The sequence below is a fragment of the Pipra filicauda genome, unplaced genomic scaffold (genome assembly GCF_003945595.2).
Source record: "Pipra filicauda isolate LSUMZ 115617 unplaced genomic scaffold, ASM394559v2 scaffold355_size746361_pilon, whole genome shotgun sequence".
NCBI classification, from domain to species: domain Eukaryota; kingdom Metazoa; phylum Chordata; class Aves; order Passeriformes; family Pipridae; genus Pipra; species Pipra filicauda.
In genome coordinates, this window is record NW_024104482.1 from 567,006 (window position 1) to 711,184 (window position 144,179).

Sequence of the window (144,179 nt, forward strand, 5' to 3'; positions counted from 1 at the left end):
TCTAACCAATGCCCTATGCAAAATGCACTCCTACAGACAGGATATCAGGTGGGACTCTAGAGACCTCAGTTTCTATTTTAAACCTTCTACTGTCTTACTTTGAGAGTCTTAGCAAAACACATTATATCATTGTGCATAAGTTTCTCCACCTAAATAATGACAACTTGCATAAAGTGCTTTGGAAACATGTACTTCCATAAAGTGAAAATGAATGCTGTTGAATGTATAGTTATTATTTTGAATATAAATAATTTATGAAACTATGAAATAATACTCAACATCTATGTTACTATGAGATTGCTTGTCATCATCATCATGGCTAGGCTTCACAAATGAAAATTTGGGAAGGGCTCTACCCACGTTTGTTACAAGCGCACTGGTGGCTAAAAAGGCCAATATGAGACAGGCACGTCCAGTTGCAAAAGGCACAGCAGAAAGACTCCTTAGGTGGTATATTCTGCAGGGCACGATTCTTTCTGCGTTGTCTTTTCTCCTCGAGAGTGATCCTGCGTGCTTTCTCAAAGGCATCAGCAGCATTATAGATAGTGTGTCTCCAGACCTCCGGATTGGAGGCCAGAGTAGACCAGTTATGTTGATCAATATGGCCAAGGCTGAGATGTTGTTTCAGGGAGTCCTTGTATCTTCTCTTTGGGGCTCCTCTCATGCAGCAGCTGGTGGCAAGTTCACCATAGAGCAAGACCTTAGGGAGGTGGTGGTCCTTCATCCTGGAGACATGCCCTGCCCAGTACAGTTGTGTTCTCAGCTACATAGCCTCAATACTTGTGACTGCTGCTTGTTCTAGAACAGATGTATTGGTCACATAATCTGACCAGTGGATGTTTAGGATTGTACAGAGGCAGTGTAGATGGAAGCATTCTAGGAGTCGCGGGTGGTGGCGGTAGATGACCCATGATTCAGATCCATATAACAGAGTAGACAGCACTATGGCTTTGCAAACATTGATCTTTGTACTTTTCTTCAAGTGTTTATTTCTCCAAACTCTTTTATGAAGCTTTCCGAAAGCACTATATGCCTTTGCTAACCTGTTGTCTATCTCTCCATCAATCTTACCGTCCGAGGAGATGAGGCTACCAAGGTAATTAAACTACTGGACTGATTTGAGCTCTGATTGGCCAATGGTGATATGGGAATGATGGAAGACTTCCTGAGGTGCCAGTTGATAGAGAACTTCTGTCTTCTTTAAGCTGACTTCCAGCCCAAAATGCTCAGCAGCGTCTGCAAAGCAGGATGTTAAACGCTGCAGAGCTGCTTCTGTGTGGGCGACAAGGGCGGCGTCATCAGCATAAAGCAGTTCCCGGACAAGATGATTTAAGGTCTTAGTATGGGCCTTCGATCGCCTTATGTTGAGAAGGCTTCCATCAGTACAGTATCGAAGGTAGATACTGTCCTGATCCTCGAGGTCTGCCATGGCCCTTTGGACCATCATGCTGAAAAAGAGTGTGAATAGGGTTGTTGCAAGAACGCAGCCTTGTTTCACACCATTGGTTATTAGAAAGGGCTCAGAAAGTGCATTGCCATATCTGACTTGACTGTGTTGATCCTTATGGAGTGAGATGATCATTTTGAGGAACTTGGGGGGACAACATAAGCGTTCCAAAATCTGCCATAGAGCTTTCCTGCTTACAGTATCGAAGACCTTGGTGAGGTCAACAAAGGTTACATAGAGACCTTTGTTCTGTTCCCTACACTTCTCTTGCAGTTGTCTGAGAACAAACACCATGTCTGTGGTACTTCTGTTGGCTCTGAAACCACATTGGCTTTCAGGTAGAATTCCTTCTGCTATAGCGGGTATTATTCTGTTCAAGAGTATTCTTGCCAGTATTTTGCCAGCAATGGAGAGCAGAGTAATACCATGGTAATTTGAACAGTCAGATTTAGTACCTTTCTTCTTATACAAAGTGATGATGACTGCCTCTCGAAGGTCAGATGGTAGTTCGCCTAGATCCCAACAGCACACCACAAACTCGTGAAATTTAGCATGGAATGCAAGGCCCCCATGTTTCCAGACTTCAGGTGGAATTCAATCAACCCCAGCTGCCTTGCCGATTTTCACCTGCTGAATACCCTTGAGGGTTTCTCCTAAAGTGGAGGCAGTATCCAATTCGTATTTCACCGTTTGTTGTGTGATGGACTGAATTGCTGAGTCTTGGACTACATGATTGGTACTGAAAAAGGTCTGAAAGTGTTCAGACCATCGATTCAGAATGGAGGTTTTATCTGTCAGAAGTGTTTGACCATCAGCGCTGAGTAGAGGACTTTGAGCTTGGTACGTAGGCTCGTATGCTGTTTTCAGGGCTTCATAGAATCCTCTGTGATCACCCGTGTCTGCGCATAATTGTGTTTTTTCAGATAGACCGATCCACCACTTGTTCTGGATGTCACAGAGTTTCTGTTGGAGTTTGCTGCATGTAATGCGAAAGACTGTTTTTCTTACGTGACAGGATGGCAGTGCAAGGTGTGCTTGGTGGGTGGTTCTCTTCTTCCTCAACAATTCCTGGATCTCTTGATTGTTTTCATTGAACCAGTCCTTGTTCTTCCTGAGGCAGAATTTATCAAGGAAAACTGGATCAAAAGAGTTTCACTTAATTCCAGAGTATGCTTGCACTTACAGCGCTAACTGATGTATTTACAGCATGTATAGTAATTAAGCTGTTGTGGAAAATAACCATACCACTGATTTGAAATAGTCCAAAGGGAATGTTTAATATGAAATTATTCTGGATCTGCTGTAACCTATCAAATAATTAAGAAACAAACAATGGAAGCAGCAGGGTGCTACTGAGACATTAAGAGAATAAGATATTTTGATTTGTCATCTGTCATCAGCCTGTCTATCTTTCCACGTTCTGCTGTATTTCATGTTTTCTCCTTTCTCTTACAGTTATCCCTTAGTGGACAAGAAGTTGATAAGACTTCTCTTGTCACCAGTGGGTGCACAGTCTAGTTCCATTTGTCTAGAAAATGGAAGCTAATGTGTCAAAAGGTGAGAGAAAATCTCTCCTGACCATAAGGATATGTAGGATGATAATTCAAGATAGCTTGCACTGACTGTCCTCTTTGAGCCAAAGGTCATATTTACCATTGAGAAAATACAGACTATTACTTCTACACTAGATTTTTTTTCCCTTCACATTTCTTTGGGAATACTCCTTAATTCAGTTTTGTAAATATGTTTGAAAATTATTTCAATTTCCAACACAGTGAGTATATATCCAAATACAGTAATAATCAGACTTGCTATCCTTTGGTGAATCTACAGTCAAGGAAGACACGAGAAGGGAAAAAATTCTAAATGCCACTAGGATGAACACATTCTTTGAAACATCCCTCATTTCAAGAGTATTGAGCGCATATAACTGAGCAATTATGTCATATCCATGTTTGCCTACATAGAAAAGCAATGTTCAAACACACAGCAAAAAACCTGTAGCCCTTCAGCATGCAAAAATTAGAGTTCAAGAGACTCATGCCATATAAGGATTTTTTAAGAAACTCTTATTTATATGATTTTGTGGAATTGTTTACATTTTTTCTTAGTTATTAAAGCAAAAAGTTGCTATGTCGATTATAGCAAGAATTTACTTTGTATAAGTTTTTATTTTTTTTAAACACATTTCACTATGGTGCATCAAAGCATGAAATGAGCATGATATATTGCAAAGAGCAATTTCCAGCTGAGACAAAGTTATTGGAACTCCTCCTGGCTCAGCTGGAGGGAGAGAACTTTTTTGGAGGACATTGTGGAGTAACTAAGTACAGACTCTAAGTGTCCTACTTTTAGTTATAACCACAGTAATGTGCAGAACGTATGTGTGTACTAAATCTAATCACCAGTAGAGATATGGCTAATGAGTTACATTTCCTGTGGTATTCAACCTCCATATGGCAGGTACAATATTTATCATGCCATATGCTTGATACCACAGACAAGAGTACATTCTGTAAACATGATTATGACACCTTTTCATTGATTCAAGAAGTGGCATTCAAACAGAAACTGTTTCAAGCTTCTGCCAAGATAGAATAGCTGGGAGGAAGTCAGTAAAGCATTAACAGAAGTTTCCCCAGCAGGAATGTTTTTGTCCAAGGACACTTCAGTATCAAAACACAGAATGACTCATCATGGATAAAATACTTCACATGATTTCACAATGGTGAATATTATCATTTTTACCTCAAGATTTTATTGTCAGATTAATGTTTCTCTATTACACATGCTAACCTCAATAGATGTCTATTAACCATAACAAATATATTGATACCTAATCCATATGGAGGCACTTATGTGCAGGCATTGTATGGAACTGAATCCCGCATTTCATGGGGATTCAGCGTCCTAAACACAAGCTCCTAGTTCCATTAGCATGACCAAAAGTCTTCAAGACATCTGCATGTAGCTTTCACGAGATGCAGGGCCTACAGAAGGCCGTGCCATTCTGCAACAAATCTTGAACTTACCTGATCAGCAAATTTTGTCCTTACTGTTTTGTATGGGTGAGATTATGGGAGTTCTGTGTATGTCACAAATATATGAAAATAACTCTGAACTACTGCTTTATGTTCTCTGCCCTAACTGCAAGACCATCTGATCTTCTTTTAATTTTTTCCAAAATGCTATTACTGACATAAATATAAACATTTAACTTAATATTACCAAATACTGATTTAGCATTGCTCTTCTAAACATTCAGATCAGACCTAAATGCCTGCAAAAAGTATTATTCTGTGTAGACTATATAGTTATAAAACACTTCACCTATGTTAAAAAATCTTTTAAGTGCTGAAAGGATCATTAATTTTCCCATAAAGTTTGAAAACACTAGTCTTTTTTTATTATTTATTTACAAAAAGACTAAAATCTGTCTGAAGAGATCATTATGAAACTGCAAGATTAGAATCAAGAAAAATATCATAATGTAAGGAAATCTTGAAAATACAAATCAGCTTTTAAAAAATAAAACAGACTGTTTTCACTAGGAATAATTATGAAAACAAGAATTCACATATAAAAATTCATTATTGTTAAGTTCATGAAAGATTATACCTATTATAAAAGGTAATACTATTATAAAAGAAAGTGAAGTTTTGAGAAAATATATAATTATCAGAAAAAAAGAGTTTTTCCAAGCAAGCAAATCTTAAAAGACTACTGGTTTTAAAAATAAGGCATGCACAAAATAACATTTTCTTTTATTACTTACCCAACCATCCCTCTCAAAGATCTAATATGGAAGCCTTGAGTAGGGACTTCAATAAACATATCTCCATTTTTCATTCCTTAAATATCCAGAGAAGCAAAATATGATTCTTGCTAAAAAAAAACCCTAAACACCTAAACTCTCTTATACACAAGCCCTTCCCCCGGTCAATGTTCAAATTATGCTAAAGGAGCATGATGCAATTTTGCATATATACAAAGTTGTCTAAGTATCAGCACTCTTTGTACATAAGTTGCCCTTCAATTTTATCTTCAAACTTTAAGTAAATAATTGGCAATAGAAATGTTTTAATTGTTAATTTGTGATTATTTTTTATTCTTCCTACCCTAGATCTTTATCACAAGAAATAGCTCTGGAAGCAAATTACTATTTTTAATGGGAGAAAATATTTACTTTGACAAGCATTACAGTAAGTCTTTCTCATTTGGAGTATGAGGAGGTTGGGGATTTTTTTGTGTTGAAAAGAAAATAAACCAAACCAAACCAAAACATGGTGATCTAGACAGAAACATGACTTTAAAAACTAGTTAACCCACATTTCTATAAAGGGTTTTCTGAGTACTGTCATTAATTGTTAGGTATAGTAACAGGAATTACACACACAGATATCAAGGACTTGGGACTTGTTCCACATGGTCTCAGTCCTAGCTACTACTGTAAATAGGCTGTAATTGCTAGAAGGTAGGATACTTGGTTATGTCATGCTGGAAAGGTACTTCAGAAACACCTACAGAAAAATAGATTTTAATTTCAATGTTACCTTTGGTAAATTAGGAAGATGTTATTCACCTTCAGCCTTCTGAAAACCAGTCACAGAATCAGGTAGACTCACTCAGCAGGTGATGAAGAAGAGAGTCTTCATAGACCACCTACTAAGGTGAAATTAAAAATGTCTATATCTCAGACATTGGAGAGATTATCAAGATAAGTAGCAAAATGTAAATACTAAAAATGAGTGAAGAAAGGTAACAGAAAAGGAAACAAAGGAATTAGGTATTAATGAAGATAGAAAAAAAGTGGGACAGAGTTAAACTGAAAAAAAAGCTCATTCTATAGAACTTTTAATGAAAAAGAATCATAGAATGTTAAACTCCAGAGGTGTTTAGAAAACCTTAAGAAACCATAAATTAAAATACAGAGGGAAGATGAGAAACAGGAAAAGGTATAAAGGTAAGCTTGTTTTTGTTTAATGATTTAATCCATGGGATTTTACTTTAAATTTTTTAAAAAAGACATGAAAAGTACAGGAATTGTAATTTTTTTGCATCCTGTGTTAGCAACCAGTGTGTATATAAGCAGGTGCAAAAAAAAAAACCAAAAAAACCCAAACCAACAAACGAATAAACAAAAAAACCCAAACCAACAAAACCCCATAAATATGAGAATGACTTAAGTAGACAATAACAAAGGGAATGCTCCAACACTTCAGTAAAGCTTTAAGCCCATTTCATTGGTTCCAATGCTAATACAATGGTTTTAGAGCTGTTGCCAAATTTCCTATTGTGTGTTCCATTAACTAGGCATATGGAGTCAGTTAAGAACGAAGTGGTAAATTTCATTGCTTTTGTTGGTTTAATCCAGACCTTTAAATTCACTGGTTTGCATTTAATAAAATACATTATGAAAAAGAAGCGTGACATCTCCTTATAAAATATATTTTATCTACATAAAGGCAAATTAAAGAGCAGGTGATGGATTTAGAAGAACCTACTTCAACTATCATTCCGCACCATTGAAAGAAATATTCTCACTGCTGGTTAGAGACTATCACAAAGAACCAAATGCAAAGCTAAGTGAATAACTCCTTCTAGAATTTGTAATTACTTATCCAGCAAAGGCTTTCATTACAATGAGTCTCAGGTGGGATGAAACGCCATGATAGGGAAAAAATGAACACATTTTAATCTGATTATATATGAATATTTTAAAATTATGCGTAGCTTCAAAATGTTTTCTTGTTAGAAGTTCTGTGCAACAGCTTCAATTTTTTATCCTGTTGATGAAGGTAAGAAGGTAAATTCATCACCACTAAACAAAACCACCATAGAAATGCACCTGAAATTCTGCAAGGTGGGTGCCCCACAATAGTCAGCTATCAAGCTGCATTGACTTCAGGGAAATTGTAACAAATTATTTCTCCAACCAAAGTATCTGAAATATAATCAGCACAGAAGTTCTAAGGGTTTGTAGGTTGAACAGTAATGGAGTCTGACAATACATTATAAAGCAAAGCTCTATTGAGACAGTAGGAAAGACATGCCCATAAGGCAACTTTTGCAATCCCTGATAGCAAACACAGGATCATAACTGATATCTTGTCACTCTCTGGTGGAGTGCCAGGGACAGTTGTAGTCCAAGTCATCTGGTTACAACAGCCAATTATGCAAATGTCTTTTGAAACTGGATAAGAGTTGCACCACCTCTCGGTTCCACCAATGGTAGGGAGTTTTGAGACAACCATATGTTACGAGAATGATATGGGTGACATCCTGCCTACGCTGCCTATCCTAGTCAAGGGCAGCGTGTCGCTGGTCTGCCCTACGCAGTCGATATTGGCTGAGGGGCAGGGTGTCAGAGTCTTAAAGAGCACGGTATATTTTCTAATTGTAATACATAAATCAGTCTGTATTGAAGATGAGCTGCAAATTAACAATTTCTTAGTCCAAGATTCATCAAAATGGAGAATAAAAAAGCCACACAATTCTTTTTAATGTACCTCTCAGGTAGCCATATGGCCTAAAACCCAGACTTTTAAGGTATTTTAGACCCTGAAGATACAGAGGCACACCTAATAGGATTTTCAAAACCACCCAGGTGTCTAGCTCTCATTGATTTAATTGGAGGTGAAGGACAGGAATTAAATACTGAAACGACAGTGATGATAGAATTCCTTTCAGGCTCTCTTACATAATTGTCATATCCTGGAGAGCAGGGAACTAGCTAGTACTTGAAAGAATGAATGTTTTAGTTAATTTTATTATGTTACTTAATGTAATGTTGCTTAGCTACCACAGTGGTAAGTATCAGAAAATCATGTTTCAGGGAGCTTCATTTTTTTTTCTTTTGAACAAACATCCAGAGCACCACAAACCTCATTGTATCATCTCATTTTAATAATATGTCTTCACTGCATTCCAAGCTTCATTTCATATTTTCTGTGACTTGTAGTTACAGTGCTAATACAGACTAATGTTTTACCTCTGTGTTACTGATTCATATTTAGAAGGGTATCCTCACCTTGTGTCTCTGAAGCATATGAATCAAGAGAGAACAAGTACTATATTTTACAGATGGAGTTGTCTGCCCCCATAAGTAACACACAGGAGCGTATTTGAACTACAGACTGTAGGGCAAAATCCACGTCTCATTTCAAGTCAAGCCAGAGAGACCATATCACAGAGGAGCAATTGGGAATGCTTCTTAGAGCAGTAGTGAGAATGATGTGAAGAAAAGTAGGATGAATAAATTACCAAGACACTTTGAAAAGAAGTCTGCAAACTTCTGTGATAGTGCTTGAAAATTATAAGGAAATGTCTTTCGTGTACTCTGAGGTTCCCTCCATAAGTGGCTTTCCTTGCCAATTTCCTTGCCAGCAGAGATACCCTTATAGAAGAGGTAGCCAAGAAAGGTGTGTGGCTCAGCAATGTTCTTTATTGCTCAGTAATTTTTTCCTACTCATACCATGAGTGCTGGTCATTCACTTCACAGTGAAGATAAAGTGACACATTTGAAAACTAAAAACAGGACTAACTTGAAGTATTTGTCTCTGTGATTTTAAGGAAAACATCTCTTTGGACATTAATTTATGCATTTTAAGCAGGTAATGTAGCTCTCTTTGTCTATTATAGCATTTCTAGCAAAAATGTATGTAACCCCCCCCCCCAAAAAAAAAAAAACCCTGTACATCTAGTATTCAGTAGCTCTTTGGATTATTGCAATGGGAAAAGGAAGTAACTTGAATATATAGAGAACCATTCCAATCTAAGATATCCAAATGCTTATTCTAGTTCCTCTATTACCTTGCTTATTGCTTTTTGGAACTCTGACTGTTATACTGGTATTTTTAAGGTTAAGGTACTTTTCTCATTTTAAAACAACAAAATCAAGAAATAATGAATAACTGGACACTCTTTTTTGTTGTTGTTTTTGTCAGAGGGGGTTTTGCTAACCTTATGAACAGTGTAAGAGTGCTGTACCACAGCAAACTTTTCTCTATAATGTCAACTAGAAGTTAATCTAAGAAGAAATTTCTTCAGGTCTCAGGAAACCTGTAAGTTGCTGAGGGATTCTGCTCTGAAGTATACTCAGATGTTACATCCCATGGCCTCAGCAGCTTCCCTCTCAACAATCCTTGTGAATTGCAAGAGAGCAACTCCATCCTTTACAGCACCAATTGGTAGCTTTGCCAAATGGTATTTGATCATTCAGCTCAAGGCCATAAACTTTAAACAATATTTAGAAGTCACAAGTTGTAGAATACTGAGCTCTTGGGCTCCTATTTTCTCTTTCCCTCTTTTCCTCCTGACAAAAGAAGCTGTAAATGAGAAATCCCCACTCTTCCAGAGCTCCCCCCTAAGTCAAGCCTTCACTATTCATATTCTCTTATGCAGACTTGTTCTGGGGATTTTTTTATTATGAAGTAGGACTGTAAAGACCTAGTTCTCCAAAAACCCATAAACTATAATTTTCATGAGTGATAGTAGGTTCACCTATTTTAGTTGTCACTTTGGGGAATCTCATTGTAAGCTATTGATTCCTACCTCCTTTCTCCAGCACAGAAGAGGCTAAACCAAGAGAGATGAGCAGGAGTAGGGCAAAATTTTCTATCTTAACAGGAATTTTAACAACACGTTTGCTTTCCTACTTCAAAAGTTCTCATTTCCTATTGCAGAAGGTGAATTTGGTTATTGATCAACTCAGTGAAAATAGTAAATGCAATGGTGGTATCACTCATTACTGGAAATTGTATTACATTATTTACCCAAATACAGAAAAAAAATCCAGTTTTAAGGCTCTATCATTCTGTTAAAAACTGAGTGAAGAGGTCAAAGAAGTCCTGATGTGGTAAGAGTTACTATTAGTAACCACTGTAGACCTCCTGTATTCTTTCGAATGCTTTCCTGAGTAAAAGAATTTTCTCACAATAGAAGGATATTTTTCTGGCAACTGCACAGTGGGCCACTGGGTTTGCCCTCTATCTCTTGTTACTCAGGTCAAATCTGTGCAAACGAGTGCAGGACAACCCAAGAAAAGTACTCAGAAAAGTAGCAGGGCTGTCCCATCTATAGCTTTACGCCTGCATGACCAGTCAAATGTGGCCAAGCAACCTCCTCTGAATCATGAACTGGACTTCTGACTACGGTCACTAAAGCCATTTATCCAACAGCTTGCAAAGGTGCCATGTTCCATTTGTACTTCTTCATAAATTACACGGTCCTGTGATTTTCTTGTGAACCTCTGTCAGTTTGGGGAATATGTTTTGACACAAAATGTAACATCTGTCTAGCTTAAACCTACCCTCAAGATTTTACAGCTGTGGACACGTTGAACTCCTCAGGGTCCTGTTCATTCTGGAAATTCAAGTAGAAAGCTACACCAACTGCCAAACCTATAGTCCTTCTGATTTATTAGAATTATTTTCCTGTTTTTACTTTAACAAGTCATACTGGAAATGGTGAAACAGACATGTTGCAGAAAAAGAAGTTATCCACCCTTTTTCCTCAAATCCTGCATGTCTCTTTCAAACGCAAAATTAAAAAAGAACATATACAACCAAAACATAAAAAACCAAAACAACCCCAATGAAATAACCCCCCCCCCAAGCCACCTTAAAATCTAAAAGCCCAGCAACTCCCTGTGGTCAAGAAGCCAAGGAACCAAACTGTGTTTTCTAGAAGGAAAGTATATCTTTAGCACTCCAAATTACATGATCCTGTTTGACATGACACTTTGTGGCCAATATTGCTTAAGAGATCACTAGATCACTTCAACAGCTCCTTATGCTCTGGTAGCGCGATGAGTTTCTGTATGCAATAGAATTCTGCATGGTAAGTCTGTTAGATTTACTATACATACGTTAATCCAAACCCCCTCTTTGGATTTCCAAGAAGAAGGGCACTGTTTTTGTCATCACTTTCATCTTAACCAAAGCAGGATACTTCTATTCTTCTCCTCCATACTAAGGTAGCTGCTCAGTCTTCATAGTTTCTATTCATATGGTCTACAAATTACGCTAATTTTGAACTAGGTACTCAGTTTATTTCTCAATTCTTAATGGAAAAAAAATTACCTAATTAAGTCAAAGTTGTCAGATCATCTGCAAACCAATAGATGGATGAAAAACATTAGCCTGCAGCAATACTGGAAGGGTTCAAAAACTGCCAGCAAATGTCCTTCTCTATCTTCTACCAGAATTTTATGATGAGGAAAATAGTCAAACACACAGGATTCAAAGTCTGCATGAAATTAACCGGGCTCGTAAGCTCATATAGAAAAGGCAAATAGAACCCATAATTTTCAATTTGGTGAGAGCTCTGAAGAATCTTAAATCCTCTGAAGGAAAAGGATTATGTGTTCTTACCAAATCCCTACAAACTGCCTGAAAGAACTGGAAATAGATTTCTTGGATCTTTTTCATAACTTTTCTTCAGACTAGCTGGCTACCTGCTACCTTAACCTATTTTTTATTTTTCAGGTTTATTTCAGTTTTAATGACCCCTTTTCAAGCCTTTTTATAGAAAATCTATTTTCTGGGTATTAAGTACCACCTACTTCAATTCTTCTGTAAGATGAAGGCAAACGTTTTGAAGGCTTCTTTTGCTGCTTTTTGCAATTTATGCCTTGCTCTGATTCTGACATTGCTCCTTCCTGTCGTTTTGCTTAACTTTGTCCTTTTTCAAATCTCAAACCTGGCTCTTCCCCAACACTGATTGTCTCAGATCCTTTATTTCTTCCTTGGTCATGCCTGTTCCTCAGCCCTGGCCTCAAGCCTATCTATCCCCTCATCTGTTTTCAGATCATCACAATCTGGATTCATTCCCTGGATCTTCAGGGATTTCCAGTCTGAGCTGAGAATCTCTGCAGTTAATGAATTCATGATCCCAACTGTACCTAAGCGTAGTAAGGCAATGCTATGTCTTTTTTTTTTTTCCCCATAAACTATATAAACCATGATTGCTGACCCAAACCTCTACTCTATAATTTTAGATCTGTCTGAACCAACCCCAGCTCTATATTAAAGAGTAGTCTTTCCAGTGTGTTTCATACAGTAAGTATCTGTGCTCAGATCATCAAATTTCAAATCTCTGGTTTGTCTGCACAGCAGCTAGAGGAGTTGGCGATTGCAGCACAGTGATACATCTGAATTAGCTTTGTGCTAGGTAATTCAAATAACAATAGCAAATGTGAGAGTATGGATTTCAACAACTGAAGGCAAAAGTCCCTTTATTTTAGTGGAGGAACTGAATCTTGTGCTGTATCTTCAAGGCAATTGCAGCATAAACTAGCTAGATAAGGTAGCTGCTTAAATTATATTTTAGAGTTCCAAAGCGGACATAGCCTAAGAGAGAATAATGTACTGTTATTAAACCAAAGTCACAGCTGATAAACATGCATGTTTCATGATGACGGTAAAAAAGTACACTAGAAGTACAAAACAAGAAATGTATTCCAAGATGCTAAGCATATACATCTAAGGTCACATAAAACTAAATTAAATTATATTCTATTATTTGAGAAATAGTATGCAGTCACTGAATTAATTACTATTGTAACAAACCCCTATAAAGAGACAGTCTTAAGATCACTAATGCAGACTTCACTGGCACTTCCTGACATGGGTTCTTAACAGTATAACTTCAAGGTTTTCTGGAGGCAAAAGCTAGGAGAATTTTTCCTCCCTCCCTCCCTTCCTTCCTTTCTTCCTTCCTTCCCTCCCTTCCTCCCTTCTTTCCTTTCTTCCTTCCTTTTTTTCCCTCCCTCCCTCCCTCCCTCCCTTCCTTTCCTCTTTCCCTCCTTCCTTTCCTCCTTCCCTCCCTTCCTTCCTTTTTTCTTTCCTTCCTTCCTTCCCTCCCTTCCTTCCCTCCCTCTCTCTCTTTCTCTCTCTTTTTTCTCTCTCTTTCTTTCTCTCTTTCTTTCTCTCTCTTTCTCTCTCCCCTTCTCTCTCTCTCTTTTCTCTCTCTCTTTCTCTCTCTTTTTTCTCTCTCTTTCTCTCTCTCTCTCTTTCTTTCTTTCTTTCTTTCTTTCTCTCTTTGGTTAGAAATGGCATCCAGCTTTTTTGTTGTTTGTTTCAGAACTTTCAGGGTTTCATACCACAAAAAAAGTCAGGAAGGGTTTTGTTCTCTCACACAGAGTGAAATTTGGATTCATATTGTTTCAGTACTCATTAGCAAAGTCAGAGAAACATGATAAACAATATTATCTCTTACACTAATAAGACAAGTTGAGTTTTTTCTTAGTGATGATGGTGTTTGGCATTTTCTACCCACAATATAAAAAAAAAAAAAAATCTTCCAAAGAGACTATTTATTTGAAAATACAGGACAAAAACTAACTGTGGTTTTATTGGCAAAGTAGTATATTTTTCTTGACATCAACAATCATTGACATTGCTTAGTTTCTGCTAACTTAGGACTTGATTCTGTGATGTTGAACACTTCTATCATTAAAGTGATGAAAACAAATGGACAGCAATTTATGAAAGCATTAATCTGTTAATGGTTAATGAGCATTACCAATAAAATTTATAACAAATGTAAACTTCAGACATTATACAGAGTCATAGAGTCAATCATAGAATCATAGAATAGTTTGGTTTGGAAGGGACATTTAAAGTTCCTCTGGTCCAACCCTTCTTCCATGGGTAGCAACATCTTCAATTAGATCGGGTTACTCAGAGTCCCCTTCAATCTGATCTTGAATGTTTCCAGGAATGGAGCATCTATCACCTCTCCAGGCAACCTGTTCCAGTGTCTCATCACCCTCATTGTAAAAAATATCTTTATACGTAGTGTGAACAATGTCAAGAGATGTTATGTATAAAGGACTCTTTTTGCCACTCTTCATTTCATCAGTTTCCCAAACGGTTTGTCATGGGAACCATACTTCAATATGCCCCATTCATAAAAGAAGAAACTCAGGTATGTGCAGATATAATCCTCCACAACTTAGTGATAGAGCCTGTCAAGTGGTTTTTCAGGCCACTCCTTGTTTTTCATGTTGTGTTCATGCATTACTCTGTTTAACAACCAAAGGTCATGAAACATAAGGAAAGAACATCACCCCAACACCATTGAATGAAACAAGTATTTCTCAAGTCATATTCTAGCCCTTGAAACCATTGTTAGTTGGGGAATTTTATGCACTTGAGAAATTCAAAATTTCATTGAGATTGATCCTCTGCTATTATTACAAAAACTTTCAAGAATTACTTCCAATCTCAAGTCTTTAGCCTGACCTCGCATCTCTACCAAGCTCCTGAGAACATTCAACTCTGATTAATGTTGGTGAATCATAGCTTGAGTTGTCTCATATTTTAACCCCAGATAAACAACAGTATATGAAGAAAAAGATATGCAACATCACCATTGTCCTCACAAACCAACAACAAAAGGCTCCATCTCCACAAAGAAGAGACACTTCCAGGGAACATTCTCAGCTATTATTGAGACAAGTTTCTCATTAAACAGGCAACAAAAACACAATAGTACAAAGGTTGTCTGTGTTTTCCAGTAAGGCTATCAATTCATTTCTTCTGCATATCTGAACAGTTATTACATTGCAATAAACTTCAAATGCTATTTAACTGGACTGAATTTCAAGCAGTTTTAGAAACACAAACCCGAGTTATTAGTTCCTCTTTAGATCCCCCCAAACACCCAGTCTTAACCTCAAAATTTTTCATATTGACTGAATCCAGAACGCATGGATAAAATATTTAATCTGTTTGAAAATACATTAGTATGAAAGTAACATTTCCATAGTGACAGATGTGCTACCCAAACTTCCTTCCATGAAGAAATGATGAGCACAATTCTACATAGCTAGAGTGTGGCTGCACACTAAATAAGGCTAATAGATATATTTGCAGCAGTGACATACTGGTAAGAAACATTCCGTATTTTTAGGACATAAATTCTTGACTGCATTACTCTGTAATGCTGGTTACCACCTATCTTGGGTGCTTTGGTACTGAGCCTTCAATCAAGGTTTATAAATAAGGGTGGTAGCAGGCACTGATTAGGAAAAAAGAGAAGCACAGAGTTTCTCTAACAACATTACTGAATTTTGAATACTGCTGTACCAAGTGGAGTAATTCCCTCTCTCTTCACATGCCCACATTCTTGGAGACAAGTGTTTTGAACACATCATGGGGAAGGCAGATGGCAGAGGATCTGTTTGAAATGGTGTGACTTAACTTTTATAAAAGCTTGGGATTTTTTTTTACAAGTTTATCTTTGGCAAGCAATTAAATTGTTATGTGCATCACACAGTACTTGGTAAAATGCATTTGATCCCTGGAGTAAAAAACTATGCAGGTATGTATCGCTATATTAGAGTTTTTTACAAAGGACCATACACACTATTTCGCTAGTCAGCTCAGAATTTCACAGAATTTTTTGTAGACCCTACAGGATGTTTTCTACACTCACAATTACAGAAGTCCCTCATGCACTCAAATGCATTGCTTTCTTTATGCTCAATATAGCATTCACTGCAGTGACTCATAAGTACTTTAATATCTTTAATGTAGTTAGTTCTATCAGTTATCCCTGTAGAAAATCTGAACAAGCCTGTAGGGGGAGTAAGGGATTTAAAAAAATATTTTATAATTGACATTATTTCAAAATGCATATAATATTTTCTATTTAAAAAAAATAATTTCAATGAGTATTGATTTGGGGCTTTCCTTTAATCTACTAATCACAGGAATATGTTGGCAGGAGTAACAGCTCCCTTCTTGACAGGCTGTGCACTCAAGACAGACTATGAAATTTGAGGCTGACTCTCTTTTCTCTCACCTATGATGGCTGTTTTAGTTTCCTTGTCCTCTTAGAAGACACTTCCTTTCACTTCATATTTAGTTTTCTACAGCCTTTTCATTTGAATTCATTTGTGAATAATATCAGTCATAAATCTGTTTATGCAGACACCTTCACAGTTTCAACAAGACAAACAGTTTTCATTACCTGGATGTGTATTACACAGGTATTTAACTGTAGGTGCCTCGTATATGCATACCAACATGTGAACATATATAGTGCTGTGCATGTTATGATTCTTCAAATTTTGTTCATACACGAGGGGATTTTTTTATCACAAATATACAAAATATCATATTTTCCTTGGTCTTTAGCAGATCCATATAGTTAAAATTGGACAATTTCAGAGGATCTGATAGGTTTTCTTAGACTGGTCAGTGAAATTCCAAAACTAATACCTATTGAAAATTTAAGGTATTGTATAGTTGTTATTTACATGTAAGACTGTAGACTAGGATTAGCTAAATTTAATACTTTTTAGGTATGCACAGAAATTGGGAATTCAGATATTACCTTTTCACAAACATCTTTTGATTTAAATGTCTTAAATTCTCAATTCTGCATTTTAGTCCCATTGTGGTGAGGGCTCCTAAAATTACTTTTACTCAAATTCAGACACTTAACGTTATCACAAACACTCTAGCTAGACATTTAAGTAGACTGATCACTTGAATTTTCACTTTAAAATCATGCTTAGGTCCTGAGATCTGTACTCCTGCAACATATCCAAAGACCTTATCACATTGCTGAGCAAGATGATTCAAATCCTGACTTCCAGATAAGACTATGAAGGACTCGTGAACTTTTCCTTGTATCTACTGTCTAGTCCTGTAGATATGCTCACAATGTGCTCAATGTAGAATGACAACGTTCAAGCCAGTGACTCACTAATGCAAAATTCTTCTGTAGTAGTAAGAACAAGAGCTGGATTCCCCCCACTCAGCCAGGATTCTCTTGCAGTTAGAGCACTCATGCTGCTTCTTGTTAACATACCTTCTGACTAAATCTTACATCGTTTACAGAGTGACTGACTGAAACAGAAGAGTCAAGCAGTGTAGCACAGTCCCGAACTTGATTTATTTGGTGTTTAGCTTATGCATCTGCAGAACTTAAGATACCGTTTGAAACCCCTCAGACTGAAGAACAATCAGAACTCAGTTCTGCCATATTCTTGGCCCAACAGTCTAAACTGCACTAGTGTGCAAGAGGAAGGCAAAATTTTCTTCATGGTTTCATTTGAAAACAGAAACAGTAATCTTCTTGTCTGCAAAGAAAAAAGTTAGTGCTGAAGTTCATAAAGCCTACCTATAAATATAGCTTATGCAATAGCTTATGCAATATCTATCACACAGAGGTGCCAAAGGCTGAGAAAAAGAAAACTTCTTTGATATACATTTTTCTTAAATGATTTTTTAAACATAATCATCTTATTAATTGTCAACCTGTTCAGAGCACTGCTGGTTGTCATAATTCCAGGCACTGAACACTTCCTATGTACGCTGTAGTGAATCTGCCCAAATAATTTAAGCTTCTGAATTTAACTTCCCCATGCTTGAGCTTATAACTGTTGGGTACTATAGTAGTGCCAAAGTACTCTTCCAGAAAACACTGTGACACAGAGAGTATTGAAATAATTCTCTGCTGACAGCTGATAACAGAACATATTTCAGCACAGCATGATTATTTTCTATTTCAGCACAATCTATACGATTGCTTACACCTGTTTGTTTGTTTCATCATTTACATTTATCTTCACAATTAGCTATTACAATTGGAAAAGTCATGATTAGCACCACAAAGTAATTCTGAAATTTTCTTTTGTTCAGTGTCAAAAATGCAGTGTGCATTTCCTCTCTCCTGTTCTCTTTAACTCCCACCGGGCTTTACAGTGATAATGGCTTTGCCTGGTAGTACCTAAAAACTACAAAGAGAGCAATCCACGCATTAGATGTTTTTAAAAGGCCAAAGTCTTTTCTTAAGCAAATGGAAAAGAAAGGGCAAAAGAGAGAGAGAGGAAAGTGGAAAAAAAAATTAAGCAGATTATGATTTACCAGGAAGATTTACAAGACCAGATAATTTTCTTATGAGATTAAGCATAAGGATCTGAATTCCTTCTGAAAACATGAGGTTGTTTCAAACATACTTTCTACGAGGTAACCATCTAACCTAAGCATGGTACAGTATCTGGGAAATGGTGGTGGAAAGAGGCTCTATTCTCTATTTCCAAAGCTATTCAGAGCATGGGGAATTTTTTTTCAAGCTCTTCAATACTATGGCACAGGTTGTTATTAAGAGATTATTATCCAGACCACCTAACTTGCTATTTCTAACCCTACAATTCTTTTGTTAAAACTAAGAGAATTAGTTTTAAAAAGAATAGAACATTTAAACAAGTTAAACATTTTATCTCTGGCAGCTATTTTGTAAACAGATACGGAGAAAATAAGTGAAAATTTATCAAGATTATTTCGTGCTATTATTTACATGCTGTTTGAATAGACAAAGCTCCCAAGAAAACATAGAAATACAAAAAAAGGACCTGAAAAAACTCTAGAGCCTTTAAATGATAACATCCACTCAGTCTAATATGTTTAACCTTAGCAACTGCAGTAGGGTATGCTAGGTTTCACTGGAAAATGGGAAATTCTTTTTCTTGAGGTACTAAATTTCTATATCAAAACCTTCAAGCACTGAAATTTTAAGTTTTAAATTGTTCATTGTTATGTAAAGAGAATGTTGTAGCTGATTCAAGAGTGACTCTTACCTAACTGAGATTTAATGAAAGGAGAAATGACTCACTTGCAGAGAGGAGGAAACATTTCAGTATCAAGTTGTTATAATCTTTTCAACATCATTTATTTTGATCTCAGATTTTAAAGAGTAAGCTGCTGCAGAAATGAATAAATGGGTAGGAGGTCAGGTGAGCTGTTCAAAAGTGCATGAGAAAGTTACTTGAGAACCTTATATTTATTGTATCAAGAGAAATGGAGGTATTTATTGTATCAAGACAAATGGAGACTGCTTAATAAATCAGTGCTCAATTTATACAGGGATTTTTTTTTAAGGCTCAATTTATACTTTTTGTTTCCTGACTGAAATTAGGCACATTTTGTTCTCATTCTGAAAAACTTTTTTTGTATGTTAAAAATTGATGCATAATTTTCTCTCAGATTAAAATTGAAAAAGGGAATAATCTTCAGGACTGTAAAAATTAGTCATACCTATCTGAAGAGCACCATTTTCTCAGCAGTAGATCACAGAAGAATAGAATTTGGTTGGGCTTTCATCCATATGTTACTCCCAGGAAAGCTGGATTCATCTTGCTAAAACTACTAGTGATTTGTGAAAATCTTACATACATACACTGAAATTTTTTTAGATAGTTTCACTAAACATCAGGGTTCAAAAATTACAGAGAAATTGACTGGCATTCCTTGGTTTTTTCAGAATGGAAGGAAGGAATGGGAGATTTATCTTTTGTATGTAGCGAACGTTTTCATGGAAGAACGTTTCTAAAGAAGGTCAAACTTGTTCAGTCTAAACTCTTTCCAATAGGTAGAACGTTTGGCTCCAACTATATTGGAGGCAATGATGCAGTAAACTCTGAAGGTTTGTAGTGAAATTATATTGCAGAAAAGGATTGTTGTTTATTGTTTTCTTACAGACACACTTTCATGGTGTCCTCACTTTAAATAGTGTTTCCATTAGGATACTGAGAAATACTTAGCTGTTTCTGAGAGTTCAAATCACCAGTGTAATTTGCCAGATCTGCAAAATATCTTGTGGTAAAAATTCTTAATGCTGGTCTCTCAACAAAATCTAGGTCAATTTCAAATAAGCAAATCTTAAGAGAAATGAACCCAATTAATGTTGTTAACAATTACTATACTCTATAATGACAGACATATATAAGAAGCTCTTGAAGAACAATTCTATCTTGAAAATTAAGAATTTTTTCTTAGCAAGTGAGATACCAACCAAGACTCATGGGGATATTTCTGAAAGGTACTAGCAGTTTCTATACAATGTAAATGAATTAATCAAAACCAGCACTGTATTCTGTTGGATGTTCATTTTCACATAAAACATTATTATTTATCCCATTATCCAGAGAAAAAAATGAAATGCATTCTAGAAAATTCAAGATGTGGTATTATATTAAATTTATTTTTATAAGACCATGTCCTTCTACTGTTCAAACTACTTAATCAATTTTGCCTAATCAATCTATTTAAATGTTTTATTTTTGAGCACTTCTGGTATTCTCATTGGTATGAAGCTGTTAACAACTTAGATAATATAAAATGTGGTAAGCGATTTCCGACATAGGGGAACGGAGCAGAAGGATAGAATACAGTGTAGTTGAGGACCCACCAGACTACAGCATCAGTGCAAGAAGGTCTGATTCTTATTGTGAATATTTGCTGGTTTTTACTGCTTCAGTAGAGTCACTGAATTTTATCTGGATTGTTCCTCTTTGATCATCATTGCTCTGCTTCCTGTCATCAAAAGCCCAGACATGCACATACACACACACAAAACCCATTACAAAAGGGGTTGTCATCACAGTTAGGATTTCTTTCCCAATTCACTGAGACCAGGTCTCCTGAGTTAGATGGGTTTCATTCATTAGAGTTCTTGGTGGTCTCATTCATGCATGTATTTTTAATGTAAGGTCTAAAATTCATATGTACATCCAGAAGGTATGATGATTCCATTTTTTCATACTAATAAAGCAGACATCTACTGATGTAGTAAATTTGCAGTGTTACAGGTATTTTGTGATAGAAATGTATTTGAGGTTTTTGACCTACTGTACTCAAGTTTTATTGTTAGGCAAAATTTCTTTTTCTTTACTGTAAAAGGAAGCTGGGAAATAAGCCTGTCATTTTGGTCTTCATTATTTCCAACTGTTTAAGCAAGTCTAGTCACATAACAGAATGTAAATCTTAGGAAAAGAATGAAGTGGTAGTAATTAATGAGCTTGAAGTTTTGCTCAGAAAAAAATGCATTTTTGCATTAGAAATGCACAGGAGAATCTCTTGGCAAAGAAGCTGGCAGCTATGGATGACATACAAACCCAATTAAAGGCCAATATTGAATCCATCCATTTGTTAAACCAACAGGTAAAAATAGTAAGGACAGCAGAGACTGTTGGTAAAAGCATATAGTCACAATCTATTTACATTACTATATTAGCAAGCTATTAAATATCTGTGAATATATATGAGTAAAAAAATGTTATGTGTTGAGTCAAAAGGCAGAGTCTGATGTTGATGTAAGTTTTCTATTCCCTGGAAATGGTTCACAAAAGAATCAAAAGAAATAACATAGAATTTATGACTTAACTACAAAGTACTCTTTGTATTTTGCTATAGCAATAAATTTCAAGTACTGCAGCAAGCCTCACAGTGAAAGTTATCATTTCTTCCTACAAACTTTTAAATACCATATTCCCAGCTGTTGGGATCAAAAGAATATCTTGCATTTCTAATCTTAATATTTTATATTTAAAAACACATTGATTCCCCTAAGACTACTTAAATGAATAACAAAGAGTATCCTCTATCATCTTTTACCATTGCAGTCCATGTCAGCTTTAAACACTCTCTAGTGTAACAGAGCTTTTAGAAAAAAATTTGGAAATATACAGGGGAAAAAATATAACCCTAGAAAAACCACTTTTTTTTTTTTTTTTTTTTTTTTTTTTTTTGGAGACACTATTTTTCTTTGTCTAAAAAAAAAGATGATAGAAGCAACCACTGATAGTGACTGATCATGAAAAGAAACCCCAGGAGCATAGACACACTATAAAAAGATCTAGGAGGAAGTCATTATGCTGTTGAGGGAATAAGAAATTTAAGTCAGAGAGTTGTGAAATGTTCTCATTATAGGTCATCTCAGTAATTATCTGACATCTACAGATGGAGTCACTTCTTAATCAAAAGAATGAATCATTGCTGATATTGATTTAGACCAAGATGTTTGAAATAATGAGTCCAGTAACTCAAGTATAAATTTAGAGGTAATTTCAGCAACTTCTTTGCTAAAGTTTCAGACTAAATAGTAATGAAATATCTTATTACATTGCATGATAATTATAGGAAAACAGCCAGAAGAGTGTGAACTAAATTGCCCTATCATAATCTGCATGTTAAGATTTAAACAAAAGAAGGAAAAAAGAGGTCACTAATATTTACCATACCACGAACACTATAGCTTAATTAGTATCTATCAGAACAGAAGATTGCTTTCTCTTGAGTACAACATCTGTAGCTGGCACCGTTACTAGATTTAAGAATCTGTAAGTATTTGCTTTAGAAATCTTTTTTTCAACAGTTCATAACTTGACTGTGAAAAGCACCTTGAATAGTATGCAATGTCTTAAAGTAAGAACAACTATAGAAAGAATTTAGGTTCTATGAGCTCACTTAATATCTAGAATAAAAGTATAAAAAGCAAACAGGGAACTGCAATTTTTGACAGGTGTATATTTTTAGATAAACACTATTTAAAAAAATCAGTTCCTTGGAAGATGTTCATTTACTACAATAAGAGCATGCCAAACCCATTGCTGAATAGACAAGAAGGCAAGACAGCCTCTTGTCCCCAGAGACAGCCACTTTAGGGCAGTGCTGCATTCTATTTAGAGGTTGCAGTTGTCCATCATGTCATTGTTCTGTGAATACACAGAAAACTCATTCTTGTCTATCTGACATGTTTCATGAACCTAGTACTGACATTGGCTGTAATTCATCCTTATCTGGGAGACCCAGTCCAAAGCCTGGAAGGCAGGTAGGTAGTAGGTCAAATCTAGTCCCTCACAAGCAGTGGGTGTCTATCATTGCCAGTTATCCTAGCCAACACATATCTTTCCCAGGTGAATTCTAGTTATGAGTCCTCATAAGAATATGAAATTTAACATATGTTGGAAATGCTTCCCCACACATATGGAGACCCGCTCAGGACAAGTTTCTAGTGTAATTAGGACATCATTACTCCTTTTCTAGTCTTTGTTATTTTATCAACAAATGCCAATGGATGTACCCTTTTTTTTTTTTAAGGCTACACTTTTTTATCAGTCAAGCTACACTTTTACATCCCTTAAATTGACTGTAGGCTGATTTCATTTTAGGATCAATTCTTTCTGATATAGGGCATTTTGACTAAGAGGCCAACCTACCTTGGTCTTTGCTGAAATTTACTCCCATTGCCTTGATCCATGGTATTATTGGCCCACTACTACCATGTCAGACTTGTACGTCACTATTCTAAAAGCAATGGCAACACTCAACCCTATGGATCCTAATGTTAGATACCATTTGTCTAGAAGCTAGAAAAGTAATAATTTATACAATAAATATAATCCTGACAAGGTCGTACCATTTTTGTTACTATGGGTGCATTGTCTCTTAACAGAAATTGATCCTTTCACCACAGTATTTTACCTTAAAAAGAACAGTCATGTCTTCTTTCAGACACACTCTTGCTTGATTAATTCAGCATCTCTTTTAGTCCCAGCACAGAAGAAATACACACCCATTTCTCCAAATCAGGCCCTCTTTGCTTTAGTGTACAAAGACAACATCCTTTTAAGAACAGTTTAGAATGTAGCTTCCAACTTTCCAAAGAAAGTTATGTAAAATCTATGGGTAAAGCTATATTTTGATCAACAATCATAAATAACAAGATTAAAAATATAAGTAGGACTGTAAGCACCCATGTATGTCTGTACATAAGAAACTTTTTAATATTCAGAAAGATGGCAAAAGAGGTGGCAAGACTGAAATAAACATGAATGTCATATCTGTAGTGTATTTTTAGTATCATGTTTAGCCTCTCTGAGGAAAGAAAACCAGGATATAATTTTTAAGTTAGTTGAGATATCCATGCATGGAATATTTTTGCAATATGTCATCCATAAAATATGGCAAGAACCTTGAAATTATAGTGACCTATTAAGTTTGAAAGAATATGTGAATTCAAAGCAGAACAGGATCCTAACACTGACTGGGTAAAGATACTGCTTTGATTTTCTAGTTGAAATCTGAGGAAAGGAAACATACTAACAGTATGGAAAAGAGAGGAGGTTTCAAGGTCATCAAATCCCTGTGTGGAAGCAGAGTTGTGCTGCTGCAGTCACATCCCTGCTGGGTGAACTTGGAAGACCAGACTTCTAAGAGCAAGGAACGAGATCCCACCTCGAACAAAGCAGAGGGAGAGGTTGTCATGTCAGAGGGCAAAGAAAAAGCAAACCTGCCTGGGCAAGCAACTCTGTCAGCCTCCCTCCACCTTGCTGCATGAGCATCACTAGTGAAGGCTGGGACATGGCATTCAGGGTGTGATGTCTTCTACTACAGAGTAAATACTGAGAGGCTTATTCAGAAAGTCTGCAGAAGGGCAGGATGGAGCTGCATTGCCTTCCAGCCTGCCAGAAATCAGAAGCTCTCCAAAGAAATTTTAAAATTCTTCAGACTAATAGCTTGCAATCAGGTATGAAATTTGTACTTTAATGTTCTCCTTATAAGTCTGTTTACAGTGTCAGGATCATATATACTTTAAAGTTTATGTGATTTACGTGGATCTAGCATGCTCAGAGTGCATTGGAAAAAATATATACCTGCAGATGGGAAACACTCAGAAAAGAGAGTACATAACGTGTAACCTCTTAGTAATTGATTTAGGAAAATCTTTTCTCAATCAAAATTCACAGTCTTGAACTTTCCCCGTTCAACCTTTCCTTGTCTCCATTTTATTCAGTAGTATCTTAGTGTATGCATTCCTATTCTGTCTGAGGGGATTTGAATTGATATTTGTGTTGGGTATTGGTGTCAGGGTGTTTGCAGCAGGGGTGTTCAGGGGTGGCCTTTGTGGCAAGACTCCAGGGTTTTTCTGTGCTCGACCTTCAGCCAGCTCTAATTCACCCACCGCAGGGCACAGCTACACTGATGAGCCAAGAAGACGGTACCTTTGAGAATACATATTTAAGTAAGGGTAAAAATGCCATAAAGGTAAAAAAGTAGAGGGAAAAAGAGTGAGAAACAGCAAAGTGAACACCAAAGTGAGAAGAAGAGGAAAAGAAAAGGGAGTTTCATAGTGGAGTAGATATACATGCTACAGCCCATGGAGAACCCCACACCAGAGCAGGTGTTAGTTCCTGAAGAACCGCTGCTCACAGAGAGCCCATGATGAGCACAGGAAAAGTGAAAACAACAGAGCAGTAGAGATATTATGGACTGACTGCAAGTCCCCATTTCCTGCTCCCCATATGCCACTTAGTGTAAGACAAGGGGTTTGGAAAAGTTGAGGTTGGGAAAGCAGAAGGAGATATATGGGTTTCATGCTTGTTTTTCTGTTGTTATCACTCACTACACAAATTTATTTTAATTGGCAATAAATTAGTTTTCCCCAGACCGAGTCTGATTTGCCCATAATGGTGTTTGGTAAGATATCTCCCTATCTTTGTCTCTACTCATGAGCTTTCTTATTCCATTTTTTCCTATTTTCTCCTACCAATTTCACTGAGAGGAGGAAAGAGAAACTGGGTGAGAGTGTCTGTCTCTTTGCCAGACCGGTTAAGAGCCCCAGTTGGGCCTCTTATTACATTGTTGGATTTTGCATAACAAAATAAAATATTTATTGGGACAAAGACAGAAGAGCGATGACGTAGCCCAATATTTAAAGTACTTAGTGAAACAAAGAAGAAGCAGATATCTACCCTTCCTTTTCCCTCATGTCCTTGTGACTGCAACATTGACCTGAGATCAGATTTGTCAAAAACACAAGATGGATTCCTGTAACACAGCTGTGCTTTTTTCCTCAGTAAAATATTAAGTAAAATGGTCAATCTTTGCAGCTTTATCTCTTTGATATCCAAATACAACCTGTTTCAGAGCCAACTCCCTGTTATGGTTTAACCTCAATCAGCAACTAAGTGCCATGTAACAGCTCGCTCACTCCCTGCCACCTTTCCCCATGTGAATAGAAAGATTGTAAAGACAAACCTTGTGGGTTGAGATAAAACCAATTAAAAAATTTAAACAAAATAATAAAAATATAATAATAGGCAGAATAATAATAATGACAACTTGTAATTATAAGGAGACAGTAATAGAACCTAAGGAAAACAAGTAATGCACAATACAACTGCTCACAACCCACTGACCAATACACATCCCATCCCCAAACTGCAACTGGCCCCCCCTTCAGGGAAACTCCCCTAGTTTATACACTAGGAATGTATAAATTTCAATTGTATGGAATATCCCTTTGGCTAGTTTGCATCAGTTTTCCTGGACATGTTGCCTCGTAGGTTTTTGTGCAGCTCCTCACTGGCAGATCATGAGACACTGAAAGTCCTTGACATAGGGTAAGAACCACTCAGCAGCAGTTGAAACATCAATTTGTTATCAATATTATTCTCAAACTGGATCTAAAACCCACAGCACTGTATTAGCTACTAAAAAGAAAATTAACTCCATCCCAGTCAAAACCAGGACATTCCCAGAGATTATTCATAGCATCGTTACAAGTGTGAGATGAAATCCTTCAGAGGGGAAGTGTTAAAACCTCACCCTGGCCATTACCATTCTTGGTGATCAGTGCCCATATTGCACCATGCATAGAACATGAGAGAAAAAGGGCATGAGAGAGTCATGATAGCATTCTGTGATGACCTCCAGATCTCACCACTGCACCATTGTTCTTGTGAAAGTAGTGATCCAAGCCCAGGCCGAAAAGCCTTTGTACTGTGTCTCAGTATTGGAACTCCTTAGTCTACACATATGTATACATTGCACATATGAGTCCACAATCTATTATATGTAAAATGAGGGATTTTAAAATCAAGGACAAGGGAGAGAACTGGTGTTTTATGAGATTATGCTTTGATAATTAAATGGCAGTTCCAAATAATTTTGACTTCACATAGAGTTGACTATTTATTATCATCTTTCACATAACTAGAAACGTGAAAGGCTAGTTTGAAGATGTAGTAGGTTGACCCCAGATGGATGCCAGGTACCCACTAAAGCTGCTCTCTCATTCTCCCTTGCAAATGGACAAAGGAGATAAAAAAAAACAACGAAGGATTCATGAGCTGAGGTAAGAGCTGGGAGAGGTCACCTACTGATCACCGTCATGGGCAAAACAGACTCAAAGTGGGGATAGTACTTGAATTTATTATTAAAAGGATCAGAGCAAAAGAATGAGAAGTAAAATAATCTTAAAAACACCTTCCCCCACCCCTCCTTCCTTCCATGTTCTCCCTCCTCCCCCTCAGCAGTGCAGGAGATGGGAATGGGGGTTACAGTCAGTTGTTGTTTCTGCCGCTGCTCAGAAAGAGGAGTCCTTCCCCTGCTCCCGTGGGGTCCCTCCCATGGGAGACATCCTTTATGGACCTCTCTGGCCTGAGTCCATCCCACGGGCAACAGTTCTTCCCAAACTGCTGGCCGTGGGTCACTTCTCCATGGGGTACAGTCCTTCGTGAATGAGCTGTACCGGCATGGGTCCCACACAGGGGCCACAAGTCCTACCTGGGAAAAGCCTGCTCCAGTGTGGGGTCCTCTCTCCACAGGCTGTAGGCCCCTGGCAAGACCCTGCTCCATCCTGTACCTCCCACAGAGTCACAGCCTCCTTCAGATATCCACCTGCTCCAGCATGGGCTGCAGGTGGGTCTCTGCACCCCGATGGTCCTCCATGGGCTGCAGGGGCACAGCTGCTCCACCATGGGCTGCACCACAGGCTGCAGGGGAACCTCAGCTTTGGTGCCTGGAGCACCACCTCCCCCTCCTTCTGCACTGCCCTTAGTGTCTGCATTGTTGTTCCCATGTTCTCACTCTGCTCTTCCCTGGCTGGAATTCTTCACTGTGCAATACCTTTCTGTTCTTTGTTATCACAGAGGCATTACTATTGCTCCTAATTGGCTCAGCCTTGGCCAGCAGCAGGAAGTCTGTCCTGGAGCCGGCTGGCATTGGCTCCACCAGACAGGGGAAGCTTCTGGCAGCTTATAACAGAAGCCAACCCTGAAACCTCCCCACTACCACAACCCAGCCACAGAAACCCACTGCAGAAGACTATTTGAAAATTAAGTACTCTATCCATAAAATTAACTCTTCTGCAAATGTTCCTAGGGTCCTAGTCTTTTCACACAAAACCAGAGTGAAACAGACTCCTTTTGGATTTACTTCTGAACATTCTGACTTTATGCTTTTTGATAAAAGACTGTAATTATAACACCAGATTGAGGAGTAAGTATCATGTTTTGTCTTCTCACTCTGTTCTCTTGATTATTGTGAGCATTTTGTGAGTAATATTTTTGTGACTTGTGCATTTAGTGCTCTGTCTTTCCACTTTAAGAATGACCTCTTCTTTGACAAGTAATCTCATATATTTGAGGTTTCCCAAGACCAGTAAACAGCATGTGATTTACAATAAAAAGGTGCAAAACCAAGGATGTTTCCAGAATTTGTCTAGAACGAATTTATTCCTATGGCAGTTATTTAACTTCTCGAGGTTTGGGCTCTACAGAAATGCAAGGAAGGAATATTTATGTCTAAGAAGTTTTGTTGACAAAACTGGATGGAGTTATTCATGTATTTAAATACAGAAGTCACCCTTAGTACTAAAAGGTTATTGTGACCTTATTTGTTTGTGCAAGAAGAAAAAAAAGGCAAAAGGAAGATAGAATATTTCTTAAGTTAGAACATTTGGATTATTTGTTAAAAATTCTTCTTATCAATGATTGTGTATTAAATTTTAATAACAGTGTAACTGTGATGATGTTACGGTAAGTTCTGATGTAAGATTTTCAGAAGCTATTTCTGCAGCTAGTAAGAGTCATGCCTAAGGCATTGACCAATATGGTTAAAGAATGTGCAGAAGGTGTAAAACTTACAAAGTGCATCCTTAAGGGACCTGTGAGCTTTTTCAGAGTGATATTTTCAGAAGAGATGACACTGTTTTTGCAAGAAAGTGTTAAGATATCTCAAGAAAATAGCTTGATTTTAGCTATAATAGTTTTGATTTTAGCAATAAAGAACAAACCTGTGACTTCGTGCAATGATTTTAATGTGACTGGTGAGAAATGAACCTAGGAGAAATAACAAGTATCAATCTGATATGACAGTCAACACAGTATAGCTTTCCGATTATATTTTGTCTAGATATAGTTTAGCTATTCATACTAAAACCCTTACTGAAAGGTAATCACGTGCAACTGCAGCTCATGTATCAGAAATGCAGGTGTCTACAAAGTGTGAAGAAACTTTGTGATAATGGTCAGACAGTGTTTCCTAAGTGGTGAACTAAATTACTCTGTGGGGTTTGGCTGATGTGGTTGCCAAGCCACTCTTCACCATATAGAAAAAACCTGGCAGTCAGGCAAAGTCCAAAGTCACTGGAGAAAAGGGGAACATCACACCTATTTTTAGAAGGGGTAAAAAGGTGGACCTGGCTGAGCAACCAGTCAGCCTTACCTCTATGCCTGGTAAGAACACGGAACACTCCTGAAAGGTATGTCAAAACATATGAGTGACAGAGGTGATTAGAGACAGACAACATGGCTACACCAAAGGCACTATGTGCCAGGCTAATCTGGTGACCTTCTAATATGGAGTGACTCAGTGGACAAGATAAGAGCTACAGATGTCATCTCTCTGGACTCCTGTAAGGCCATTAATACAGTCTCCATCAACACTCTTGCTGCTAAATTGGAGAGATATGCCTGGTCACATCCAAAGAGCTAGAGTCAATGGCTCAATACCCAAATGGAAACCAGAAATGAGTGGTGCTCCTCCAGGGACTAACACTATTTAATGTCTTCATCAATAACAGACGACAGATGTTTGCAGATGACACCAAGCTGAATGGTGCAGTTGATACACTTGAGGGAACGGATGCCATCCAGAGAGACCTTGCCAGGCTATAGCAGTAATGTCCTGCACCTGTATCAGGGCAGTCCCCTATGTCAATACAGTCTGAGGTTTTAATTGATTGACAGCAGTGCCACAGAGAAGTACTTGGTGATATTGGTGGACAAAAAAATTGGACTTAGCTGGCAATGTGCATTTGCAGCCCAGAAAACCAGACATATCCTAGGCTGCACCAAAAAAGTCATGGCCACCATGTTGAGAGACGTTTTTCTTCCATCTCTCATGAGACCCCACCTGGAGTACTGCATCCGATTCTGGGGCCCCCAACAAAAGAAAAGCATGGACCTGTTAGAGTGGGTCCTGAGGAGGTTGCTGAAAACAACCAGAGGGCTGGAACAACTCTGTGAAAATAGGCTGAGAGAGCTGGAGTTGTTCAACTTGGAGGAGAGAAGGCTCCAGAGATACCTTATTGTGGCCTTCCAATATGTAAAGAGGGCTTATAAGAAAGCCAGAGGGAGACTTTATACCAGGGCCTGTAGTAACAGGACAAGGAGCAATGGTTTTATGCTGAAAGAGGGTCGGTTTAGATAAGAAAGAAATCTTTTTCCCATGAGGGTGGTAAGACACTGGAACAGAATTTCCGACAGAATTTATGGATTACGTATTAAAATCAAGTGTTCTAGGAGTTTAAGCAACCTGATCTAGTGAAAGATGTCCCTGCCTAGAGCAAGTGGAATGGACTAGATAGATGATCTTTAAAGTTCCCTTCCAATGAAAACTATGACTGTCTGATTCTATAAACCCATGCCTCTTAGGGTATTCAATTGCAAGAACACTTTCAAAAATTCTCCTGAAATTCTGAAACAGAGGTTGTTGTTAGGTTATATACAACCAGCCAGCTCAGTCTTTGGGAAAGGAACTTGTGGATTCCATGGAGCTATGTTATTTCTGTCCAAAAGGCACTGATGCAATGATGAGCCTTGGAAGCACCAAGGTTTATTCATGTTTTCAGAAGTGATTGTTTCATTGCCATTTAGAGACCTAGTGTTTAGGAAGAGCTACGGTGTCCAAAAATCTAGTATTTGATGGTCCCTCAGCCAGAATTTGGGCTAATGAGGGAGGATTTAGAGAGCAGGAGTCATTGCATCTTGACAGTGACCTTAAATAAACTGTGACACAACAGAAAAATGTGTCAGATATAGCAGCAGTAGTAATATCAGGATGAAGGGTAAGTTCCTGCATTTTTGAGGCAAAACAAGTTGATAACCCATTATGATAGGATAATAAAAAGATCAACCATTTCGACCTATCGAGGTCTTGGAATTACTCTGGGTGAAGTCCAGCATCACTGTCAACTTGCTACATGATAGTTTGTCCCTCACATTCACTCCATTTAAGTGCTGGGGGTTTTTTTGAAGGTACTTTCAGCTTCATTTTGCCATGTGTAACAGTAGGAATATATGCAATAATTTTAGAAATATTTTTAAAGTAGAAATATTAGTGCTTAAAGTAAAATAAAAAAGCTATTAGCTAATACATCGTAAATCCACAAAATATTATGTTGTCTCTTCCTCATGGCCATTTAATTTTGCATGCACATAACCAATGTTTTACTAACAGTACCAAGGGTTCCATATGTAAGACATTATTCACAGTATGTTTCCTGTTATTTTGCATAGCATTACTCTTGGTGAAAATAGTGTTATGGCCTCAGGAGAAATATTGCAATTGAATGCATAGCAATATGTTTTCGGTATGGGGCCACGGTACTGTAACTCAACTTCTTTTTTCTTTCCTTTAAAATACCTCAGCAATCAAGACAACAGAACCAGGATACAAAAATATAAAGTGGTGGTAAAAAAGGACATATTTTCAGTGTTTAATTTGCAAATAAAATGTGTTAAGTGAAATGAGAGAAGGAACTGCCCCTTTCTGACCAGCATGGTTACATTCACATTCTATAAATGCTTCTGGAAATGGGATTACATAGCTTTAATATGAGTATTTATTTTTGGAAATAGGTGGGCTGAGCGAAAATTATTGCTATTAAGTTGATTGAAATGTTGAGGATTAGCACAAGGAATAAAAATTAAACTAATTTAAACTGTATGCTGTATTTTTTGCCAACAGACTATGTCATGTCATTGTAAAGGCGTGATTCATCGTATTCTATTCCAGTTTCCTCATGTAGCAAAATGAATCATAATTAGCACTAATGACAATGTTAAATCTAGTAATTTGAGTGAATAGGAAGTATCCAACCCACAGAAATCTATACCGTTACCTATTAAAGATTATATATATTAGGCTCATCTATAATATGATCAAACAAGCAAAGTTTCACATTAAATTGAACTGAAAAAAGATGTGCCATGGAAGTCTTAAAACAAGAAAATGATTTTTAGAAATTAAATTCTTCAACATGTAATATTTAAGTTGTAAGAGTTCAAAGCATATTCTGTGAAATACTGAGTGTCCCGATTCATACAAAATCTGAATCTCCATGCACTCCCGTCCTAAGAATTAAGCACATCACCATGTTGTTATTTACTTTGTGTAAGCCACACTCTTACAGCCAAGTACAAATTAACTGCAGTGAAATTAGGGGGATTATTCACATATGTCTGTATTCAGTGTGAATAGAATGCAAATACTTACCAAACATATACATCCTTTAAACTGCCATTCTCCTAATGTTCCTAAGGATACTAATTAAGGTTTTAGTATTTTGTTTACAACTTAAATATCCCTGATAAGGCCTAGTTTTCCAGTTTATATGTCTGGGTTTTTTCTATTCATTCACCATCAGGAAAGAAAGTCAAGTTCACACCTCTGGTCATCACAAGCTTCTGCTTCCTTAAACAATTGATGTAGTAAATGAAGCAGAAATGAAGGGTTTTGCAGCTCCTTTCATACCACTAGTAAAAGACCAACATCTTCTGGAAAGCCAGCTTGAATTTGCTGAGTCATTTAATCATGACATCTTACTTGGAACGCCAGATAGTAACAGCGACATTGTTATGGACTCTGGGAGCAGGTCAGCTCTTTACTAGAAAATACACCAAGAGCAGTGCTAATTGTACATATATCTCAGACAACTGCTTGACGGGAAAAAAAGATGGGGTGCAATTAATTCAGAAGCATAAGCTCTATGTTCTATCACCAGTCTTAGAAACCAAACAATCCTTTGCTTCTGCGGTTTCTTCAGTAAAATACTTTACTTATTTTGTCCTTGATTTGGAAAAGATCACTGTGTTATTCCCCCCCCAAATCTACATATTGGACTTCAGAGTATTTTCAAATTGGCAACAGAGCTTCCTGTGTATTATTGTATGGCACTCTTGATTAAACATATCCATGTCAGAAGCAAAAATTACTTCATGCAGTAATTTCGAAGTTTACTGGAATTTCACAGAAAAGATTGGAAACTGTAACATAATGATAGAACCATGGAATCATTAAGGTTGAAAAAGCCTTCCCAGACCCTCAAGTCCAACTGCTAACTCAGAACCACCATGTTCACCTCTAAATCATATTCCCAAGTGTCACATCCACACACCTTTTGAACACTTCCAGGAATGGTGATTCCACCACTTCCCTAGACAGTCTGTTCAAATGCCCGAGTACTCTTTCAGTGAAGAAATTTTTCCAAATATTCAATCCAAGCCTCCCCTGATGCAATTTGAGGCCATTTCCTCTCATCCTGTCACTTGTTTCTTGGGAGTAGAGATCGACCCCCACCTCACTACAACCTCCTTTCAGGTAGTTGTAGAGGGTGGTAAAGTCTCCCCTTAGTCTCCTTTTCTCCAGACTAACAATCCCTGCTCACTTGGCTACGATTAAGGCACAAAAACTGCTTGAACCATGCAGCTCTTCTAAGAGAATTGCATTCTTTTTCATATGGTTCCACAGGAGTATGTAGTGTCAATCAACTATATCTAATTCATGTTTATTTTCAGTGTACACCTCTAGACAATGAATAACTTGCACAAGCAAAACCACAATTGCAAACTCAAAATCAGCATTAACAGTCTGAACTGCAGGTAGCTAGTCGTAATCAGAATATATGTCTTTGAGTTCAACAGAAAGAGAAACAAGGGTAAAAGGACACTAACTTGCTTGAGATTTTGTCCGCTAATCACAACTTTATCACACACATCCTGCAATACAATACCCAAAAAGTTTCCTCAAAGGGGAAAATGGAATTTTTAATAAGGAGGAATGTTGAACAATCAAGGATAAACAATAAAAAATGTTGGACAACTTTCTGCACAGCTAGAGGAAAGCACAGATTATTGGAAAGTAAAAGCAAATGAACTTAGATGTGAAATACACCACACTCATTTAACTTCAACAAAAAATAGGAAATGATTTGGCAAAGGCTGTAAAACCAAGAGGAAAGTTTTGTTTTGCTTTGTTCTTTTCTTATTTTACTAGTCTTTGGTTTCTAGTTAATCCATTTGGTATTAAGTTCTTAAATTATTGCCTTGTACCTTTTTAATACCAAAGAATAAAAGTATGTTAGAGAGTTTTTTCACATATCATATGCCTGAAGTATTTGTTCAAGAAATATCTAAAAAAGCTTTGAAATAACTAAAATGAATCCCATATGGTTTGTTTAAATACACTAAAAGAGAACTTTTTTTCCTAATCTATGAACACATCTGTACTTTATAATAGTTTTGTATGTGTGTGATACCAGGCTGTTTTTCATACAAAATTGTTAGCCCAGCATTATATTATATATTCTTTAACTGTAGTAGTGCATTTCAAATTATTTTGTTGAAATTATCTTAAAATTGATGGCTTTCTTTTTGTTCTTTTTATGTTTGTGTTTAATTTTTTCCAATAATACTTGAAGATCAGCATGCATTAATAGCTGCAGGGCATAAAGAGACTAGAGGAAATTAGCTGTCACCCACAGCCAGTGATTCTGTGTTCTTATAAACATAAAGGGCTAAATTGTCTTTTATGTTGACCATGCATGCAGATCATGTCATTTTCATTAAAAATTAGACATCATGCATATACAGCACAGTTGTTGATGGAGATGTTTGAATTAATACAGTTTTAAAGCAAAGACTAAACTCCTTTTGCTTTTGTCCTATTCAAGTCTGGATGTTATTATTGAAATATACAGTTGTATATGAATTTAAATAGAATATTCAGTTAATTATTTTTTCATGTATTTACTATATTTGTGTAAATATTTTAGTATTCTGTGTTCATAGTATGAATTAAGTAATATATAAACTAATAAAGTCTGGTTTTAATAAACTTTCTATTACATTTATTTAGATTTATTTGTTACAGTCTGTTTTGGCCTTAAATTGATAATCAAATGTCAATTAACTGCTTAATAGTACAGACATATTAATAAGTTACTGTAATCAACCGTAATTGCCTTAAGCATTCGAGTAAGTGCTATAAGATTACTTTGCTTTGTATCAAATTGTAGCATGATTATATCTTTGCCTACACATCACTAGAGGGATGGTACCACGTAACACAGAATGTCCTCCAGCTCTGCTGTCTTCTGTTGATATTGTCAGTTTACTTTGTGTCATTCCTCCCCTAGTGTTTTCTTTGCCCAGCAGCTGATTACTTTGCTGGTAGTTGGTCCTTTAGAAACATCTTGTCCAAATTATCATCCTCGTTGTCTTGTGTCTGTCTAGAAAACATCTTTTACACCTCAAGGCATTAAAACATGCTTTCATTGATCAAACATTCTTATCATAGCACAAGAAACACTATATTAGCTGGATTAAACGTAAAAAAAAAAAGAAAATACACAGTGCTTGGTACTGACCTTTTCATTTCACTGTCCGTCTTTCACAGTGTAATTTGACCACAGATCATATTTAAATCTAAGTGAAGCTTTAGGTTTTATAACTATAGAACTGCTCCAGCATTGCCAGATCTCATAAATGATTAAGCCATTCTGTTTCATACAGAACTCTGCAATATTCTTGATTACATCCTGCCTTGAGGTTTTGTCAGTCAACACTCAAGCAACACAAATATGCATTTATAGAACTATTTTGGGAAGACAGAGTGATTTGGAGATTATATGGCAATGCATATACTCACCATTTATTGTACACTTCTTTTCCAAATTACACCATGCATATGCTTGATCTTAACATTCTAACAGATTCTAGGACAATATCTCATTAAAATTGTTACAATTAGTGCAAAGTGGACTATAAAAATGCACATTTTTACATAATCACCAGCACATCTACCTAGCTAGTTAAACACAGTTAGGAATTTCTACATTTTCTGAGGCAAAGGAAGTCTGTTGCTCTACTAGCCCTTTTAGCTTCTAGACTCCCAATAGGGTTTAATCAGTGTCCATGATCCTTACAAGTGGTACTTGAAGCAGCTTTTGACTTTTACTCAGTAGCATGGAGGTCATCAGACAAGGAACTCTCCACCTGACATCTGTACTTGCTCCAACTGTTTTCTAGAGGCAGAAGTTTACTGACTGACTGTCTTCATCAAAGCCAAATTAGAGAACCTTATTTGACTCCATCAGTTGCCTTTGCAAAAGTTATCCCACAGGAAGAAACAATTGTATACATTTGCATTGCAATAGGATATCTTAACCTAAAATATTTACATAACAATAAACTAAACCCATTATTTTTTCCTTCTATAAAGTACTTTTCAAATAAATATTAGGTCCTTATGCAGCTAAGGACTGGCTTATTTCATAATTCACACACGACAGAAAGGCAGCCCAATTACTAACTTTCTAACCTTCCAAGGGTAGCGTCCTGTCTAAATGTTCATGTCAGCCTGGCTGGCTCTTTTCTGGCTTGCTTTCTTTCTCTCTCTCAGGCTCTTTTCTTCTTTTCTCCTTTCCAGGCACTTAACAACAGTCTCTAAATCTTCAAAAGTTCAGTTTCTTTTAGTGTCGTTTATGCATATTCAGGATTTGGAAGAAAATAGGGTACTAATATTTTTTTTACTGTATAGAAAGCTACCTAACTCTTGACCTAAATCCCACACTTCTTGCTAGGGGAAAGGTGAATGAGTTAGCAAAAAATATTCCTCCAAGTCTGCAAGTAAAAAATATTATTAGCATAACAAAGTTCTAAAAATTACACAGTGGATAAAGTACTGCCAATATTTTTGTGTGATTTAGACTGTGTTCCTAATGTCTTTTCAAGACTAACCTTTGAGACATACAGGTTCTGTTGTTATAAAATGACTCATTTCATTAAATCCACAATATGAGGCATTGATGTAAATAAGGCAACATTTCAGTATTTGCATCTGTTTCATAATGAAGTTTCAATGTTAAGATCATTTTGATATATTAACTTTTACTTGTGAAAATAAAGGTGTAACATCATTCTAAATAAATTAGTATCTAATGAATGCACTGAATTCAATTTATACTTGGCATTCAGAGAAGATTGCTATAAGAAATTTTGATAAAATGACCTGAAATAAAACAGACATTCACCAAGTTTTAATTAAAAAAGTAATGTGAAGAAATGAACTTTTAGTCATGGAATCATAGAATGGTTTGGGTTGGAAGGCACCTTAAAGATCATTGAGCTCCAAACCTCCTGCCATGGGCAGGTTGCTCAGGCCACCATCCAGCCTGGCTTTGAACACTTCCAAGAATTGGAAGATGTCAAAATACATCAATACATTTTCTTTTCTGAGGAATCTTTGATAATATATGAAAACAGTGATGTAAACAACTTTAACATATGAGAAAAACTATGTATGATTAGAAATTACAGTCTTAACAACACATATTCTGTTGCAATATTGGAAGGTATTTCCACTGGGAACTGAAGATACGGTAAGTCTGAGGTTAATCTAAGGTATTTGGAACAGGGAAATGCCACTAGCCCTGTACTGTGAAACTGCTATCATTAAGATCTGGCCTATCTCAAACCCAGGTAGGAGTATTGTCAACAAAAGTGCTAAAAGGCAAATTGTCTAAATATGGAATACATTCATTCTCCACTGGTGGTAAACAAATATTAGCAATTTTTTTCCTTTTTCTTTTTAGGAAAAAAAAGACAGAACCCCACCAAGTTAATATTTTTCTTTTTGTCTGGGAAAGCTGGAAGTAGCAATCCAATAAAAATCAAAGGTCTGCCTCTGAGAGATTCCCTCCATCACCAAATCTTTACTCACATTGGGTTTGGCTACTTATGAATATGGAGGTCATTCTGACAGAAAGAGAGATAAATATCCACTAATATTTTAAAACTTCAGAAGTCAGCTTTTTTTCCCCAAAATATTTTGTGAGGCATTGGTTATGTGGCTACATGACCGACTAATGGCTTGCTTTCAACACCCAGGTATTTACTTGTAAAGTGTATTCTGGAAATAGTTGTGATCCTAGGTTAGAAATAGTTCTAACTAATATTTTCCGATGCTACATGTTATAACAAATAAACTTAGGAAAAGTCACAAAGATGTGAGAGAAGTGTCAAAATATTAGATATACTGTGAGGAACTCTGTTATTGTTATTATTTAGTTAGTCCTCCCTTAGGGTTCAAATTTGTCTTATATCTACTAAAAGGGACCTTTTCTACTCCTGTTTTCTCTCTGAGGCATAAAGACTGACCCATCACAAACATCTACTGTCATGGCTAATTGGAACTTTGATTGTTCATCTGTACAAACCTGAAAATATTGAACTACTTGGATATCAGTCTAACACTTCTGATGTTTCTGATGCTAAAAAAATACAGAAAAGTTTCTATTTTAACATTTTTCTTCCTTTAGAACAAAGACATTGCATTTGATAGGAAGGCACTATCAAACCATGGATTTAAATTTTACTGTCTCCAGAAAAATCTTCCCAAACTTCAAAAATTTACATACCTCTTAAAAATTAACATGCACTGCGTCATAGGTGAAAAAATAATACAAACTGAATGCTAGCAAGTGGAAGACAGTTGGATGTATGGGAACAGGGAGGAAGCAGACAATGCTCCAAACTGAACTTTGGCACTTTGGCAATTTTGCAGAAGCTTATCACTCATTAGTTGCAACTGGTAGGTGGTGATTGTAAACTTTGGAAACAGTTCACCTTGCTAATCAAAAGCATCACATTCTAAATCTTCCAATTAGCAAAGAGACATGAGATAGAACTATCCATTAAGAGACTGCTCATGCATTGCATTTCTGCATGTAGACTCTTTAGCCCAGAAAACCCATGGCCTAGGAATCAAAAGGATGGGTTTACAAAAGGAAGAACTGGCTGTAGAAAAAAAAAAAAGAGAGTCTGAAATAAGAAAGTGAAGGCCCTGGCAGGACAAAAGTTCATGGAATTTCAGTAAGACCCTGGACATCAGAGAAATGCCTGGAGATGAACATCACGGGACACAGAAAGATCTCTATTGGTGACATCCAAGATTGGAATGGTGAGCAGTTTCAGAGCAGGAACTGACACAACAAGCGGCTACCTCCTTGTAGGGATGGGAACTCAAGACCTTAGGAATGTAATTGAGACAAAGTGTGCTGTCAAGTGTAAAAGACTATCAAATCACGTAACAGTGCTAATCAATTTGGTTCTCAAATAAAACCCAGTAACTCTGGTAAGAAAGGAAGAAAGTATTCACCTATGGCATTAGTAACAGAGTTATCTTGAGTTTGGTGTTGGCTCTGCCTCTCTTGCAAAGTTGCTAAGGGCAACATGAAGTGGCTTCAAGTTGCTATGCGATGTTAGACAAGTTAATTGAACCAGGTTTTCAGAACATAATCCATAGTTATGTATTCTTCATTTGGGGAAGAAAAACATTAACATGTGATCTACAGGACTGACTAACTTGTGGGCCTGTGTACCAGGTGTATAAAGTCCAATGTAATGGTGGAGAGCCTTAAAAATCAGTTCTGAGGTCTCAAACCGGTCTTTTAAAATTACAGTGTATTTCTGACTTTAATTTCTTTTGTTCACCTTTGCAGAGGATTTGGTATATCTATCTTTGACCAAAATAGATGAAGCCACTTTATAGTGAATTCCCTAACAGTAAAACAACTTATCACTTCTGATCATAGGAAACACATTGGTTAACATTTTGAGTTACATATATGCAACATTAATGAGTAGCCACAGAAAAATCACCATGGAACTAACTCAGCCTTTGTGTCCTCAGAACAGAATGTGGGCAGTGTGCATTCAGTAAGGTCTATGGTCAACCAACAGCAGTGAGAATATAAAAGATGAAGAGTTTCATTCCCAAGGATTGTCTTGGACAACAAATAAAATGAGGCCACTGAGGGTGATTTAAGTATGTGATTCTATCATTAGGGTTTGCATGTTATTTTACACATGTTCATGTTACCTAACTCTTATATTTTCTAAATTTTGATTACTCTTCAATCTGAGCAACATTCTTTTAACATAAGTCTTGACTTTCGCGTAAATTTTGTTTGAAAAGGTTTTTGGTTTCAAAGTGCATGACAGATACTTCATTGCGTATTCCTGAAAACAGCATTCATGCTTTTGCTAATGGTCAGAGGTTACCACTTTACATTAAATGAGCATTAAATGACAGCCCTATACACAGCTTAGAAGTTTGTCTCTCTTCTGAGATTAATGGGTACCTCAGTTGTTCTTGCTTTACTTCTGATAGATCTTCAAGTCTTTCTAGTTGTGGACAAATATATACTTCTTGCTGCACCTGTGCCATCTGAGAAAGGTTATAACCTTTCTGATTTATGACTTCATTATAGCTCACAACACATTGTTCTGCCAGCTCCACTGTTCTTGTAATAGTTTACTAATCTATTTCAATAAAAATGTTCTAGATTGACGAATTAATTTCTAAGATTTAACCAGCTGAATTCTGACTGAAATGTGTGGAGGAAATGTGTGAGCATCTCCGTAGATAGTTTTGTCTGATGGTAGTCCAGAGTAGTACCTCTTCCAATAATACAGCAGCAGCAGAAAGATTGTGCTGTGTCTAGAGACTTGGACTACAAATTAAATTAGATTTAGACCTCCTTTAGACTGTGACTATGTAGGACATTAAAATAATTTACACTCAGTGAGAAAGCTGGAATATGAAGAGTGGCTGAGAGTGACCACTACATTTGCCTCTATCTCCTACATCTGGTAAATGTAGGAGCCCTTTTGGTGCTTGGGTCTGCAGACTTGACGTGGGCAGATCCCCAGTCTGCAGGCACAGCATTAGGCAACAAGTCTCAAGAGCAAGACATGTATTGCAGACAGTCTGTATCATATAATGTTCCGAGACTCATGACCAGACAGTATCTTAATGACCAGAGGTATTGCAATCCTAGAGGTTACGAAGCTTAAGCAGCTGCCTAACTTAGCTTTTGTTTGATCTGAACCCCACTGCATCACCCACTGAGTATATGAGTCTTGCCCTCAGCTTCAGATCCCACTGAGCTATATTTCTGTGAGGAAATCATGATAGAAACTCAAAATCATGAGATTATATATGAGGAATGTTATATCAAAAGTTTGCCTTTTGGCAGCTCTGCTGACCTTGATCTTTAATAAGACTTTTTATCAATACTCTGTCTTCGTAGTTCTTGCAATGTTAAACTAAAGCTTAAAAAATAGGACCACAATAAACTTTAAAGGTTAATAAAATGCCCATATAGCCAAGTGCTAGGGAGAAGTTATTATATCAGCTCATATGATTGCCATAGCTAATCCCTCTCAGGTGGTTCTATCTGAGGTACCTCTTTGCCTTCCATTTGCTTTATTCAAACACAGAATGAGATCCGGCCATGTGAAAGTGCAGCAAAATATTCATACAACTTCATAGGTCTAGGCAAAGTAATAAGGACTGATCCATTCAATTCAGATCAAGTTTGACCCTTCTTTTTTAGATTATGTGAAAAACTATTAGAAGTTGTCAGGTGAGAGAAGGCTTCTTCACTGTTTAGTTACGGTACTATAACCAAAAGAACCTCTCCAAGATGTAAGTCTGGAAGCTTCTGCAAACTAACAGCCTAGCTGAGAGGAATAGTTCCTGAAAGGAAAAAGGAAATTCAGTGTTCTTTCTCATGTAATCCTTAGCCTTCCCTGCCAAGACTTCCACTACAGTGCTCACTATCACTCCTTATGATACTGCTACTTATAACACAAGTCACTCAACAGCCATCAGAGAATAATTATTCTCATGTACACATGACAGATCTGAACTGGCAGCCATGACATGAAATTCGCTATCTTGTGTCACCAATCCCCCAAGCAGGCCATTTCTGACTACAAACTAATGACACTACTAAAGAAGGGGGGTGGGGAAAAAGGGTTTTTGTTATTATTTTTGTGGGTTTTTTTCTGAAAAACAAATTTCAGCACTTGGCTTATAAACCTCTGAAATCTCAGTTTATCATACGCAAATAACAATACTGCCTCATATGCAGTTAGGTTACCTCCTCTTTTTTTTTTTTTATCTATTTCAGTCACTGAGAAAGTGTTTATGACCATTTGTTTCCAAAGCATAGTGTCACATAGCAGTCATACTTTTCGTCAACTTAATTTATATTGCTCTGTGTCTTGGGCATAATCCATGGGACTCACACACAGCTGACCTAATAACACTGATAATAAAAATATTTCAGATATTTTTCAGATATGCTTCCTTTGGACGCCAGTCCATATACTGCCTCTATTAATCTGCACAAAAGAAAAAATGATTTTTTTATTGTAACACAACAGATCACAAAACACATATGATATTTCAGGCTCCATACGAAGTTCTTGCAGAATTATTCTTTGAAATTTATAAAAGGAAATCCAATTCTCTAAAATCTATTTATTTCATGTGTAGAAGTCAGCATAACTTCCCTTCTCCTTTGCCATTTATTTGCCTGGGAGAGATGAGTCTATTTTCTCCAGATTTTTTTTTTTTTTTTAACACAGCATTTTTGAAACAAAAATTGCAACTTGGTATATGTCTTTTCCCGTCTCTTTATGGTAATTATAGCTAATGAAACTGTTGGACTATATTGGGTTCTTTTCCTTTTTTTAAAACTTGTGTGGTCTACTGGAAAATAAGCGTTTATGTTGCACCAAAAATGTCATTTCACTGTTTTGATTGGGTCAGAATTATAATTTTTTTTTCTAGGGGTAATAAGAAAATTCAGCCCAAAACCATCATAATTATAGTAATAACCAAAAAATGCTTTACTTCAGCATTAAAATTCATCTTTGGCTGCTTTGTTCTGTAATAACTAGGTCATCAGTTTAGGTGCTCCTGCTTAAAATGCATTTAGCATCCATATGTATTCCCTCACCTAGAGGCTTGATATTTTTAATGAGATTATATCAAGGAATGTGAAGACTGGAGAGCAGTAACATCATTTTCATGTGTAATTCCCAGAACTCTGATCCATTTCAGGGAGGCAATTAAGACTGCTGACTACAATAAATGATACTAAGAGATTATAGACGGTTTTTTCTGCATGAATGCATAGTTTAAAAAATAATTTAGGTTTATTTAACATAAAAAACACCTCCAGAGGGGGGATTTTTTTTTTTTTCAATTTCAATGATTATAGGGAATATCTCTTCCATCATTTATCTGTGAGGATTCATGGTGTATTCTTACAATAAAGGATAACTCTAGGATGCTTTGATAAAATAGGTGTATTTTCATTTTATGTAATTTCCTTCATGTTGCTCATTTCAGAATGTCCACTTAATACTGGAGCAGTTGAGTGTCTGTGGTATGTATTGGGGGGGGCGAGGGGTGTGTGCGAGTTTATTTGGGAGGGTTTTTTTTCAATTTATTTTTTTTTTCTCAGTGGAGGGCAATAATCTGAAGTAGCATTTAGATCAAAAGCTTCATTGGGATTAACTCTTGTCTTTTTACTGCTGACCACGAAAACTACATACAGAATAATACAGAAGATTTGCTAAAAACAAATACATTGGAATCAAAAGTTTGTTGTCTTGAAGAGTTAATTCTAGCAGAGAGGTGACCTTTATCCCTACATACTCACTCATTTTTTTTTTTTTTATCAAACCTCTCCAAAGGGACTCATCATATGCGGGGCTCTATGAAGAGAAAAAGAAGAGCATTGTCCTTATCACCTCCTTCCAGAAAGTGGCAGAGTAATAGGACTTTGTAAGGCGAAATGAAGCCCAGTCTGATGGCTGCTGATTAAAAATTGACTCTGCCACATCAAAGAAGAGTTGAAGGTGAAAATGATGATCACTTCCCTCTCCCAGGGACCCTGCACCATTTCTTTTATTCAACCTTGAAAGGTTCTTTCTGAATAAGATAATATCCCTCGAGTCCATTCTGGCTAGGCGGCATGGGAAAATGTAGATCAGTATGCCTATTCTCTATGAAAAAATGGGATTTTGTTAATGACATAGCACTCTAAAGTGATGGCTTGTATGTGGTAAATGCTGAGAAATTAATTATAAAATGCCTTTTATACTATAGATCAAATTAATTGCTAGTATACATCTACTAAAAAGACCACTGTAAACGCAAGCGGCATTTTCTTCCTTGTTGCTGGAGATTCCTGTATTTGAAACACACTGCACCGTCTTTTCTGTTTTCACTTATTTTATAACAAAATTTTTAGTAGAAGTGCCATCAGTGAAATAATATCATTGAGGTATAAAATTTTACGATGGGACTAAAGCGTGTGAATATCTGGGTTTTGACAGATACATATATACAGAAAGAATGAGGCAGTCACTCAGGTATATGAACTATGCAGAGAATATATAGGCAGAGAAAGTAAGAAAATGCAAGTATATGCAGATACGAATGCCCAGAAAGACACACAGCTGTGATATAGTGCATTATACTTTATTTCCACTAGTTAATGTGTCTGTCAGGCAAAGGTAGGAAATTTACAGAGAAACTTGTGTGAAAAATGTTCCTCTCTATTTTAGGTTTTGCACTTATACCTTATGCCAGCAATTCTGGAGCAATGCATATCTTTTAATTCAGGGCAGTAATTGGTCGTGCATATATCTAAATAGACCAACAGGCACAGTGCTCAACAGACAACACAGCATCCCAAAATACATAGCTTGAGTAACAATAGCAAGAAAGGTCTTGCATGAAAAAGAGCTTGTACAAAAGAACAATTTTACGCATATGCCTACCCCTCCCTGCACTTCCCACTGATCTGCTGCTCTTGAGGATCTACAGAAAATGAGTAGAAGTAATGCTTCAGCCTGAAAATAGTGTGTTAAAACCTTGGTAAAAGTAGAATAATATAGTCACATAAAGAAAGGTTCATCCCATGACTGGCAATGCCCACAGTTTTCACGTGCACCAAATTATCTACATCTAAGTGTATCTATCTGTCAAATACATTTTAAAATAAAGATTTTCTGCAATAGGATAATGTATGCATTGAATGCTATAACGTGTTAAAGCTTTGCTGTATGTATGTTTGACATGTATGAATTACAGAGTTAAACATAAGTTATTTATTCATGTTGATGAATGACACAAATATCATTCTGTTGAGATTGGTGCAATTAGAACAAACAAGTGATTATGTCAGAACAATGGAAATAAAATGGTAATGACATCAAAACAGTGAGAATAACAATAACACCCTCCCCTCATCACTGTCATCTGTGTCTTCTGGTATTTCTTAAGAAGAAAAGATTTTGCTAAGACATTGCTTGCTCAGTATTTCTACTTTTATTTTCTGCTGTAACTATCCAGTTATCTACTCAATACAAGGTACAATCTACAGAAAAAATTGAAACTTTTTTTTCCAGTGGGATTTATTACAGAAGATATCCAATTTGAAAAATGCAGAGAATGAAGTACAGTGGAGAGAATTAATGATCAGAGCTTGTTTATTAGAGATTAAATTTGCTGTGCTAAGATAATGATTTTTACCTTAGTGAGTTTCCAATGTTTTAATAATCCTTACTGTAATGAATATGAGTTCATATTCTTAAAAATTCCTTCTCCCCCTTACTAATTTAATCAACATTTTAAAATGTTCAGATGTCCCAATCACCTAGGGCTACATTATTAGCACGGTACTTACTTTAAACTGCTTCTCTAAAATGATTGAAGAAAACAATTTATACAAGTGCTACCTTTAATAAGAATAGAAAAGCAAGCATAGCTTGTTGGCCTCATTAAGGTTAACTTTTGATCTTCAAGCTTTATAAATAGAATATATATCATACAGTTCAACAGTCTATCTTATGTACATATAAGCCCTACTAATGCTAATGTGGAAGTTGCATGCACATGTTAGGGGAGAAGGGACAACCATGAGTTATTTATAAAAGCAACAGATATTTAATAAGGCATATGTTAGATCAAGAAAGAAGTAACATTTTTTGTTGGGTCATTATGTTTCTATTACATGCTAAATGCAGTAGCTGCAAAACCTGGTTTTGCTTAATGAGCCCACCTGTGTGTGTGAGCAACTTGATGAGGCCTGGGTTATATAAGACCTGTGGATTTACAAAGGTGCTTCCCCACAAATCTGAGACACGCGGCCTTCTTTGTCACTGGCAATATAAGAGATAATACTGATAGGAGTATTGAAAAATCTTTTAAGCTATCAGCTGGCAGAATCACTTTTTAAATTCAAGCTTGTTTAAATATGGGCTGTGAAACAATTTGATTTCCAAAGGAATCAAATCAGAACATTTCAAAAGTCTGAGTGTTGTAGATGTATACCTGACCATGGGGAACTATTCCTTTAAATAAGTCAAATAATAAGCATAAACTAAATGAAGAGTGAGGACAAAGTAAAAAATTTAAATAACATCTGGAATACTTTTGCCAATTCTAATGTTTTTAGGTCTAAGGGCATTCTGGTCATGCTGGACTACTGCTGCTTTTGAATAAAATGTCCAGCCCACAGTATGCAATCCTTTGAAGGATAAAGTCATTCAGCACTTTACAGAATCAGATCTATTTTCAGGAAGAAAGTTGTTCAATATCCGTGTACAGGAAAGTTTATGTTCCTGTATAATTAATCCCTTGAGCTCTGAGGTAGAGTTTATACTGAGTTGATTTTATTTCTGGAAGAAGGTAGCCCCACTACCCTCTGACTTTGGGCGTTTTCTTTCCTGGAAAATATATACTGGAAATGTTTCTTTTGAAAATGTACACAAACCACATATGTTTTCAGGCCACCTGAAGTTGTATATTGAGGATTGTCCTGTTTTTGATTGGGATAAAGTTAATTTTCTTCCTTAGTAGCTGGTACAGTGCTGTGTTTTGGATTCAGTATGTAATAAAAATACACTTACAAAGTTTTGATCCAACTTCAGTTCAGTGGGACGACTCTACTTTTAGTGGCCATGGGATTAGCTCCAGAAGAGTAGAATGAACTTCCCTTTTATAGGATATGAATATATAAAGGTGACAGCCTCTCTGTGATTTATACATTGGAAAACACCACATTTGCCCCTGAAGCTGGTAAAGCAAGAGCCCTTTAAATCTTTGGTAGTTTGATTTCTAAATAAAGCCATTTTTTTCCAAGGAAATGGGAGCTTAAGTTTTTCAACTGGTTTAATTTTAACTACTGTCTCTGTTTTAGGATTCCATCATCATTCATCCTATTATATAACATTCATCACAGCACATTGAACTATCCACCATATTCCTTCCTCCTCATGCTCTCTTCCTTCAATCCAATGTAAGTAGAAGTCAGAAATGAGAAGTAACACAAGGTGAGCCAATGTTTAAGATGTTAAACAGAAGTTGTTTAATGAGCCCTTGGGAAACTCGCAAACATATGAAGGCTTAATATTTAAATAGACTAAAGAAGTTCAATGTGTATAACATAATATGTTATATAATAAGTCAGATTTGCAGGCTGTGCTTCATCACATTTGTCTGCCAAGTAGCTTGTCACCCTTATTTCATCATCAATTATTCATTTGCATTTTATTTTACTTTTTCCCAAACTGCTAAAATCAAATTTAGCTATTTGCTGAAATAATCTATTTTAGATTTTAGAATATTTTGATTTCAAGTTAAAAAAAAAATTAAATAATGCTAAGTAATCTTTTTTTAAAGCACTACTTTGTGCCAGGGAATGGTGAGGTTGTCATGACATTCATAGGTTTTTATAAATGCAAGCAATTGTCTGTACTGTCTGACTGCACTGAGACACCTGCAATACAGACAAAGTGGTTGAGCTGGGTACCCACAGTAATACCTTGCTGCATGCCTGTAAGACCTTTCTAGGTTTGTTGGTTTGCCTACCTGAACATAAGACTGCCATAGACTATAGAAAGCGTTATGTTCCTGCTGAGGTACCTCTGTGGCCATTCATTGCAGATTCTTGTTGAAGATGGGGAAGAGAGAAGATTAGAGGAAGAGCTTTATGAAACAAAGGAAACCGCTACAAATGTTCATATGCATTGCATATGCCTGAACTCACTGAAAAGAAAAAATCAGATATTTAGCTATTTTGATTGAATATAGGGAGCTGGGAGGAGTTTAGGTATTTTTTTCCTACCTGTACTTTTAAATTTATGTTTTCATTTTGTTAGAAGATACTACTAAATTAGATATAACTACATGATTAGCTGGATTAGAAAGCTATAACCAACACTGTGTGAAATATAGCAGGAAATATAGGATCAATAGGATCAGTCCTAGGCTGGTAAAAATCAATTTATGCATTAAAATATACACAACTCTGAACTGAAGCTGTACCAGTAGGATTTTGTTTTGGTTTTCTACCACCATCTGAGAAATTAGGTTGGTTTCTTTGTTGCTAGCAAGTGGTCTTCTACTGTACACAGATCATTTACAGTTATAAGATTTAACATAGTTTGGCACTCGAATGTGGACTAGGTAAAAGCTCAAGCTTGGTACTCATCTGCCTAAGACAGCTTTGTGTATGCAGCCTGGAAAACTGCAAAGATCTGAGAGCACACAGCTACAACACAGCTGTCTCACAGCAAGGCTGGAACACTTATGTCTGTGGGAATCAGTAGTTGCCATCTCTCGAAACCATAATTACAATCATCTAGTGGTGAGGACTGTGCTGTGTTACAGATGTCTCAACTGTCTTCATTAGAGAGGTTGGAATTGTGTCTCAGGAAAGCCATGGAATGACCACATTGTACAAGAAGAAAAATTCCCCCCCCGCCCCCCCCCGATCACTGTGTACAATGCAAATTGTTTCTGATTCTAGTTGCCCTTCTCTCAATCAGCCACAGACTACTGTAAAAACTGCAACTGCATCTGCAGATCTACTTGTGAAAAATGTCTGGAGTATGTTGTTGTTGTGTTGTTTTGGGGATTTTTTTTCTGCATGGCAGTGTGTGTCCCTTGAAGTTTTAACTCTTTTTTCAAGGCCAATTTTGAATTAATCTCCTTATTTCCAAGAGCAGTTCACTTCAAGTTTCAGAGTAAGAATATTTATTCCAGTCAGATAATCCATGCTGTAACAAAATGCTTTGAAAGTGTAAAAAAGACTGTGAAAATAAATTTTCTATAGCCATCGTTTTTACTACAAATTGTGTTCTCTAATAAATAAATTGTTGCCATGTGGTTTCACCCCTACATAACAAATTTGTGAGCAAGGACCCCATGCCAAGCAGACATAGCCATAAAAGCTGTGTCTAAACTTGTCTGTATTGTGTTTTCCAGCTAGGTTCCACTGTTCACTCAGGCAGCCTGCACAGCGCTGAATAGTGTGAATGCATTTAATTACAATCTGACATGTGTATTCCTGAGAAACAAAAGGCTGTGAACTGAGGGTGATGATTAACTGTTCTACCAGATAATTGCTTAAACTACTACTTATATTATGCTGCATTATCTCTTTTGAACAAAGTGATTATTGGCCCTTTGTGTAGCGATTATACAATGTAAGTGCAATCTTGCTGTTTCAAATGTTACAGTTTATGTTTAATGTACTTTTATTTGTAATGAGGGGTGCAACTTCAGATTTCTTTAAAGGCTTATTCTTACAAGTGAAAAAAAAAAAAGAAAAAAGCGTGCCTCAATTTCTCAGATTGTTCCAAGATTAAAACTTCTTTATGTGACTTGATGTCGCTAGAAAGGGCGACATCCTCTGTTTCTGAGGAGATTCATTGTTAAGCAACTACTGTAAAGTCCAGAGAAATTCCAGTAAAACAGGTAGTCTCCATTTTACAACAAAGAGGGAGGAGAAAGTACAGAAAACAAAGGTTTTTAAGAATACTGGAGAGGGAAAGGAAAATGGCAGTAAATGCAACAATAACAAGCTTTGGTCTTCAAAGTGATAGCCATATAATTGTAACCAATGAGGAGACTGAGTGCCCCCACAGTCAGTTTGCAGATGACATTATGCTGGGCAGGAATGTTGATCTCCTGGAGGGTAGGATGGCTCTGCAGAGAGGTATGGACAGACCGGATAGATGGGCTGAGGCCAGCTGTGTGAGATTATACAAAACAAAGTGCCAAGTCCTGCACTTGGGTCACAAAAACCCCATGCAGCACTACAGGCTTGAGGCAGAGTGGCTGGAAAGCTGCCCAGAGGAAAAGGACCTGGCAGTGCTGGTCAACAGCCAGCTGAACCTGAGCCAGTGTGTGCCCAGGTGGCAAAAAGGCCAATGGCATCCTGGCCTGGATCAGAAATAGTGTGACCAGCAGGACTAGGGAAGTGACTCTGTACTAAACACCAGTGAGATTGCACCTTGAATCTTGTGTTCAGTTCTGGGCCCTTCAAGAGAGACATGGAGGCACCAGACCGTGTCCAGAAAAGGGCACTGAAGCTGGGGAAGGCTCTGGAGTCTTATGAGGGACAGCTGAGGCAACTGGGCTTGGTTAGCCTGGAGAAAAGGAGCTGCAGGGGGGACCTTATTGCTCTCTACAACTACCTGAAAGGAGGTTGTAGCTATTTGGGGGTTGGTCTCTTCTCCGAAGTAACAAGCAAAAGGACAAGAGGAAATAGCTTCAAGTTGTATCAGGGGAGGTTCAGATTGAACACTAGGAAAAATTTCTTCACCAAAACAGTTGTCAAGCACTGGAATGGGCTGCCCAAGGAAGCAGTGGAGTCATCATCCCTGTAGGTATTTAAAAGACATTTAGTTGCGGCACCTGGGGACATGGTTTAGAGGTGAAGATGGCAGTGCTTGGTTAATGATTGAACTCAACGATATTAAAGGTCCATTTACTAATTGTACCACTCTCCACTCTTACCTTCTTTAACCTGAAAACTCATTTGACCTGTGCCAGGTTATCACCAGTGTAAACAGTCCTAACCTTTCCTGTTTTCTTCCATATTTTGTGATAGACACGATTTTAAGTGGAGTTCCGTACCACCTAATCTGTAACTGTTGTGCAAACACACAGATGCTTTCTGTCTTAAGCAATTCCCTACTCTGTTCATCACACTGTCTCTGACAAAGGAAAACTTATCTTCTCTCCTCCCCCACTATACCTGATACAGATACTCTCCTCAGGTCATAATACTCCCTGCAGACCAAAAAGATCCTTACTGTGTCCTGATTAGCACAAAATGGATACTACATGCTCTGAGAAAACAGACACTGTGTACTGTGCTCTAAGGACACATTATTATATATTGCAATAGAAAGTCAAAGGCTGAAGGCATTATTTCACAATCAAGATACCTTTTTGATCCCATGGGTGGCATGATTACTCAGCTACACACTGGCAGAAAAATCAACCTCTACTCATTAATTTTATTATACTTTTCAATTATATTTTTCTTAAAATGAGGTGCGTAAATCTTACTTGTCTGTGCTATATCCTGCCTTGTAATTTACCACTGAGATACCTATTAATATTTGTTAACACATTAAACAGCAGTAATGAGTACTTCTAGAAAGCACACAGTAAAAGGAAGGAAGATCAGCAAAAGGATCAGAAGTGAGAAGGTGAAAAAAAAAAACCACAGAAAAGAGAGTAATGACTGCAGTTATAATGAACTGTTCATGACCTTAAACTCTCCAGTTTTCAGATTCTTTTTAGCCTTCGAATTGTGCTGTGGTGCTTTTTGTTCTGTAGAGAAAATCCAGATGTGTGCCATCAGTTGTGTGCAGTTATCATTACTGAATGCCTATAAAGCCAATCTGAATCCATTTTTACTCACACTCAAATAAATTTTTGTAATAATAGAGAAATATATTCTTACAGGTAGTAAAACCTCTAGCTTCTCATCTCGTTCATGTCTCCTTTAATGTTTCATCCACATCTAAACTCCCAAAGAGCTTTGAAATTATGACTTAACCTCACATTACTCTCTGATTAATTCTTATTTTCTTTGAGTACACCTTTTCAAAAAGTAATTTCAGCTGAATTCAAAAAATTTCTTTGAACAAGGAAACATAGTTTCCTTGTTCATCGTTAAGCATTGATTACTATTCTGGCATCTATCCAATTAAAAAAAAGAGGCATAAATATATATTTGACTTCATTTTGCATCAACTAATGTTCACAGAATTGTTATTCCTGAGTTGCATATAAGTTCCACTCTCTAATGAAACGATTAATTAAAAATAATAGAGAATGTAAATATTATTTTCACTCTTCCCAGTTTGTGGGAGCATACCCCTTGGGACAACATACAAGGAACAGTCAGGGAACACACAGACTTATATGTTCTTCTTCAGTCTCGGTTTTCCTTTTAATAATTAAGTCTTTGGTTATGATGACTTCAAGACAAATCTTGCAAACACGAATTTGTGAAAACCAAGGCAGCAATATCTAGAATAGTTTGCCAAGAGCCTGAAAACAACAATTATGAAATATGTCATGTCTTCTTGAAAGGCTAGATTAGATGCAGAAAAGGTTCACAATAAAATGAAAAGGTGTATAAAGAGGATACAAAAACAGAACTTGACTAATTTTTCTTTTCCAAAGGCAAGATTGACTTTCAAAAGTTTTGAAAATAGTTCTTGCAAGCCAGATAATTGCTTGTAATGTATGGTTAGTAGACGAGAAACTGCAGAGAGGCAAAACTATTTAAAAATGGGCTTAAACTAGTGGTCTGAATAAGTAAGACTCTTAAACATTTAGGTCCATGTTCATACAGACTAGGGAATGAGATGCCGGAAAGCAGTGCCACGGAATGAGACCTGGAGGTCCTGGTAAACAGCAAGTTGAATATGAGTCAGCAGTGCCCTGGCAGCCAGGAGGGCCAACCGTGTCCTGAGGGTCATCAGGCAAAGCATCGCCAGCCGGTCGAAGGAAGTGATTCTTCCACTCTAGTCTGTGCTGGTGAGAACTGTGTGTATTCAACTTATCATCTTGAGTACTGTGTGTAATTTTGGGCACCACAATATAAAAGAGACATAAAGCTGTTAGAGAGTGTCCAAAGGAGGGTAACAAAGATGGTGAAGACCCTTGAGGGGAAGCTGTATGAGGAGCGGCTGAGGTCACTTGGTCTGTTGAGCCTGGAGAAGAGGAGACTGAGGGGAGACCTCATTGCAGTTACAACTTCCTCATGAGGGGAAGAGGAGGGGCAGACTCAAAGTGGGGATATTAATTAAATTTATTACTAACAGGATCAGAGCAGGAGAGTGAGAAGTAAAATAATCTTATAAACACCTTCCCCCTACCGCTCCCCCCTTCCAAGTTCTACCTCCTCATCCCCAGCGGTGCAGGGAGGGGAATGAGGGCTACAGTCAGTTGTTTCTACCACTGTTCAGGGAGAGGAGTCCTTCCCCCGCTCCCTGTGGGGTTCCTCCCACTGGAGACAGTTCTTCACAAACTTCTCCAGCATGAGTCCATCCCATAGGCAACAGTTCTTCACAAACTGCTTCAGCATGGCTCACTTTTCCATGGGGTGCAGTCCTTCAGGCACAGACTACTGAAGGCCACAAGTCCTAACAGGGAAAACCGGCTCCAGTGTGGGCTCCTCTCTCCCTGCCAGGACTCTGCTCCAGCAAAGGCCTCTCACGGGTTCACAACTCTACTTTGGGCATCTAGCTGCTCCAGCATGGGCTCCTTCATGGGCTGCACGTGGGTCTCTGCACTCCCGTGGTCCTCCATGGGCTGCAGGGGCACAGCTGCTTCACCATCCATTGCACCAAGAGCTGCAGGGGAACCTCAGCTCTGGTGCCTGGAGTACCTCCTCCCCCTCTTTCTGCTCTGCCCTTGGTGTCTACATGGTTGTTCCCATGTTCTCACTCCGCTCTGGCTGCAACTTTCATCTGCCCAGTAACTTTTTTTCCCCTTCTTAAATATGTTATCACAAAGGCATTACTATCATTCCTGAATGACGCTCTGCCTTGGCCAATGGTGGGTCCATCCTGGAGCTGGCTGGTATTGGCTCTACTGGATATGGGGGAAGCTTCTAGCAGCTTCTCACAAAAGTCACCCCTGTAGCCCCCCAACTACCAAAACCTGGCCACAGAAACTCAATGCAGACGGACAGATATTAGTCATAGAATAATAGAATGGTTTGGGTTGGAAGGGACCTTAAAGATCATCCAGCTCCAACTCTCCTGATATGAGCAGGGACACCTTCCACTAGACCAGGTTGCTCAGAGCCCCAACCAGCCTGACCTTGAACACTCCCAGGGATGGGGCATCCACAACTTCTCTGGGCAACCTGTTCCAGTGCTTCACCACCCTCCAGAAAAGAATTTCTTCTAACATCTAATCTAAACCTGCCCTCTTTCAGTTTAAAACAATTGCCCCTATCTGCCTCTATAAAAAGTCCCTCTCCCTCATTTTTTTAAGTCCCCCATAAGCACTGAAAAGCCACAATGAGGTCTCCCCGAAGCCTTCTCTTTTCCGTGCTGAACAAGCTCAGCTCCCTCAGCCTGTCTTCGTAGATACGTTCCAGATCATCTTTGTGGCACACTTCTGGACCTGCTCCATCGGGTCTATGTCTTTCTTGTGCTGAGGACCCCAGAGCCTGATGTAGTGGAGTCTCACAAAGGCCACGTAGAGAGGCAGAATCATCTCCTTCAACCTGCTAGCCAATTCTCTTTAGATGCAGGCCAGGATGCATTTGGCCTGTGCTGAAAGTGCATACTGGTGGCTCATGTCCAGCTTTTTATCCACAAGAATCCGTAAGTCCTTCTCTGCAGGGCTGCTCTCAATGACTTCTTCTCCCAGTCTGTACTCATATCTGGAATTGCCCCAACCCAAGTGCAGCACTTTGCACTTGCTCTCGTTGAACTTCATGTGGTTCTTGTGAGCCCACTTCTCAAGTTTGCCCAGGTCCCTCTGGATGGCATCCCTTCCTGTTGTTCTGTCAACTGACACTGGTCAGTTTTGTGTCATCTGCAAATTTGCTGAGGGTGCCCTTGATCCCACTCTGTGTGTCATTGATAAAGATACTGAAGAGCATCGTTCCCAAGACAAGAGTCCTGAGGGACACCACTCATCACAGGCCTCCACCTGGACACAGACCTGTTGCCACAACTCTGCCTACATCCATCCAGCCAATTCCTTATCCACTAAATAGTCCATTCATCAAATCCATTTCTCTCGAATTTGGAGATAAGGATGGCATGTAAGACCACATGAAAGGTCTGCATAGATATCTGTCAGTCTTCCCTTGTCAGCCATTAGTCTCTGGCTAAGAGATTGGTGCCATAATATGGATAGGTTCTCATCAAACTATTTCACCGTAGTTCTTTCTCTGGGCTTCTTGTTAGGTCCTTGTAGTCCTAAAATCGAACTAACACTTCATTCATTGTGGGGATTATACATTGTGCATTGTGTTTATGTGTATGCTCCAAAAATTTCAGAAATCACTGGGGTTGTGTTTCGAGCCATCAGAGTGGTGGTTTTGGACATGAATAAACCAATCACATATACTTTGTCACTGGGAGTGTTACAAAAGCAGGCAGGAGTTCTGAAGCATTCACAGCCTGCAGGATAGTGTTGGAAAAATACCTGGGGTGAAGGAAGCATAACCTGGTGCAGTTTTTCCATACTGTTTATTGGGCATGGACTTTGGGGCACATTACTTACAAAATCATGCCCTGGCATGAATTAATTCAAAAGCTGCAATTTGACATGGACCGTGGGTCTTCTAGGGAACAACATTAAGCATTGAGACATGCAGGCAGCCACTGATCCAGCACTTATAGAATCATATGTAACACCCCAGTGCCAGAACTATGAGCTTAAATGAGGGTTCTACTTTTAAAAACATACAAGGCTCCAAAAAGTCACCCACCAAATATTTTGAAGAGCCCTCAGTTCTTTAATACCTTGAGGTAGCATTAAGAGAATATGATGGACACGTTTTCTCAGGAGATACTTTTACTGATAATTTTAGAAAACATGGGAGAAAATAAGAGTACTTGGCAAAAGTTTAAAAGGGTAACATACAACCAAAACAAAGCATTCCACAAAGCATTGACGTAGCACATGCTAACCCACACAATTTAGCAAAATCCAACCCACCGGTTTTAAGTTACCCAAAATATTAAGAAAAGAGATTAAAAAAAGAAAAAGGAGAAAAGAAAGAGAAAAGATTTTAAGAGAACATAATAGTTACCACCAGAGAGTCCAGCAGAAGTCCAACTTCCATGAGGCAAGAAGCAGTTCTCAAGCCAACCATGTGCTGCTGCGTTTCTGTGCTCCGGCCCCCTGTGGCCACCCCTCCAGGCGGGACTTCTGGCCCACTGTCCACTCTGGGGCTCCAGGCTGGAGTGAGGGGTGGTGTAGCCAATCAGAGGCTGGCTTAGGGGTATCAGGATGCAAGGTGTGGGCATGTTGCCAGGCTGCCTTTTGACTGACAGCTACTCCAGGGTCACCTGGTGAGGTGGCATGGGTTGCCACGTGGGATAGGCCATTACCTCTCCTCTGAGATTTGACCTAAGCCCCTCTCCTCCCCCCAGGCACAGCTGAGTTCGTTCTGACCCAATAATATAATAATCCAGTGTCTCATATCATAGAATCATAGAATACACTGAGCTGGAAGAGACATATCAGGATCATCAAGTCCAACTCTTGACCCTATGCAGGATACCCCAAGAATCACACCATGTGGCTGAGAGCATTGTCCAAATGCTTCTTGAACTCTGCCACGCTTAGTGCTGTGACCGCTTCCCTTGGGAACCTCTTGAAGAGCTCAAACAGCCTCTGGGTGAAAAACATTTTCCTGATATCCAGCCTAAGCCTCCCCTGACACAACTTCATGCCATTTCATGGCAGTGAAGAGATCGCTACTTGTCCCTCCACATCCCCTCATGAGTTTGAGCTCGCTCTCTCACACTCTCCCATTTAACAAAATATGTGTAGGCAGTATGCCCATTTCTCAAAAATTGTTTCTCACTAGAATTTTAAATTGACCTTAAAAACATACTTGTAATTTGAATATCCTATAAGATTTTACTGCTAACGGAGAGGGATGTAAGGCAGAACCCTTAGTGATCGCAATATAACTTAAATGTCAAAGAGAGCTACTTTTAAAGATAAGTAAAGCAGTCATCTACCCCTCACTGTTGAGTCTGAGATGACAAGAGAAAATTCTTCACTTGCAAGAATATTTTCCCATAAAAAATTTGGAAATTGGCAAATGTGATCAATCTGTTTCTCCTAGCTTTCTATTAGGAGAATTAGGAAATCTACAAGAAAAGGAAGCAAAAGCTATTTTTCTTTATCTTAAAAAATAATCTAACCTCTAGAATTTCTTCCTGTTCATTAAAGAACCCCAGCCTTTGAAATATGAAATGTTTAATATTGTAACTATGTAAAAATATTTTAATTTTTTTGTTGATGTTCTTTAAGGTGCTTCAGAGGTGGTTGAACTTATTATAATAGATGTGGATATATTTATTCCCAAAACTACCAGAAGCTATGACAAAGCCTCAACAAATGTCAGCATTTTGTATCAAAGAAAGTTAAACAGTGGTTCTCTGAAGACAAAATTGCTTATCTGTCTGTAGATAATCCATTGACTATATCCTTATTAATAACCAAGATGGCAATGGTTGTTCAATGGTTCGGAGAGAACTGCTGTACAAAATCTATCCATAGAGTTAAATTATCCCATATTCCCCCACTTTAAAATCATCCTATTGGGAATAGTTTCTAGACCATGAAACCAACGGAGGCATCCTGAAACATTGTCAGAGAGCTCTCAGTAACACAGGCCAAAACCATTCAAGGCAATATACTGACTAGGGGATTACAGGATGGGAAGCAGGCCTTTGCTCTTTTGTTTACTCGTTATAAGCATGTGGGAAAAGAGGTGGGATAAAGTACCAGGGATTAGTCCTCCTGAAAAGATCCAGTCTTGCAGGAGCTTCAACAACATTAAAAGGAGTGTGAAGAATACACAGGCTCACTGGAATGCTTTTAATATTTAATAACGAAGGAATGAAAATAGACTGAGTCAAAAAGAAGAAGTATGAAAAAGTTAAAACAAAGTAAAATGTGGTAGAAGGCGAAAAAGAATGGAAAAAGATGATGCAGATGGATAACATGTATGTGTTACAAAGTTTCCATTGCAGTCTTTAGACAGACAGCATACATAAAACATTCTTGTCCCAAGTGAAAAAGTGAAATTCAGAGTATCCTTATTTGATGTTTTTTCAGTATATCTAGCTATAAAAACATCAAATGAAGTTAATGTTTCATTTGATGTTTTTAACATTACAACAATCACTGAGAAATGATGCATCAAGCTTTATTCATTTTATTACTTTATTAATTTATAAAGGGCCCATCTCAAGACAGAATCTGTGAGGCTGAATAAAAAAAAAAAGGAGCCAAATTGAGGTCAATACCTGAAGAGACCATGGGGGAAAAAAAAGCAAAAACTGTGTAAAAATTGAATTCTAAACATGGAGATTTTTTAGAAAAAATGGAAGAGCAAAACTGAATACCTAGATTCATACCTAGAAAGCTTGCATTGCATCTTTACAGTATCCAGAAGGTATTCTGGTCATTCTCTAAAGATTTGCCTGAAATGTACAGAAACCTAAGTAGTAAAACATTGGCTCAAAAAAAAAACCCCAAACAATCATAACCAGCTGACTCATTCCACTCTTTTTGAGGAAGACATACAATTGTTCAAATATCACAAAGAAAGACATGAAAATATGAAAATTCAAAAAAAAAAGGTACCTTTATACTTACATACATCCACATGTATACACATGCATGCTTACTTGCACACAGATGCACATCTTGAGATAAATGATGCTGAAGGGCTCAGTGATACTGAGATGTCAAGCACTCAAAAATCCTAAGACTCAAAAACAAACTGTGCCCTCTTGTCGATGTGAAGCTTTGTACTTGTCAATTACAACAAAATTTTTGATTAAGGATTCTGAATAACATTTTGTTTCTCAATTCTCCCTGCCCTACCACCCTCTTCCATGTCCATTGTAGGTCCAGCAATGCTCTGTTTGAGAGGTCGAGTTTTAACAGCTATTTTGCTGGGTAATGGGACCTAGCTGGCCAAGTGCAGTTTGGATGGGCAGCCAGACAAGGTATGCTGTTAAGGAGGGAAGCACACTGCAGTGCTATGTAAAATGTGTAGGCTTGGCAGTAAGCTGAGCACCATCCTCAGCAGTGATGAAGACTAGGCTTACAAGTCAGGAGATGACAATTGCACAAATGATGTAACAAAGTATGAACCGGAGGAAAAAGAGTTCTTTTGCAGAAACCTTGAAGTCTGCTTAAATAAAAATGTCTGCCAGACTTCTGTTTGGCTGATTTAATTTGTGTGTATATTTATTGATACATACATTTCAACGCAATACAGTGCTGAAAATATTTTCACATATAACTAGATGGTTGCAAACATCAGATGAAGAAAAATTCCTCACTTACACTTATTAAATGTTGGAGTGATCATAAAAGAATTAAAGGAAGGATTATACTAAAATGATGTCTTTACAAGCACATCTGAAAAACACCAATATTGATGTAATCTAACATTTATATTTATAGTTATACACTTAAAGCCAGCCATGCACAAAGTAGTTCATCTGACATTTTTCTCAGAACAGTGTGAGTGTAAAAACATAATTTTAAGATATTCCTACCTTTGACGGTTTTACTCTTAATCACAGCCTTAAAAACATCAAATGAGGTATAATTCTTCATTTGCAGATATTAAAAATTGCTGTAAGCATAAAAATATAATTTAAGGATGATTCTCTTTTGACCTTTTTTTTTTTAAAATTATCTGTGCTTTTCCCCCCTTCCTTAAAACATAGCGAAAAAGTTCTTTTAATGAGACTTTAAAGTTCTTAAATTCCCAAGTAAATTCCTGTGTGCACCAAGGTTTCAAAAAAGGCCAGTTATTTTGTATGTCTCATTTGAAGTCCATGATGAAAAAATGTTAGAGAAGTGCCTGTCAAACTGAATTCCCATCCCTGAAAATTAAACATCATTAACATGTTTCAAAAAAGCCAAAGATGTTGAAGCCATTTGATAATTGTGGAAATCTTCATCTTAGGCATGAACCACAGGGATAAGGGTCCAGTGCCTTTGGTGTGAAGGGAAAATGTTGAATCCCTACTGTTGGAGCTATTTCTTGGTTAACACAAAACTCTGTGCTATATAGGAAGGAGAACTCAGACAGGTAATGAACCCCATCCTCCATCTAGGCATAACACTGACCAGTTAAAAGAGCCAAACTTACATTTGTATTCCTTATCCGCGGATAGCTGTGCTCAGAGCAGGTCTTGACCTTGCTGCAACCCTTTAAGTAGACACCCATTAAAAGGCAGGAAACAAGGTCAGAAGGACAAGGTCAGCTGAAAACTGGCTGCCTGTAGAGAGCCAGCGCCATAATGTATCATGGGACCCAGGGGCCTGCAAGCTAATTTTTGGGACAACTTGTGGCAAAGGGTTATTGAACCGTGTGTGTTAAGGAAACTTCCCAGTCTGAGCATTCAGAAGATTCTGTGGCTGTCACACTCCCAGTGCCAGAGGCTTTAATTGCTGGGGCCAAAATACCTTCGCAGTGGGCAGCTCCAGTGAGCCGACTGGTGCCCTGCTTGACTCCCTACACACACTCACACACAGTCACACCAGGTTTCCTTACTGCTTTGACCCTACATTTCCCATAGCAGAGTCTCAGATGTCTAGTTCCGTAAAGCAATTTATTCACAGCACAGTAACACAGGAACAGCTTCAGCTGGTGCCTTGGAGGAGGACCCGCAACAAAGGAACCTCTGGGCTTTTATATACTCACAGTCTACCCATGCACAAGTCTCTCTCCTCCTCATGAGTCCTCTGCTCCTGCTGTGTCTCCCAGTGTCTGTCCAGGCAGTTCACGGCCTCCTATCTTGGGCTTCTACCCAGAGTTCAATATGCATCTCAATATGGATCTCGGTCTGCAGCTTGCAAACGAAGCTACCTGCACCAGATGTATTCTTCAACATGTGCTTGTAGAACAAACTGTAAATGCAGTCACATAGAGGCTCTTCCATTTGTCTTACTGAAAACTGCAGATGTTTCCTTACATATGTGCAGCCACTCTTAGGCATCAAAAGTGAAATTTCTTTAATTAGGAATTTAAATTCATGGCTCTTTCTGTCTCCATATGTAACTTAACTTTTCATATTTGTAAAGCAGCACCAATTAATGCTTTGGAAAATTACAAGAGTATATCTGTAGTATTGCATTTCTGACCACATGAATACCAAAATAATTCAGTTTTATTCATGTTCAAACAATGAGTACTAAGGGCAATAACAGTGATTATATAACTTTTGACAAAGTGTTACCAAACATTTAGGACATGCAATTCATCAGAATTTGAATCAATGACATCACATACACTCTGCTCTATTAAAACTACAGCATGAATTAATGTAACTGTTATTCACTCAACTTTTATTTAAATCAAATTTTAACAGTGCTGATGACATGCTTAAAGTATTCATTGCAGAAAGAAAGAGTTATGCTGGTTTTCTTTACCATATAGACTGAGGTGTTCTAAGAAAAATTTTTTGACAAATTGCACACATTTCTGCTGACATATGAGAACATCGAACTTATCTTTGAGAAGTTTTATCACGCTAAAATATAGCTTAAAACAACCTGCTTTATTAAACAACTCTTGGAAGCCCAATCTGACTTAATTCTCTGTTGGTTCTTTCTTTGTTGGTACACTGAGATTGAGAGGTGCACCTTGAAAGGCATGTCTTAAATGAAGAGAAATATCCCATTGTGTGAAGTTAGTAAACTGAAATATTGAAGAATTTAAAAAAGCACAAAAGAGTGGAGGATTTGGGAAAGACCAGAGGAAAACAGAGAACTGGTGCCCAGATTAGAAAGAAAAGTACATATGTGTAGGGAAATAAAAGAAAAAATGCCTTTTCAAATTCAGCACAGAAAGCCATCCACTGCCCTCAAGTGGTAGAGCCATAGTGTTCTAAGGCTGAAGGCACTTTTGGTTGGAATACTGACAAACACCAGCAGGAAAGATAGTAAGAAAACTGGAGAATGAGAAATCTGTACTGGTAGTATACCCCTTGCCACCCTGTTCTTAGAAATACTAGTGAACACTAAATGCATGGGATTTTGTATGACTTCTAAGTCTAAATGAATTTTTATATTCAAGACTCTTACTTCATCTTTGGCATTATTAATTTAAAGGTGTTTTGTGAATGTGGAAAAACTTACTCAGTATAAGTACCATTTGCTGAACTAAAGCCGGGAACTAACAGTGTTTATTTGAAATGCAAATGACGACTTGCCACTCAGAAATGTATGTTACATTTGACATTTGTCTCTAATCAAAGTCTCTATGAATAATGTAGTTTGATACCAATAGCCTCATTAAGCAAGGTTTCCCTTAATACCCTTTCTGATTGTAATCTCTTCATTATATTTCCTTTTCTCATTTCTCCTGACCCTACTCATCATTATCAATATGCTCAGGTCTTCAGTAGTGTTGCTAGTATCTATTTTACATTGAATAGGCCATTTCAGATGGGAATTAATAGCACTAATGTCCAGGTGTTCTTTAACTGCAGAACTTTCTTATCCCAACTATATTTTTCTTAGGAACTGTAGGTATTCTGCCTCTCATGACTAGAGTTCACTTGGTTGGGTTACAAGTGAAAATGAATTTATTGTTTTAGTCCTAGTCTTCATTTGAGCATATGAAGAAACAATTGCACCATTTTACATGATTTTCAGTTTCTCTTGCTTTGGGACTGAAATAGTGGAGCTGTGATGGGTCAAGACTGAGCTGCACTGGCTGAGCTACGTGAGAGATGCTTTCACAATGTTTTCATGAACATTTGTCACAGATCAGGACACCTCATTTGCAAACACTAGACGGGCACACGAGTTAAAGATATAAGACAGTGGTTACTATGAATCCTGTACTCTGTCCGGATTTGCTGTAAATACAATGCACCCCCTAAAAAACTGGGGGTATGTTTTAGGAAAATAACAGGTTTCACTGTGGGAAATACCAATGTCCCAAAGGCAGTGCATAACAAAGAGTTTCCATTTCAGTTTGGGATCAGGTTCCATTCATTTTCCTCTTTCATAACCACAGTAGGCGTAAAAAGTAGAGCTGATCCAGAGATTCCTCCATAAAGTGCTGTTGCCAGTTACCAATTTTCAATAAATCACCATTAAATTGTCCCATAATTTTTCTGCCCTTCCTTTCCCAGAAAGCTGATTACTCTGTTGTGTTTTCTGTGATTAGAGGAAGAGCTGATCTTTGAATTTCTTTAAGACTAAGTTGAGGGAGCCCTCTTGAAATGTAAAGAGAATCTCTCCTTTCATGGAGTGAAAAACAAAAGTAAGTCTATAATTTTTTTTTCCTTTTTGTGAGATATAAGTGTTGATATAAGCTGAAAAGCAAGGTCAAAAGGGAAGGCAGCCAAACTCCATCTTGGCGGGGAAATGAAGATCAGAGGATCCAGAGAGCTCACCTAGTAGATGTTGCGTATGTGGGGCATTTTTCACCATAAAATGAGCCTGTATTCTTAAAAAATCATGTTGCTGCCCCTACCAAGTATCTGTCAAGATTTTTAGTAACTGTAAGTTAGAATCAGTTACAGGCATGGAAAGAGTCTTCAAAAAACTCTATTGCAGGCACAGCCGAAATCACATTATTTCTGCAAATATATGACCAAGAGTTTTATAAATCTACCCCACATCCCACCCAACCTCATTTTCCCCCAGCTAGAATCAGGAAGTGAAAATCAGGAAATGTGCTTTTCCTAGTCCTTCTCAAGCAATGACTCGGGAAATTTCACCAAGTCTCCCTCTGCACATGTCCATTCCCAGCCAGTAGTTCTCAGGATTTTATAGTGTACCCCAAGGAGGGATCTGAAGAGCCATCCAGATGGAATGTGTTGAGTCTAGGCAGAGAGGTTGTCTACTAAGATGAACCTTTCCATACGCACAAAGGAAGCCAATGCTTTGTGTGTTTTGCTTCTGAGAAGAGAGCAAAGTGGGTATTAATGTGGCAGGTCCTGTAGCTACCATGAGGGTGGAGAGGAAGGGAGAGAAAGGAGAAAAGGGAGAGAAGGAAGAGAGGGAAGGCACAAAGGAAAAAAGGAGGAAAGGGAGGGAGGGAGGGAGGAAGGAAATCATAAAATTTTTCACAGAATACCAAGGAGGACTTCAGCAGTTGATGTCTGTTCAAATGGGTATTCTTGGGGAGTGAAGAGAAAGAAGCATGGAGTGTTCCAGCAACCGGGGTAATCTTGATGTAGTTGAGTGACACAAAAATCTGCACCTGAACTGAATCTCTCATGTGATATTACAATGCCAATATTAATCAAAATACTGAGATTTTTCAGATTAAAGATTTTGCTGGAAAGTCAATGTTTTCATAGAGTCCAAAAGAATTAAAAAATGTTACCCATGTTTGCATTTGGAGGGCAGGAGCTAGCAAGACAATCCTTTCTTCATTTTTTAGGACTGGTTCTACTATCATATCCCCAAGAGATTTTCTTATATATGATAACAGCTTTATTGTTGCATGACTTTTATTTAATCACTGAAAAATAATTTACAAAGGTTAGGAATGATAGCTATGAATCACATCACTACTGATTATACAGCATTTTTGAAGATTGGTCTATTCTCCTTCCAGTAAGCATCTGTATCTTACATTAGCTTTAATGGAACTTAAATTTGTGCATCAAGTGGAGAAGAAAGCCGTCTGGGTGGTTATAGATGCATGACCTTGAGCCTTGTGACTCACAATGCAATCTGCATGCAGCGGTATTAGACAGTATCTGTCAGCATGTGTCAGGTCTGATTGTTTAAACATTACTTTGTCACCCACACACACATGCACAAATTTTATCCAATTTCAAATTAAATATTAAACTGACCTTTTAAAGAGGAACTACTGTAGAATTTAAATAAACTTTATTGTGCTTCTTTTTACAATTAAAAAACTATAATGAGAAAAATTAATCTCTGGTGTAACTTAACTGGATTCCTGGGCACTGTGTCAGGGACAATTTTTACCAGAATAATTAGAACTTGCAGTCCAGATTTCTGTTCACTGAAAATATAATAAGTAATCACCTTGAGCCCACTCTCCTGTAATACCAGTACAATTCCCATTGCAATAACAGTAACGCAAGTTGCATCAATGTAACAGAAGAATATTTGACGTATGTAGAAGACAAATAGATTTTTGTAAGGTAAATGTGTTTACCATATCAGAACTGAAAAAAAAAATTGTAGTCAGTCAGCTGAGAGTGACATTGTCAGCAGGAGAGGGAAGCACGCAAGTTTTGCCATTTTAGTAGCATGCTAATTAAAAGAACTTCTCAATTCTTCAAACTTTGAGGGTATTTTTGTTCCACCTGGGAATGAGCCAGTTTGTTCTCATTATATCTTCCATCAATCATTTCTGGTCTCAATAAGCCCTGTCAGTACCTCTGGTCAGCAGCATGCAACGATCACACAACCAGTACTTCATCTACTGAACTTGTGTCTTTAGGGAGATGGTGGACCACTGCTGCAGGGCTGGAGGGGGCTCTTCAGCAGGGCCCTGTAGCTGGATGCAAGCTCAGGTGACTGGTTTCATAGCAAAACACAGAAACCATTTCTCCCTGAGCCCTGCTGCCTCTGCTGCCACTTCTGCTCATGGAGGGGATCCTGCAGGTGCTAAACTTGCTGATTAAATGACTAATTAAATAATCAGTGGAATTAAGTAAATGTTTACAATGAATAAGTTAGCTGACAAATATCCTCTCTCCTTTTCTGAATTTTCCATGACCGATTCATAATTATCTTGATATTTATATATTGTTCAAAAATTTATGCTGAGTAGCTGCTGCAAATAATTGTATTCTAGAGTTCTGAAAAATATTTTTTTTTTCATAAAATTGATTTTGTAAATGGCTCATGCTTCATGCTTTTTCTCCTGTGTAGGTTAGCATACATGAAGTCAGATATCCAACGTTAATACTGTTTGATGTGATTTTAACATTTCTTATTTGTCTATCACTTCTTACTAATAATTTAATCTAATGAAATGCTCACAAAAGAAGGTTGTAACTGGCACAGGGCTTTCAGTGTTTTTCTTTAGGTTTCATTTTTTTTACACAAGGTAACATTGGCAGAATATTTTTATGATGCCCATCATAATTTGTTAACTAATCAAAACTTAATCATATTATAAAGTGACAGTAATTAATTTTTGAGAAAAACTATTTTGTTATGTATTGTCTCTGATTTCATGATACTTACTTATCTTTGGCCATTGAGTTCCACCTCTTTTTTATCTGCTACATTGTCTTGGGAAACTAGGATGTCATAGGACGTACATTGACAACTCCAGTTCTCCCTGGTGACTCTGAAGAAAAGTTTGGCCTTCTTTCAGCTGGTTCTCATGATAGACCCAAAAGCAACCATTGTTTGAAAAAAATCCTCCGTAATCAGTAAAATACACTTTCATTAATTATGTCATATGCATGAGTTTAACATTCTGCTTAATTTAGAAAGCATGTCCCAGCCACGTGGACCAGGTTAGAGGAAATACAGCGGCACAGACATCAGACTGCAACCATAGTGCTTGCAAATTATTATGCACATTCATGAAAAACACTCTATCCATGTTTTAAAAGCTCACTTTTTATTCATCTGAAGGTGTTTTTAAGTGGGTATTCAATACCACTGCTTACAGTAGTAACTTAATCTGTGACCCTGCAGTGAGCTCTGTACAGGCAGGCAGGAACCAGTGGGGCCCCACCAGAGCCCCTTCCTCTTAAACTCACGGCAGGATCAGGCCATAGATTTTAACAACCTGAGATAGAGTCTGTGTCTTTTATGTTTTGTGGCTACTTTGTACATTTTGACTACTAGGGGAAATAAATATTAAATTACTGTACATACATACTGCCTATAGAAAAGAGACAAGGATGATCTGGTCTGTATATAATAGCTATACTCAGACACAGAGAACATATAGTGGGTTTTGTTACAATATTTGCGTTGTACCCTGAAGGAAAAAAAAAATTATTGAAATCCAGACATTCTGAGTTATAGAATTGAAAAACAAGCTGGTGTTATGACAGTTTTGAAATGGGTCTGCTTTTGCCAGCCAGTTATGTGCTTTAAAGAGCCTTTAGCTGATTTATGCAGTTCTTGTCCCAAAACTGCTGTATTGTATTACTTCAGTATTTTATCCCTAATCGTTTAAAGAAGGTTTGATCTTACATCAGTAGTACTCAAAAAATATTAAAATCAAAGAGATTTCTTTTCAAAGAATTTATGCAAAACAAACCTTATATTTTTCCTGATCTCAAAGATTAAAATAAAAAAATAGGAAAAAAAAAGAAGGAAAAAAAGAAAAAAATTACTTCTATAGCACAAACTCCAGATAGTTATGGTAGCTGTTGCATATTCTAAAAGCTCAGAAGGGAAAAAGAGTTTCTTTAAATGTAAACTGCTGAAGTCTTGGAGCTTTCATGACAAAATAGCTTCTGGTCACAGACAAAAAGCAGAAATGAGGATTAGCAGAATTTAGAAGTGTTATCACTTATCTTTTTTTAATGCATTCATGTTAACTGCCACTACTTCAAGTGAGTAAACAGGAAGCTTTTCTCTGCAGTGGGACCCTTAAAAGTACAATTTAATAGTTCTTTTCTTCTCTTTACTTAGCTGTGTGTTACACAAGACTTTTATGAGTTCAATATGTACAGTATCTGTTGACACTTTGTATATAAACAAAAATGATTTCATTTAGAAACAGGGGAATTAAACTACCCATAATGAAAAACAATTGTTCTAAAATGCTGTCAATTTGGATTGTGGAAGAACTTTCAAGGATTGATCATGTAAAGTGCAGAGAAACTTCAATTTTTACTGACATCACTGCTTTACAGAAGCAACTCTTAGATGAAATAACACATTGTTTTTAAATACATCTTTGAGTTTCCAGTTCTGAGGCTCATGATGATGCATGAAAATGTTCTTCTTTCCTTTTCCAGCTTTGGAGGAGATAAAGGAGATCTAACTGGCCATTTTTAGTCACTAATATAATGGGTTGAATATGATAGCAGTTTTCCTACATACATGGAGCTTGTACAACCTATGTTATTGTGCTGGGCTGACCCTGGCTAGGCACCATGTGCCCACCAAAGCCTCTCTAACACTCTCCTCCTCAGCTGAGCATGGGAGAAAGAAGACAACAAAAAGCTCATGGGTTGTGACAAGGGCAGGGAGAGATGACCAGATACCATCGCGGGCAAAACAGACTCAATTTGGGGTAATTATTTGAATTTATTACCAATCAAATCAGAACAAAGTATTGAGAAATAAAACCAAATCTTAAAAACACCTTCCCTCTATTCCACTCTTCTTCCTGGGCTTAACTTCACTCTCGAATTCTCTCCCTCCTCTTCCTCTGCAGCACAGGGGGATGCGGAATGAGTGTTGTGCTTAGTTCATCGTATGTTGGCTCTGCCACTCCTTCCTCCCCAGGGGGAGGACACCTCACACTCTTTCTCTGCTCCAACATAAGCTCCCTCCCACTGGAGACAGTCTTCTATGAGCTGCTTCAGTGTGAGTCGTGCTTAATGAACTGCTCCCTTTCATGCGATGCAGTCCTTTAGGAACAGACTGCTCCAGCATGGGTTTCCCACAGGGTCAAAACCTTCTTTGGGAATCCACCTGCTCCAATGTGGGGTCCTCCATGGCATGCAGGTGAATATCTGCTTCACCATGGACTTCCATGATCTGCAGGGGCACAGCTGCCTCACAATTGTCTTCACCACAGGCTACAGGGAGGTCTCTACTTTGGGGCCTGGAGCATGTGCTCTCCCTCCTTCTTCACTGACCTTGGTGTCTGCAGAGTTGTTTTTCTCACACATCTCACTCCTCTCTTAACTCTATTAGATCACTCCTCTTCTTATATCTGTTATCCCAGAAGTGCTACCACAGTCACTGACAGGCTTAGCCTCAGCCAGTGGTGGGTCCCACTTGGAGTCAGCTGGTATTGGCTCTGTTGGACATGGCAACTTCCCACAGAAGCACCACTCCCGCAAAGCCTCCGTGCTACCAAAACCCTGCCACACAAACCCAACACAGTCATACATGACTATCTGTATTTTTTCCAATCTGCTGATTCACATATATCTGCATTAATTCAGTACAATCCTTATAGTGAAGATAATTAACTTACACTTCATTACTGCTCACTCCTTCATTATTGCTCTGAAGAATGGCATGCGGAAAAATCCCTTAGAAGAACATAGAATAACTAATTTCTCTCCATTAATAGTCTATAGCCCCCCTGCAAAAATAAAATGCACATATTTAGGATAGATAATTCAAATAAATTGTTATGGGAGATGAGAAATGTACTACCAAAACAAAAATTTATTTCAGTTATCCATTCAGTTGTCTTGAAACATGAGCTCCAGACCTCTTCAATTCAGTGTCCATGGTTCAACCAAAACTACCCAAAGCTGTTCATGAGACCCCTCCAAATGGGGTGCCTACTCCTGCTGCTTCTCAAACAAGTTTTTCTACCACTCTTTCCTGTGGTAGTTCAGTATTTTGTAATTAAAGCTAGTGGAGAAGTTCATGCCATTCTGGCTACTGCATCAGAGATTATTGTCCTTAAATGTAGGCATTATTTACCCTTGAATCTTACTTTTAGATATTTATTTGTATTGAAAAGAGTTGCAAAAACTTAAAAATAAACCCAAACCAATCAACAATTCTCTGACCTTGCCCTATGACCCTGAGAGGTTAAGACTTATAATGATACAGATCAATTTCATCTTTGAATTTCAGAATGGTTAAGTAAAATCTTTGGGAAAGGTGGAACTACATGCAAAATTTAAACACAAAGTATCTAAATTTATTCACAGCCAGTTGTTTTTAAGAAGTGCCTTCGGATCTTTCTGTCAGGAAAAAAAAATCTATGTGTGGAGAGCAAATGAAAAGAACAAAACAACAAGACCAAGAAATATGTCTTGTGCAACTGTCAGTTTTAAAAGATTGCTCCACTTATGAAGAAAGAAATATGACAATATTTTTATAATACTGTTTATGTTACACCCTCGACAGCATTTCCCAATGGCAAATATGAGTAAGCATTCTTCCCTTTGGCACACAGATTAGATGTTCAACAGTAGCAAAAGTCAGCAGCATAACTGGAGCTAGACCTGAGTTCTTAGTGTTAAAATCCAGAACACACAATGTTGCAGATTTTGTTCTTATTCTCATAGTGGGGTCAAGAGGGATATATGTGCAGGGACCTCCAACTTGAGTGTTTTCTGTCTTCCCTCTCAGATACTGCTTCAGTGAGAGCCAATGTGCCCACAGTCTACTAAGACGAAGCTATACTCCAAGTATTTATTGGAGAACTGAATGTAGGGCATTTGGCTCCATGCACATTTGATATGTTCTTAGCATTTTATCAAGAGAATTAGAGCTTGTGTGAAGATGTGCATCTGATTTCTCCCCTTGCAGAAAGATGTAGGATTCTGGTGTAGGTCTTGTAGGTTAGACATGAAGTTTCACTGAGTGTCATACCATCCATGGTACAAGGTTCATGTCTGGAAAAACATGTGCTAATTTCCTGCCCAGAAGAAGTACTTGAGAATTATATACCTTGAATGGACATAGACATGCAGCATACTTCTTAAGCTTGCATGTTTGTCTGTCCATGTGTAAAATTTCCCTTTGTTCAGCTCATTTAGTTGCCTGTAGTATGGAGAAGAGAGTGTGCTACCCATTAACATAAGCCCCTGTGAGGTGTGCAGTATCCTCACCTTGTGGTCAAATGAAGGGAAATAAGGATACCTGTGCCTTCAGTCATTTCTAAATGTTGTGTAGCTGGGGAAAACTGGATAGGAACTAGGAGAATAACCGATTCCTACTGTTTCTTGGACAACCTTCCAAGTTTTGTTGCATGCTGATTGATCATGGACTCATTTCTAAGTAAAACAGAAATACAATAGTTCAGCTTTTAAACTGGGTGAAAAATTAACAATTCAAACCAAGCCAGACATTTAATGATGATAATAATTTTTATTACTCAGTTAATTGCTCCCTTTTAACACACTGTTTATCATTTTCAGGGTGTTTTGTGAACATCAGTCACAATTCCAAGTCAAAATATCAGTGAAAGACACCGGACTTCCTATTCTGGAAGCTTATATATGTGTTTGTTTCAGAGCTACAGACTCTCTCTTTTATTTTTTTGCTGATAACATGCCTTTTTTAAATTCAAAGAAAGATCCTAATGATCTTCTGCTTTCTGAAGGGGATTCTGGAAAATGGGGATAGCCATGAAGATGCTGAGCTATAATGCAGTGTACACAAAGAACATTCATTTCATAACATAAGAGCAAAAGAGTTAATGAGTTTGTGGTGCATTTGGCTTTCCAAACAGCACTGAGAGTCAGTGACTACCATTTCCTTTTGAACCTGTTGTCGTGGAATTTTGGTGCTGAAAAAATCTCCAGAGCAGTTAATTAGGGGTGACATAAGAAAGAGTTTATTTTGCCAAGGCTAAGATGTTACAAGACGCGCACAGGCCCTGCCTGAGATGTTACATTTTATAATACCATCCATCCAATCCCAGATGTGTCCACCCTGTGGCCTTTATTCTGGTCTGCCCTGGGTCCACCCCCTGAGAATTGAGTCGGGGGGCTTTCGGGACCCCCTGTTCATCCCATCTTCCTCTCCCTCAGAGCACAAAGGGTACACAGTTATCCAATTTTTGACCGTATTCTGTGGTTTAGGCCCTGATATGCTGTTCTGCCAACAATCTAGGCCTTACCTTGACAAAAGACTAAACATTTCTGCTATATTCAGGGGTATGAGTGATATAGGGAGCATAGAATGGGTAAGAGGGTTAAGGAATGTGTAAACAAGGGTGCTAGAGAGAAAGGGAAAGGGACAAGGGACAAAGGAGGGAAGGATACTGCTTTTAAAATCTACTTCCACTACTTATAAAACTTACAAGTCTTACAAATATTAGAAAAATAAAAAAAACATTAGGGGCTTAAGGCATCAAACCTCTAGTCCAGGTTATGTGTTGCATTGCAGCACATCAGCTTTTTTGCAATCATATTGATACTGCACAGAAGGAGTCCCATGTTTGAAACTTGAGACAGAGGGTTCTCACCCTGCCAAGAGTTCACTGCAGCTACTTCACAGAGCTGTGAGCCTCAGCTGCCTTAAATGACAGCCTGCTATGGAGCTGCTCCTGCCAGGGCTGGATCCTCAGTTAATTCAGGTAACTTGAAAGGCCACATAACTGGAATCCCTAAAGCAATTCATCTTAGTTTTGACTCAGTGGAAGTGGATTGAAGAGGGTGCTACATGATGCGTTTATGCCTCTTCTATTTACTCACTGAGTTCTTGGTTGCCAGTCTCCTTGAACAGCAAGGATTCAGTGGGCACGGCCAAGGTGGGGAAAAGGCAAGGACTGGCCAGTCATCCTGGCTGCTATGTCAGCTCTGTGATGCAGTCCCAAGTGCTCTTCCCAGTCTTGACCACGGCTTTCCAGCAATTTCTGCTAATGATTCCTGCCTGCCTCTGATTCCTGCCCCTGCCCTTTCTCAGTACCAGATTGTTTGTCCTGCACTGCTGCACTTTTCCCCCACTGTTCATTCTGACCTTAGTGAATTATTTGTTTTCTGACTACAGTCTGGTTTCTGACTATGGTTTAACCTAGCCCTTTGGTTTGCGATAAATCTCCATAAGTCAGATGGTTGACTTGATATTACAGTTAACATGCCTTCTTTCTCTGGTATCTTGGGCGTGTTAAGGGCTACTACCTACATTCTAGTTATTTCTTCTAACATCAGCAAATATTCTCCATATCCATAGAGAAAGGAGAAAGACTAGCTTTGCTTCATTTTCTCACCCCACAAAAAAAAAATCTCTATTTGATATTAAGAAGTCTTTTTCCTAGTACAAGATTAGATAATTGTTGGGATGAAATACAGGCCATAAGGGGTTTCTAAGGTCTAAGTCTAGCCACTCTTGGTCTTCCACAAAAGCAGAGAAATGGAATACCTGTCTTATAGAGGTCACCTTCATCTCAAAATTTCAGTGATTGTTTTCAATACATCGTACCTGAGGGCAAATCTCTGTACATCATTAAGCAGTAATGAAGAAGAGAGACAGTGATGTATGAATGGTATCACAAAATTGCTCTGTCTAAAACTGAAGCAAATATGCTTTCTGACATATGTTGCTTCTTATATATTTATAAGAACTTCAGGTTTTATTATGAATTTCCATGCACCTATCTTAAAAGAGCAAAGATTCTCTAGCAACTGTTAAAAGCACAAGGAAAGGCATAGAAAAGAATCTGAGTGCTCCATATTACTTCATGTCTATACATACCCTTTCCATCGACCATCAGATCTTTCTGGATCTGAGTCAGCTATGGTCTGGAAGCCATTTAGCTGTATTCACATCCTGCTTGAACTAACGTGATCTGTTGGTGTCATGCTAACACAACTAGTTTGTATTGTTTGGCCACAATGCTGTGTCAATGGAGTTGTTTTTTACATCTAATCACAGTAATGTGCCGTGAATCACAGTCACTGAATTTTAATACCTCACAGGTTTTGTAATACCTTGAGCCAATAGGAGCCTGATTTCCAGAATGCTGATCATCCAACACCCAAGGAGCGCAAAATGAAAAAGTAAAGTCTAGTCTGCAGGTCTCTACCGCATCAGATATCATATATGAGCAGAGCAAACAATACGTCCTGATGACATTAAGTTAAATAATGTTTATAAAATATGCTGAAATAATCAAATGGATAGCACTGTGTCTGTATTGGACCTTCATAATGAAGTGTAATCACAAGTTACCATTTTTTCTATATATTTATGTCTGATTTTTCCCTTTCTCAGAAACAAAGAAAAGAGAGTTTGTTTTCATTTGTATCTGCTGTTTTACTGATTTGAATTATTTCTAATTCTGAACAAGATGCAGAATTATAATTTGCTATCTCCCAGCTGATTATGTTAGAAACAAAACTTTATTTTTGCCCTTAATTGCATATACGCACAGCGTACAAGCCATTCTGTCTACACTTTTAATTAAAAACACTGTATACAAAAATATGGATAAATATTTTCCTCAAAATCATAACTCTTTACTTTCATGGGCAGAATGGCACACAGGTTCTGGGTCTAAAAAACTTCATTTCTTTTTAGAACAATATCATTTAGCTTCAACCACAGAAATATTCTTGAAACAAAGGGATAAACAAAAGCAGACAACCCACTCCTGTTGCATAAAGTTTAGCTAGGAAAGATAAACACTCATAGCCTAAAGTGGAGGCATCTCCAGTAGGTTCTCTCTGGCTCCCTGGGGTGAGATGGTAGCCACAAGCAGGGAGATGCTGACGCCTATACAACCTGATACTGGTGTGATTAGAGGACACTCAGCATCCTGCAGGATTAGCTATAATGTATTGTACTGCACATTTTGTTCATCAAACAGCAGCTGCTAAGAAGTTCAGCCTTCAAGAGTACACAGCTGATCCCACCTGTTACAGTTCATATCTATGTGGACTTTATTGTCTAGACATGCTGTATCTTGCTGTAGTTTATGATTGGTTTGTGCCAGACTCCAAGCAGAATGCTTTGCCTCCATTTTATTGAATCTGCAAATAATGTTTATAGGGGGTTTTACTTTTAAAATGCACAGTACCAAAAATATGGTTGTGTGTAAAGGAGAAACAATTTTCTTTCACCAGAGTTGATTTTTGAATAGTCTGTTAAAATTACGTGAAGACAATTTGCTGAATTCTCTGTAATGTCTTTCTCCATGGTTTATCTTTGCTTATGCTTACTATAGCTGTTCACAGCTTTAAAGGTTTATTTAATATGCAAAGCATTTTGATGTGCAATAATGAATTAATTCATACAACTGTATGCAATGTTTTAAAAGAATCTAAAATTAAATGTGACCACTGCTAAAAGATGTAATGCAGAAGCATAAAATATGTATGAAATTATGTAAATACACTGGAAAACGTCTTCCAGCTAAACTTGTCTACCAGTTTTCTGAAGGCTTGCCAAACTTGAAATAAAAGCCACATTGAGCAGAATGTTTAGACATCTGGATACCTTTCCTTTAAATTCCAGGAAAATATTCTGTATCTAGTTTGAACTACAGCTACCTAAGTTGCTATTTCCACTACAGTCAAAATAGTTATTCTTTGTAATTTCCTGTTTGTCATATTACTTCTCTTCAACCAGCTGATCAAAGATACTCTCAATATTTTTGTAACTGTTTTTCCTGTCTAATTTTCTAGTTAGTATTTTAACAGGCTCAAGATTGCCAGCCAACTTTTTTTCTTTGACCTGTTCAGGCTTTCTGTCTTCAGACTCTGGTCTTCATTCCACTGCTAATGCTGTGCAATTTATTAAAATAATTGAATACTGCAAAAAATATTAACAAAGTTCAGCAGTTCACCAAATTTAATGTTGAAAATTATTTCTGCAGTCATGTTCATGTCACAGGAAATTCCTTGAATACTGAATCTCTCTCAGGCAATTTTAACCAGTAATAAAGCTAGGAAGCAAGTCTTGTACCACTCTGTGGCACTTCTGTTTTAAAGTTGCCTAATACAAGTTGGTGAAAAAAAAAAAAATGTTTAATTTAGCTTAATCACAAAACAAATACTTGATCTTATTGCAACTTCATTAAAAAACTTCCAGACTGAGCTTATGTTTTGCTAACCTGGAAGCCAGTATGGTGCATTACATTTAAAAGTAATATATTAAATTTAATTTTTATTTCAAATCACATAGAAATGAAGTATCATCTTTCGCCTGACCTTGAAGATCTATATCCAAAATTAAATTTGTAAAGGTCTTCACTCTAGTGGGCCTATATTTCTTGCAAGAAAACATATATGAACCTCACATGCTAGAGATGTACCTGTGCGTTATGTAGCTCAGATCCATCCTAGTGAAGACACACAGTGCAAACTTGAAAGTCCAAACTGATGAGCAAACACCACCCATGTGAAAAATCATTTTCAAATAAGGCAGGTTTCTTTGGTTATATCTTTACTGTGCAAACAGGGCCTTGTTAGAGGTCGGTGAGGGTCTCTATTTCACTGCACAGAACATGCTAAGGGACTGTAGAACTGTCCCTGGAGTCCTTGCAGCTACCTAAGGTGTGTCCTAATCCTCTGAGAATGACTTGCTTGGGTGAAGCAGCTCTGTGATTTGTTCTAGTTGTCACTGTTCCCCAGTCTGAGAATGGCAAAAAAACAGCTCAGCATGTACATAACCCTTGCTAGACAAACACTCTCAACAAGTTACATGCAGTATACAGTGCAGGGCAATAATGCGATTTTTCACTCAAAGAGTTACTTTACACTGAAAATATAAGACAGCGAAACACACAGAGAATTTTTGGACAGTAAGGATCTCCTTGATGAGATGCATAGTTTCTGATGGCCTTGATTTACAAACAGGAGGAGCTAATATCTCTTTTATTGTACACAGCATATTTGCAAATGTGGTCGACATGCTTAGAACAAAGTACAACAGTTAGCAACTAAGCACAGATTTTCTTTTTAGTTAGAAATTGTCTATTTAGAAATGCTTATCAGGTGATGGAAAAAATAAATTACTTGTTATAAGTAATTTAGTGAAAGAGTTGTCTGACCTGCCAATTAACAAACAAAATCGGGTCAGATGTACAGCACGTAAATTAATTACCAGAATATGACTAGCTGACATTTGATAAAATAGCATGTCACATTGATAGGAAGCCCAATCCTGTCAACAAGGCTGTAGATACTAAAAAAAAAGAAGAAAAGAAATAAACCCAGTAAATGTAGACAAGCAGAGCAGTAGGGAGAAATTTGCTTAAGAGCACTACTGTTTTTTTTTCTTCTATGACTTCCTTTTAGCAAAAAGAAAGCAGAATATATTGTGTAGTTCTTATGGATCAGCAGTGCCAAAAATATATATTACATGTGGAAAAAAAGTAATGAAAGATTTTATGCAACTAAAACCACTTGATGTCAGGGTTCTTCTAGAAGCGTTATCTGAGTCATATTGCATATATGTGTAGGTTTTTTATCTTGCTTTCCTGATGTCATATATCGGTTGAAGGACATGGAGGGCACAGGCTGTACAAGAAGAATTAATTAAAATTTGAAATCTTAGTCTGCGTCATTACTATGGGGTTGATTTTGCTGCAGTCTCTATTTCGGTCAGGTTGGTGAAGGAAAAGTCCTAGTTCTGTTGTCATGTATTACAGTGAGTGCTGAAGTGCTTGATGCATGCTCATAGAAATTCTTTACAATGCATCCGAATCTGGGGGTTGTCAGTGGATTTTATAAGAATGTGTTTATTTCACAGAGCAAGTGAGATATAGATGGAAACTACCTGCTTGAGGTCACAGTAGCAAACTCAAGTAATGTTATTTAAAACAAATTCAAACTACATCGCAAACACTACAACTTGAGGCATCTACTTGGGTCAAAATAGGGCTACATGCTTTGCTCCTGTGGTCACTTATCTACTGATTATGGCAGCTGGTGCTTTCCCCCCTGTTTTCTTCAAAGCCTGGAGGTACATGCCTTCTCCCTTTCCAAATGCTGCTCAGCTTGAAAAGCAGCACAGTTGATCCCTAAGAATTTCCTTCACAACATTTTGCATATTTGCTCAAGAGGAAAGACCAGAAGATAAAGGGAGCAAAAGAATTTTAAATCCTGGAGAAGCCAACCTGTTCTTCAGAGGGTGCCTTCATGCTGGCCCTGGGGCACCCTGAACAGCAGCCCCAGCACATGGCAAAGTGACAGCAAGTACCAGGATGTATTCCTGACAGCCAGTGTTGGCTGATCTGATACAACACAAAGCAGGAGAAACAACTATTGCCCATGATTATGTGCCTGCTTCTGTCAGGAGAAGAGGTGTCAGCTGGCTCTCTTTTTTGGGTTTGTTGGGGTTTTTTATCCTTTTCCATTATGTTTCAGAGATTTGTTCCAGACTAGTAGCCTATGGGCTGGGGAGATGAGAATTCAGTCAGATATAGAGCACACAAAAAAGTGTGACAAATTGCAATGACAAGGCTGTGTTAGAAGCTTATGATGTAGTGAAATGAAATCCTGAACCAGGGAACACAGACAGTGGTGTGCTATGTGCTATAGGCATCCAAGTTCAGAGAGGGGGGAAAGATTGTGCAGCAGGGGTAGGAGTATTGAGCCAGTAAAATCACCACTGACATTACTGCCAGCCTGTAACAGGCTGCTCATCAACAAATTAAGTCATTTTTCTTGCACTCAATATCAAGGAATAGAGTGATGCAGTTGGTATTTAAACATCATGAAATATGTTATTAGACACGCACAGCTGGAAGTAAAAAAATACAATATTTTGGTCAGAAGTTTTCAAGCCTGCTGGCTGAAACATTTAACATTTTACCTCCATCTGTGTATGTCTTACAGAACTGACTTGAACTTAATGCTTCACATTGGAACATGCAAGAACTTTGGGGGAAACACATTGTCTACACCACTCCTCCATTTTGTCTTTATAACAATCGTGAAAGGACTTTTTCATAATCTTTGCAAAAAGATTGAGCTAGATTCTTCATATCCTTCAGAACTATTCTGGTACTAACCACCATTGTGTCTGAACATCTTATATGCTGAGGATCTCTGTAAGTTTTATCTACATTTTTGCAACTAGTCAGACAGAGAGGCATTTTTCAGATGGGAAACTGACTAAATTGACTAAAAGGCTTGACAAAAGTTTACTCAGTCTGTGAACTGACCTGCAAATAGGAACCATGTTTCTTTCAATGCTCTGTCACCTAAGCTAATCCTCCTAAATTTCCAGAAGCTAAGGGAGAAGTAGTTGTAAAGGCCAAATTATCTGAATCAGTAGCATATTCTGCATAGACAGTGCCGTGCGGGGATAATGCAGATCCCTGGGACTGACTGATAATTATATTTTCTTTGGCCCAAGAATTTTTCTATGTTACGTACTTTATTAACATGAAAAATGGCAAGATACCTACTTTAGCATGTACTAGTTTGCCATTTGTTGATATTCAATCTATTCACTTACCAAATTTAAGGACTCCTCAAATAAGAAATCTTGATAATTCTTTTAATGAGCCAGTCATCCAAATAGTGATGGATTTATTGAATTCTAGTATCTTCACTCTGAAAATAGTTCTTTTTACTATACTTTAAAGACATATCTCAAGACTAACTTCCCCAGCTTTCTCTCTTCACATTTGCCATATTAATGACTGAATGATCACACTTAACTGAGCCATATTTCCAACACCTCACATGCATTTATTGTTCTTTTCAAAACTAAATGGAATAAGGAATCAGTATTCATCTTTTGATAAACTGACATACATGTAAGTCCCTGTAGAAAAGTAAAAAGAAGGTAGTAATATCTCATACTCTTACAAAACCTCTTAATTCTGCTTTCAGAATTTACTTCCACTTCAGACATTAGAGTATCTCTTAAAATTTTGCATGAACACTCTTTTTTTAATATATTTTCCCCCCAGACTTTCAAGTTTATTTATACATATGGCAATATGGAAGTCCTTAGGGGAATTTGGCATTTGAATAAAATGCAGCTTTGTTGTTTGAATTGAATTGTTTGGCAAAAGGAACGTAGTATGTATTTGCTTGGCAATCAGGAGGGTGTTGAGTTTCTGACTTGAAGAAGCATATGCACAAAGAACTCTTATCAAAAAGAATACAAGGACCTGATGTGATTAGCTAAGTACTTGGGGAGAAAATATTAGATGATAGTGTATTTTTTAATTTGGGAGGGAATGGCTCCAACAAAAAATGAATCAATAACTGGAAACTGAAGCCACCCAGCTCCAAATTAGAATTAAAGCCCAGATTTTAAACAATAAGGATAACTAAGATTCTCCATCTCTTGAACTTGGTTTTTTTGAAACAAGGTTTACTCGGGCAAAAATTGGCATACTTTCTACAAGGGTAACTGGGAGGAAATCTGAGATTAGATAAACTAAAGATCTTTTGCAGTTTGCAAAATCCTCATTAAAAAGGTGCTGTCCCTTAACTAACTGAAACAGTAATATTAACACAGGAAATTAAAGAGCAAACAGGGGTTCTAGCATAAAAATATGTCTTTTTTATGTGGCTAATGCTAAAGCTTCCCTTATCAGTAGTCATGATACTAAAAACAGAGATTGGGAGGATTACCTCAGTCCATCGTACATTCGTCAGACAAAGCCAAATATTTGAGCCCGAAATTAATCCTAACACAGAGAAAGTGAAAATGCAGATAGATTGTTTACAGGAATCATTACGTGTAGCTGAAGAATCAGCTTATAAATTGTTTCATAATTTCAAGTTTTAAACTGCTGAGTACTCATTTAGAAAAAGAAAAAAATCCTCTTTCCTTTCATGCTTTCATGCTAAGATCCGTACTCTGTCCATATGAAAAGGGGCTGTGCCCTTATAAATGTGTTAAAATTGTCTAATTAAAATTACCGTTAAAAGTTCTTCTAAAATCAGCTTAGGTTCTAGAGTTAGATAAAGGCAAAACAAATGCATAAATGAAATTTAAGACAATTTTCTAGCATGAGATAGGAATCTGAACTGTTACAAGAGCCTTTCTCTTAGAGTGAATGTAGAATGCCAGCTAATTTGCTCTGCATTGATGTAGAGCTAACCTAAGCAGGTCTGGAGGAAGAGAAAGGGAATCAGGAACTTGAGCACAATGGTTGCAATCTTTGTAATGGGTGAGTGTAAATGTGCTCCTGTAAATGAGGTAATAGCCACACATTACTGGCATATTCTTGGTATAAATTTGAAAAGAAACTTTCTTAATAGCTGCCTGATTTACAGGGTGAATTTGGATATTTTGTTCAAGGTAATTCCTTCCAAGAGGAAAAATTAGTGCAGTTAAAGACATTCTTAATCTTATTTTAATTTAAAAGTATGTCAATTATTAAACCAGAAAAGTCTTTTGACTTTAATATGTTTTCCTGAAGCTCCTGTGGATGAACTGTGAACATCCACTACACTGAGAAAGACTTGAGGGAGCAGTCTGTCTTACAAAGTGGAATGGGAAAGCAGTCAACTGACTGGGGTCAAGAAGGGTGATAGAGCAGAACTGGGCAGATCTCAGACCTGCTGATGGGTATAGACGAAACCTGGGGTATTATAACTAATGGAGATGTCTAATTGGATGTACTATCAGATGAAGAGAGAGAAGAGGTTTAAAGAGAAGATACTATGGGAAATTGGTTTGTTTGAATTCATACTGACATCGGGAGCTTAATTAATTTTGAAGGGGAAGGTTGTGATGTTATTTACTTCAACTTCTGTCCTGTGAACGCTTTATATCTGTGTTTTAGATATGTTAGCTGAATAAGCTAGACATCTTAAATAAAGGTTGGACACTATCTAACATACTATCTTCAACGCTGCTGATGCTTTTGAGAAAGCACGCAGGATCACTCTTGAGGAGAAAAGACAATGCAGGAAGAATCGTGCCTTGCAGAATATACCACCTAAGGAGTCTTTCTGCTGTGCCTTCTGCAATCGGATGTGTCTATCTCATATTGGCCTTTTTAGCCACCAAGGTGCTTGTAACAAACGTGGGTAGAGCCCTCCCCAAATCTTCACTTGTGAAGCCCAGCCATGATGAGATATGTTAACTGAATAAGATAGACATCTTAAATAAAGGTTGGACACTATCTAACATAAAAAGTATATAGTTCTTTTGAGTTTTGAATAAAGAGGTTTCTTCTTTGGCACAGCAGTTGTAAGCAAAATGTTCCCTGGTTTAGGTTTTATAAGAGATCTGGGAACCATTGCCTCAAGAAAACAACTTTGGGACAAAGTGCTAAAGATTATTTTTTTTTCCAACAAAATACCAAGAAATCATTTGTAAAGGCTCAGAATCCAAGGTTTTACAATATTATATATTAAGTCGTGAACCATATCCTTACCCTTGAGGAGAAAAGACAACACAGAAAGAATTGTGCCTTGCAGAATATACCATCTAAGGAGTCTTTCTGCTGTGCCTTTTGCAACCGGACATGTCTATCTTGTATCGGCCTTTTTAGCCACCAACGCACTTGCAACAAACGTGGGTAGAGCCCTTCCCAAATCTTCATTCGTGAAGCCTAGCCATGATGAACCATATCCTCTTTCTAAAAAAAAAAATTGTTTTCTTATTAATTCTGGGTCCAAATTTTAGTATCTATTTTCCCCCCTTTATGTTCTACTGTTACTATTTTTTCACTACAAAAAAGAGAGCCTCATCCATAGACAAGTTCATTTATCCACAGTTTCTGCTCTGTGTGAACAACACATTTGTCTAGAAAAAAAAATTTGTGGTTTCCAGGTGTTAATTAATGCCTACATACAGTCTAATGTGCTTCAGCTTTCCTCTCAACTAAATAGATAAAATAGTTAACTGTAAAGCAAATTTAACTGCTCTCACACTCTAGATTTCCTTATGTGCAATGCAGGCAATAAGGCAATTTGTTATGAATTTAATTTACCTTTTAATGTAGGTGGCCTATATATTCCAGTAAATGTTTACCATTAACCTGCTCTAGTTAACAAGTAAAACACTGAATAGAATCAGCTTACTATATAGTTTTTGTTTAAATTAAACTAAAGTTCTCTTTTTCACTGGCCAGCACAGTATTATAAATGGATTCTATAAATGGACTCCTAATGTATAAAAGAATATGTATTGCCTAAGAAGTTTGGACATTCAGAGAAAGTATTTTTCTAGAATGTGATCAAATCTTTAGAATTAGCTCATAGAGAGAGATGGAACTAATGTTGCATACAGTTTTTCCCATGAAATCCCCCCCAAAAATGAATAATAGCAAAACTGTGAGAATTTTGTCCCACTTCCAGGTCTTTATATTTCTTCACCCAGTCTGTAAGTCTTCATATTTTGTACATGTGACTTGAGAAGATGAGAAGGTATGGGACAGGGGCTGTATGATGAGAGACAGGTTTGGGAACAAAGGCAAGGCTACAGCATCAACCTGTATCTAGGAAGAGTTCAAATTCAGCGAGCTCCCACTGCTGCAGCACTTGTAGAACTCTGGATGTCAGATGCAACCAGCTGGTGAGCCCATCGGCTGTGCCTGACCCTGGGGCATGGTGTGGCCCTGGAAATGTCTCAATTGTCAGATGTCTACAGCATGGAATCTGATAGATCTTCTCCTGTGAGATGATGCTGTGTCATACTTCAGAGATCAATCTTGTACCTGCTACTATCTGTATTTATTTATTCATCCATTTATTTATGCATTTGCTGCCTCCAACTTCAGGGGAATCAAAGTTGGACATTAATTTCTCATCTGAAGAATTCAAATGAGAACTCTTAAGTGTACCTCCTTTTCCACTGTTCAAGTAAAATATTACTTATCGAGAAACTGGGAATAAATACATCATCAGACAGAACTGCACAATCCGGAAGGATGGCAGGCTGTCTGCAGCCCTCTTCCTTCTGTCTTTTACTGGCTAAGGCTGCCAAACTCAGTAGTCAGTAAAACCAAGGCATTGAAATACTATCACTGCCTTAGAAGTACTATCAAACTCATACAGTGTACTCTTTGCACAAGCTCATTTTCCATAAGACAGGAAAATCAACAAATCCAATAATAATAGAAAAATCATCTGGGAGAAGGAGGGGAAAGGGAGGCACAAAAGAAAAGAATGTCCTCTGCTAGGAAGCAGAAAGAAGTTGGAGTCGGTCATAAATATTCACAGTCCCTTGGTAAAAACAAAGTAGATCAGGCTAATTCCTCTCCCTATGCACAGTCAGTTTGGCATTCAGAGACACATAGAAGAAAAGAAATAACTTTCTTACCAGAATTTTTAAAAGGTGAAATAGATAAAATTCCCCTGTGTCCTTTGCTGTCCCTGCACTTTTCTTGGTCAAAGTACCATCAAAGAAATTAACTACTTGGTCTGTGGAACAGTCACAGTCCACGTCTCTTTTTACAAATTACATGAATAGATAAATTGAGGCAGGGAATGACTAAGACTGTAATTTGCTTTTAGTCATGGGCTGCCTCATGAGACTCTGGACTGCAACAGGGTTTCCTTTTATGTTAGGGACTTGGCATCACATGCATAATACCTACACGTCATCCTTTTGGGAGGAGAGAGAAAGCTTGGTAGGTTTCGTGTATCATGCTCCTTTAGGGCAGGCAGAGCTGTTGTGGAAAGCACAGATCTTCTGTCCATCTACAAGATTGCTTCAAAGACTACCTCTGTCTGAAGATAGTCTGTAAATAATTTTCCCATATTACCTGGGGTAATATTAAACTTTCAGGTGTCCTGCCTGTGCTTGCTGAAGCCTGTGCTGTTTGCTTTCTTCACAAAGCACCAGCTGCAGCTCAGAACTCCTCTGCGTGTCTTGATGGTCAGAGGGGCAATTAACAAGATTCTGAAAACCTCCACAGATGCCCTAAAAATGGCAGTGCAGACCTAACTGCGCAGGCCAGTTTGCGCAGGCAGGGCATGTGGGGAAGGTGCTTGCAGTCTGCAAGTAGCTCCACAGTTCAGGTAAGTGCTAATTCCCCTAGGTCTCTGCCATAATGGTAGGCACTCGTCTCAGAGCCAAAACCAGTGTGTCTCTTGAGTCAGCCTCTGAGAAGTTTGATGCTTCTCACCAGACGGAACTGGTAAAGAAGGAGGTATCAGTACAGTTGGTAGCTTGCAGTGGATGCCCAGATACTTCTACTGTAGAAAAGGGTAGTATCTGCACAAAGTGTGCACAGGTTGATGACCTGTTGCAGCAGATGGTTGAATTACATGAGACAGTTAATAGGCTGAGCAGTATAAGAGGAACTGAAACAGAGAGAGATGTGTGTCTTTGGAACCATACGCCTACAATGGATACCACTGAGCATAAGACACCTTGGATCCTGGTGACCCACAAAAGTGGGGCTCCAATTCAACCTCCACCCTCCAACATCAAGACCGAAAACACGGAGGACATTTAAAAGGCTTTAGATGTTCATGAACAAGACCAACAATGAGAGCCTGCACCAGCAGCCCACAAAGGTTACCATAAAAGGAAATATCAGGTTATCATAGTGGGCAACTCTGTATTAAGGGGCACTGAGGCACCCATCTACCACCCTGAGTCACAAGAAGTATGATGCCTACTGGGGGCTAAGATCTGTGATGTTGCCAATAGGATACCCCTACTTCTCAAGAGCATGGATTACTACCCGCTACTACATTTTCATGTGGGTACAAATGATGCCTCGAGCCAAAAGATGGGCAAGATCAAGGAAAACTATAAAGACCTGACAGGACAGATGAAAATCATCAGTACCCAAATCATCAGTACCCAAATCATCTTCTCATTTATTCTACCACTTAGAGAAATGGGAACAGCCAGAAGCAGATGCATAGTGCAGATCAAAATCTGCCTCTGTGGCTGGTGTTGTTGTGAGGATTTTGGCTTTTATGACAACAGGTTGCACTTTAATGATTATAGCCTGTTAGAAAGGGATGGGATCCACCTGTCTAAAAGAGTAAGAGAATCTTTGGCAGCAGACTGGCCAATTTGGTGAGACAGGCTTCAAACTGAAGGACTCGGGGCGAGAGGGCACAAAGTGGCAATGCTCATGCCATTACTTCCTCCTGGTGAGTAAGCCATGCCAATCAGTGCGGCAATAGATGTTCCTTGAATGACTCTCAAGATGAGAATCATAGGGCTAGGCGCTTCAAGTTTCATCATGGCTGGGCTTCGCGAACGAAGATTTGGGAAGGGCTCTACCCACGTTTGTTACAAGCACACTGGTGGCTAAAAAGGCCAACACGAGATAGACATGTCCGGTTGCAAAAGGCACAGCAGAAAGACTCCTTAGGTGGTATATTCTGCAAGGCACAATTCTTTCTGCGTTGTCTTTTCTCCTCAAGAGTGATCCTGCGTGCTTTCTCAAAAGCATCAGCAGCGTTATAGATGGTGTGTCTCCAGGCCACCCAATTTGAGGCCAGAGTAGACCAGTTATGTTGATCAATATGGCCCAGGCTGAGATGTTGTTTCAGGGAGTCCTTGTATCTTTTCTTCAGGGCTCCTCTCGTGTGGCAGCCGGTGGTAAGTTCACCATAAAGCAAGATCTTAGGAAGGTGGTGATCTTTCATCCTGGAGACGTGTCCTGCCCAACGCAGCTGTGTTCTCAGCAACATGGCCTCAAAACTTGTGATTGCTGCTTGTTCTAAAACAGATGTATTAGTCAAATACATCAAGTTTATGGCTATGATTAGTCCTTTTATACCCATTCTAGGAAAGTTGGTTGCTTGATTTCTTCTTGGAAGTGCCTGTACACAAACACGTGCAACATAGGGAGTAAACAAGTAGAAACACATGTGTGGTCGAAGGGCCATGATCTCATTGCAATTACAGAGACATGATGTCTCACATGACTAGAATGTGTCTTGGATGGCTGTGTACTTTTTAAGAAGAACAGATCAGTGAGACAAGGTGGTGAAATTGCTCTTTATGTTAGAGAGTAACTGGAATTTATTGAGCTCTACCCAGGGACAGACGAATTATTTGAGAGCTTCTGGGTAAGAATTAAGGGACAGGCTAACACAGGTGAAACTGTTGTGGGTATTTACTACTGGGTATTTACTACCTGATCAGGATGAGGAAGTTGATGAAGCTTTCTGTGGGCAGCTGGAAATAGCCTCGCAGTCAAACACCCTCATTCTCCTGGGGAATTTCAACCACCCTGATATTTGTTGGAGGGACGAAAATGCTTTGCACACACAGTCCAGGAATTTCCTGCAGATCATTGAAGATATCTTTTTCACGTAAGTGATGTAGGAACCAACAAGGAAAGGTGTATTGCTGGACCTTGTACTAACAAACGAGGAGGGACTGGTTGATGATGTAAAGGTTGGGGGCGTTCTTGGCTGTAGTGACAGTGAGTGAGCAGGACTAGAACCCTGAGCTTCTGGAGAGCTAACTTTGGCCTCTCTAAAAACCTACTTAGAGAAATCTCATGAGTTAGGGCTTTAGGAGAGAAGGGGGTCCAAGAAATCTGGTCAGTATTCAAAAATCATTTCCTCCAAGCTCAAGACCAGTGTATCCCCATGGTCAAGAAATCAGGCAAAGGGAACAGGAGACCTGCATGGAGGAGCAGGGAGCTTCAAGTATATCTAAAATGGAGGAAAGAAATTTATGGGATGTGGAGAAAAGGACAAGCCACATGGGATGGCTGTGGGAACATAATCAGAGTATGCAGGGATGTGACAAGGAAGGCCAAGGCCCATCGGAATTGGGTCTACCAAGGGATATCAAGGACAACAAGAAGGGCTTCTACAAGTAGATAAGCAGCAAAAGGAAGATGAAGGAAAATATGGGACGGCTGCTGAATCAGATGGGTGTCCTGATAACGGAGGACACAGAGAACTGGAATTACTGAATGCCTTCTTTACCTTAGTCTTCACTGCTGAGGGCAGGTCTCAGGAGTCCCAGACCTCAGAGGTAAGAGAAGACGGCTGGAGAAAGGAAGAGTTCAGAGGATTGGGTTAGAGATCAGCTAGACAGATTAAAAACCATAAATCCATGGCCCCTGGTGGAATGCACCCACAGGTGTTGAGGGAGCTGGCAGGTGTTGTTGCTAAGCCACACTCCATCATCTTTGAAAAATCATGGAAAACAGTAAAGTTGCCCAATGACTGGAGGAAGTCCAGTGTTACTCCCATCTTCAAAAAGGGCAAGAAAAACTACCAGCCAGTCACCTTCACATCCATCCCTGCAAAGTTGATGGAACAGATCATTCTGGAGGTCATGACCAAGCATGTAGCAGAAAAGAAGGTCATCAGGAGTAGCCAGCATGGATTCACCAAGGGAAAATCATGCTTGACCAATCTGATAGCCTTCTGTGATGACATGGCTGGATGAGTCAACAAGGGGAGAGCAGTGAATGTTGTGTTACCGGGACTTCAGCAAGGCTTTTGACACTGTCTCCCATAACATACTCACAGGTAAGCTCAGGAAATGTGTGTTAGATGAATGGGCAGCGAGGTGGATCAACCACTGGCTGAATGGCAGAGCTCAGAGTTGTGGTCAGCAGAATAGAATCCAGTTGGAGACCTGTAGTCAGTGACATTCTCGAGCATTCAACGGGATCCAACCTTATTCAACTTGTTTATCAACAATCCAGACAAACAAATAGAATATAACCTCAGCAAGTTTCTTGATGATATGAAACTGGGTGAGTGTCTGATACACCTGAAAGCTGTGCTGCCATTTGACAAGACCTTGATAGGCTGGAAAATTGGGCAAAGAGAATAGGGGTGTTGAATGAGGTTCAAGTGTAGGGTACTGCACCTGGGAAGGAATAACCCCAATTACCAGTAGAGGTTGGAGGCTGAACTACTAGACAACAGTTCTGCTGAGAAGGACCTTGAAGTCTTGGATGACAAGTTGACAATGAGCCAGCAGTGTCCTTGTGGCCAGGGGGAGCAGTGGTATCTTGGGGTGCATCAGAAATAGTGTGGGCAGCAGGTTGAGGGAGGTGATCCTCTCATTCTACTCAGCCCTAGCGAGGCCACATCTGGAGTGCTGTGTCCAGTTCTGGGCTCCTCAGTACAAGAAAGACAAGGAGTTTCTGCAGCAGATCCAGCTGAAGACCACATAGTTGATGAGGGGTCTGGAGCATCCATCTTATGAGGGAGCTGGGCCTGCTTAGTCTGGAGAAGACTGGACTGAGATGAGGATGGAGTCAGTCTCCTTTCACTGGTCCCCAGTGACAGGATGAGGAGTAATGGCCATAAATTAAACACAAGAAGTTCCACCTCAACATGAGGAAGAACTTCTTTGCCTTGATGGTGGCAGAGCACTGGAACAGGCTGTCCAGGGAGGTTGTAGACTTTTCCTCTCTAGAGACATTCAAGACCCACCTGGATGAGTACCTGAGTCACCTACTCTAGGTGACCCTGCCTTGGCAAGGGGGGGTTGGACTAGATGATCTTCACAGGTGCCTTCCAACTCTAAAATTTCTGTGATTCTATGGTCTCTTAGGCATGTGTGTGAGGATCTCAATCTTGATTTCCTAACAGAATTAAGAAAAAAGTTTATTTCCCTCAAATCCAAAATTCTCTTACTGCATTCAGAACCTTACAAAGCTCTGATAAGAATGAAAATGTGATCGTGAACATTTATGTACGTATCAAGCCGTTCATTCTGAAAGAACCATTTTGCTAGAGAGAGAGAGAGAGAGAGAGGAATTAGTTAAATGAAATGAAATACAGCTACTTCTGCAAGCAGCAAATGTGTAACTCTTACACAATAGCTGAGGACAGACAGTAAGGAAGGGTACTATGCCCAGCTGTAAAAGTGTTCTCTGATTCATGAATATAGTTAAATTTTGTTCCATTTATGTGGCCTTGATTTCCCTATCCAAGCAGCTGGTGCATGGTAGTGAAATTCTGTCTTCACTTTTAATCACAAAGGCACTTTAGTTTCATCAGAAATGCACTTTATTTTTTCAACAAAAAATGAGAAAGCATTGACATTTTCAAAATGCACAGTTTGTATCATAAAAAGGTTGCTTAATCATGTACATTGTTGTTAGAGCACTTTCATCTTTTAAATGTTTCTATGAACCTGCTTTCATTTTAGGTTAGGGTGCAAGAGCATATAAATCTGCAGCCTTGCTGCTGCTCAGGGTGAGGTCTGGTACAGGAAGCACCTGCTTTTAACAGAAGTTCAAGCCAGAGATGAGAAGGTAAAGATCATCCCCGGTTTTAGCAGCTTTTATCCAATCATAGACCAGGCTTTTCTTAGCCCATGTTAATAATTATTATTTAAGCATGACAACCTCAGATAATTTTGCTTCCTTGCCCTAAATCTTCCTTGGATCTTGTGATACAGCGGCTCCTGTATCTGAGTCGTTATTCATTGTTATACAGCATAATGCCACTGTAGGATTAAGCTGATATTAGCAAATGCATTATGAAGGCACAAGTAATCAAGCTTAATGTAGAGTGAGATTTGGAAGTAGAAAATATTCAGACTAAGATGTTAGAAGTGTGTTATGGAAATGGTTTAATCTCTGGTTATAAGTAGTTAATATATGCTGAATTTTAACATCAGTGTGCAACTTCGATTACAATCTCCTAAATACATAATCCCCATAGCAATCCCACTAAAAAATGGGAGCTTAATTGTCGCCTTACAGTCTAGTACCTTTCGCCTTCACATAATGCTACCATGATGGCTTTTCAAAACAGCAAGAAGGAGAAGAAGAAAGAGAGAAGAAAATCAACCAGAAGAATTTGTCAGCAAGACACTAACATCCGTTTCAAAAGTCATAGATTACAATTTAAAATGGAAGTCCCCTTTTGAACAAAGAAGGAGAGGTTATGAGAAAATACAGTTTGAAATTATTGATGTATAAAGCCATACGTGATCGCATCTGTCCTATAGCTCCCCCAAATGCACCAAAAGGATATTGCTGAAACCTCATGGAAATAAGTGCAAGAGATTTGACTACAGTGATTCTCATTACTGCTTAGAATGCTGGTTGATGTATCTCAAATGGAATATCTGCTTTTCTCACTCAAGCCTACTTTATAAGACTGCATGTCAGATGAGCTGTATGTGTTCTGCTCAGATAACCTTGGAAACATGTAACAGTCATGCAAATTATAATTCTAGAAGAAGAAATAAAGTAAATTGACCATTGATAGTTCTTTTCCTTCCTTTATCCTACTCTCTTGTATGAGCATCCAAGTGTAATGATTGTGAACTCAAAGAATTTATGTTTCAATGCACTTTATCTTTGCAGGCAATAAAGTTAGTGGGTTCAGCTTTAGTTCTTTAGGGGTTTTCTTGTGTTGCTTTAATTTTTATTTTTTTTTCTCCCAGGAAGGGCTATTTAAAAATGGTGCAGCGATTATCTCATTTCTAGCACTGAAGTTTCTGTCTCTGCAGATATTCACTCACTGTTATACCAGAGCAGGAAGCTACTGACCAGAAACACTGCAACAATAAAATAAAAGCTTTAACATACCTAGAAGAGTAATGAAGCACGCGAGACATTACCATTTATTATTACAAACAGGCTCATATCCTGATCAGGTATTGTTAATTACAGCAGATCCGTTTCTCTAGCTTACATGTTCGTCTTGTCAAAAAAAAAAAGTGCAATATAACTTCCCACCCCCACTTCTACTTCAAGGCCTTTTTAGCTTGAAATGAATCAGCCCTTTTATTAAATTACCTTGTCTGGGATTCTCAGAGAAATATCCTTTGCTTCCTTCATACAGTTTTTCAGAGTCAGGGTGCTGATGACACTCAGAAACCTCTTGTATCTCTACAGATTATTTATTCTTCCTTGATTCTGAAAGTCAGAATTGATTCCCAAACATATTTATCTACATTTTGTTAATTGTAATTTAAAATTTTATTCTAAGGGGTATACATTTAGACTATAGTAATTTTGAAGGCGAGCAGTTATTTCACTGGGTTGTCACTCCTTCCAGAAATCAAACCCTCCCTGTCATATATAAATAGATTGCTTGATATACATGCAATATCCTGTCGGTGTCATGCACTCTTTTCTTTAATCTGACTGACATAGCACATAATAAAATGCTCACTTCAATATATGTCTGTTGCATTTTGCCTAATTCTGGGCTTAGTTTAATATTAGTCATGAATATTTCCTACAACTGGATATAAATTTGAATATATAAAAGGCACATTTTATGTTCATGCTGCAGCACTTGCTTCTCCCTTATATTTTATTGCTTTCCCTGCTTGTGATGTATTAAGCCATCTGAAGAAAAGAAGAACGGGAAGCAACAGGGACGTTGAGCCCCGTTATCTTTATCCACAAGCCAGGTGTAGCATGTGAGAGGAAGAAATGCATTCTTTGCACTTTATTTTCCATAAGTAACTCACAGCAGTGAGCTGGAGGGAGCCACCCTCTCCAGTGGCCATGGCAAGAGTAAATACAGAATTCCAGCATATTAAATCTCAGACTCTTTTTCATACAAATGTACTTGATCAGAATATATCAGCAATTTTATTCCATATAATCTACATGGATTGTTTTCCAGGGGAGGCAGAGATTGGCTTGACATTTTGTTTCACTTCTGTCCTGCTGCACATCTAAAGCAATATCTTCTTTGGGTAAAAAGCTGTTTCTGATCTGCGCCCTGGATGGTTAGATGCTTTTCTGGGTTTCTTTATAAGTGGAAATTTCTATAATGAACAGAAGAATATTGTGACTTTTTTAATATTCCTGCCAAGACACACATTCAGATTTCCTTTAGGGAGGATTCAGTTGTGGATAACTAGTGAGGAAATTTGAATTCTTCCGTGTTATATAAAACCTGCCTTGCACAGTAATTACTTGTATTGTCATTGAAGATGAGGATTCTGTGGGGATTCTGTAGATGTCCTTTTTTTTATTTGTTTCTGAAGATAAGAATGCATTCAACAGAGTATCTTCAGAAAAATAAAATTGTTGAACCACACTTTTACTTCTGCTATTTGACTATATACTTCTGCATCTAGTTTTATAGCTGAGAAAGAAGAATTAGGCAGCATGTTCAGAGATACATTTTTATCAATTTGTGATGTTTTCACCTTTTGGTTATTGGTCACCTGAAACACATTGCTTTGGCTACTTGGGTCATCTGAAACACATATGAGCTGAGGTGGTTTTAGCTGCTTGCATTTTAAAGAGCAGGAAATTAATGTTATAAAGGGAAACAGAAGCAATGACTGTCATTTCTGTGCTTCAATAGGTTAAAAATATTTACATTTCCATGGCACTTCTAGATTGTTATGCCATTTACCAAGACCTGCGTGCAACTTGTTGCTGTTAGAAAGTCTATTTCACCACGGCAGTAGTAAGTACTTTTTTTCTACAATGCCTGAAATGGAATAGAGTTTCCAACTCTTTCCAAATGGCCTGTGTTCCCCTGGTTTTATTTTTCACGCAGAAGTACAGTCTATTCTGTCTGCATATTGTGTGACCTTGCCTCCCTATGGATAGAAATGATGGAAAAAATGAAGCACTGGCTAAAACAGATTAGATGCCAAACCTAGTTAGATCTTGCCTAATCCTATAAAAGCATGTCAGTTAGGGACTTACTTGACCTATGGAAAAAAAAATCTGAAAACACTATCCTAGCTGGTTACTGATTTGGCTTGATTATACAGCAGCCATGGCTTTATTACAGCAAAGTATGGTCATGCAAATTTATCCCACTTTCCATCACCTTATGTGAGGCGTCCACCCAGCAAGTTAAAATGTACTTTTATTCAACAATGCAACCAACATAGAGCAGATTAATTGCGAAAACAAAACAGTGAAATCCAAACAGAAATTACTTCCTAGTTAAATAAGGCTTCTGAAACAGTGGCCCACATTGTTCTTGCTGAGTGATTCTGACATGCTTGAGAAGTTTTATGGCATTAATGATACTATTACTATTGCTCTGCAAATCTTGAGTTACTTTTTTGCTATTGTCCTAATATCAACAGCTTTTTATATATAATTATTATCAACATGTATCTGTCAAGATAATTAAATAATTTTTAGATCATCCTTTCTTTCTTCCTTTCTTTCCCTCTTTCTTTCTTTTAGAAGAAGACAAATGATCAAATGTGTGTGTGCAGAGAAAGTATACTGAAGAAACTTTGAAGGAAGGTTTCTCTCTCTAGCAGTAGAACAGATGTTACATGCTGGATTCAGTGTTATTTTGGTGAATGCTATAACAGCCAAATTAGCTAACCCAAAGGGAATGAAAAAGGTGTTTAGAACTAGTGACAGTACTTCAAAAAATGAGTCTAGGTCAAGCAGTATATGAGCACTAAAGCGAGTATGGAGTATAATAAAGCAACTTGTTTTTTTGAATAGCTGGGCACAGTATAGGTAAGCCTATTGTTCCCCAAAGGCTGCTTGCAGTTACTGTTAACGCACTTCTGTGCTTTTACCAGAGCCTTCAGTAGCTGTGACAGTGCTTGCAAATGTGATGCTCATGACAAGTCTGTCTGCTTCTAAAGCATGTGAAGAAAGCTGAACACTTTTAATAATACTAATGGAGAGATTATCTTTAGCTTCTGATTTTTTCCTTTTGAAAATAAAAGTGGGAGGTTTGTTTTAACACTCTGCCCTTTTCAGAAAGGTTGTAAGAAGCAATTGAGCCCCCTCTGCAAAAAGCTTCCCTTTTCAAGTTTTCCACTTAATTAAAATACCATATTTTAGCTCGCAAGAAGTGAGTCTTCACCACTACCTTTTAGAGAAATAAAAAAATAAATAATAGTGGCAATCTTCTAGCAGCATAAGAGTGTTTCTGTTAGTTTCTATGCACAAAGGGATAATTATATACTTTTAAAGTCCCCATTAAAGAGCCAAGAACTGTTCTACAGCTTCTTTATTAAAGATATCTGAACACTGCAGACAGCATTAAAGGCTACAAAAGTAGCCAATTAGACTGTATTAATATGCAAATTTCTGCAGAAAAGAATGTGTAAAATATTTTGAGATTATTTAGGAGTGTAAAGGAGAGACTGGACTCATGGACTACAAAGACGTTATTGTGCACAAACAGATGTATGTTGCCTCTAAAGCACTAATGACACTCATTTTTGCTGTTATATGTAAAAAAAAGCGTAATCAAAATCTTATGATTCCTTTTTTTAAAGGATAATAAGTTATCCTGAACAAAAATGATTTAGCTAATATTCCAAAATAGAAAGGTTTTCACAGCAATTCAGTGGATGTTTTATGAATCACATTTTCCAGATCTCCTAATGATTTGGTACACCACTATCTTGTAAAATGCATAAGAGAACACGATTACCCCCTCCCTCCTATGCAATACCAGCCAATTCGCACTTGTTATTCCTGTATTTTACATTTCTCTCCAATATTTTAACCTTTATGCGTGTTCTGTTCAACAATTTATTCAAAATTTACAACAAATTATATCCAGACTATCAGATGTAAAATCAAAATTTCCATTTTGCTCATGTAACTATGTTGGAAAACAAAAGATGAGGATGTTGAACACTTTTTATAGATTGCCATTAAATATTGAAAACCAGTTGTGAATGTGTGCTTGTGTGTCTCTGTCTATGTGTTTATGCTGCTCCTGTGCTCTGCCATCAAGTTCAGTCCGTTTCTCTTTAAAACTGAGCCCCACTGGGCTCTGTGCTACACTCTGCAACATACAATCCAACACAACTTATCACGCTGTGACAGCTAATATTTAAAAAACACATGCGTATTTTGAGGTTTGATAACTGCTATCAATCTTGATAATGGGTATAGAATCCAAAATTCTGACAGGTACCTAGTGGAAGGAACAGCTAATGCTGAAGAAAATGAACAAGCGAGGCAGATAGTCTGTGTATCTAATTACAGATAAAACAAATAAATAATACAGAAAAAGCAATTAAAAATATCTACTGAGGCTTGCAAATTCAGAAGGACTGTAAGCCTACCAAGGCCACCTAGCTGCCTTTAATTGGACGTTTTGTTATTGAAGGGTTTGGGTCTTACCTTATGGATTTTTTTTTTTTATGGTTATATTTTCAGGACTCCCAGTACAATTCAACACAGCACCTTAGTTTCACAGAAACTGCCAACAAGGAATAGAGTAAAATGTGTAAATGCATGGCTTTGATGCTTTGAAAAGGCACTCTTAAGAGAGAGTTAATCAAGTTAGAGTGACCTCCAAAAGCAAAATTGCAGCACAAAGCATAATGGGTAATGCTATGTAAATTGCCATGTATGCAATCGGGATGTTATTATAGCAAGACCAAAAGGTGCTAGCTAATGACCTCTACATTTGATCTCTGGTTTTCCTAGGGGCTGACAATGTCTCTGGCTGAGACAATAGCCACAGCCCACTGATAAGCATGGAGAAGGGTAGGAAACCTCTCTACAGCTGCTTTTGCAGCCTCAGTGGACCAGATCTAGGTGCTGCTAACTGACAATGGGAAGTGCTGTTACAAAGTCGTCCCTTAAATTAACACCACCTTAAGCAAAATGGCATTTAAAAAAACAAGAATTATTATTATTATCATCATTATTACTATTGTTATTGTTATCAGCATTAGTATTATTATCTCTACAATTTGGTTAAAATTATTCACAAATTTATATTCTCTTTCTAACAAGATTTATTTTTGAGAATGAATATGAACATGCATAGCGTGCTTGAAGAAAAAACACCACTTATTTAGTTTTGTTGCTTTGATTTCAATTCCAGAAATTTTGAGCTTAACAATCAATTAATTCAAATCATTTACATAATTTTAAATTGGAATAACTATTCCAGAACTTCAATTTCTTCTGCACATTATGTATTGCTTAAAGAAGCAAAAGTGAAAATACAGCTTATTTCTTTATTCTTTGTAAAATTTTCTGCATAAAATTTTTCAGATGAAATAAAATTTAAAAATTTAAATCATTTCCTATTTGATTACTTCACTTTTATTAATAGAATGGCTCAGTCTGATATGTGTATTTGACTACATACATATACGTATATATAAATTATTAAATTACCATAGGTAATTATAAAAAACAATTCATGTCTTTAGACAAAGGCAAGATTATAATGTCAATAGTCTTCTAATAATTTGCTTATTTTTTCATAAAAATTGGTAAAGTTCTATTTTGCTTACTATAAGCTCTTTGGAGACAAAAATAATTGCTCCATAGGCAAACATTTTTATTTAATTCTTCTTTTTCTTTTTTTTTCTAGTTTTCAAATAAATAAGAGATTCTAGAATATTAAGTACATCATGTTATTAAAGGAACTTGCTATAATAACTGTGCATTTTGTACTTCGGTTACACAAGCAATTTTTTTATGCACTGTGACGTGGATTTTCCCTTTGAAGGATATGATGCAAGGGCCCAATTCTGCTCCCATTTAAAGAAATTGCCTCAAAAAAGGAACATGATTTGATCTTGTAAGGTGTAATATTATAGATGAAGGATTTCATTTTTAGGATCTGTGCTGACTTATGTATGCAAGCCTAGATTTATTTTATATCTCGCTATTGGTTTAGCTCATGACAAAATGAATTAAACAATGAATAGGTTACAGATATTTCCCTTGGGATGAGGGTATTTGATCTTTTTCTCTATTTTCTACATAATATTAATATCCACATCTCCTGAAACATGATAAATGCATTGTTTGCTTCAATATTTTCATTTTTGAAGAAATGCATAATGTAGCAAGGTAGTGCCAAAGATGGAGACCTTTTAATTAATGTGTTTACACATTAACATTTTACTTAAGTCATTTTTAGCAAATTTTAGGCAATATAACCCATGTATATTTGTGCAGCCCTGATAATCCTCCTGCACACAGTCAGAGAGAGACTGTAACAAAGGAATAGCAATACAAAACAGAGAACAATTCTGCTTGATTTTCCATTGCAGTCATTTTATCAGGGACAGGGAATATTTTACAGTCGTGTGCAGATGAAGGTTGCATGCATTCCCCAGCATTAAATTGTGGTAGAAAATGAAAAACCTAATAGCATTTTGATGTATTCCAGTTAGATTTTCCATTAAGAGAAAAAGGTGATATGTTCACACCATTTGTCAGGAAAAGAAGAAATGAAGAAAATGTTGACAATTTCATTACACTCTGGTTATGGGGTGATCTGAACTTACCTATTACAAGATAAAAAAAAAAAGAAAAAAGAAAAACTATTCGAGATATTAATAGTTGAAAACATTACTGTTTATAGTTACTTTAACTGTAGCTGATATAACAGTATGAGCTGCAGATTTTAAAAGAGAGATTTCATATCATTCGCAGCCTTGATAAAAAAATCTTGTATCCCTTTGAATGACATAGCATCAAACCAGTCCCACATTGTTGAACAGTTCTCTGATAAAACTAGTCCATCATAAATGTAACAGATAGCATAAAAAGTGCTTCTAAGTCTATTGCTCTTTTTTAAGCTCTGTTTTTTTCAAGAAATATTTTTCCTAATTCAGTTTTCTTTTTTCTTTTCTTTTCTTTTCTTTTCTTTTCTTTTCTTTTCTTTTCTTTTCTTTTCTTTTCTTTTCTTTTCTTTTCTTTTCTTTTCTTTTCTTTTCTTTTCTTTTCTTCTCTTCTCTTCTCTTCTCTTCTCTTCTCTTCTCTTCTCTTCTCTTCTCTTCTCTTCTCTTCTCTTCTCTTCTCTTCTCTTCTCTTCTCTTCTCTCTCTCTTCTCTTCTCTTCTCTTCTCTTCTCTTCTCTTCTCTTCTCTTCTCTTCTCTTCTCTTCTCTTCTCTTCTCTTCTCTTCTCTTCTCTTCTCTTCTCTTCTCTTCTTTTTTTCTTTTTGCCTGTAGGACTCTCAGCTTTTCTGTTGTTTCCCCAGAGGAAACAATGGCTGGACATTTCATATCAAAGTTAAAGGACTAAATGTGTATTTACAGGGTGCTTTACAGGAGTTAAACTCTAGCTTCAATCTGCTCAACTGGAAAAGTTGTTGTATAAGATATCTTTAATTAAGTTTTGTTGTAACTTCCACAGAGCTTCATATTACATATAATAAAATTAAGAAGAGATATTTTGGTGGAGAGGTCTTTATAGCTGAATTCAGTGGTATTTCTATAGTTATGTATCAGAAACTGCTCTTTAAGAAAATATATTTGGGAGAAAAGCATACAAGAAAATCAACACAACCCATTCTATAGTTTCTTCTCTGCAAGATACCAAACCAAGACCCATAAACTAAAAACAACTACAAAAAAAGAACTTATATTTGCTGAATTATTAGTTAGCTGAATTCACCTGCCTTCAATCTAAAAGTTGGTGAAGCATTTGTCTAACTTATGCTACAAAAAAATTCATACTGAAAACAACACTGTCACTTTTATTCTTCAAACTGGTGCATGGTACTCTGCCTTAGTCATGAAGCATATATAAACCTGAAGATAGTGAGACCCCTGCGCTAGAGTCTTCAAACCTCTTTTCTCTGCTCACTATGCCCTTATCTGAAAGCAAAGTCATTTTGAGGCAATATTTTTCTACCCTTAGAAAAGTATGAGTTTCACTTACTGCTTTACTAAGTTGAAATCATGGATAATGCAAAACCAACCAAAATCAATGACAGCATGGATGGATGGATCCTGCATTTGAAAACCAGTATAACTTTGTAGTGGAACATAGGCCACACAAAATTATATGTAATAACTGTTCCTTCATATCTGTGTGTGAACAGTCAGAAGATTTACTTTTCTAGCTGTGCATAGATGGTTTAGTCCAAAATTCACAGAATTCAGTGATGAGTGAAAGGGCCCCATTTGATTTCTTGTGGCCTTTTATCAAGTTGTGGCAGAAGTTAAGTATCTTTATATGTTAGCATATGAAGAAAACAGGAGAAATGTATGCTCCCTTCTTTCCCCTATTCTTATTCTTTTGAACAAAGTTAGGGTGTAGCTACAGTTCAAGGAATCATTTTCTTGGTGGAAACCATTTCATTTCATAGTCAAAATGTCCACAATGTAACATCTGATGAGATCAAATTACTGATTAAAAAATTACTGATAAAATTGTTCACCCCTAATATTTACTTTTTCTAATTTTTGTCTGCTTACTGAACCTGGTTATACCTGGACATAGTTCAAGAAAAAAATATGTATACAACAAACTACAAAAGAGAGCAAATTATGCTGCCCAGTGACTATCCCTCTTTGATTTGACAAGAGGGTGGGAAGGGGAGTTGTATCTGAAAGTTATGGACCTAGAGGCAGGCATATTATAACAAAGAAACAGTGGAAAGCGCTTGTCATATCATGCTACTAATCCTTAAAGCATTAAATATAGGTTGCTAAAGGAGACAGCAAAAATCTGCATTACTAAAATCTTTCATGCATTTCTACAGATGTAGGTGGAACCAGTTGTAGCAGTCATTGTATAATAAAACAGATGTGATTAATAATGAAAGAAAATAATTTATAGGTAACTCTTCAGACATATGCATATGGATTGACACCCAGTCCATATGTGAAAAAATTGTGAGTCTTTCAAAAAATAAAAAATATGGAAATATGGTTTCTACCTTTCCTTTTGTAGGCCAGAAATGATACAGCAAGGAATTCCAAAGTTCAGTGTGTCTATCTTCGTAAAATCAGTCTGTACTGTAATTTTCAAAAAAGCCTAGGTTAACCCAAAGTTAGGCAGTTCGTTTTAGAATATCTATTGCCAAGCAACACCCACACATGTTTTCCATCCTAAAAGAACCCTCTAAGATAATGGTAATAAAAAATCTGCATTAAGAAAATACTACAATTACAGAATCAACAATTATCCAATACCAAAGTTTGAAACTTTAATTAGCCTCACAATCACATACATTTCTTTTCACAGACATTGAGAGATCAGGATTGACCAGGCTTTAGGGATGAATCAAGATTATGTTGTAAGTAAATTTTTAGGAACACTGCAGTTCTGGGGAAGAAAGTTAATAGTCTTTGGTCTATTCAGTCAGGCAACTGAATGTTTTCCTGGATATTCTATAGTTAGTGATGGGAAGGCTATAGAAGCATGGAAACTGTTTCTTCTTCTGCAGCCTACATTGTCTGCATACACCTACAAAACTCTAATACATACTACTCTCTGTTAACAAACTTTAAGGTTGCAAAATGGAAACACATGAAAGACTGGAAATACTAGAAATACCATTGCATAGGCTAATTTAAGTCTGGAATTCCTGTTAATACTGTGACTGAAAAAAAATCTATTCATAATTTTTGGTAAAGAAAGGCAATTTCCTGCCACATTTCCAACCAGAAATTTATGTTGTGTTAGCGTGCGCACAGTTCATCAGCACAGAGAGCTTTCAGATGCCATGAGCACTGTTATCTGCTATTTGATCTAAACTATGTAACAACCAGCAGCAGTAACAACCAGCAGCAGTGTATTATCAGCCTCTACTTCATAAAGCCCTAAACGCAGAGAACTGTTACTTACTTTGCCATGTTTCACGGTGTTAGATTGGAGTTTGTGGTTCAATAAGCTATTTCTTTTTTCCATTTTTCATCTCAGAGCTGACTCAGTAGCTCCTTTTTTCTTTCCAGCCTGACCACTTTCTGGTCTTAACCATCTTCCTGCCAGCCAGTGCCCATTTCAGGTTCAGTTACCATAGCAGGTTCCTGGCTCCAGCAGGGACATCAGCTTGTTATCATAAGCTCTACTCTCAGTTCTCCACAGTTTTCTCTTTACAGGACTGTTTTCCTCTCTTAGCTCTTCCAACTTTTTCTTTTGATCTTGTGTTATGTTCATTCTCATCCTGAAATCCCTCTATCTCTTTTTCTTCTTTTCCTTATTCATCAACAAACTGTACTTTCTGTTTGTTCTTTCTTTCTCTCTCTTAGCTAGAATCTTTTCTTTTTCAAGTTTCTGGAAAGCTAAAAAGGTAGATATAGAACAGATGTTGTATCTGACCATACTTCTAAGTGACATAGTAACTTGCAGCAATCAGGAACAAGTTTCTAGGACATTTTTTATTCAATCCTGCAATTGTAAGGTAGAGTCTGACCATTCCAAACAATATTTTCAAAGAATTTTGTGGATAAAGTCTAACAAGTCCTGTTGACCATGTGTAAAGTGAGCTTTACAGGGCTTCAGAAAAACATATTATGGACAGAAAATCCTCCTGTGCTAAATTTAAATTCTTTTCTCAAAAATATAGATACTGCACAAATACTGTGGATATCCTTAGCGGAAAAGTTGCTGCTTTTAAAATGTGAATCTAACATCTTTTCTCCAATTTTATTTTCCACATAATAACATCAATTGTGAATGTTTAATAGAATTTGAATGCAAAACAGATACTTGGCATTAAAAAAATTATCCTGCAGACTTAAAGTTTGGCAAAGTTTTATCTAAATGAAAAATGGCAATTTTTTCCCTTACAATCAGTTTGACAGATCCTGTACTACCTCTTCCAAGTACTCCAACCATGCTCTAAGTGTTAGATCTCATTTTCTGTGCCCCTAGTAGAGAGTCTTTTTTTCAATAAGTCCAAATTGGCCTGAGCTGCAACAAAGTGTCTGTATTGCATGTTGTTTCCTCTCCCCCTGTCCTTCCTCTCAGCTGAGGCCCTGGAGGCATGTGTTCTATTGGAGTGCGCTCATACCTTCTCTAGGAAGGTGCTCTAACTAAAAAATAGCCTTGTGAAAATTGCATCAGCAGTTAAGCAATTTAATGTAATTTAACCTGCCTCTTAGTGGATTAAACAATTCAAATTAGAGCAGGGAAATGATCAACAATGATATTACAGGAATTTTTGCACCCAAGCTACTTATTTCTGTGTGTTTAATTTTCCCCCTTTTTAAAATTCTTAATCTTTGGAATTAAAATTTTTTTATTCATTAAAGTGTTCTGGACATTCTTGGTTTATGGAATCTTATACATCGAAATTCTTTCTAATATGTGTGATAAGGCATTATTCCACTATAGAATACCACTATGCCTATATCCTGAATACATCTGGCTACCTCATAAAGCAAATAAATGATGGATTGCTCTTCTTTTTCTTCCTCAAGACAAGCAGGATAACTGCAACTCTGTTTCCTAACTGAGCTTTTTTTTCCTCTTGGTGTGTTTGTGGGTGATTGCTAGGCTAAAATGTGATGCTGTGCTGTATTCTAAAGGCTGGGATATTTGCAGTACTGCTGCTGAGCTCAGGTCTTTTGAGACATGGACTGGATGAACTTTTAATAACTCTCCGATATTTGACTACAGAGTTAAGTAGGCAAAGTGGTAGCAACTAGTCACCTTTTTACTTGTAGGATTTGATTCCCCAAGCAGACAGCAGTAAAGCAAGGTATGCTATGTATATTTTTTTTAATACAGTATCAAGACTAAGTATCCAGTTTAGGCTCTGGGCATGTATATGAATTTGACCAGGGATCAAATCAGTGGAACCTATGATAATGCTTCAGATTGATTTCTACATCTGTTGAAGTCCTCTGCTTTAGAAACATCACTTTCTAAATCTTCATCTCAAAGATATTGTTAGATATTGCTCCTTAAATAGATAATTTAATCAGAAAAATAAACTTGTTTTACCTGGTAATGCAGAGAATACAAGAAATATATGAGGAGAAATTTAATTTCTGCAAAACTTCAAACTAGAATAAACCGGGAAATTTCTTCTCCACTGTGTTTTCTTCTCTTACAACTAGACCTCTGCAACAAGAAGGTAAAGAGAATTTCATCTATGTGTATTTTAAGATCCCATATAGAAATATAAAAAAAAAAATCACCCACTTAACTGTTATTTATGGAAAATAACTTTGTGTCTTCATGCTTCTTTTTAGTGAACCACTGGATTATTAGCTCACACTTAGTGTTTTATTTGCCATGTACACCTCAGCATCAACTAATCAGACTTTATTCTTGAACACTCTGAATTGCCTGTAGCACTTCACTTCAGCAGGCAAACTGACTCACGCTGACAGGAAACAATATGAGGCTTTCCCCGAAGGGACCATGCCATAATATCAATATGAGTATGTAGTCATTAGCTAGTCAGGGAACATCTAACAATTACATTAGTCAAAGCACTTTACAACATTTAGTTTTGTGGAGAATCTGAGATTCCAGCTCTGAAGCTATGCTCAGCATAAGCACCAAACATAACAACACTGTTTTGTTATATAAAAAAATAATTTGGGGGAAATCACGTTGTCTAACAAATAAAAACTATTTTAAAATTTTCTTACGTATAATTGTCTCATAAAAAAAAGCATTTCAGCATGGTTTTTCTCATTCAATTCTAAGTAAAAAATGGATTCCTAATGACAGAGGAATAACCTGAGCAGGGATGGATAAAATTATCTGCATAGAAAAGGATAAACAGTACCAGAGGTCCATAAACACATTACTTCACCGTAAGAACACTCACTTCTTCTATGAAAGCTCAGTGAGTTAATAAAGGACAATGTTCTTATAAAAAACAGTCTGAGAATACGTATGTATAGACACATTAATATTTAAATCTCAATAGCAGCATCTATTATTAAGCATTATTAAGCTCTTTCTGATAGAAGGCGTTAGAGGCTTCATGCCATTGCAAAAAAGGATAACATGATCTCAGGCCTTCATTTGGCTTATAGCAATTCAATACTGCTTGGCACGAAGCCACATGCCCTTAGGAGCCTTAAACAGTTGCAAAATGTTGTTGTACATCTTGCCAACACCTCTGAATCCGGTCTCTACTCTCTACATCAATGTCCCAGATTGCTGAGCCAAGGATAAGGTCTCACTCCTATTACTTTGGCATACAACGTAGTGAACACTTTTTAAAGTTCAGGATGGCTGAGAGTAGCCAAGTAACATTCTCTGGGTCGAAAAATACCTTTCACAGGGTTTTGACCCAGGCTGTGGAAACAATCGCCCAGGGATTAAAAGATCATTACAGACCCCACCACAGTCTGTATCAAGCGCAAGAAATTATGGAAAATATTTGCCTTTGCTTTCCCTTGCATAAGTACATAGCGGAGAGTTAATTAAAGTAGTCCTAGCAAAAGTTAATACAGCACTTCAGATGTAGTATTAACTGACCAAAGACACATCAGTGCCAGCAGCAACATTGCTGAAAGTTGCTCAAGTATTTCCTAATAAAGTCAGCAAGAAAACCTGAGATGGTTTCTACTCAACAGAGAGCCATGAATCCCATAAAAGTAAGCCTTTACAAGTCAAGATCTAACTACTCCTCTCGACTTTTCACTAAGATGGTCTGCGACTCAGCAGATAAACCATTCAGAAATGCTGAGGAGTCGCTCTGGTACATGTTCCCATGAAACAGCAATAACATGCTGAAGCACCTATTGTCACTAAACATAATGCTGAAAAACAAATTATTAGATGGCAATATACAAGGCTGATTTTGATATATACATCATGAGCAAAATGCCTGGCATTTCTTCACAGCTAGACATTACAGTAATTCAGGTTTTACCGGGAACAAGTTACCGCTTCCATAGACAGTCGTAGGAACACCTGGCAGCCCTTCAGTGCTCCTGTTATCTCTTGGCTACCTAAAGTGTTCCAAAGTAGTAAAACAATGCTCTGCCAAGCTGGCGATGAAGCGTTGTAAAATCTATGATGAGTGAGTTGAAAAATGTTCTTTGGTTCAGCTGCAAATTTAGAGTCTGATTTAAACCACATGGAGAAAATGTTGATCTATGTACTGCATGATAAACCTTTAAAAGTTTGAACTCCATCATTTTGCATATTTCCAGGTTCACGGGAAAATTCTTTAAAATCACAAGAGTGATAGTTCAGAGCAGAAAATTTTTTCTTCAAAAAAGTCAAACTAAATTTACTTTAAGTTTTGCATGTGGTACTATTCTTATAATTCTCTTCCCTCTTTTTTTGTGATAAAGATAAGTAACTCAAAGATTAATGATACCAAATTCCTTAATTTTTCATATTTTTCCGATTCTCAAATAGAGAGGAAAGTATTAAGCACTTTTTAAGTAAAGACTATTGTTTTCAGCAATAGAAAATAATTTCATGATTTTTTATTTAGTTTCTACTCCTTCATGGCACCAAGAAGTAAATTATTAGCAAGAGAAGTAAAAGAACTAATGATTCTTCAAGCATTAGAAAAGGTTCTGCTTATTTCTTTTCAAGATGATCTGCTATTTCATCAGTTCTGGCTATTTGCAGTATTTTCTATATTAGTGCTACTTTAGTGCTACAGGTGTCTACAAATCAGGTCTTCCCTTTGTGTTTTATTTCTGGTTGTGCTGTAACAAAATATTATATAACAACACAAAATATGAACACCCTAGGTGAAAAATTACATTACGTTAAGTCCTTCTCACTAACAAAGTAGTTAATTTCAAGAACCTGGAAACTTTCAGATACTTACAAAAATACCTTTCAAGACATTAGAAGGAAAACAAATTAGGTTATAAAAAAAGCCATTTTCTACAATCTAAGGCAGAAAGTCACCATGTATATCCTGTCAATACTTGGCCTGATGTTAAACTTTCCCCTGATTATTTTTTTCTTCTGCCTGAGAAATGAATAATGTAGGAAAACTCTAATCTTCAGGATGTCTCATTTTTATCTTGATTTGCCAAGTTTAACTGCATTTGTGCTGCTTTCCCTTAGCTTCTACCTCTTGCCTGCCTCATTTTATAAACTGGTGATAAGAATGGTGACTGGTCTTTAGCTGAATATTGTGTGAGGATACTTTCATTTATATTTCAAATTATTTGAATTTGTCTTCCAGAAAAAAACAAATCTTTCCTTTCTTTCTCATGAAAAAATAAGAAATAAAAAAACCCATAATGATAAAACCTTTATCAATTTGTTCCTAGATTTGCTATTCACATATGCTGACTATGACTAAAAAAATCAATATATGGCTTTTGTTAATGAATGTTGAAATCTGTCAATACTCTGTTTATGTTCAGTATTAATATACTCACGAGCATAAGTCTGAGTTCTGCTCTGAACTTCTTTGGTTCGTAAAATTTACACCACAAAGTTGAGCTTTTAGTCTCTTCATAATATGTCTGTTCTATTACTATAGTAAAATGTCAGAAGATAATTGCTCAGGCTAACTGATCCTGACCAGCGGATTTTTTTCTTTTCCTTTTCTCTCAGGGACTCACATCAACACTTTTCAAGAGAGCTAAAGGAATATACTTATTTCTTTTTACAAAGAAGACATTATTTAATTGAATGATCATGTAAAAATAGCTCTTTAAAACTCCAAGATACATATCCTTTTTCTGTTCAAGGGAATATTTTTCCTCATATCTGTTGTACTCAATGAATGCATAGATACTGAGAAAGTTAAAAATGTCTATGCCCCTTCTAATTGTCTAAGTATCACCCCATGTTTTGGATTTAGATTTTTTTTTATCTGGGTCACAAAGAAAGGACTGCATGCACCCAAGAGAGAAGAAGGATAATGAATCTCATCCAGTATCCAATACTGCACAAAGGAGAAAAAAAAGTGCACTCAGCAGATTAAAATGAAATATGCAAGAATACCCTGGAAATGATGTGTTCGGTCTTTATGTATGAATTAAAGCCTTCATTTTCTAAAAGCTTATTCTAATTTCCCTCTGTGGTTAGTACGGTAGACCTTAAGCCCAAGAAATGATTAAGAAAAAAAAAAAATCTCTTTTGCTCTAGGATGTAATCCTTCCATTTGTAGATACCAATAGATCGGTCAAGTGGCAAAGACTAAAGAAGCTATAAAAAGACTAGAGAAGGCCATAAAAAGAGTATGTAGAGAAGCTACATTTTCCCACAGGCTTGTGACATCATAGCTGAATTTTCAGTGTAGTCTAATCATTATTTCATGTCTGGAGCAAATTAACATGTCTATAACTGAACATGTGACTCTTTTAAAAGGACGTCCATGTATCTGAAGCACAGACCACAGACCACGACCATGGTAATCACTACAATTTCAGTAAAGGTAGGCTTAAAGAAGGAGCACTTTTACCTTGTTGTAATTGAAGACCTATATGCATACCAATTAGAAGTAATATAAAAAAGCAACTTATATTATACAAGTAATTACAAGAAATAAAAAAGAAGTACATCATTTTAGATGTAAGTTGTAAGTAGCATAGTAAAATAAATGACTGGAAACTCAGCTACAATTTTCAAGTAGTGCCACTGAAACTTTTCTAGATGCCTCCCATTTCTGTGTTCAGTTTTATTATTATCTAAGAAAGAACGGTATTATGAAAATACCCGGAAAGGTGCTTGTTCAAGCAAGCATGTAAGTGGAAAGCCCGGTGCCATCAACATGGGAACAGTCAAGAAGACAACAAAAACAACCTAAGCGGCCCGTTAAAAAAGAGCTCTCCTGTGAGTGTCCTGAAATTATTTACATCAACACTACTAAAAATATTTTCATTACTACTATGAAAAATATTTTCATTAATGCTATCAGAAATCAACACCTAATGCACCACAGGAGTGTGAATGTAGGTATACTTGGGTTTGAGGCATATCGGAGAAATTGTGAGAGAAAGAGATAGACTTAAAGGTCAACAAGTTTTGCTCAAAATCCAAAAAACAACAGCTTTTGAGCTTCTTTGCCTTCTTTGTACCAAGTTATAGCACAACAGTTTCCTTAAAATCACTCAGTTCTTGCATTTACAGTCTAGCAGGAAAGTTTGATTTCTTAAAGTTGCAACATTTTATAACATTTGAGTCATCTGTGCTTTTAGGCTTTTAGGTAGTGAAGACAAGGAGAGGGTGGTGTAAAGAAATAGAGGCACTATTTTCTGCTGTAATATTCATTAAGCTAAATCACAACTTAGATTCGTAGATTTCAGGGCCAGAAAAGGCCATTACTATCATCTAGGCTGACCTCTCGTTACAGCAAAGGGCGAAGAACTTCAGTCTGTAATTCCAAAATCAAACTCATGACTTTGGTTTGAGCTATAGTATCTCTTCCAAAAAGACATGTAGTCTTAATTTAGAGATTTCAGGTGATAGAAAATCCATTACTTTCACAGGTAAATTGTTCTAATGCTTCATTACTCTCACTGCTAAAAATGTGCACTTTACTTCTTAGCTGAATTTTACTAACTTCAAACTACTGCCACAGAGAGCAAAAAAAAGCTTTTGTCTTCTAAATTAAATTTTATACTATTAAAAAAAATATACTTTACTAGGACATTGTTATCAAGACTGGGCTTGACCTCCTTCTGGAAAAGTAAATTGACTAAGTTCTTTGTCTGTTCAACTTGAATCAGTTTAATAATTTTTATTCAACTTTTCTGAAATTATCATAGACCAATAACCTAAATATGGTGTTGTTAATTCCATTTGAAAATGTAATTCTGCCTTTTTATTCATATTATATCCTTTGGTTTATGTATTCCAGGATCACATTCCTCATCACAGACAGAAGATTAGGACAGCTTACAGGTCAATACCTTCCCAAATATCACCTTTAAATGTGACCTACATGCCTTGTTCCTGGGTGTCATGTTTGCTAAAATATATTATACAAAGGACCCCACCTTACAAATCAACACCTTTTTTTTGGATTTGACTCTGTCATTAGCTTTCACTTAAATATTTTTTGAATCATCTGCACATTCTGTCATTAGCAATTTTATTTATAATTTTTTAAATTTATTTATAACTTTTTAAATTTATTTATAATTGTCACCTTCTAGTATCTGTGGTTCACAGATTTGTCTGAAAGTGCACCCACATAGGATTCAGCTAAGCCTATAATTAATCTCTCTTAAAAAGGTTTTCCTACTTTTGTAAGCCACCAGATTCCCACTTTTGTTCATCCAATGTGGGCAGTATTAGTTCAAACTGATTTTTTTTCTGTAATGTGTACATGAACACAGTTTACTTCATCAGACAAGTTTATTATTTTGGAAAAAAAAACGTTAAATTACTTTGATTGAACATGTTTTTTATAAAATCATGTCGGTCGGTATCAATATTGTGCTACTCAAAATTCTCAAATAGATACTGTCACTATCTGTATGATACAGACATGACAAGAAGAAATCCTATGAAGGCCATATGTGTAGCATTCTCTATGCCTATAGCATGACCATCACCATAGTAATGCTACATTATATCAAATACTGATCAGATACCATTTTTACCCTACAAACTCAAAAGTTTATAATACCTAAAGAGTGAGAGCATTTAATGAAACTCTTTAACTCTGCTTTGCTTTTCTTTTTGATGATCACCATGTCTTATCAAAATTATAAACTGTCTGTAGTCTAAAGTCTTGATTACCTTATATTGGAACACATCTAGTCAGTGAACTAGTTCTTTTTTTCAACCTTAAGACTATGCCGCACCTTTGATATGCATGAAAATTCTCAGACATCACCTGGCATTCTGTTGGTACCTTGAGGGCACAATCAGATCCAAGATGGGTAACATTGCAGTTTGAAGTTTGTTTATTTTTACATAAAAATTGGTGAAATGTTTAGGATTATATGTGATAAAGGTCACTTTTTATATATAAAATGAATCATGGAATAGACTCAGAATTTTTTAAGTTAGAAAAGACCTTTCATCTCATCAACTACAATTGTAAGCCAAACACTGCCAGGCCCACCCCTAACCCATGCCCCTAAGTGCCACATCCATTAATCTTTTAAATACCTCCGGGGATGGTAACTCAACCACTTCCCTGAACAGCCTGTTCCAATGCTTCATGATCCTTTCAGTGGATAAATTTTTTATAATATCCAATCTAAACCTTCCCTTGTGCAACTTGAGGCCATTTCCTCTTGTCATATTTCCTGTTACCTGGAAGAAGGGACCAACCCCCACCTCATTACACCCTCTTTTCAGGTAGTTATAGAGAGTGATAGTCTCCCTGTAGCTTCCTTTACTCTAGGCTAAACAACCCCAGCTCCCTCAGCTGTTTATCATAAGATTTGTTCTCCAGACTCTCCCCCAGCTTCATTACCCTTCTCTGGACAAGCTCCAGCACCTCTTGTAGTCAGGGGCCAAAACTAAACACAGGATTCAAGGTGTGGCCTCACCACTGCCCAGTACAGGGGATGTACAGGGGACAGGATGATCACTGTCCTGGTCCTGCTGGACACATTATTTCTGATACAAGCCAGGATGATATTGGCCTTCTTGGCTACGTGGAAAAACTGCTGGCTCATTTTCAAATGGCTGTTGATCAGCATCCCCAGGTTCTTTTCTGTCAGACAGCTTCCCCAAGCCTGTAGTCTTGCATGGGGTTGTTGTGACCCAAGTGTAGGACCTGGCACTTCTCCTTGTTGAACCTCAAACAATTTTCATCAGCCCGTCAATCCTGTCCATACTCCTCTGCAGAACCTTCCTATTGATGCCTAAAATGGGAGAAAAAACTCTCCATACAATGTTAGTATAGATAAGATAGAGACCAACTCTTTAATGATGGCCTTCTGGTGCACGGAGTACAAAAGCACACACGAGTGTCCAGGGGTTCCACAATTTTATAGCACCTCAATACTGAGCCATGAGGAACACGACCTTTGGGCCCAGCCATCAGGTCAGTTTTTTTACCCAAGGAACAGTGCACCTGTCCAAGCCATGAGCAGCCATGGAGAATGCTGTGGGAAACCATGTCAGAGGCCTTACTAAGATCTGGGAAGACAACATCCACAGCCTTTCCCTCATCCACTAAATACATAAACCTTAGTCATTGAAGTCATAGAAAGAGATCAGGTTGGTCAAGCAAGAACTGCCTTTCATAAACCCATACTGGCTGACCTTGATGCCTTGGCTGTCCTGTATATGCCTCATGATGGCACTCAAGATGATCTGTGCCATGACCTTCCCCAGCAAGGTCAGGCTAACAGGTCTGTAGTTTCCCTGATTGTCCTGACCTTTCTTGTAGATGAGTGTCGCGTTGGCTAACCTCCAGTCAACTGGAACCTTCCCAGTTAGCCAGGGCTGCTGGTAAATCATTGAAAATAGCTCAGTAAGCACTTCAGAGAACTCCCTCAGTACCCTTTTTTGGATCCCATTTGGCCCCTGTGGTGGGGGAAAAAACAGTTACAAAATGGTAACCCCCTAGGGGGTGGTAACCCTTAGAATTGAACCAATGAGCACTTCTGCAAAATATAAACATATCACCAGACCGGAAAAGGAGGTGATGTTGTAGTAGTTGTAGTTGTTGTTGGAGAGTGGTCATGTTCTGAGGCCACGAGGAGAAGGGGCCTGGAGCCCCACTGGGGGCTGGGATCGCTCCCAGCCCCTGGCTGGGGGGCTACAGGGACTTGGAACAGTGTTAGACTGGGCTAAGTATCCGTAGCTGAGAAACTGGGAGTTTTTCTCCACCGTGAGCAGCAGCAGGAGCAGCAGCAGAACAGCACTTACCGGAGAACAGTGGCAAAGAGCCAGAAGATAAGGAGCAGCAAACAAACATTGCAGCCAAGGAGGAGAGACACAGAGAAATGTCTGATGGAGACAGAGCAGGACTACGCTCTAGAGAGAGAGTTTGGGTAAGAACTGAAACAAACTCCCCAAACCCCTCTGAGACCTCCTAGAAAGGAGGAGGAGAAGGACTCTTACTTGAGAAGTGTCTTGGAGTGCTACAGCACCGAAAAGAGAGGAGTTGAGAAGCTCAGGCTTCCCTGAGCTGGACCGGGAAGCCGAAGGAATGTGGAGGAGGGCTTTACCCCCTCCCCCCCCCGCTGCTCTGAGACAGAGCACGGAGCTCTGCAAGGGAATTTGAATCCCCTGAGGATAAGGACCGTCACCAAGGCTTCTGCACTTCGTCGATATGACGTGGTGAAGTGACCTTTGTCCTGGTGAACGCAGCCCATGGAAGAGAAAGACCCTCGCCTGGAGTCAAAGAGCTGAGAGGGGCTTGGAGGCCTCCCTCGCGTGTAATGATAATAGATCCAGCCACAGCTGCTGCATGGAAGGAGAGAGGCTGCTGCCCTAGAGAGACTGCTGCTCTAAGAGTGGAAAGGATCTCTTCCTTCTTCCCTCCTGGACTTTTTATTTGGAAGAAGAAGAGATTTGATCCATTGTAAATACTGCTTTATCATGGTAGAGATAGTTGAGATTGTGTGTGTAATGTATTATAATATTTATTTGTACAGTCATTGTAATATAATCCCTTCCCCCCATATTGAGTTTCGTGTGTTGTCTGGAAAACCCATCTCACACTGGGCTGAGATGTGGGAGGGGAGCTTGGACTCAAGAATTGGGTTTTTGGGGCTCTCAAACCACCACAACCCCATAGACTTTTGCATGTCTAAGTGGTAGAACTGGCTTCTAATAATTTCCCCTTGGATTATGGAGACTTTTTTCTGGTCCCTGTGTCTGTCTTTCAGCTCAGGGGGCTGGGTAACCAGAGTAAAAAATGGTCTTCCTATTAAGGACTGAGGCAAAGAAGACATTATGTACCTCAGCCTTTCCCTCATCCTATGTTCCTCCCCACTTCCAAAAATGGATGGAGATTATCCATAGCCCTCCTTTTGTTGCTGACATATTTATAGCACCATTTTTGTTGGCTTTTACAGCAGTAGCCAGATGAAGTTCTAGTTGAGTTTTTGCCTTCTATTTTTCTCCCTGCTTGACCTCACAGTATCCTTGTAGTCCTTTTGAGTTTCCTGCTCCTTCATCCAAAGGTCATACACTCTCCTTTTTTTCCTGAGTTTGAGCCGAAGTTCTCTGTTCAACCAGACTGATCATCTTCCCCATCTGCTCATCGTTCAGCACATGGGGAAGGCCTACTTCAGCTCTTTTAGGATTTTCTTCTTGAAGAAGGCTGTGTCTTCCTGGACTTCTTTGCCCTTCAGGACTGCCTCCCAAGACACTCTCTCGACCAGTCTCCTAAACAGGGTAAAATCTGCCCTGTGGTAGTCCAAGGTGGCAGTTCTGATGCCTTCCCTCCTTAATTCTCCCAGAAATGGAAAGAGTCATTCTGTGATTGCTATGCATGTGATGGCCTCCAACCATCACATTACCTACAAGTCCTTCTCTGTTCACAAACAACAGGCCCAGCAGTGCACCTTCCCTGACTGTCTCACTCACCAACTGTGTCAGGAATTTATCTTGAACACACTCTAGGAACCTTCTAGAAGTCTTCCTCTCTGTTGTATTGTATTCCCAGCAGACATCTAGTAAGTTGAAGTACTCCACAAGAACAAGGGTTAGAAATTGTGACACTTCTCTGAACTGTTTATAGAATATGTTGTCTTCCTCTTCATATGGGTTAGGTGGTCTATAAAAAATTCCGCCCATGATATCTGCTTTGTTTACTTTCCCCCGAATCTTACCCATAAACACTCAACCCTGTTGTCACTGTCATTAAGCTCTAGAAAATTGAAACATTCCCTAATGTACAGGACAACCCCACCACCCCTCCTTCCTTGTATATACCTTCTGAAGTGTTTATAACCACTCATTGCAGCTCTCCAGTTGTGCTAGTCATCCCACCATGTTTCTGTGGTGGCAACTATGTCATAGTTTTCCTGCAGCACTATGGCTTCCAGCTCCTGTTTGTTGCCCAATTACACAATTGGTGTAATTGTACTTCAGTTGGGCTGTCAATCCCACCACCTTTCGGGGAGGTGAGGCCCTAATTCCTACATGACCCTTCTCACATACTTCTGTGGTTTCTAATGCATTAATAACCCTTTGAAGATTTTCTGCTGCATGGACCTCTAAATGCAAAACACAGCATTTGTGCTGAACACAGTGATAGTAATATAGAGATAGTAATATAGAGTGTGTAGTGATAGTAATGTAGAGATGGTTTTGTTATTTTTGAGCAGTGCTTACACAGAGCCAAGGCCTTTTATGCTTTTTGTACTGCCACAATGGTGAGGACTCTTGGGGTGCAAGGGATGCTGGGAGGAGACACAACCAGGACACATGACTCCAACTGCCTAAAGGGATATTCCATACCATATGGCATCATGCTCACTATATAAAGGGTGAAGAAGGAAGAAGGTGGAGACGTTCGAAGTGATGTCATTTGTCTTCCCAAATAACCATTCTGTGTGATGGGGTCCTGCTCTCCTGGAGATGGCTGAACGCCTCCCTGCCCATGGGAAGCAGTGAATTAATTTCTTGTTTTGCTTGGTTGTGTGTGGCTTTCGCTTTCCCTGTTAAACTGTCTTTAGCTCAACTCATACGTTTTCTACCTTTTACTCTTACACTTCTCTCCCCAGTCCCAGTGGTGAGGGAGTGAGTGAGCAGCTGTGCAGTACTTGGTTACTGGCTGGGGTTAAACCACAACACCTGCTAACTCCTGTGCAAGGATCCTTTCCCTGCTTTGAGACAGGTGTACTCTGTCTGTTGCCAGGAGGTCTGGTGTCGTGTAAACTGACCCATGGTTGAAACCCCCAGAATTTTGATGGTGATAGCATGCTCGGAGCCAGGTATTGACCTAATGGCTCTTCCTGTTTCTTCCGTCATCATTCTCTACAACAGTAAGGAGAGAGAAGAACACAACTCGTGCTCCTGATCCCTTAACCAGTCATCCCAAGGCCTTGAAGTCTCTCTTGATTTCCCTTGGAATTCTTGTTGCTGCCTACCTTAGAAATCAATACTGGACAGAGTAAAGTAATTGTGGCAATGGTAGTGTGTGTTGGTGTCCATCTGTTTACAGTGCATTTTTTTACTATATATTATATATTATATATTATATATTATATTTATATATTATATATTATATATTATATTAGATATATATTATAATCATTATATTGTATATAATTATTTTATTATAATATACTATATTATTATATAAAATGTGATAATTTTCTGCAAGTGGTAAGAAAATGTTGAACTACATAGTAAGTTATAACTTTCTTAGAAGCAGTATGCATTGGCACAGGTCCAGAGTTCTGTATTCTCATCAGATGGCAGAACACAGATCAGCTTTAACTCACAGTGGTAATACTCAGTGTTCATAACTGAAATCCCAAAATGATAGGAGAAATGTGGTCCAAACATAAAAGATCATAGTTCAGTGACCTATCTCAGAGACATGATCTGTCAAAGTAATAAGTTCTGACCTTGCTAAAGTCAGTACTGCAGATCAATTTATACAGCCTAAACTGAGGGTCATTATGCATAGGATATTCCTGGATAGGCTTATGCAACAAGATCTTCATGTCCAAGAGGTGCAGTGAACATGAAATCACCTGGTCTGCTCATCTTCAATCATATGGTTGCCTAATACAGTTTGGTGTGTTTCAGCAAATTAGATGAACTCGACGAGATCTGAACACTGGGATTCTTTTATTTTGTTGTGGGGTCAACACTTTCTCACAAAATCTGTTTATGGACTACATAAAGCAAAATTAGAAAACAAACAGCATTTGGTAGATAAGCAGTTTTGCTGTGTCTTGAACAATTTCATGAATATAAAATTCTACTACAATTACTTTTTTTGTGTCTCCGTGTCCAAAAAAGAAATAGAGTACAATTCAGATGAATATTGAAGAGGCATCCTGGCACTCTCTCCTCCAGAAGGAAAGCCTCAATTGCAGTGTACAAGGAAATATGAAGTTATTGTCTTTCCAAAAGTAGGATATTAAAATAAATCAATAAAATTAACCAGACATATCTGAAAAGGGGTGTTTGAGGTTGGAGGAAGGACAGGAAGAAAAAAGACTGTTGCATGACTGTGAATGTTGTGCTCCATAAGAAGGTAGTATCCAAGTTGGGTTTTTCAAGTCCAATGAGCAAGAAAGAAGGACAGACCAGCCTCGCACATAGCTGCTTTGAACTCTGACTAGCACATAAGGTATAAAAATTCTCACTTACACTTTTGTTCCTCATTGCTTTTCTTCCCTAGCATTGATAGTACTTCACCTATGACCTTACAACACTGTAGATATTGGTAAATAAAGTATAGTTTATCTTTATCACTTCATTATTTTCATACCATTTTGCAGGAAAATGTATGGATAGAAGTCTATTTCTTCAGTTCTGTTTTTTGCTGCCAAAGATAGAAAATTATTATCTAAATTAAAACACCTGTGCATATGTCACATTTTCACATCTTAAAAAGCAAAAGAGTGTATAATATGTATGATGAGAATATTCTTAGTAATCTCGGTGATGACTTTTTTTAAGAGAAACTCTTCTCACTGCCTTCAGCCTTCTGACAGGTCTACCTTTTTGCTGGTGAATGTACAATTTTTCTGGTAGTATAATGTCAGTGGCTAAGCTTGACTAACGTTTATTTCAGAGGACACAATGCTGAACATGAACTCCTAGTAAGATCTAACATCAAGGACAAGGTGCACCTTAATATCTATACCATACACCTTAAAATTTATAGCATTTGTAAAATAATTTAGCAACAAGTTAATATTCAGCCTCATTTAGAATATTATTACCATTCCCACTATTACTGTCACTACTATTTTAGAGATAGAAGTGATTAAGTACTTTGCCAAAACCCACAGAGCAATCAGTTTTAGAAAAAGTATCAGAATTAAGGATTTTTGTCTCCCAGGTTACAGCTTTTTCTACACCTTGTCCAACTGACTGGAATATTTTAACTGCTTCAGAAATCATTAGTTAATGATTTGGCTACTGGTCTACAATGTTATGCTTACTGACAGGCATTTGATGTGCTTTTTCACATACTTCTTCTATATAGTCTTGTAGTCCATACCAATATTTGTCTTGATGTTTTATTCCAGGGGTTTTTTTTGATTTTTTTTTCTGAGGTTACTGTTCAGAATTTGGGGTGCTTTTATCATGTATTCCAGTGCCTTAGAAGATCAAATAAATAATAATTTCCTTTAGGTCAAGACACAGACAGACTCAAATCACTAAGACTGAAAGCAGAGTCCAGTGATACAGCACCACAGAGTCCCTGACCCTGCACACAGTCCTACCATGTAACTTTTGAGGGGCTATATTCAAAGTTAAGAAGAAAATAAGCAGAAAACAAAACCCAATTATGTGAGCTCAGAATAGCTGCATCCTCCTAACTGCACAGCCTACGTCAAGTGGTGCCTTGAGGGAGATTTTAACAGTATTGTTATTTGATTCCCATTTCAGATGCTTTGCATTTCCAGGTATTTAGCCTGATGGAAGACAGGAGAAGTTCATCACATAAAGAACAGCTACCTAAGCAAACAAACCCTCTCCATGCTTTGAAATGTCAGTGTCACTGAGGCTAAATAATCAGAGAAAGCCAGTGTGAACATGTGAATGACGACATATCCTCCAAGAATTAGAGGGAGCAGATGGAAATAAGTCCTTTGCAAATTCTGCAGCAGGAGCTGGAAGATAGTCTTTAATTGAGGGATTCTTATGTCCTCTTCCTCCTTTACTAGTCTCCCTTAACAACACAGAATTATTAAAAACAGGGAAACAATTACAGAAAATTAGCTATTTACAGACCAGGATGAGCTCAAGTTGTAAAGTCTTCTACATGGGGATTGAGCAAGTATGACAAGTCAGTCCTGGACTAAACCAAAAGATAATCAGATTCTACTAATTCAGACTGTGAGACAGATCGTTGTCATGCTCTTTAAAGGCTAAGCAATGTCTGCAAAAGCTGCAGAGGAGCAGTGTTTTCTATTGAGATGACGTTAAGAAAAATTAAAAATGCAGACAATAGACAACTAAAGAAGGAAAGGCTTTCGTGAAGAGGCATAGTTGGAGATCATAGATGGAAACACTATTACACTGCCAGTCTGAGACAGCAAAGGGAAGCTATGTGTTTCTTTTAGCTTGAATTGCTATAAAAGCTGTGAACTGATAAAATTCCATATGAGATATTAAATTATTGCCTAGGTCAAAAAGAGACCCTATTTATTTTTTTACTGTAAAAACCTGAAGGCTTTTGGATTCCCTGTGAACATGGGTTAATGAAATTATTTAAGTTGCTTAGATTGTTTAGTGACTATACCAACTCAACCTTCTTCTCTTTGTAGTGTTTCTCTGCTTCTTACACTATAAAACTGAGAGAAAAAAGAATCCCATGGAAGGTGAACACTTTGAAATATCAATCATTTTGAACTCTTAAGGTGTTCTTCACCCAACTGTCAGGACTATAGAACCATAACTGGATCCAAAAAGGCTATTTTACTTTCCTTACAAATATTGAAATTGTGCAATGTAAACTAAACAAATAGCTTCACAGATTCCTTCAGCTTGTGTGATTTTGAAGCTCCCTATGGCTTGTTCTGGTGCCTTTTCTGTATGTGATCTGCTTCTATGAAGTGAACAGCTAAAGGAGGCACCCCTGTTCCTTCCAGCTAAGTCTGTCATTAGGATTTTGTGGTGATAAATTTAAGACATCCCAAGCTTTAATCAACATTCCATTTTTAATCCCTTCAACTAAATACCCCAAGCGTTAAACACCATTTCAAACAGTCATGTGCTAGCCACTAAACTGCTCTTGAAAGCTGAATTACAGTATTTGCTTTTGCAAATGCAACCAAATTAAATTTTATGGTGACAATAGCTAACATTTTATCTTTTTTAAAGCCTGTTCACAGCAGTCATTCCTATCAAAAGTTTTACTACTAAAAAGTGAAAATGCTTGCAAAAGATTTCAAAGCACAATCCTAACAACACACTCAACAAAATACTGCTTATGGACTTTAAATTTTTTTATCCATATGAGGTATTTTTTTCATTCCTCACTTTATTTTTTTCTTTAAGCTAGAAAATATGGGCATGTATTTTAAAGTAATTTTTTTCCTGGGAACTATTTTGAGGTGTAAATATAAATTGTTTCCTTTACAACCGTTGTACATTAAAGTAAATTCTACTGCATTTGAAAACGTCAGCTTTATTTTGTACTGGTATTCAGAATCCTCTCTTTTTCACCAATATTATATAAAGTTCCTCTGGGAAGATAATGTGTATGATTGCAGCCCTGCCTTGTTAAAATCCATGGCTTTTTATGCAGTCATGTTTTCACCCATGAATTATGCATGAAAAAGTATCTCATTACATTTCATTTTCTTTACAGCAGCATCCCCCTTTCTCGACATGCTCAGATTCCCATCAGCCGAGCTCTACTCACCCTGCAGCTTGGCTCCATCTTGATGCCTTCATAGCATTTTAGACAAAATGGGTGTGTTTAACTTGTCACCTCAAACCTGATATAAATTATTCACCAGAGCTTTGCACAGATTTGTGAGATAACCAGCCTGAACTCAGGGAAACTTCACATGTTTGACTGTGTGTGTTGTATTTGACGGGGACATTAATGGCAATTTCCCCTTATACTCATCCCAAACAGAGGGGTGGGGTTTTTTGTTGATTTCGTGTTTATCTTTTTTTTAAAGATCCCAATACCAACATTCAGTTTTATTTAAATTTATTTTCTATGGCTTGAGCTACATATTTTTATTTTTAGCTTACCTCTCAAATGCCACTAAAAATACACTGTTTCTTATGTTTCTAAGGTAAATGGAGCAGAAATACTCTTTAAAATGCTCTGCCTAATGTTAAAGGTGCCTGGAAATCCCTCCAAGAGTAAATGCATGTTTAAATCACACAATTTAACAACTGGGATCCTTCTCCTTCTGTTTAAACCAAGACAGTGGATCTTTATTTCCAACAACTCATGTTAGGAGAAGAGAATACCTGAACTGTGAAGTTTGCAACACCAGGGCCTTATGTTTCTGACATGTAACTCATATACACATCGGAAGACAACAGCCATGGCCTACTTCCACGTGTAGCCAGGAAACCCCCTCAGATTATTTTTGTAAGCTTTCTTTAACCGCAAGATGTGATGGTAAAGACTCAAAATAAAAGCTCCAGACAATCCTATCCTTCTTCACACTACTTGATCCCCTGGGAAGGCAGCACGCCGAGGTCATTGTCAAACACTTTGTGGAATACTGAGAAGTTAAATGCAAATAAAGCTGAAAGAAAGTGAGTGTCAAGTCACTGAGATACAAAGACACTTCAGTTAAAACATGCGGTTTCCTCAGTTTTCAAGTATTTTACAACATTACATAAGACACATTCAACTCAGTAGCGCCTTCTGTAACTTTTACAATAGAGGTTCATACTTTGATAGAATACAAAGCACATGCACGTTTGAGCTCCGAGGCTTCAGATGGCTCCATGGTCAGGGGGACAGCACAGCTGTGTCTGTGCCACATCCTGGCTGGGGGGAATTGCACTGATGGTGGTTTACAAGAAGTAAACAACCTTACACACCTCTAGTGGGAGCAGTCTGCTGGGCAGTCAGCAGTCCTGGTGCCCACTCCATGTAGCTGTCTGGCTTTGAGGGCTGGAGCAGCCCCTTCAGGGAGCAGACCATGAGTACATATACCAGGCAAAGCAGGACATGAGCAGGGAGGACAATGCTGTGGCAGTCCCTTATGCAAACAAGGAGCATCTCCCACATGTGGACCTCCTGCCCACCCATATCGGTCCCAGCAGCTTACAGTGCTTCCCAGCTAAGGTACAACATGTGTCTGTGCCTACACTCCTTCCCAGTCCCCATACAGCTGCATTGCAGCCTGCAGCACTGCAGCACTGGGATCTGGATACCCATCACTCTTGTCTTAGGAGAAAGGTCAGACTTAAGAAGTTCTTAACAAGAAAGCTGACTGTAAGCAAGCAAATGCTTAATTTGACCTTTAACAATACATGTAGAAACTAAAAGGGTCACAATAAAAAATGAAACCATTGTTGTCACTTTTGTCCCAAAACCAGCAGAACTACTGTAGTATTTCTAGGAAATGGAGGTATATCTCAGAGGTTTTTTATTTTCTAATTATTTGAACACTTATTATTTATTCTCTTGTTTATTTGCTTCATTTTGAGACAAATAAAGCATTTATGTGTTTACATATAGTCTGGATTAACACATAAAGAACTAGTTTTGAAACAAACCTTAGTTTTATTTCCAATTCGGGACCTTTCATTTTTCACTATAGATTGTATCACTTGTGAGCTTGTAAAGTCACTGACAATTTGCATAGACATAATAAACATTTTTGAGTGGGAGGGAAGCATGACACCAAACCAAAACCCACAAGCAAACCCATACACATAAGACCTCAACTATTCAAAGTCAGAAATAGAAACAAAGGTCATGATATTTCATGTATGAACCTGATGCACTTTCACTGGTAAAGTCTTACAACACAGACAAATACGAATTGAGCTAAGAACTACACATAAAGAGTACACATTGACTTCCACTTCTTTCATGGGATGAATTTTTAATTTCATACAGCCTAATATTTTCTTATAAACAATACACAGAAATCTTTGACAATATATTTCATACATTTTGTTCCGGCAAGGTTAAAATAATTGAGGATTCACCAGAGGCAGGGTAAAATAAACCATTTTTTCCTTATGCTGTCTCGAAAAGGTTGAATTTTTCAAGGATTTAGCCAGTTTACATGCATACCCATAGCATCCTATGTTCTGTATGAACTACTTTGATTCTAGTACTAGATACAACAGGATATGGAAATATTTGAGTTGACTATTGCAGAAAAATTGTTTTAATTGCAGATGAATTTTAAGTAAAAATCTCAAATATTTCAAATATATGTAGTAAGACTGTTCAAAGGTCTTTCAAAAGTAAGAAATACGAGTGAATAAAAATTATTTTTAATTATAGGGAAAAATGTCATTTTTAGTTTCATAGTCCTCATTAAATGGTATATTCACATCATAATGTCTAGAATTTTTTTCTATGCAACTTCTAATTCAGCTAATTGGTACCACGACCTACTGGAGAGTTATAATTTAAAAAAAGAAATTAAGACAGAAGTTAACCTACCTCAAAGAAAAAAAAATTAGTATTCTTATGTTACTACAAGACTATAATAATAATCATAATTAATAATTTCTTCCCAAGAGAGAAACAGTGTGATATGAAATTTCTGTGCTGGAAGAATCAAGTTCAGCAGAACAGTCACACTGACTTCCTTCTCCTCTCCTTCCAATCTTACATGTGCTCCTTCTGGGCCTGTAAGCCACAGACCATCCAATCAGGTTGTATGAAGAGTTCATCTTGATGATCTTTGTGGGTCCCTTGCAACTCATGATATTCTATTCTATTCTATTCTATTCTGTTCTATTCTATTCTATTCTATTCTATTCTATTCTATTCTATTCTATTCCATTCCATTCCATATGTAGTTGGCCACGTCCCCCAGATCAAACTTGGCTTCTTACATGCAAAACAGGCATTAGCTTCAGAAATGTCAGAGTAAGGAGCAAAACCTAAACACTGTGTAAGCATTTGAATTTTGGTTAAAAACATTCTGCCTCGTGGAAAGTCATGTGTGATGGCTAGCTGCTAGAATATGATCGGACTTTTATTCTCCAGACCAATAACTAGCACCCAGTGCAAGTGAGATAACAAGAAAAAGTACAAGGTATAGTGGTTAGTGTATTGAGCTGTCAAGTCTCTGGAGAGAGAACAGAGAAAAAGGCATTTTGAGATTCTACTAGAAATCATCATTGTTTCTCTGCCAAGGGTTTTCAAAGTACTCATAGAGAAAAAATAGCTTTCAGTAGTCACAACTGTGTTACACTTGATAATGTTTTGTACAATATTTTGTATTGTGAAACACAAATTCCAGTTGAGGTACTTTGAAAATTTCCTGGTACAGACTCATTTTATTCAATTATCCTGGTTGGTTTAAAATGCTGAAATGAGAACTTATATTACCTGTGGGTTAAACTAGACTATAGCACTTCAGAACAATGTGGTTGATTTTTATGGACACTTTTACACACTCAAAAATTGCTAAACTCTTCACAACTAATGACTGCAAAAACAGTATACACATAAAAATAGGCAAGGAGTAAACATTGTAAAATAATGTAACAGCACACACATGGTTAAAATCCTACCCCTACGTGTAAGCATGAACTTTCCTTTCTAATTTGGCTTGTGATATTAACATTATTATGATTAGATTATTTGTGTACTGCAGGCAAGTAGCAATCTGATTTCTATCTGTGATTAAGACTACATATTTGTTTATTTTTTTAAAGTTTTTCTTTATTTAATGTTTCTTGCTGCTCTGCAAAAACACGAAACCAACCAAATAACAACCTTGTCAAAGATGTTGAAGATTAGATGGCAATTCAGATAACAAGCAAAATAATATTTTTTAAAAACAGGTTGTGACTCAGAATTTAGAACTATGGAAAATACGTATCAATGGAAAAAAAATAAAAATGAAGTTTGACATACTTCAAACTTCATGTTTTGCATAAATTTAGCATCTCTCCTTCTTTTCCACTCAGGCTTTTGCTCAATGACCCATGTAACTACTGTGCTCTGGATTCCCAAAGATCTGCAGCCACCTACACCCTATTAACCAGTACAGTCTCCTAGATTATCAATTTATGCTGAAGTGGCTACTGTCAGTCAGATAAGTAAGGACTTTAGACATAGAAACTGTTCCTGAAGATAACCAAGGACCTCATTAACTAATTTTAAAGAGAGGTATGATTTTATCAAGTGCCACATTCAGACACCATAAGACTAAAAGTAAGTTTTAAAACAAGAATTATGAGACCAAAGAGGAAATTTTCTTGGATTCTAAAATTATAATATTGGAAGAGAACACTGACTCAAGAGCATGAAGAACATAAATGATAACAAATTAATTCAGATATGTGTTTGTTGTATTGTAAATTATTTTATAGCTCTAGTAGACATGTTATTTATCCACCACAAACAATATTGTTCATTGGACTCAGCTACTGAGTTCTTCTTTACATTCAGGCTTTTATCAATACTTTTAACAGCATGAGATATTAATATAAAAGAAAGTCAAGTTCATCGAATCCAACAACCTGGTATTCGTGGGAGTCCTTATGACTACAAAACGGTCTCCCCTGGACAAGTGGTAAAGCTACAGACTCATCTGGACTTATTTAACATAAGTTATAAATTTTATATTTTCTCTTTATAAGAAATCGATGCGGTAGATCTGACAGCATGTATATTGTTTCCTTTAAGTCCATAGCAGGGAGCAAGAGAGATCTACGGGAAGCAGACAGAGGAAGCTGTCAAAGATGCAATTATAACTTTATTTCCCTTATTTGAATACAAAGATTTCTCAATATCCTAAGAAGCAATATTTGTTGTGATTCTTGACCACTGGAACATAATAAAAACCTTCCTTGGTTTTTCGTAGTCTCTGGAAACCTTTTCTTACACAAAGAACTTGCTTGTTGCATTTAAAGGTGTCTCCTCATGACCCAGAAATGGAAAGAAGTTTGATTTGTCTTGTCAGTACTGCCTTTTTTCTGTAGTAATATCAATGCATAGCCAGAGTTCTTCCCAGAAGTTTTTTGTTTCTTTATGTATTTGTTGCTAGGTCATCCCTTAGAGTTGAAGTCTCTACATATTTTAATATTTTCCTTTATTCCTTTCTTTTTTAAATCCATCAGTTTTTCTTTTTAGTTTTATTTTTCTTTTTTCTTTTTTTTTCACTTATTCCCCTGCTGCTTTCTTGAATTCTTCTTTCAAGTAAACCTTTTTCAACCAGCTTAAAAATGTTTTGCTTTGTTGCAGCCTCTTCCAGCTTCTTCACATCTTTTTTAATTTCTTCTCCATAGCATCCCTATTTTTCTTTCTTCTTCTTTCATGTATGCAGTGCTCCTGATACATTCTCACAATCACTTATCACTTCCTGATCCGCTTTCTAGCAAAACGCTTTTGACACATTGAAAGACGTCTTTCAAATCAAGCAGGTGATGTGACCAGCTTTCTCTGACTTTGAAACATCATTTCCTGTGACCAGATCTGCCCAATATGGTATTTTTTTTATTCTGGCTATCCAACACCACTGTACATCTCAGATGATTTTTTTTCAGATTGAGTTTGAATTTTGTTGCCTGGAGTAACAGTGTGTTCAGAATCTATTTCAAACCTAGTTTACAATGTCTTTTTAAATGTCACATTACCAACTATACGAAAACTTCAGCATATAATCATTAATTTATCTGCAAGCATTTCAGGATTTATTCTCAGTTCTTAGACTGGCACACAACATGATCGCTTCACACATGGTAAGCACCTGATTTGCTCCTAATTTGTCACTCCCTAGTGCTTGACTGATCCTATAACATTGAGAAGATACCTTTCCATTTTGTTAAAGTTAGACAGTGACTCACTGGGAGCTCTTCCTAGGACCTGGTCAGAGGCAGAGTTTGAATATCGTATCACACCTGATGTAATAAAATTTAGAGCAACTAGTAGTGAATAAATAAGACAGTGCCTTATGCAACTTTTATCGTGACATACACCTATTTTCAAGTAAAATGGGTAAGTTATTACATCATTACAACTTTTTTTCCAAAGTATTTTTTTCTTTACCAGGTAACCCTCATGCTACTATAGCTTCATAACCTGTTTCATTTTTGCCATGAGAAAAATGCTTGGAGCTGTGCCATCATACAGGAGAGGCTTTTTAATATGGTAATTCAGGTGGCAGAATAACAGACAAAGTTAATGTTAATTGAAAAATCTAACTACCTGCTGGTAGATGAAGGACAAGCATGCTTATTTTAATTGTACTTAAGCATATTTGTATATACATTTGCATGTATAGCTTATATATGTGTCTGTCCTGTTTCATAGTGTCTGTCCAGTTCCGCAGCTCTTTTACTCCTGCCCAGGAAAGCCTACAAAAATATCTGGCTACACATATAGGTTTGTGTATTGAGATCAGAATATGAGAATATTTCAGATCTCAAAGCTATCAATTTTCTCACCTATTATAAGATAACCACTTACTGTTCTGGTGTCAAGATTACTCTGGTTTCCTGAAAAAAGAGAGAGAGACTTACCTTCCCAAATGACACTTGTGGAACAATCCATTTTTCTGACGGATTTTATTAAGATGAAAGCACTGACTGAATGTACTCTGACATTAAAAATTTTAGGCATAATTAGGTCACAGAATCAACAAAAATATAGTGTATATAAAGAAAACATGTTGCAAACCTTGCATAAGAAAAATGAACATAAAAACTATCATTCTCTAAGGGATTCTTTTAATTGAATACATTTAAAATTTTCAGAGGCAGTTAAAGCTGACACCTGCTGTTATATAGACTGACATGGTTAGAAGCTATCTAGCTCCTTCCAGTAAGCTGAAGAAGCAAAACATCTAATTAAAACCAAAACTGTAAAGGCGTTTAGTCAAATTGTTTAAAGTGTTCTTTTTTTAAGATGTAAAATTGGCTAGGGTTTGTTGGCACAGAGAGTTTGTCAAAGCTAATGAATAAAATTGTAAGGCCAAGAAAACTTGAATGTTGTACAGACAAAGACATTCTGTGGAGCTTCACTTTTCGAAAAGCCTAAACATAGATTAATACAGCACTTAGATTAATCTCAGCAGAGAAATAACTGTACCTTATTCATTAGTACAAGATTTAAATCTAAGACATAGTTATGGTCTAGAGGCTGAAAATGTGCCAATCGTTAGTAAATCTTGTGAATATATAATACCTTTCTGAAAAATAATAATTTTTGAAATTTTAAGATGTCACATAATATTTGTGGACTTTTTATACAAAATTAAAAAAGCTAGTGCTCACAATATCTAAATGTGTCAGCAATGCTGGTATTCTGAAGCCTTCTTTCATTCCTTTATGCTGAAAAAAGGATGGCATTGCTTGAGAATTATCTTGATTTGCCTGATGTAGTTGCTCAATCTATTATTAGTAGCATTTTCATAGCATCTTCAGTCCAAGTTGCATTATACAGTAAGAGAAGTGTGAGAAAAGTAGCAGCTTTCTCTTCCAAGGAGTTATCATTTAACGGTTCTATTCAGCACTTCTTACTGTAGCATATCACACACTGACTTCAGAGGGGGCTTTGCCAAAGGAGGGAGTGAATAAGGAGTGCTGAATAGGACTCTACAAAGGCACAGCAGGTACAGCTGGTGCAATTCCATACAGACAAAGCATTGTACAATACAATGTAGACAGTTAAAGCAGTGCATTATGTATCATTATGAAAACCATCCATTTTACATATAATTTATAATATGAAAGTAGTTATCCTCCCTCCAAGTTTTGCTCCATTTTTTGAGTTTTATCAAACTATTAGTGCTTGATAAAGGCCACTTAGTATGGAAATACTATGATAAAACTTTAAATTCAGTTGATAAAACAAACAAGCAACAGATAAACTTTTTCTTCTAAAAAAGTCAGAAGTCTCAAATTTGTTGATGGAGAATTATCTTCAGTATGGGATCAAGAATTTTTAAAGAAATCCCTATTATTTCTTATTAAAGTCCAAAATCTATTATTCATAAATTTCAAGGTGCCATACACGCATTAATGAAAGAAACCTTACAGCATTACAGCAAGGACGCTATTGTTCTCTTTGTAAAGCAAGGGAAAGAGAGATGGAAAGGTAACGCTACTTAAAGAGCTATACTTTTACTGATTATGGCATTTTAACAGCCCAGAAATATGCTTGGAGGGACTGAACTGTATTATTATTAGGCTTGTCTGAAATGTTAGATTTAAACCTTCAGCTAAATTATGGTGGCCTGAGAAGTTACCAGGTTGGCAGAACAGAATGTGCCCCTACCCATGGCAAACACAAGATAAAGCAGTCTAATCTGACCTTGTTTGCATTCATGTTGGTAATGTTCTATGTTCTTCTCAAGCACAGCAATAGCATTAAGTATATCATCGTATTCACAAATAAAAACACTTTGGTTCATGTTCTGGGAGGTATAATAAGAAAGAGTTCTAATTGCCTGTATCGACTGAAGAGTGCAGAGTGGAAGGCCTTGGTGACAATAAACACCACAAAGTGCTGCAAGATACAATAATAGTTTCAAAATTCTGCTTTAGAGTGACTTTCTAGTCATCAAAAGTGTACCCTTAAAAAAAAAAAGGCATATATGTGTGTTAGACCTTTATTAACTTTACAGACACCAGAGGGATAAGAAGAATCCTTTTGCTACTGAACCATTTTTATTTTTTCTTCAAAACAAGCTCTATGTTCCTCACTTAGACTAAGAGAAAAACATAAACTATACTAGTGAGAAAAAGGTCTAGGGGTTTCTGATTTTAAGCATTACTCCTGTAAACCTTATCTGACCCTGTATATTCATGGGGAAATTTTAATTTAAGAATTGGATATTCTGGCTTGGATATCACAACTGCTGACCATAAATTAAATTAATCTGAACATAGCTGCAGAAAATAAATTTATTCTCCATACCTCCTTAAGATTCCTAAAAATAATGCAGCAAATAATATTATTACATTAAAAGATGATCTAAGATCAATGTGAAGAAGCAGATTACAGTATTGACTTGTATGATCAGGAATGGATCTGCTGCAGACCAGTACCACAGTTCAGAAGGCTAGAGATAGGGATCCCAACTCCTTGGAAACTACAGATGTACCTGAGGTGATTTTGTTGCAGTTCTATATAGGGGTTTTAATTTTATGTTAGCCATTAAGTCTGAGTGCAACTTCTTGGCCTCAAAACTACATTGTTCAAACAATCATAATTTACATGAACACAGCACAGTAAACTGCATTCATCACAGTACAAACAGTGTGTCAAACCAAAGAAAATGAGACAAATATGACTACTTTGTGACTTTTTTTAATCAAATGCTTCTTCTTCTGCCCACAAATGAATCATATATTTTCATAACCACAAAATGATTTTTACTGTTTTCAGTGATGGCTCTTTGTGGAATTCTGGAACAAAACCTCACTTAAAACACGCGTTTGTTCCTTGTGGTTTATTTGTTCAATCTATATATAGAGCAAATTCTGAAACTAACAGAATAGTCTGTCTTCTGAAAAAGAACAAAAAACCCTACCTTCTCCAGCTTAAAAAACTTTTGGGTGACTTTTATAGCAAAAGTTTCAAACGAGGTTGTTTAGAAACTTTTTAAAAAATAAACAATGCTAACCCAGCATCTCATCTACTTTATTTTTTATGTCCCTTTTTTTAGGGTTTGAGAGGTGTATGACACCATAAAGCCATACATGCGAGCACTAGAAGTCTCATGTTAAGGGAATGTTGGTAGGGAGTTAAGGCTTTTGCCGTTTGCTTCTCCCTTTTTGCCACAGTAGGAGCACAAAAATAATGAACCAGACCAAAGTAGATCATTGTGTCAAAAGTCCTTCAAAGGGTACCAGGAAATTGAAGGTTAGTGCCAGGGCATGGGTTCCTGTCACCTTGAATTGACATTGAAATTACACATGATGTGTGTGATTTATGGCCCAGACCATGTTCCTGAGGCTTAACAAGTTACAGTACATTAGTTTACACGTGTGTGTTCATTCATAGCATTCTGCCAGTTCAACCTTGCTTACCATATAGACTATAGGCTTCAAGTAGAATTGCATTACCTCACCTGTGTGTCAGCTAGGAGTGTACAGATGGGCAAGCAGTGAACTTCAGGTGATATTCAGTAATTTCATCATGTCTTTCAGTCTCTAGGCAGGCGGCGTAGCCTGGGTATGAACTAAAATCCCATCCTGGAAAAGCAGCAGGAAGGAATTCCAGCCATTCCAGCCAGTAAGCCATGGGCCCAACTTAAATGCCTCTATGCAAAATGCGCATAGCCTGAGGAATAAACAAGACATGCCAGCACCTGCAGTGCTGTGATGTGAGATGGCTCCTATGACCAGAGTCTTGGAATGGAAGGATACAGTCTATTTAGGAAGGACAGACAGGGGAGACAAAGAGGGATTGTTGCCCTCTATATCAATGACCAAATGGAGTGCGTGGAGCTCTGCCTGGGGATGGATGAGCAGCAGACTAAGGGTTTATGGTCAGGATTAAAGGGAGGGCAGGGACAGGTAACATTATAGTGGGAGTCTGGTTCAGGCCACCCATCAGAGGACTGAGCTGATGAAGCCCTCTACAGACAGATAGGAGGGACAATATTCACAAGCCTTGATCCTCATGGGGGACTTCATCCACCTTGATACCTCCTGGAGGCACGGCAGAGCAGGTTATAATCAACCCAGGATGTTCCTGGAATGCATTGGTGACAACTTCCTTCTCCAAGTGACAGAGGAGCCAACGAGGAGAGGTGCTGTGCAGGAACTTGTTCTTGCCAACAAGGAGGGGCTGGTGGGGAATCTGAAGCTCAAGGGCAGCCTTGGATACAGTGACCATGAAATAGTGGAGTTCAAGATTCTTAGGGCAGTGAGAAGGGTGCACAGTAAGCTCGCTACCCTGGACTTCAGGAGAGCAGACTTTCAGGGTTCTGCTTGGTAGAGTACCATGCGATAAAGCTCTGGAGGGAAGGGGAGGTCAAAAAGTCAGATTAATATTCAAGACTCACCTGTCCCAGGCACAGGAGACATGCATCCCAGCAAAAATACAGAGAGGCAGTGAGGGAGGTGATTCTGCCCCTTTACTCTGCTCTTGTGAGACCCCACCTGGAGTACCGTGCCCAGCCCTGGGGCCCCCAGCTTATAAAGGACATAGACCTTTTGGAGCAATTCCAGAGGACGTCCATGAAAATGATCAGAGAGCTTGAGGCGCCTCTCTTATGAAGACAGGCTGAGTGAGTTGGCATTTTCAGTCCAAGGAAAAGAAGGTTCCAGGGAGACCTTAGAGCAGCAGCCTTATGGTACCTAATGGGGGCCTACAAGAAAGATGGAGAAAGACTTTTGACAAGGACATATAGTGTTGGACAGGGGGGAATGATTTTAAACTGAAAGAGGGTAGATTTAGACTATATATTAGGAAGATATCTTTCCTGTGAGGGTGGTGAGGCACTGGAACAGGTTACCCCATCCCTTGGAGTGTTCACAGCCAGGCTGGATGGGGCTTTGAGCAACTTGGTCTAGTAGAAGGTGTCCCTGCCCATGGCAGGGGGGTTGGAACTAGATGATTTTTAAACTCCCTTCCAACCTAAACCATTCTATGATTCTATAACTCCGTGGTCTACTGATTAATCATTGAAGAACTTGTTTTTTTCTTATAAAAAAAAGTTCAAAATCCAACCTGTCATAATGTCTATAGGGCCTTGATTCAACTTGGAGAAAAGCAATATCTAATTTAAAGATACTTTCTTAGTTAGAAACTATTTTTCCAATCACTACTTGTCAAGTAACTAGTTAAAGATGAAAAAAATGTGTTTCAAAGACTATCTTCAATCTAAGGTAGTAATGGTGAACAGAAAGACGTTAAAGACATGAAAATTATCAAGCAGAGAACGTAAACGATAGAGTAAGTATTTCAGACCATTATGAATACCCCATTATTTAGGAAATTAAAAACTATAAAAACTTAAGGAAAGATGCATGTAATCATGAACCACTGAAGTCTGCTTTCAGTTTTTAAAGCCGTTCATCAGTCATCTGTACACTGACTTTAATTCCACACACAAATGAAGGTGATACACACTTGTATGTATGTAGCTTGGAAATCCTACCGAGGTAGCTACTTTCAGGAGATATGGATTTTCAGTGGCACATTACTGCAGCAGGACCATAATCTCGAGTCCTTGTATCTCTTGCTGCTCACGCCCAACAGAAAGTAGCAGATAAATGGACTCAGCAGGAGGGCAGTTTCTGCTTGCACAGTCTGGGACTCTATCAAGAGAATGGCAGAGCTGCACAAAGTGTACATACTGCACGCAGGAAAGATACCTGCATCTAGCCTTTATCTTGTTTAAAAAAATAAATCAGATTTCCTAATTTAATAACAATATTTGAGCTAATTAGGGAAGCAATAACTATTTCTTACTTCATTAGCTAAATGCTAACTATAATTAGAGAGTATTTTCTGATTAGTTCCTAAGGGATTTTAGGGGAATAGAAGTGGCAAAAGAATGTTTGTGGTCTGAGCCGAGATGAAGATCATAGCTTTTTAAACACTGACCAAAATAAATGTCAGCAAGTTCTATAACATTGAACAAAAGATAACTGTTGATCTGGCACACAGTGTTTGAGTATTTTGCATCTTAAATGCCCAAAGTATATTTAAATATATATATATATATATAAGCATAAAAATTTCTAAGCCAAAGCCTAAAACAAAAAATCCATCAAGTCCATTAAATTTTGAATTTGACAATTCTTTTAATGTCTTCAATAGCACACAGTTAGAAGCATAATGATGTATTTGATGAGTGTTTCTTACTTTTTGACATAAATTAATTTGTTTTAATATTTTTTGGGGTGCATTTTGCATTGTAAATACTATTATGTGGCTGGATCAAAAGTATGTAAACATGAATTCGAGCACATATTGTGCCAAATATAAAAGAATGTAATTGTATTTTTAGCAGCAACTGCCAGTGTCATCAGTAATGGGCGTCTTCTGAAGACGGTCTCACTAAACTGCAGTGCCAATGGCGGTTGAAATGACTGCTAAATGCCACAGTAAATACTCATCCTGTGTTTTTGGCTTGCTTCTCAGGGAATTAACACAGAGTTTTACATCAGTTGGACAAACCATATATATATTTCTAAATACTATTTGTTAACGTAGAACTTTATAGCCACCTTGATATAAAGCAAAATGACATTTCTTCAGCTAATAAACAAAGTTAAATTTCCAAGGAAAGGTGTGTGGGTTGTTTTGATTTGATTTTTTTTGTGTTTGGTTGTTCTTTTTTTGTTTGTTTTTTTTTCCTGTGATACCTATGTAATGATGTTTTCTCAGTGTATTTCCCTAAAAATACCTGTAGGGCAGAAATGCTTGGGAGTTTATAGAAACATAAGAACCCTAAGAGGTCATCAGTTAAGTTAGAGATTTCCTACTTGGCATTCAGCAAAAAAACCTTCTGTTCCTTAGTGCTGATCTTACAAATTCCCACTTCCCACAGAAAAATACAGAGTTGCTCCATGCCTGCAGTGTGTTATCTTCCTTGGGATCATGGATTGGCCACTGTATGAGTCCACGGAAACGTGGTGAGTCTGTACAAACTACATACAGAGAATTGGAGGAAGCCATGAAGTGTATTGCATGGATGCAATTATTGTGGGGTTTTTTTCCAATGAGTGTTTTCTTTCCTTGATGGAAAGAAAACTTTTCTCATCCTCCTGGGTTCCTTCACCACTTTTCTGGGGACGTAAGTTCTGCGTACTAATGTCAGTGTTTTGCTGTCTACCATTGTTACCTTTAGCACTGTGGAGAAATAGCATATCTTGTCTGGGAAGGACACGCAGTTAGCTACATAGCAACGGCTGGCAAAGCAAAGAAAAAGAAAGGACAACAAACAGACAGATTTCTCCTTAACAACTTTTCTTCAATTATAGCATCAAAAGAAAGCTAAGACCTCTTGGAGACATAAAGGAAGCATTTCTGGTCTGGAATGGCATCAGCAATTGGACACCTGGCAAAACATAGTTTAATACCTATTGTACCTATTTCTCACCCCCCAGACAGCAAACATGAAGAGTCTTGCACCATCTGGCATAAGTGCACAGCTTTCTTCTACAGGGAATGCAGACCCCAAGGAGGATACTGTATGCCACAGGCTCATCCAGGCATGGGCTTGGAGATCTCTTTTATGTGTGTTGCTTAAAAATAACCTTAACATCCAGGTAGGTGTTTATAGGGCAGCTGAATTCTAATACTTCTGGAATCTAAGGAAAAACTGTTTGTCTCCTACATTGTTCTCAGCAAAAGAACTTTCTGAAACTTATTTAGAATGAGTTTACTCACACTATTAACACTGTATGGAGCAAAAAAGGAAGACGTATAGGCTTTATAAAACCTACACATAGTCTGTCCCCATGTGAAAAGATGATACATAAAAACATTCTGAAGTTATTATTTTAAAGTATCTTTGTAACTTTGAGGATGACAAATTATTGCAAATTTAACACAAGTCTACATGTGATTTGCTCTCTTTCACTAAAACCTCAGATTTCCATATTTCTGCATTATTTTCCCAGGTTTTGGAGGAAATTCCATGCTCCTGTGCAACTCAAAACTAGTTAGCCACTGTCAGCCCCAGGCTCACTCCTCACACAGACTTTTATGCATCTCTATTGCCTCCACTCCAGTGCTGTGTGTTGTCCTCTCATGATAAGGCAATTGCTTTCTTCGTTTCTGTCCATCTCTTTCTCAAGTCAACATCATATACCTCTTCTACAGAGTCTTGACCTCCTTCCCAGATACAATCTGTATTAGGGTTTCTTGTCATTCCACTACCTATCGCTGTGCCTAAAGCTCCATAACAACTTTAATACGTGCACATTTCCCCTGAAAAAGACCTCTCTGTCCTCACACTCCCTTCTGTCAGAACAGCCATGCAACAATCCTTTACCAGTTACCATTCTTGGCCTGGAAGTCACACCATTCAGGCTGTTCCTGTCCCAGCCTGTTAAAATTTGTTTGGAGGATGCAAAGAGGATCAGAACAGCATACAAGGATATTGTTTGTCACTTACCTTTTCTATACAGAGCTGCAAAGGTGATTGAAAATACTATATAAATAGGTAATGATCACCTGCCACCTCAATTTCTTTTCTTTTTTTTCATGGGTTTACAATTTTTCATTACATTAATTTATTAATATATTGAATACTCCTTAATATTGATGAGATGTGGTATTCCAAAATTAAAACTATTTTACACAGGCACAGACAAATGCATAAAGGCCTCTGAGTTGAGCACTGGACCTCAGAAGGCTTAAATAATTATACTTTTAATGACTGAAACATACTTTAACAGCAATAAGCAGCTCTGGATGCGTTTGCTTGGATACTGACAAGTTCTTGGGTGACTGAAGGCACTCAGTCCCTGGCCTCATGCCTCAAAGTACAGCTTAAACAGACGCCAGTAAGCCCTGTGGTAACTCACTGCTCAATTGCCAGTTGTCTCAGATACCTGCTATGCATGTCCTCGTGGATATTTGAAATATTTCCTCCCTAGCTAAGAGAACGTAACGGTCACCAGAGAGGGGTGTTACATGGTTTTATACTCTGTGATATTTCTTGGAAATTTCTCCTGCAAAGAATTCATTCTAGTTTTGAAGCTGCTCAAAAGAGTAAGCTCTGGGTCCTTACGTTTATGCATATGCTGTGTGTGATTCAGGGTTCCTTTATTGAAACTTGTAGAAATGATGAAACCATCTTTACAAAGTTCCGTGTCAATGCTGACATAAAAATTAATACAGTTCTTACTAGAGTGTTCTGAGGGGGGAAAAAAGCAATAAAAACATGCAAAATTGTGGAAAACAACCCTCCTTCCCACTCTTAGGTTGACAGAAAGTATTTTTGAGGGACAGCAGAGATGAAACAGAGCTGAAAAGCAAGAAAAACACAAAAAAGCTATGTAACTGTGTTTGGGATGTGTAAGACGGCATCCAGGAAGGCATAGGTTAAAAAGCCCTGCAGCCAAGTTTGAGAGTCTACAGTTTCACAGGGAAAAAGTAGGTATGCCACCAAACAGGCCATGCAGCTGGTCTGGGAGCCCTTTGGAGTTCTGAAAGTTTAAACACATACACAAAAGCAAAAAAGGTCACAGTTAGGGAATGAAGTTGGGCATGAGTTGGTCCCAGTGACTGGGATCAGTGCAAGGACAGTGATGAGGATCTGTTCCTGTATGAGTTCCAGCATGTAATGCATAGTCACAAGGCTCTCAGCCATGAGCTCCATTGTCTTTCCTGCTCAAATACAGAGCCATAACTGTGATCCAGAACCTGTTGCTCTCTCCTTAGCAAAGAGACTTGGTTTCCTCTGCCAGTGCAGCTGTGACAATCTCTTCAAAGAGTGCTTCATGCAGACTCCAATATTCAGTACAGGGTCATGAGTCTTTTACCTATGTTTTGAGAAAAAGAGGGCACAGCACTGCAATGTTGGTCATTTAGGGAGTGAGTTTTGAAATGAACTGAAGATTAGTTAGAAATCCCATTTTACACACTGTAAGTTCCAACTCCTGTATTCGAGTTAAAATCCAGTATGCTACCTGTGAAGATTTGTCCATAACACAAAGCCAGAGCCCCAGGCCTGGTCTACACCAAAAAGAGGTTGTTATTTGAATTGCACTAGAAAATTCTTTGAATTGAAAGATACTTTATATAATCAAAAGATTCCTTTTGAACAGTTACCTCTATACCAGTTTCCAAAAAGAATAAGAGGTAATATTGCAAGGAAAACATCATAGCTGAGTCAGTTAGGGAAATTATATTTTTTTTCACACTCTGTCAGAGTTGTGTCAGTAGCCCTTTTAAGTTTAGATTGGCACCAAAAGAGGCAAAGTCTGGTGTCAGAGTATGAGAAATGTCAGTGCTGGTACCCCACCCCTGAAAGCCCCTGTTTTTTTCTTTTAATAAAGGACTGGAAACTAAAAGGTCTGCTGCAGAGGTTTAGAACCAGCTTTCACTTAAACTATGCTGTCTTTCTTCTCGCTGAATGTAATTTGTGAAAAACATTTTTAAGTGCTAAGAACTAGTTAGGTTTGAGAATGTGACAGACTTCAACCTGAAAAGGAATTTAACAAAGCAGGAAACCCTGTTTACCTAGGTTTAGATTAAAGCTAAAATGCACCTGATGTGTGGTTGTACTAATTACAAATTATATTAGTTTTAATGTAAATTTTAAGCTTACTAATTTGTTACTTATTGATAACATTAAGCTTGAAATACATGATAAAAATTGTCTGGCAAAGAGAAATTCAGCGTTATTGCTTGCCATTTGCAAATGAACGCTTAGTCTTTAAGAATGTCATTGAATTTCAATATGTATGAGATATTCTGCTGTTTTTATTGGAAAAGCTTACAAAGAATGGCTTACAATGGAAGGCGAAATGTTTGATCTTTCATATGAAAGCTCACTTACTGCTACAACTGTGGTCTTATAAAACATGACTGAAAACAGACCTGGTTTAATATAATCACGTTTATTAATACTTATTACTTATGTAGCATTTTGTATGCAAGGATTTGGCGTATTTTATAAATATCAGTTAAACTTCACAACCAGGCTGCAATGCATGCAATACTGTGTCACTAAGCCCATTCTCTACAGGGATAAACTGCGATCCCTAGCCCACATCTATTCTGTGGGCTCAATTACTGAGGCATGATTGCCCATACAATTAAATTGCTAACACAGTTCCTGGAATCATTTTTGGGTTCAGCTAACCATCTCCCTTCCACTTAATTCCAGGGCAAGAGACCATTTCAAATATGTCATTTGGACATAGACGCTTTTTGGGGGGACAAGAGGGCTTTGCTTTATGAATTTAAGCTCTAAATTCTGCTGTCTGAGAACGGTCTCTGGCCAAGTCCATCTACCAGAATAGATGCAACCATAAAGTTTCTAAGCACATAGCACAAGGCTGTTCATGGATTCTTGATCTAATCTGGATTCTGCAAACAGCACAGCTCAACGAAGCATGCACTAGTCCTGATGGACTTACTCTACTTCTACTTGCTCAGAGTTGTGTTGTCACATCACTACATTCAGATTTACATGGTAAGGCAGGTAAGACGGCACCTTGCTTTTGCTAAAAGAGCAGGATGGGACAGAAGAGTGTAGAAATATATAAATGTGAGTGAATTATTGACTAATTAGAGGAGTAACTTTGGCTGTCCCATGCACAGAGGTGGGAAACTAGACATTTACACAGGTGCTGAGGGGTTCTAGAGCCTAGAGAGCATGACTTTGCATCAGTGTGTCCAGAGCGGTTGTGTGCCTAGCACAGTCAGTTTCTCAGTATCTTAGGAAACACTGCATTTTATCATTCCAATAGAAAATTATCGTATCAAAGAAAATGGGAGAGAGAGATGGGAATGGAAATAGGAAGTTGTTTAATAACAGATTGTTCATCATGGCTGGGCTTCGCGAACAAAGATTTGGGAAGGCTCTATCCATGTTTGCTACAGGCACGCTGGTGGCTTATGAGGCCAATACGAGACAGACATATCCGATTGCAAAAGGCACAGTAGAAAGACTCCTTAGGTGGTATATTCTGCAAGACACGGTTCTTTCTGCGTTGCCTTTTCTCCTCGAGAGTGATCCTGCGTGTGTTCCCAAAGGAGACAGCTGCGTTATAGATGGTGTGTCTCCAGGCCTCCCGATTGGAGGCCAGAGTAGAGCAGTTATGGTGATCAATATGGCCAAGGCTGAGATGTTGTTTCAGGGAGTCCTTATATCTTTTCTTCGGGGCTCCTTTCATGCAGCAGCCAGTGGTAAGTTCACCATAATAACAGATTGTTAAGAACTCAATATTCATGTCAAAGAGGTAAAAATACGGAAAATGAAGAAAGGACAGGTGATGATGAATCCTGTTGGGAAGACTGGAGGAGGTTTACTGCAGCACTATTTTTGTGTCTTTCTGCAAAATTGTTGCTCTTCTCACTCCACACTGTTTCTCTCCTCTGGAACCCACAGAAGTACAGTAACAATAAAACAAAACCCTGAATTTTCAGAGGTGGTGTCTAGTAGTTGAGTCTTGTTCTCAAGCAATCACGTCTTTGACAATATTCTGGTTTCAGCTGGAACAGAGTTCTTTTCTCCCTAGTAGCTTGTACAGGGAGAAATTTAGAGATTTAGTCAAAGAATAATGTTTTTGAGATTTAGTCAAAGAATAATGTTGATTACACACGCTTCTTGAACTCTGTCAGGTTTGGTGCTATGACCACTTTCCTGGGGAGCCTGTTCCAGTGCCCAACCACCCTCTGGGTGAAGAACTTTTTTCTAATATCCAACCTAAACCTCCCCCAACACAATTTCAGGCCATTCCCTCAGGTCCTGTCACTGGTCACCAGAAATAAGAGATCAGTGCCTGTCCCTCCTCTTCCCCTCATGAGGAAGTTGTAACTGCAATGAGGTCTTGCCTCAGTCCCCTCTTCTCCAGGCTGAACAGACCAAATGACCTCAGCCACTCCTCATACAACTTCCCCTCAAGGTCCTTCACCATCTTTGTAGCCCTCCTTTAGATGCTCTCTAATAAGCCTGTATTATCTATCTTTCTTGTATTGCAGTGCCCAAAACTGCCACAATATTCCAGGTGAGGTCACACCAGTGCAGAGCAGAGTGGGACAACGCCCTCCCTCAACTGGCTGGCAATGCTTTGCCTGATGTCCCCCAGGACACGGTTGGCCCTCCTGGTTACCAGGGCACTGCTGACTCATATTCAACTTGCCATCGACCAGGACCCCCAGGTCCCTTTCCATGGCACTGCTTTCCAGCATCTCATTCCCCAGTTTGTACATCCATCCATGGTTGCTTCATCCCAGGTGCAGAATCTGGCACTTTCCCATGTTGAACTTCACATGGTCGGTGATTACACAGTCCTCTAATTTGTCAAGATCTCTCTACAGGGCCTCCCTGACTTCGAGGGAATCAACAGCTCCTCCCAGTTTTGTATCATCTGTGCTTGACCCATGAGACAATTGCTCATCCACCACATGATGTATTTATCCAGCTCTTGAGGGAGCACAGCCAGGAGAGCTGAGCTGAACTGGCCAAAGGGATATTCCCTACCACAGAACATCACAGTATATAAACTGGAGGGAACTGGCTAGGAGGCTCCAACTGCTACTTGGGAATGGACTAGGCATCCGTCAGAGGGTGGTGAGAGATCACATTGTGTGTCGCTTGTCTATCTTGGGTTTTATTTCTCACTCTCTTTTTGTTGACTCCCTTTTCATTACAATTATATTATTATTATTGTTATTGTTGTTACTTTTATTCAATTATTAAACTGTTATTTTCTAAACCCATGGGGTTTACCTTTTGTCCAATTGTTTTTCACATCCCACTGGGGTTAGAGAGGGTTGAGGGGGCAGGTGAGCAAGTGGCTGCATGGTGCTTAGATGCTTTGCCATGACAGGTAATTGACCACTATTTCCTGGGGTCCAAGCTAATTGATTGTGTAGCTGGACTTAGTGCAAGTCACACTGCAACACCAGTGTAGCTACTTCATTCTTGGGACTCAACCTAGTCTCTCTGTAAAGTACCAAAGGGAGATAGATCTATGCTCCTATGGCTTCATTGCATCATGGAAACTTGCCTAAACTCCATTCATGTCATGATTTTATAAAGTCTACTATTTTATGAACTAATTATTTTATGGATTATTATATGGATAAACTATTCAACTATCAATATTATCTTATGGCTTTTTGAATTACATAAAGTAGAACAACTTTTTAGAAGAGACTGAAAAATCTCCTCTCAGAATGCATGACTGAGACATTTATTTGCAATGAAATAACTGCATCTACCAGAATACGAAAATTTCAGAACCAGTTACCAGCACCTTAACTGTGAGCCTTATATGTGTGTACTCATGGCTTTTTGTGAGGCTGCATTATGCATAGGTCATATGCATAGGCTTTAGTTGCAAAGGATGTTCTCAAATGAAATAGTGGTGGTTGGAGTCTCCTGGACTTTATCTTAAACTAGGTTTCAAGCCAGCTAGTGGAAATTTTGGAACACCTGTGAGTAGACAACGAGTCACCTGCATAACTTTGAAGACCTTGTAATCTGACCATGATGGATAAAAATCAAGCCTGGTTTGGAAACCAGTGCCTTAAGTTAATTTTCTGTCTCTTTATTTTCTCAGTTTCTCCCCAATTCCTATTTATTCACTTGTTGATGAATTCACAAATTTCATTTGTTTTGATAAGTTTTCCATACAGACACCTGGTTGTCCATTTAAAAAACAAAGTAATAACAGATGTAGAGAATTGATCATGTTATTGCTTACCGTGTGGCGGTATCATTTTACGGGTAGAGAATGAGAACTGACTTCCAAATTCTCATGTCTTGTGAGTACATTCACTCAACTAAACTGGATAAAGACAACTGTAAAGCTTGAGATGCAAGCACTCAGTATCTGGCAGATGCTGCAGCACTGTGAGAAAGGATAGGATAATCTTCCTGGAGCAGTGACAAAACTACAGTACCTGTGACGACTGCTCAAATCCTGCTTTCCCTTCACCGCCATCCCTGATCCATCTGCCTTCTATTCAGCTGACTTATTTTTTTTTTAAAATACAGCTTCCACTGGGAAAATTTTGATGGCACGAACAACTTTAGTTTGTAATTGAAGATCCGCAGCGAGAGGTGAGGACAAGCTGAATTAATACACTTAGGGTGTCTACTGGCTACATCACCTCTGAAGTCCGGGCCATTGCTGTACAAGTCCAGCCAGCAAAGCTGTCTCTCTGTGTTCACAGTGGAGTCTGAGGCACAGAATAATCAATGGTTCTGTTTTTTATTGACCGAAGCTAGCAGATAAACCAACCTATTTCAGTACAGCATTACCAAGACTAGGTACCAGCAAAGAAAAAAAGTTCATTCAGTCCTTTGAAACCAGGGTAGAATAAAACACACCAAAAGAGTATTTCCTTGGAAGTTAATGAGCTAGAAAAAGGCCAGTTGAGAGGCAAGTTTTGAATTATGGGGACCAAGTGGGCAATTTTGCTTTTGACAGTCAGCTTCTCAGTGGGTCTAAGCAAACTAGAAAATATGGAAGTCTGGTGTTTATAAGCCAAAACACTGGTCAAGCCTGTGAACAGCCAAGTTCTTTATAAATTTCTATTACTGAAAAGAAAACACAACATTATCACTTCATACTGTGATAATCACAAAGCAACACTGACAGTGTGTCACTGAACTGGCTCTTTCTTGACTTATTCATACACAAACATGAAGCTGGAGACAACCCCTCAGCAGGAGTTTTCATGTTTCCCCTACTAGCTTCTCTGTGAAGAATTTGGGTAAAGTCAGTGAAAGGCAGTCACGATTGCTCCAGTTCTGGAAGTGAGGCATTTTTTTAAGAAAAAAATTATTCTTCAAAGACAAGTGAGCAATCACATTGAAGAAGTTTGCATATACTGATGAATGGATGTTAAGTTTTGTGGCTAATCCACCCATGCTGTTCTAATGAATCACTAAAAATGAAAGAAGCAGATGAATGGATAAAGGTGAGATGACAAAAATAATGCAAAGTCAGTATTAGGACAGAGGACAGTCTTGCCAAGTCCATATTTAACCGTGAAGTATTAATAACATTATGCTCTTAACAAAAGGGTAATCTACAATTTTATTTTATAGTTTAAAAATTACCTAAAGTGAGATTCTTTATGGACTATTAACTTTTTTTAGTATTTAGATCACAATTCCTAAAGACTTAGCTATATTTTGACAGGTACTGACAAAGAGTGCCATGGAATTGTGACTCAATTGTCACCTTCGGAGTTTCCAAGCTGAAAAACTCAGGATGAGTGCTAGGTACTAATTAGAACTGTTATATTAGGAAAGCAAATACAATGGTGTCTAACATTAAACAAAGCACAGTTCTCATCACAAGTGGTTTCTTTTGTGTGTGGGTTAGTCTAAAAACCCATTTTGCATGCTAATGAGACACAAACAATAATTGCCAAAGTAACTAGTTTCATGCAATTACAAAAACCACATAAAAAGCTCTATTGTTTGTTGTCTTATGATTTTTTAATGCTAATTTAGCACTTGATAATTTGGGGATTTCATTTGTACTACAATGTGCAATTTGAGTTTTGTGTGTGTGAAGGTGAAGACTTCTAATGGGGAGTAAAGGGTAGAAGGAAACAAGTCGAAGTGTGAAAAAGTAAAAGAAGCAGTCACTCTCAGGGAAGAGATAAGCCAAACAGAAAAGAGAGGGAGGAAAAAAACAGTGGAGAAAAAGGGACATTTCCTCTATGAGAAAGAGGTAAATAGAGCCGAGAAGACAGAGGCTGTAGGAGCTGGGAGCTGCAGAGACCAGCTAATGAATATCACTAAGCTAACACATCCTGTGTCTTGGAATGCATGACAAACTGGGGAGTCACACAAAGATCTGAAGGAGCACGGAAAATTAGAGAGTAGAAAGTCAGATGGTTAAGTAGTTAAAAATAAAAAGTTTGGGGCCCTGCTCTTCCCTTGAAGGATCTCTCATTACAGCCCATACAACCATTTATAATCCTGTGAAAGAGAGATTGTACCCCTTCTATTTTAGTGTAGACACAGACTGCTCTGGCTGAAATTTTGCCTGCGTTTCTGTGATTTTTCCTTTCATCTTAGAGGCACTTGTCTGTAAAGCTGAGTGGAGAAAAACATACCATATGGCATTTTTTCCCTCTGATTCACCCCAGCCTTTAGTTTATTATTTTCTAATTGAATAAAATAACATAAGGTTGAACCATGATTTTGTACTACCTTAGAGAAAATACGCATTGCTTGGAATCTTTACACTTCTCTGAACCTAAAGGAAATCTACTACTGGAAGTAGAAATACTATTTTAAGTCAGAATTTAAAACATTTTGCTTTAAAGTGCATATTATACGTATTTAT